The 133,001-nt window shown below is 61.6% G+C and overlaps 2 protein-coding genes and 1 long non-coding RNA gene across 18 annotated transcripts; 1 reads left to right on the top strand and 2 right to left on the bottom strand.

Annotated features, from left to right (window-relative positions):
• Nucleotides 1-11,548: 11,548 nt before the first annotated feature.
• CAMK2B (calcium/calmodulin dependent protein kinase II beta) lies at nucleotides 11,549-88,678 on the top strand. Of its 12 annotated transcripts, XM_051853040.2 has the most exons (23): nucleotides 11,549-11,771; nucleotides 44,418-44,512; nucleotides 53,530-53,589; nucleotides 60,070-60,124; nucleotides 63,780-63,845; nucleotides 67,418-67,490; nucleotides 70,919-71,021; nucleotides 71,102-71,185; nucleotides 71,516-71,610; nucleotides 71,735-71,857; nucleotides 72,193-72,276; nucleotides 72,973-73,015; nucleotides 73,892-73,966; nucleotides 77,662-77,699; nucleotides 77,796-77,867; nucleotides 79,018-79,062; nucleotides 80,198-80,246; nucleotides 81,518-81,646; nucleotides 82,503-82,631; nucleotides 85,778-85,853; nucleotides 85,929-86,023; nucleotides 86,499-86,732; nucleotides 86,831-88,678. In XM_051853040.2, exons 1-22 carry the CDS (start codon nucleotides 11,707-11,709, stop codon nucleotides 86,729-86,731), a joined length of 1,887 nt encoding a protein of 628 aa, XP_051709000.2. In that variant the 5' UTR covers nucleotides 11,549-11,706; the 3' UTR covers nucleotide 86,732; nucleotides 86,831-88,678. The 12 variants fall into 12 exon arrangements, with proteins under 12 accessions (XP_051709000.2, XP_051709005.2, XP_051709004.2 ...); XM_051853043.2 differs by lacking the exon at nucleotides 73,892-73,966 and having other exon boundaries at nucleotides 11,573-11,771; XM_051853042.2 differs by lacking the exon at nucleotides 73,892-73,966 and having other exon boundaries at nucleotides 11,573-11,771; nucleotides 77,659-77,699.
• On the bottom strand, nucleotides 21,602-23,137 carry LOC138845914 (uncharacterized). Its single transcript, XR_011383235.1, has 2 exons — nucleotides 22,994-23,137; nucleotides 21,602-22,877 (listed from the first exon to the last, which is right to left on the bottom strand). It is a non-coding gene; the product is annotated as an uncharacterized lncRNA (long non-coding RNA).
• Nucleotides 88,679-90,088: 1,410 nt separating the features above from the next.
• YKT6 (YKT6 v-SNARE homolog) lies at nucleotides 90,089-100,098 on the bottom strand. Of its 5 annotated transcripts, none has more exons than XM_008261819.4 (7): nucleotides 99,832-100,083; nucleotides 97,224-97,306; nucleotides 95,517-95,617; nucleotides 94,642-94,746; nucleotides 94,328-94,393; nucleotides 92,545-92,646; nucleotides 90,089-91,725 (listed from the first exon to the last, which is right to left on the bottom strand). In XM_008261819.4, exons 1-7 carry the CDS (start codon nucleotides 99,933-99,935, stop codon nucleotides 91,690-91,692), a joined length of 597 nt encoding a protein of 198 aa, XP_008260041.1. In that variant the 5' UTR covers nucleotides 99,936-100,083; the 3' UTR covers nucleotides 90,089-91,689. The 5 variants fall into 5 exon arrangements, with proteins under 5 accessions (XP_008260041.1, XP_069915984.1, XP_069915986.1 ...); XM_070059883.1 differs by lacking the exon at nucleotides 99,832-100,083 and adding an exon at nucleotides 97,851-98,211; XM_070059885.1 differs by lacking the exons at nucleotides 90,089-91,725; nucleotides 92,545-92,646 and adding an exon at nucleotides 93,709-94,231 and having other exon boundaries at nucleotides 94,278-94,393; nucleotides 99,832-100,098.
• Between the last annotated feature and the right edge of the window lie 32,903 nt (nucleotides 100,099-133,001).

The raw sequence follows: 133,001 nt of genomic DNA, 5'->3' as shown, positions 1-133,001 counted from the left end.
ACGCTGCATTTCACAGTGACTGCAAAGCAGGGAAACAGGAAAAAATAGATTCAGTAGGCTTTATTAAAGTTAATAGCTATAGTGCATCAAAAGACAGCAAGCAAGTAAAAATACAGCCCGCAGAGTGGAAGAAAATATTCTTAAATTACATGTTTCGCGAGGGTGTAGTATCCAGAATGTAGCAGAAACTCCTACAACTCAGCAACAAAAAGAAAATTCAATGGAACTCTGGGCGACATACTTGAATAGACGGCTCCAAAGCAGACATGTGCAACAGCACGGGGAAATACCCATGTCGTGCGTATCAATAGCGGAGTGCAAAAAACAGACACGCTTCACCCAAACTAGAGTGGCTATACCTCTTCAAAAAGCAAAATAGTGGGGCCAGCGCTGTGGCATAGCGGGTAAAGCCCTGGCCTGCAGTGCCAGCATCCCACATGGACTCCGGTTCGAGTCCCAGCTGCTCCACTTCCGATCCAGCTCTCTGCTGTGGCCTGGGAAAGCAGTAGAAGATGGCCCAAGTCCTTGGGCCCCTGCACCCATGTGGGAGACCCGGAAGAAGCTCCTGGCTCCTTTCTCTCTCTTTGTAACTCTTACTTTCAAAATAAATAAATAAATCCTTTTAAAAGAAAGAAAACATTGTGCTAACAGAAAGAAGCCAGACACAAGGGCAAAAAGTGCATGATCTCCCCAAAATCCAGCCCCTCCCCCTCCACCTTCTCCTCCTCCCCCTCCTCCCCCTCCTCCCCCTCCTGTCCGTTCCCACAGACGGAGAGCAGGCTTCAGGCACTGCTGGTGAGAGCTGTGTGGGGAAGTTAGGAGCTGGTGGTGGTTGGACGACGTCGTGGACGCGCTCAGTGCCACTGAATTGTGCACCTCAAGTGGCTGAAATGCAGATCTTATTAAATACGTAATTCTTAAACACCATCACCACGCTTGAAAATCAACATTTTTTCCCTAATGCACTTTGGCTCAGCGGATTAACAAATTCCCTGCAAGTGACCATCTGCCCCTAAGTCTGGGTTTCCACAGCGCCTGGCCTGGTCCGGTTGTGATGGTCAAAGGCAGAGCTCCCAGAGCCTCCTGCCACGAAGCGGAGCCGCCGCGGTGGTTTCGGGTATTCCTGGACAGTCGCCCCTCCCTGAGCCCCCGCTCCCAGCTGCCCACGCCCCCACGGGGATAAATGGACGACCCAGGGCCGGTCTGACATTGGGCAGCACCTGGGGAGCCACGCTGCCAGCGAGGAGAGACCAGGGACAGGCAACCTTTCGTCCTGCCCCCAGGGGCTTGAGTGGAGAAGAGAGGGACCCAAGCGCGGCTGTCCCCGGGAAGAGGGGAGGCGGACCCCGGGCTGTCAGAGATGTCGTGACGGGGAGAACAAGTCGGCCAGGTGCCGACGAGCTGCCTCTGAAGCTCTGGCCTGTGGTTCAGCACCCACGGCGCGGGGCGGGGCCCTGTTGTCGCCTGTGACACCCGGCGCCACCTCCCATCCAGCTCCCTGCTATGGCCTGGGAAGGCAGCGGACGATGGCCCAAGCCCTTAGGCCCCTGCACCCACGTGGGAGACCCAGCGGAGGCCCAGGCTCCTGGATTTGGCCTGGCCCAGCCCCCACACGGAGGATGCTCGGGCGCTCCCACGCAGCGGGGAGTCCAAGACCGCCTTGAGTCTCAGAGGAGCCAGTGGGGGCAGGAGGCAGGCACACAGGAGCAGCCCCCTGCACACAAATGAGCAGAGGCAGGGGACAAAGGGCGGGGGGATCACCAGCAGCCCAGGGTTCTACAGAATCCGGTAGTGGAAACAAATAGATGGTTCTTCAAAAGAAATATAAAATGAGGGTATTTCTAGGGAACCCTGCAAAACGAGTGCATTTCCAGCAGGTTTGCATCACGGTGACCGTGACAAGAATGGTTAAAGTATGTAAATCATGATGATATTGGGGCGGTATCGTGGCCACCACTTAGGACGCCTGTATCCCGTATTGAGTGCCTGCTCCCTGCTGCTGCACCCGGGAAGGCGGCGGAGGACGCCCCGAGTGCTGGGGCCCCTGCACCCACGTGGGGGCCCCAGGGGGGAGCTCCAGGCTCCTGGCTTCTGCCTGGCCTGTGCCGTAGCTGCAACCACTGGGGAGAGAACCAGCAGATGGAAGATCTCTCTCCTTCTCTCTCTCTCTCTACCTCCCTCCCTCCCTCTCTGTAACCTTGCCTTTCAAATACACCAATCTTTAGAAAATAACTAATATCCTACCTCCACATACCGTCGTACTCTGAGGTTTTAGGGGCCGGGTTGTGTGGGGGTCACAGTTCACAACGCTGGCGTGGCTGGGGTGGTACTGCCCCAGCCTCTGTCCTAGCAGGCAGGGACGCCAGGGCCTCGCAGGCTGTCTCCCAGAGGCCTCTGCAAACGGCTGAGTGCTTTCGTGGACCAACCAGGCCCGATCGTTAACGCCGCACTGTGCCCCGTGCAGGCCAGAGCCCAGAGGAAGCTCACGCAGCTAAACCCGCACGAGGTGCAGTGGCGGGAGACGGGCCGTGGGGAGCGGGTGAACCACAGGAGCAGGTAAGGGATATTCTGGCGTGAGCAGAACCGCACAGCCGCACGTTGTGTTGCGCGAAGACCGACAACGCTGAAGGGCCAGGGGCGCTGGGACACCGTGACCCACCTCTCAGGGTCAGCGGGAGAACGAGCGGGGCTCAGCGAAGTGGCCGGGGACCGTGGAGCGCTGTCCCCACACTCCACAAGGCTGGAATCACTCAGCTCACGTCCTCGGAATAGAAGGGAAAGTTCCTATTCTGTTAAAGCGGATCTATAAAAAGCTTCCGAATGACGGCACGTGGGACGCTTCCCCCCGAGGTTCGGGGCGAGGCGAGGATGTCCACAGCCGCCACCACTACCGTTCTGTGCCCCTCGCCCACGGAGGACGCGAGCCAAGAGCCCCAGTGGACTGCTGGGAGGGCGAGCGGCGCAGAACGCCCTGCCCTGTGCCCCTGCTACCCCTGTGCGCTCCCCCTGTGTCCCCGCCCCTGGGCCCCCTTTGCATCCGACCCTTGCACGCTGGGGACCCGCTCAGTAGAGCAGGGGTCACTTGAGCACCAGCTCCGAAGGCTGCATCCGGCTACAGGGTGACTGCTGGGGGGATACCCTGGGCAGCGGGCGGATTCGCACCCTGGACAGGGCAGAGTGAGGCTTCGCTTCTGCCATTCCGAACAGCAGGGAGGAGCTCACCCTGTGAGTCCCCCGCCTCCCCGCCTGGGGGCCGAGTCCCCCGCTGCCCGCCCTCTGCTGTCCGAAGACGGCAGCCCCCTGGATTTTGTACACATTCGTGGATGTTGGGGTGAGGACCCCAAAATGTGTAAAGTGGAGTCACGGAAAATTCCGGAAGGAGCAGGGGGTGCTTGCCTCCCCACCCTGACCCCCACGCCCTCCTGGGCCCGCCGTGCAGCAGCTGGCCTGCCTCTGCCTGGACGCTGTCCGCCATGCTCCACCCCTGCTCCACCTGCTCTCTTTGCCCCTCCCCCCACCCAGCCCCTCTGCCCTGGGCTGCACCTTCAGGGCCCCTGGGGGCCTTTCCCGCTTCCCGGTGAGTTCCGGGGCTGCAGGCTGGACCTGCCTCACTGACGGTGCCGCACAGGTCCCCCTGGTTCCTGCTCCATTCTGGCCTCCAGCCTGCGTCTTGCCTGGCCCCCCAGGCACGGGGCGTTGGCTGGGACTTAGCATATTTACCCCAAACCTGTCCACCCGTTTGGAGTCCCTCCAGTTGGACAGGCAGGGTGGTCCTTGCAGCTGCTGCTCACGTGTCGCCTGCAGCGGCCACCGTCCCGACTCCAAACTGCGCTTTCAAATGGACCCTCCGAGCCCTGAAGATAAGCTCTTGGTGGTGGACGTGCGCAGGCCAGTGTGGGCGGTAGCCATGGGGGGGATGCTGGTGTGTGGCATTTGCAGGGTGCACCGCAGGACAGTCTCCAGGCCTGGCTCCAGCGCTTTCTCCCGGGACCGGGGGGCGGTGGGGTGGATGGACCGGGGTTGCACAACGAGAAGGCAGCAGGGTCCAGGAGACCCCTGAGGACCTCCAGGCCCTGCAGAGGCTGCGCCCGGGCAGAAAGCCCCAGTGGCAGCCAATCAGGTCCAAACCTGATGGGGTCTGTGGGGGGCACCTGCCGTGGAGGCTGACCCCGCGGTCGGGGCTGAGACCCTGCCCCCAGCTGTGTGGCTGATGCTCTGGCCAGGCCAGAGACACCAGCAAGCTTGGCCACAGCCCAGCCTGGAGCTGCCCGTCAGATGGCCACGGCCCTCGCCTCCCTCAGGGGGCTCCTCCGCTGAGACTGTCCTGTGTCAGTGTCTCCGGAGCCCGGGGCCTCGCCCAGCCACGGCCGGCGGTGCAGCTGGAGCAGGGACTGGGCGTGCACAGGTGGAGGGAGGGACCGTCCATCGCGCCAAGCTTCTGAGAGGACCTGCAACGTGGAATACAGGCGGGAGCTGGCAGGGACCTGTGCCCTCAGGCAGGAGCCCCTCTTCCATCCGCTGGCCCGCCCAGGGTCGTGGGGCCAGAGGGCTGGAGCAGGAGACCCTGAAGGGAGGGCCTCTGTGGGACCGGGTGGCAGCGTGGCTTTGAACTGTTGCCTCCCCTCCTGGATGTGGTCGGGGGAGGCGGTAGAGCTCGGAGACCCAGGGTCGTGCGCGTGGCCGGAGCCGTCCCTGTGCGCTCAGGGCGGTGTTGCTTTGGCCAGGGGTTTCCTGTGTGTGCAGACCTGGCCAGCCCTGGGTGTGCCGCTTCACCTTGCGTGCAGGAGTCTGCATGTGCACAGGGCTGCGGGGGTGACGTGTGGCACACGGGAGGTGTCCAGGAGCTGTGGGCTCTGCCTGGCAGCCTCCCGCTGCTCTGCCCCCCTCTGGGTGACGTCCCGACCTCAGGCCCTGAGCACGAGCTGTCGTGTTTGGCTGCCCCGAGGGAGGCTCTGGGGTGTCCGTGTGGTCACACGGCCAGAGCTGTCAGGCCAGGCCAGGCCACTGCCGCGGGCGAGCTGGGTTCTCTCCAGGTTCCTGGGTCACGGTCAGCTCTGCGGTGCGCGTCTGTCACAGACTCTTTCTGCTGAAGCCCCAGGAACTGACCATGCCTGTCCCCAGCGCTCCTGGCTCTGCAGGGGGGACAGTGGGTGGCCTGGGCCGTGGCCCTTCTCGGCGCCCCTGAGCAAGAGCAGGAGCCAATGAATGCGTGGACGCTCGACACCGTCCCTGTCTGCAGGCACGAAGCAAAAGAGAGCGGAACAAGAGGGAGGCGGCGGCAGCCTTCTCTGACTTTCTGTCCGCAGTAGAAAGACGCCCTGGGCCGGTGCCGTGGCTCAGCCGTGAGGCCGCCGGCGTCCCACCTGGGCGCAATTCACGTCCCACCTGCTCTTCTTCCGATCCAGCTCCCTGCTAAGGCTCCTGGGAAAACAGCAGAAGATGGCCCAAGTCCTTGGGCCCCTGCACCAACGTGGGAGACCCAGAAAAAGCTCCTGGCTCCTGGCTTCGTCCTGGCCCAGCCCTGGTCATTGTTGCTCTTTGAGGAGTGGAACTGCAGATGGAAGATTCTCTCTCTCTCTCTCTCTCTCTCTCTGCCTCTGCCTTTCTCTAACTCTTTCAAATAAATGAATAAATCTTAAAACAAAAAAATTAAAGAAAAAGATGCCTTGTGCCCTGGGCTGGGGGTGGCCACGCCCTGGTGGCTGAGAGGCCCCGCCTCACCTCCTCATGAGAGCTTTTTTTTTTTTTAGGGTTTTCTTTTTTCTCTTCTTAAAAAATTTAATTTTCATTTTAATTGGAAAGCAGACATAGGGAGGGGGAGAAGGAGGGAAGGAGAATGGGGGTGGAGGGGGAGAGGTCTTCCGTCTGCTGGTTCGCTCCCCACATGCCCCCGACAGCTGGGTCAGGCCAAAGCCAGCAACCTGGAAACCAGCCTGGGTCTCCGGTGTGGTGTCAGGGACCCAGCCACCCGGGCCATCGCCTGCTGCCCTCACAGCACGCGCTGGGTTTTCTGTTGCACTGATTTCCGCTTGGCATCGTCAAGTTCGTCCTTCTCTCTGCCTCGGCTTGTTTCGCTCTCTCCCAGCTTCCCGAGCTGTAAACCCTGGTTCATTTTCCGTGTTGCTGTTTCCCGCTAGGCGCCAGCTGGCCTACGACTCCTCCTCGGAGCGTGGCTTTGGCCTCCCCATGACTGTAGTACACGCAGAGGGGCTTCGCTTGTGTCCCGGGGCACGTTTCATCTCTGGAGTTTCCACAGTTTGCCATTTCAGTCCTTGCTGGGTGGATTTATTTGGCTTTCCTTTGGTGATTTCTTTTTAATTTTATTGCACTCTCATCAGCAATAAAATCCCTGCTTTGTAAACCTTCTGTGATTCTCTTTGTCTTCTAATGCTTGTTCTGTTGCTAAGACTGTTCCGTGTGGCTGAAAACAAATGTGTTCCCCTGTGAGCTATGGATACGGGTATGCATTTTGTCAAGCTGAGATATGATTTGTGCATATAATTACACACAACTTATATGTAAATTACATTTGCATAAAATGTGCTAATTTTAAGTGTATAGTTTGCCAAGTTTTTGATAAACGTCTACACAACGTGACCACACACAAAAGGGAACATTTCTACCATTACGGAAGGTTCTGGAGCCTTCGGCACTGACCCCTGACCCTCCGCCGTGACAGCCGCTTGCCCGATTGGTTCTAGGATTCCGTAAAAATGGAGTCACATGGTGGGTAGTGGTTGTTTCAGCTTCCCGTCCGAGCTGCGCAGCCCTGTTGTGAGAGCGTGTGCAGCTCTGTGTGCGTGGTCGCTGCATTCCCAGTCACGTGAGCCCTCTGGCCCAGGTTCCCTCCTTTCTTTCCATGGTCTGAGGTCAGCACCTAGGAGAGGCATTGGGGAGGAATCAAAGGATTCTCCAAGGCAGGTGCCCGTCCCGCGTGCGTTCTCTCCCACGGGGTCTGGTGCCTGTCCATGGCAGTCAGCGAGGACAGCCGTCAGGGGTTAGCTCCTACCACCAGGCAGCACCTAGAACCGCGGCTGAGTGCTGCAGGTCCCTCGGCCTGGGGGGAGGCAGGGGGCGCCATCTCCCTGCATGAAGTCAGGGGAGCAGATGCCGGCCCCTGGGCTGTCCCTGGGGCCATGTGGGAGAAAGCTGTCCAGTGCCCAGAGTCCACCTCTCTTGCTTGGTCCTGCTGCTTGCATTCGGGGTGTGGCCAGATCTCCACGGCAGAGCAGCAGGAACAAGGCCAACCTTGGACGCTAGAACAGTCAGTCGAGGCAGCCCCGTCCCCCTCCCAGGCCCCCTGCCATGCACGCTGGCCCTGCTCTGCCCTGGGAATGCCAGCTGTGTCGCCAGCCTCCCGCGTGAGCTCACTCTTGTGCTGTGGGTGGAGGCTGCACTGGGCGACATAGGAGGGCGCAGGTGTCAGCTTCTGTGACCACAAGCCTGGCCCTTTCCACCCTCCTGGCTGTTGGGCCTGTTCCTACCGAACTGATGGCTTCTGCAGGCAAAGGTGCCTGGGTCGGGGGCCGGGGCTAGGGCTGGCCCAGGACGAGCCCGGAGGAGCCAGAGGCCCGGGGAGGGTGCAGGGGTTGGGGTCAAGCCCCAGTCTGGGAGTGGCTTCAGGAGGCTGCCCGTGCTGCTGGCCTCTGCCCAGGGCTGTGGCCCCTCCTGGGCACAGCGTGGTGCCCTCGGATGCCTGTGACGGAGCAGCTGGACTGGGAGTTCCCAACCCGTGTCCACAGCTGGGCCTCTGAGCCAGACCTGCAGGCACCGCGCACGGCCCAGGGCTTGATGGCTTTGCCTGTCTGTCCCCAAAGTGGCTCAGTGCCTTGGAGGACGCAGGTGCCCGTGGCCTCTGCCGAGGAACCCTTGACGAAGGGTCCCGGGCTCTGCGGGCTTTCCCTCTCCTCCTTCCATGCTCCGGCTCGAGGCGGCCACGGGGCCTCTGCCCAGCCCCCTGCTCTGCCAGTGCCCCTCCTCCCCGTGCTCTCTGGCCCTCAGACCTCTGAGTGTCCACCCTCGGAACGCCGCCCGTGGACAGCCACCCTGACGGTGCCATCTGTCACCCTCCAGCACGTCACTGATTGGAGATCCACCTGTGGCGCACGTGGCTCCCCCACAATTCCCCTTTGTTCCCTGTCGGTCCTGGGAGTCAGCCCTGCACGGGCAGCAGCCGTGTCCGTCTTCTTCGCCTGGGCAGAGCCGGGCTCACAGCAACAGCACCAGGGAGCAGAGCCACAGTTAGACACCAGCTATGGAGCCGGCGGTCTGCGTGCCAGCACCGCACCGGCGTGTGGCCTGCGAGAAGCCACTTAGAATCCTCTGTGCCTCGGTTCCTCGTCCGTGGAAGCAGGTAGCAAAAGCCCATCTCGACTCCCCGAATGCCCAGGCCGGTCAGAGGTGGGCCAGGTCAACCCAGCCTCCCACCTGAGCCATCACCTGCCGCCCCCAGCACACACATCAGCAGGAGGCAGAGCTGCGCTTCACCGCGGCGCCAGTGCCTGTCTCGAGGCGCACCTTCACGGTCCGGCGTGCGATAAGTGCATTCCAAATCCTATCTCTGGCCCCCGCCAGCGCCACCATGCTCACCGCCGCCACCATCACCACCGTCGCCATTTTCACACCGTCAGCGGCGACAGCGCTGTCACTATTGCTACCCAACTGCTTACCTCCAGGTCCTGTCCAGGCCACCATGTCCGGGCTGGGAGAGTGGGATCGATGGACCAGGGTCTTCCCGCTCGGGGGCCAGCGCCTGCTCTGCCCGGCAGATGCCAGGCCCGAGAGAAGTGGTGGCAGTGACGTCCCTGTGTGACAGCAGCCCCTGGAGGCCGTGGCTCTCCCAGGGAGAACGGGCCCCATGTGCAGCACTTTTGGCTCTGCAGATGTGATGCTGGTTGCCATGGCGACTGTCCTAACAATAACCTCCCATAACTGATATTCCCCACACCCGCCCCAGCTGCCACCTGGGAGGGAGAGCCCTCCTCGCTTACGTTCCTGCAAGCGAGCGAGCCAGGACAAGGGGGAGGCAGCGATGACGCGGGGGTGAGGGTGCAGGGGCCCTTCCTGGGAGTGGGGGAGGGGCACTCAGAGCCAAAGCCGGAGGAGAGGGCCCCTGGGGTCTGGCAGCGGAAAGTCATGGCTGGCAGCCTTCTCTCTCCTAGCCTTTCTGCTGCGCTAGGGAGAGTGGACGCCCTGTGGGCCTGGGTGCAAGGGGCTCTTCTGTGACGGGGTCAGGGTCAAGGCTGGCAGGGGCAAGCCCCTGGTGCCTCAACCCTTCCAGCCCCCAGCAGGGACTGCCGGAGCATCCCGGGGCCAGCAGGAGTGGAGTTTGCCGTGGTCCTCAGGTCACCCCTTGGGGGACCCCCATATCTTGTGTAACCATGGTCCCGCCTTTCACAAGGTGACCTCGCAAAAGACCTCCCAGGGAGCTGCTGTCCCCCGGCCTAGGGCTGCCTGTGGGAAACCGTGTCAGCGTGTGTGCCGTGTGTTTGTGAACGAGTGTGTGTGCTGTGTTTGCAGGTGTGTGGCCCAGCTGTGCCCACTGCCGTGTCTCGGGTGCCTGGTGAAGTGGGGACATGGATACAGGTGCCTGGGGGGCTGCTGGAGGACTGGGTAAGGGAACGCACGTGAGGCACGGAGCGCAGTCCACGGCGGCGCCGGCTGGGATGTGCATTTGTGCAGGAGCCTGAAGAGCCTGACTGGCTCTGTCTGATTGCTAATTGGACTCACGTGTGTCCGGCGTCCGTCCAGAGGTCAGCCGGGCGCCACGCAGCTGCAGCCAGCAGGTGCTGGGGACGCTCCTGTGGAGTGGAAAGAAAGCCCCGGAGCAAACCCGAGCCGGGTCTGTGGGGACCCCCGGCTTCCCGCCCCCTGGCCTGGCAGGATGCACACTGTCAGGCTGTCCTTCCCTGCTGAGGTCGAAGCCAGCCTCTTTCTGTCGCCCCAGCCGGGGACGTCCGTGTGGACCTGCGCTTGCCTGTCGCCTGCGTGTCCCTGTCCACTAAGCCTCGTGGCCAGGGCTCTGCGTCCTGGCTGGGAGGTCCCTGGCTGCCCCTTCCGCTGCTGTTGCATCGGGGTCGCAGGTGCCGGGGCTCTGGGACTGCTGGCTCTGGCCGCCAGCCGAGGGGGGGCACAGGCTCAGAATGTGGGTCTTGTCAGGCCAGCGGCTCGGCCCCACCCACGGGTGCTGGAAACGCTCCTCCGAGCCTCCCGGGATGGCCTGGCCCTGTGGCCTCAGGAGGGGGCGGGGTGCCCGACGTCCCAGTTCCACAGGGCAGCCTGGTGCCTGCCCTTTGGGCCCGCCCCTGTTCTGCTGCCCTGCACTGCCCACTCTGGGCCTTCCTCTTCCAGGCCACAGCAGGGACAAGCAAGGGAGCAGACCTGGGGAGGGCGAATGTGCCCGCTAGCTGGGCGGGGGGACTGGCCTCCCAGGACCCCAGCGTCACTAATAGAGCAGCCTCTGTCCCTCTGACCTGGACTCCAAACCTCCCAGAACCTCCAATCCAGGTGCCCTGGCCTCAGCCCCCGGTCCTGGAGGAGTGTGGGAGCGAGGGGCGGGCAGCACGGGGCAGGAGCACCCTCGGGCCATCCTGTCGTCCCTGGCTCTAGTGCCCCAGCGACGTGCCCGCCAGGCAGTCCCGGCAGAGGGGACGGGACGGCGTGCGTGTGGCCCCAGGGAGCCTGAGCAGGAGGCTCTGGCGGCACCCCCCCGCCAGGGGTGGAGCAGTGAGTCCTGTCAGGGCAGCACAGGAGCCAGGGCCCCCACACGGGCCTCAGTGTCCTCTGCTCAGAGCCTGGGGGCCTCCAGTGGTGAGAGGAGGCTGGGCTCCCACTGAGAGCCGTCCTGGAGCCAGCATGGGTGCAGGCACTGTGTGGGTGCAGCACAGAACACAGGCTGTGGGTGCAGCACAGGTGTGTGTGTGGGGGGCGCGATACAGACACAGGCTGTGGGTGCAGGGTGTAGGCCCTGTTCAGGTGTGGGTTCAGGATGTGCATGTGGGCAGCACACGGGTCCAGGTGTGCGTGCAGGTGCAGGGTGCGAGTGGGAGTGCAGAATGTGGCCGTGCGGATGCAGTGTGTGGGCATGATGTGGGTGCAGAGTGTGGGTGCAGGGCATAGGTGCGTGTCCAGGTTCATGGTGCGGCCGCATGTATTGCGACAGACACATGTGCGGGTGAAAGGCACCGCTGTAAGTGTGGGTGCATGTGCAGGGCCCCGAGTGGGGCACAGAAGCCGGTGCAATGTGGGTGCAGGAGCGGCGTGCGTGCTAGCGTGCTGTATCAGGGTACAGGCACCGCGCGGGTGCGGCGCGGTGCGGGTGCAGGACACCGGTTTGAATGCAGGGCGCGGGCCCGGTGCAGGTGCAGGGCGCGGGTGTGGCGCGGCGCGAGTGCAGGAGCGGCGTGTGCGGGGCGCGGATGCGGCGCGTGCTGGGGGCAGCAGGCGGGGCGGGCGCGGCGGCGGCGGCGGCGGTGACAGCGCTCCCGCGCCTCCCCGCGTAGGTGTGCGGCGCGCTCCTGGCGGGGACCGAGCGAGCAGATCTCGCGTGCGCCCGCCGCGCGCGCAGCCCAGCCCGGCCCCCGCCCGGCGCCGCGAGCCGAGGTGTCTCCGCGCCCGCGCCCGTGTCGCCGCCGTGCCCGCGAGCGGGAGCCGGAGTCGCCGCCGCCGAGCGCAGCCGAGCGCACGCCGTTCCCGTCCGCCGCCGCCATGGCCACCACGGTGACCTGCACTCGCTTCACCGACGAGTATCAGCTCTACGAGGATATTGGCAAGTAAGAGCCGAGGCGCGCGCGCTGGCCGGGCCCCCGAGGGCCGGGCCCCTGGGGCGCTGGAGCCTCGGCGCCGCCGGCCCCGGGCGCACTGCGGCCCGGCGCGCCCCCGGCTCCTCCGGGCCCCGGCCGGAGCGTGCGGCCCCGCGCTGCCCGACCCCGACCCCGGGCCCGGCGCCGCACAGCGCGGCGCCCGGGGGCCCGGGGCTCTGGACTCGCGCGGCGGGGGCGGCAGCAGGTGTCCCCCGAGCGCGGGGCAGACGTGACGCATTTGGCGGCGGGGAGGTCACCGAGGAGGGGCGCGCGGGGGCGGGCGCGGGGCCTGGTGCGCCGAGTCCGGCCGGCTGCGGCCCCGGGGGTCGCCCCCGCGCGGCGCGCTGTCCCCACCCCCACCGGGCGGCGGCGGCGGGGGCGGCGGGACCCGCTCCGCGCCTGCTCCTGCGCGGCCCCCTCCGTGCGGGTTGCCGGCGTGGGAGCAGCCTTGCGTGGGCCCCCGGCGATCCAGGGAGGATCTTTCCCTAGATTCTTCTGGAAACAGTTATTTGGAGGAGGGGGCGAGGTCAGGGAGTCCGGGTCAGGTCATGAAGGGTGGGGATGAAGGGGTGAGGCAGGGCTCCCGCGCGGGCGGCTCCTGGGGCTGGGTTTGGGAGCGTTGTTTTCGGGCTCCCGGAGGCAGCGAGGGGCCGTGATGGCCAGGCGCAGGTGGGGCCTCCTGGGAACAGGTGCCCCAGCCCCTGGACACACCGTGCGCTCCGCCAGGCGAGCCATGTCCTGCTTTGGGGTCTTCAGGTGCCGCTCTGCCCCTCAGGTCAAAGGCTAGGGAGCCCCACAGGTCCCCCTCGGCGCACCAAGGTGGCTGTGCCTGGCACCCCTTGGGCTGGCTTCAGAACTCCGGATCGCGCCGGGCCCATCCTTCCCCTCCCCCCCCCGCCCTCCCCCAGCTCTCCTGCGGGCGGGGGCGCTGGCGAGATTTCCTCTTACACTTGCAGCGGCAGATCCTTTTTTCCCCTTTACTAAAAAAGCGCCTGGTGGAAGCTTGTGGTGGGCGAGGGACGCTGATGGCTGATAATTGTGGAGCAGCCGCGGGAGGGGTGCGCTGCGCGCCTTCCTTCTTCTCTCTGCACGTGGGGACACCCCAGGTCAAGCAGGCCTGGGGGCGGCCTAGGGTGGAAGTGAGGGGATAGGGGCAGCTCAGGACCCCTTGGCGGAGGCCTGTTGGCTGTGGAGGGCCGCCCTGGAAGGAACAACCTTCCGGGGCAGGCTGGGCCGGAGGCAGAGAGGAAGAGGGTGCTGGGTGGGCTGGGGGTCCTCGTGGGAGCCCTGGGTCTGACCCAGTGGTGCTCAGACCCCCCCGCTGCCCTGTGTCCCCGGCGCTGTCTCTATGCTGTGGGTCAGGCAGGTGGCGGGCTGTCCCGGGAAGAGGGCAGTGGTCACTTCCAGGGACCTTCGTGGCCTCTCCTCCACTGTGTCCGGAATCACACAGGCCCTCACCCTGGGCATCTGCCAGGGCAGCCCCTGGCGAGTCGGGGGCCCCAGCCCAGGCTCATTCCATGTCTCCTGTCTTCCCTGTGGCATGGCCACCTTCCCTGGCCGCAGCTCGGGCTGGCTGGGTCCCCCCGCCCCCAGCCTCCCGTCCCAACAGCAACTGGTTATCGGCAGCTGCCGCCACCCTGAGAGTAGAGGTGTCTGGGGCTGACTCTCCTGGAGGGGCAGGTGAGGGCTGGAATCGCTCACTGCTTCCCAGGTGGGCAGGAGGAGCGGCTGGAAGGGAGTGGGTGCGATGTGAGGGGCCTGCAGCGACTTGGGACAAGAGGGGGCGTCGCAGCCAGCATCGGTCAGCTCAGCCCAGCTGAGCCTGTCTGGCCCCAGGGGAATGCCTGGGGTCAGGCAGCATGTGGGGAGGGGGCCGGGGCCGTGCAGGCGAGATCCGCAGCGGCCATGCTGGCTAGTTGTTGACAGGGCTGGCCGGGGCACAGTTGGTGCTGCCTCCCGGCCCAGGTGGACTGGTCCAAGTTTATTTAAAGCTGCAGCCCCTGGCACCCAGTCAGGCGCGCCGAGCTGCCCGCTGTCCCTGCTGGTGGATGGGCTGGGCCACGGGCCTGAGGCTGCTCGAAGGCTTCTCCTTCTCCTGCCCTGTCCTTTCTCCGCCTCTGCTCCTGGGTGTGCCCTGGGGGCCGTGCCACGGGTCCTGCCCACCTTGGGGCTATGGGTGTGCCCTTCAGTGTCCAGCCCTGTGGGGAGCCGAAGCTGTCTGGAGCCCAGGGACCCCAGGGGCAGGCGCACAGTGAAGCAGGGACGTCCTGGGCGGTGTGGACCCTGCAGTGCGGGTCTCGCTTGCTTTACATCTTGTAGATTTTTCAAAATTCAGAAAATACCAGAACTCGCAAAAGAAGTGCCGGTGGTTTGCCTGCTCAGGTTGCAAACTGTTCATCTTTTGCCACTTTCGCTGACTTCTCCCTTTCTCACAAGTTATAAGAAGTAAAGTATTACAGGCGAATACGTTAGGGAGCCCGTGGCCCCCGGCTGCGGTCGCACGTTTGTGTCTTGTGTGTTTCCTCGCGGCTCCTCAGGGCGCAGCTACACGCCGACGCGGGGACCACAGCCGATGCTTGCGTAGGGATTCTTGCATGTGTTTTCCGTGCAGCGTTGCTTTCCCTGGAAAAGCGGGTGTCGTGCGGTCCCTGGACGTGGCCCTCCCAGCCGCGGGTGCCCCGCGTGACATCCTGGAGCCAGCCTGGGCTCTCCGGCCCGCTCCAGGTGGGAATCTAGGTTGCCACTGCTTTTGGCGCTCTGCCGGCGCGGGACAGCAGCACACACGTGTTTGCTGGCACGGGCGTGAGGGCTGCTTTGGCGTGTCTCCCAGGAAGGGTCTGCAGGCTTCCCCTGGGGTGCTCCCAAGGCGTGTTGGGGTGCTACTCCCCTGTGCTGCAGGCCCTGGACTTGGATTGTAAACGCTGGGCAAGAAGTGGTGTGAATTTTTATGTCTTCGTTTTAGGGAGCCCTAGTGTCCTCAAAGTGTGGGTGCTCTGGAGGAAGCAGCTCCCTAGGGCGTCGGTTGCAGTTTTGGGGTCCATGAGCTCCTTTTGTCACCCATGTGAAGCAACACCCAGACAAGCGCCAAGAGGTCCGATTTGATTGGCGGCTCAGGAAGCCCTCTGCCCGCTCCCCGTTGAGACAAAGGGAGGCGGGCAGCTTGCCTGAGTTCAGATGGGCCCAGAACTGACCTTGCTGTGTCCTTGACACTGCTGGGTCTCCCCCAGCCCTAGGGAGCAGGCTGCCTGGCGGGCCATGGGCGGGCGGGGCGTCGCTGGCTGCCCCATCGCTGTCACCGTGCCCACCATGCGGAGAGCTATGCTCTGGGCTGGGGTGTGGCCTCTGGGTGGTTAATGGATAAACTGAGGACGTTCAGAGCAAATCGATTTTTGGGTTTGCCGAGCTCTGAGAGTGGTTGCTAAGGAAGAGGGGACGCGGGCGGGGAGGAAGTGCCGTATTTGCCTTTGGCCTCCCAGAGCGTGCCAGGCGCCACCCCTCGCTCCTGGGCCGCCCAACCAGCCTCCTGCGCTCCCTCGGGTGCCCGCACACCCTGCCCCCCCAGCTCCTGTCTTGTCCCCGGTGTCCCACACCATCTCTCATGCGGGGCCCCCTGCCCAGGTCAGCTGTGTCCCCAGGCCCTGGCCCCAGAGGTCTCCTCCCCGTGTGCGGAGCGGTGGGTGCGGCGGGCTCTGGCCCTGACTCGGTAATGAGGGTAGTTAGGAAGGAGGCGCCCGCGCGAGGCTGCCGGCCGTGGGGCTGGCTGAGTTACTATGTACTGGTATTTTTATACCATAACCTACTTTGGTGGAGAGCTAAGAATATACCTCGTGCTTGCTACCCGACTCCTTCCCTCCTGGTGACAGTCGCTAGCACCTCAATGGCGCTGATTCCGTCTGCGATTGGGTGTTGTGGTCATTGCCAGGGTTCAGGAGCGGGGACAGAGGCCTGGAGAGACCCTGAGCCAGCAGAGGTCGCACAGGGTCAGAGCGACTCTGAGAGCCACGTCTGGTGCCCTCAGGGGTCTGGACCCTCCTCCGCGCCGTGCTTCCCACGTGCTGCTGCTGCACTGTGGCCCCTGCTCCTAGGCTCTCGGATGTGCCTGCCCGCAGCCGGCGGCCGGCCGGGCTGTGTTTGTGTTTTCCAAGCCGGGGGCACTGCCCACGGCTCCCCTGTGTGAACCGTCACAGCCTTTTCGTTCTCTCTCTATGACAGCCGAATCTCTGGCCCCGCTTGAGGACATGCACGTTTTGATTTTATTGCACAGTTTACCAGGGGCAATGTAGTCTCTCTGTAAGACAACACCCAAGCAACACGGCGTATGTGGGCACGCTCAGGGACCCTCACTGCTCAGAGGTGCCTGCACTGTGTGTGAAGGTGGCGGTGGAAGGGGCACACGCAGACATGTACAACGCACGCGTGTGAGTTTAAAACACACGTGGAACCGCCGTGCGCGTGCTCCCTGCAGTGTCCGCTGGGCACGTCTTCATGCCTCTCCCCCTCCCCCCACACCAGTCTCTTCTGTTGCTCAACGTTGCAGGGTTTCTAAACAGATCTGTGAATTTTGAACCCCAAAATGTGGGACCCACCCTGTGATGCGTGTGACAGGATCATGGGCCCATGTGTGGGAAACCAGAGCCTGGAAGGTCAGGAGGTTGCGGCTCGAACCCTGTGCAGGAAGGGCTGTGTTCCTGGAGCGGCCAGGTGGGGGCTGTCGAGAGGAGGCGAAGGCAGGTGCAGGCGGATGCTGGCTCAGGTCCAGCCCCCCCCCCCCCAAGGAACCGAAGGGCGCGTGCTCCCAGGGACAGAGGGTGGCTTCTCGCAGAAGCATCCCAGCGGGTGGCCCTGTGTCTGTTCACAGCCTGCAAAGAGGCCCTGGGGTTCACAGGTGGTTTAATGGAAATGACCACGTGGGGACACCTGCATGGTGTGTGCCCTGGGAGAACCTGCAGATGCTCGGATCCGCGATGCCCCCTCAGGGGTCCAAGCAAGGGACGGGAGCTTTCTGGAGATTCCAAATATGTTCTCGAAAAACGTTAATGCCCGCTCTCTGCCCCACAAGGCTGGCATCTGATCTGATCTCTCGTGAAGCATTTTTTACAGCTGTGAGTTACTGTGTGCGTGGAGACAGAACGAAAAATGCATTATGTATCAATGCAGTTTTAAACAAAATTATCATGTTGGCATAGCACATAGAAATATGTCCTTTATTCATTTTTATAAGATCTGCATTTATTTGAAATGGAAGCATCCTTTGTTGGTGGGGGTGGCGTTGCTTAGCTGCCGGGTCACTGGGTGGCCCGGTCTCCTGGGCTGGTCACAGACTGAACCCCGGGCTCAGCTGTCAGCACGTGTGGGCCTTTACAAGCTGGAATAATGACCCCAAAATCATGAAAGTTTGGGGTTTCTGTTAGCCCAAGACAAGCGCTTGTTGAATTCTGAAACAGATTGGCAGTAGCTGGGCAAAGACTTGGGAACATGTCGCGTAGGAGGCAGAAGCCACACAGCCGGCTGCCTGGGCGTCCACGGTGCCTGATTCCTCAGCTTCTGCGCTGGGGGAGGGGCTGGGGGCTCTGCTGGGAGCCCACCTGAGGTCGGGCACCTGAGGCTGGACCCGTGCAGGCATGCGGCTGGTGTTCAGCAGAGGCTGCAGCACAGCCTGGGTCACTCAGGACTGCTTCCCGGAGCAGTGGCACACCCATCCTGAACGGGGCGTCCTTGGGGACCCCTGCCCCCGGGAGATGCAGGCCCAGCTGTCACAAAGCTGCACCCGGAGAGACTCTCTGTGCTCTGCTCAATTCGCCTCCCAGAATGTCATGTCTGTCCACGCGTGTCGGACTCCAGCCCCATCCGCAGAGCCCAGGGGTTCGACCCAGGCCATTGGTTGGGGGGGTTTCTGGGCCCCCTTAGGAGGCGGGTCAGCTCAAGATGGCACCCAGGCAGTGATTCTTGGCCTGCGCCGCATGTGGGAGGCCCCTGGGGAGGTGTCCAGGCCCCACCCCAGCCGGGGGTTTGGGGCAGCAGGGCTTCCGTGTGCTCCCCGTGGTGCCAGTGGTCCCTGCAGGTGCAGCACCCTGCCTCGCTCTCACCCTTGCCCTCGCCCACGCCCTCTCACACCCATTGGTTCTGCAGGAGCCCCGCTGTGAGTTTGCCTTCGTTCTCCATGCACCCAGTGCCATAGCCGCCCACAGCAGTGTTGTCCAGAGAAAATGAAATGTGGCCCCAAAGCGGAGCCACACGTGTGATCTAGAATTTTCTCCTCCTGTGAGCCTGAGTCCAGCAGTTACGATGTCTGCATTCCATGCTGGAGTGCCTGCCTTCGGCTCCTGACCCAGCCCCCTGCCCGTGTACTGCTAATGGTTCAAGTACTGGGGACCCCAACACTTGCCCGGGGACTCGGACTGTGGTCCTTGCTCCTGGCGTTGGTCCAGCCCAGTCCCAGCCGTCGCAGGCATCTGAGGAGTGAACCAGCAGATGGGAGCTCACTGTGTCTCCCTGTTTGTATTTCTCTCTGCCTCTCAAATAAATAAAATAAAATAAATGTTTCCTAGCACTTAAAAGGAGAGTAGAAGGAAACAGGAAGAGGGAACTTGACTAAGGTATTTATTTCACCTGTACCTAACGCATGATTTCGGCATGTAGTCCGTACAAGGGCGTCTGCGTGCCTGGGTCGGCGTTTTGTCGCTACCAATGAAATGCCCGGGGGAGAAGCCACTTGGGCAGGAAGGGGGTCCCTTGTCTGGTTTGGAAGTTCACAGGATCGGGCGGTGGCACGGGTCTGATACCTGACCAGTGTGGGGTGGCGCAGCTCATCCCGAGGGGCCACAGGCCAGGCAGGGAAGCAGAGAGGCGCGTGGGCCCCTCCCCCCGCCCCGCCCCAGCAGCTTGCTCCGACCTGATCGTGTCCCAGAGGCCTGAGCTCCACACCACGAGGCACTCAGTGTCCACGTTTACCGCGAACCATTGACCACTAATGTAGACGCCGGGGCCCAGGCTTTCACGGACGCACTTCAGGGGACGCACAAACAGTCGTCCAGGGGATTACAGTAGACCGTTCTACGTCCTCTGGACAAGCCTTCGAAACCGGCTGTGCGCGTGATGCTGCGTGTCTTGGTTTGGGCCAGACACGGTCCAGGTTCTGGTGGTTTTGGGACAACAGCGACGGCTGGATGGGGTCACCAGGCCAGAGTGTCAAGGTCACCCTTTGCTGTTGGCTCCTTTCCTTTTTTTTTTTTTTTTTGACAGGCAGAGTGGACAGAGAGAGAGAGAGACAGAGAGAAAGGTCTTCTTTCTGTTGGTTCATCCCCCAAATGGCTGCTATGGCCCGTGCGCTGTACCGATCTGAAGCCAGGAGCCAGGTACTTCCTCCTGGTCTCCCCCGCGGGTGCAGGGCCCAAGGACTTGGCTCCTTCCCATTTTAAAGGCTGCTTCTGAGGAGGGAAGTGACCGTCCGGACCATCTGAGGAGGAAATACTGGTCCGACCACCTGAAATGGAAGTGCCGTTCTGACCGTCTGAGGGTGGAAGTCAGTCCGACCGTCCGAGGAGGGAAGTGCCGGTCTGACCGTCGGAGGACGGAAGTGTCAGTCCGATGTCTGAGGATGGAAGCGCCGGCCCGACTGTCCGAGGAGGGAAGTGCTGGTCCGATGTCTGAGCTCCTGGTCGTCCCTGCTCATTCGCTCCTCCACAGCCTAGTGGAGCACCTGTGCCAGGCATTTCCTGGGTGCCCGGGCGGCACGGCCCTTGCGGTGGGGAGAGGGAGCCACGTGCTGGGTGGACGGCAGAGGACAGGGCTGGGAGCAGCCGAGAGACGTGGCAGTGCCAGTGTGGAGGAAGGGAATGCGAAGTGAGCGCCGTGAGGCCAGGAGCAAGACGAGATGCAAAGGGCTAAGGCCAGGAATGGAGGCGGGAGCGTCGCTGAGGTCTTCCAGAAACAAATTTCCACCTGCGGGCCGGCGCTGTGGTATGGCAGGTTAAGCCTCCGCCTTCGCTGCTGGCATCCCTCGTGGGTGCTGGATTGAGTCCTGGCTGCTCCACTTCTGATCCAGCTCCCTGCTAAGGCACCTGGGAAAGCAGTGGATGATGGCCCAGGTCCTTGGGCCCCTGCACCCACGTGGGAGACCCGGAAGAAGCTCCTGGCTCCTGGCTTCAGCCTGCCCCAGCCCTGGCACTTGTGGCCATTTGGAGAGTGAACCAGCGGATGGAAGACCTCTCTCTCTTTCCTTCTCTCTCTGTAGCTCTGTCTTTCAAATAAATTAAAAAAAATTATCTACAAAAACTGGACACTGGAGACACATGGGCGAGCCCTTCAGAAGGCGCAGGTGGCTGGAAGCGACTCTGGAGAACAGAAAATCCATCAGAACTTGACGGAGGCTGGAGGAGCGGTCCCGAAATCCACCCCCACCCCGAGAAGACACGGCGTCCAGGTAACCTCCGGTCAGTCCTGACGCACTAACACCATCCTCAAACCCTCCCCAAGGGCAGGAGTGGAGGGAATTCCTCCCGACCGATTTTATGAAGCGAGTACCACCCCGCTGCCAAAGCCAGACTCCAGACACTGCCAGAGGCTTGCTCGTGAGGCTCAGATGCAGCGCTGTGTGAGAAAGAAGCCGTTGTGAACAAGCAGGATCCATCCCGGGAACAGGGGGCTGGCATGGTGGGCACAGCGGGTAAAGTCGCCACCTGGGACGCAGGCATCCCATATGGGTGCCGATTCGTGTCTCGGCTGCTCCACTTCCTACCTCAGCTCCGTGCTGTCGGCCTGGGAAAAGCAGCGGAAGATGGTCCAAGTGCCTGGGCCCCTGACACCCATGTGGGAGATCTGGAAGAAGCTCCTGGCTCCTGGCTTCTGCCTGACCCAGTCCTGGCTCTACAGCCATCTGAGGAATGAACCAGCGGATGGAAGACATCTCCCCCCACCCCCTCGCTTTCTGTAACTCTGACTTTCAGATAAATAAATCTTTTTAAGAAATCAATCTATATAATATACCAGTTGGCCAAGTAAACAAAGAAACTATGGCCATCTCGACACATGCAGAAAAAGCATTTGAAAATATCTAACACTCTTTCATGATAAAAAAAAAAAAAAAAAAACCAATGAAATGAAAATGAAGAAACAAACAAAAACACTTAGCAGGCTAAGAAAAGAGAACTTCTCGACTTGGAAAAAAACATTTATGAAAAGACCTCAACTAACATCTCTACAGAAGACTAACTTTCGGCTGCGTTGTGTAGTGGACAAGCTGCCGCCGGCAATGCTGGGCCACCCCATATGGGCTCTGGTCTGAGTCCTGGCTGCTCCACTGCCGATCCAGCTCCCTGCTAATGCACCTGGGAAAGCAGTGGAGGACGGCCCAAGTGCCTGGGCCCCTGCACCCACGTGGGAGACCTGAAGGAAGCTCCTGGCTCCTGGCTTCAGCATGGCCAAGTTCTGGCCGTTGCAGCCATTTGGGGAGTGAACCAGTGGATGGAAGATCTCTCTCTCTCTCTCTCTCTCTCTCTCTCTACCCCCCCTTTCTCTCTGTAACTCTGCCTTTCAAATAAATTACATAAATCCTGAAAAAAAAAAAAAAGACTAACTTTCCCAACTCCCTAAGCTTAGACACAATCAAGGATGTCTGCTCTGTCCATTGCCGTCAACACGGATGAGAGGTTCGAGGAGGAGCACTAGGGAAGAGGAAGACATCACCAGGCTTGAAAGGAATAGGGGAATCGCTCCTGCTTGTCGATGACATGATTTTGCATGTAGAACGTCCTAAAGAACCCACTAAAAACCATTAGAACCAAAAAACGAATTAGGCAAAGTTGCAAGATCAATATTCTAAAGTTCATTGCGTTTAATTAAATGATAGCAATATTTATTCTTCAAATAATATTAGGAAAACATTTTTTATTTACAGAAGCATCTAAAGCAATAAGATTCCTTGTAATAGATTTAACAAAAGAACTACAAGATTTGTTTATTGAAGATTGTTGAGAGAAATTAGGAGACCTAAATAAATGGGAAGGGAGCCCGTCAATGGGAAGACCTGCTGTCATGAAGGTGACAGGGCGCTCCAGGGGGAGCCTGCAAAGACTCCAGCTGCGCTTTTGGCGGGAGTTGATGGGTGGGTCCTAGAATTCCCGGGAAAATACAAGCGGTACAGAGGACTCAACACAGTCTTAGAAAGGAAGAGCAAAGTGGAGAACTCACGCCTCCCTTGTTCAAAACGGACGGCACAGCTGCAGCATCTGAGCCCATGTGGCGTTGGCACGAGACGGACACACAGCTCCGCGCCGTGGGATCGTGTGGAGTTCATGTGCGCATCCAGAGTCGCTGGCTTTCACCAGGACGCCCGGACAATTCAGGGGTGACAGGATAATGGTCCATTCCACAGAGGGACGTCTGGGACCCACATGCTAGAGAGGGAAGCTGGAGCCCCACCTGACCCCATATACAGAAAAGCATCTCTAGATGTAGCAGACTTAAACACGGTGCTGAAGCCGTGCGACTCTTAGAAGCAGATGCAGGCGTACATCTCAGGGACCTCGGGCTGGCTAGTGGCTGTTTTAGCCGTGACACCAAAAACACAAGTAGCAGGAGAACAATAGATGCGTAGACAGCGAGTTCACCAAGGAGAACTTCCCTGTTTCACAGGGCACCAACGAGAAAGTGAAAAGGCGGCCTCTGCCTCTCGGGAGGGAGAGGCGATTTGCCAGCCATGGACCTCGTAAGGAATTTGTAGTCAGGGGATTTTGGAATTCCTACCACTTAACAGTAAGAAAAGAAACAACTCCATTTCAAAAAACGGGCAAAGGACCTGAATAGGCGTTTCTCCCAGAAGACTGCAAAGGGCGCTTCCTCGGAGATCCACCGCCGGGTGCGCACCCAGGGGCAGAAGCAGCCGTGGGCCTTGCCCGATGAGTGGCTGGAGAAAGCGTGGTGCAGCGGCACGTGGACCACCATCCAGGCCTGGACAGACGCGCCACACTGCCGGCAGGAGCAGCCGCAGAAGACTGGCGGGACACGGTCCCCGCAGATGGAGTTTGCTGGGGCAGGAAGGGAGCCGGGCGCGGCTGGCGAGCCAGAGGTTGCTCGTGGCTGGGAAGAAGGCATTGACACTTAGACTGGGTGACGTGCGTTCAAGGCCTCCGCGCCGCACGCCGAGGCGTCCGCCGTCCATCAAGACGTTAAAAACCAGAGTAAGTGAAACCTGCCTGGGGAACAGAAGCTCCCGTGTCTGGATCCCGGCGGAAGTGACTGCCAAGGCCCAGCCGGCGGCCCTGGCAGGGGTGGCCCTGGCAGAAGGGCGGTTCTGGCCGGGCCACCGCCCCCAGGGCAGCCTCGGCCACGGAGCCCCCCCTCGGAGGAAAGCCGGTGAGCGGCTGGCGCGTGGGGCGCGTGCCTGATGACTGTGTCGCTAAACTTAGCCGCTCCCTGGGCCTCTGCCTGACCCTAGCTCAGAGCCAGGCTCCGGCCAGACGCTGGGAGGGGCTGGGGGGGCAGGCTCCTGCTGGGGACCAGGGTGCAGGGCCCCTCCCGGGGGTCACCAGCCACCTGGAGAAGCGGCCCCACCCTGCCATTCCTGTTTCTTCCACAGCAGTGAGGGCTGGAGCCCGGCCACTGTGCCACTGCACTCTGGGGGCAGCCTTTCGGAGGGTCCTGCTGCTAAGACCGATGTCCTTCCAGATGTCACCCGAAGGCCGCCACGTCCTGTCCTGAGTGTCCCTTAGGACTGCCCCATCTGAGGCTGAGCCCCCACAGCGGTCCTGGTCTCTCCTGGAGATGGATGGCAGAGCCTGGGTCTCCTCCCGCCCGGCCCGAGCCCTCTGCCGCCCAGCCTCGTCTCACCCGCCGCTCTCGTGCCCTGTCACCTGGCCCCTCCTGGACAGAGCCCTGACCAAGCCACGTTTGTGGTGCTCCCCACAGTTCCCCGGTGGCCTCAGCCCCGCTGCATTTTGTCCTTGTGTCTGTGTGCCCTGAGCGACGTCGCTTCAGTGTGCTGGACAGCCTGGGAAGGGGTCTCGCTCTCGCTCTCTCCTCCTGGAGCTGGGGCTGAGTGGGGACGGCCTGTGCCTGCGTCCACACCAGGGTGGGAGACACACAGGCAGTTTCTGTTATAGACAGGGATTTCTTTTGAAAGGCAGAGTCTGGACGGGGGTGGGGAGCTCTTCCGTCCACTGGCTCACTTCCCAAATGACCACAATGTCCAGGGCTGGGCCAGGCTGAAGCCAGGAGCCAGGAGCTCCATCCGGGTCTCCCACGTGGGTGCAGGGGCCCGAGCACCTGGGCCATCTTCCACTGCTTTCCCAGGTGCGTTAGCTGGGAGCTGGATGGGAAGCAGAGCAGCGGGGTTTGAACTGGCGCCCCTGTGGGATGCCGGCGGCGGCTTTGCCTCCTGCATCATAGCGCCGGCCGTGGCCGTTGCTTCGAGCTCCTGGATTTCTGGCCGGATCAGCATTCATTGTTTCCCTTGGGATTTTTCTTGGCGGTTGGCAGAGGTTAAGGTTTGATTTGCCACGTGGCAGGGCCGTTTGCAGGGAGTGTTCTAAGGCTTCTCAGGGCTTCGGCGCTGCGGCTGCTTAGCTGCCCTCCTTTTCCGGGGTGGGATGCGTGGAGCAGCAGGGTCCCGCTGCAGCCATTGTCAAGTGCCCAGTTCCCGCGTTAAGCACCTTACATCAGTGTGTAGCCATTGCCACCATCCGTCTCTGGAACCTTCTCATCTGTCCTGTTCCCCTCCCCTGGCCCGGCACCGCTGGCCCGCGTTCTGGCCCGGTCAGTGGGAGGCCCCCAGGACGCGACCTGTCTCAGCACGACGCCCTCCGGGTGCCCCTGCACCGTGGCGTCTGCCCAGATCCCCTTCCTGGAGATGGCTCTGCGAGCTGCTCCATCGCGCGGGTCCGGCGGGGGACGCCGGGGCTACCGGCACCTCCTGGCCCTTGTGAGTGACCCGTGGAGACGCGCCGCGGGGTTCCTCCCCGGGGCAGAACTTGTCACCCGGTGCCCCACTGGCCTCCAGCGCCCTGGGAACCAGCAGGTGGGGTCCCTACCGGCCCCACGTGTGGCGCAGTGGAAACCCCGTGACAGCGCTCACCCGTGGGCGGACGCGGTGGACACTTCCCAAGTCGTCTTCCTCGAGAGCAGAACCTAAGAGGAGGGAGTCCGATCCACTTGAAATGTAAAAGCGAAACTGAACGCGGACGCTGACGCACACCTGCGGGAAGGGAACCGCGCAGGCACAGGCGCGGTGCCGCCCGCAGCCCCGCCTCGGGCTCCGTCCTCCGGCCTGGCTCTGCTCAGACCCTCGTGGCTTTGACTCAGGGCCTGTCCCTGGGCGTGGCTTGTCTGCAGTCTGTGGAGGGATGCGGGGAACTGGGCGGCCCCTCTGTTCTGGATGGCTCGGAGCTCAGGTTCTGGGGACATCCTGAGGGCACAGTGGCTGTGTCCCCTTTCCCTACAGGCGAGTAGCATGGCCTGCGCCCAGGGAGGCAGCTGTCCCAGACCCAGGCTCCCGCAGGGAGCCGGGAGTTGCTCCTGGCCCACCCTGCTGGGCAGGAGATGGAGGCAGGCTGGCTGGGCAGTGGTGAGGGGCTCCCAGGGGCTGTGCGTGCAAGGTGGCAGCTGGTGCCTCGTCTGTACCTTGCGCCGCCAGCCTTGTGGCCAGCAGTCACTGGCGTTCCCTGAAGAGGACCAGGCCTGGGTCCTGCATTCCTGTTCTTGCCTTTGTGACCGGGTCCCTGCAGACCCAGCCCTGGGAGGGTAGCTGGACAGGTCCCAGGGGAGACGCCCAAGGGAGAGGCAGGGGGTGGAGGGGAAGGCAGCAGGGCCTGTCCCAGTCCCTGTGTCCCCACAAACGGCTGTCTTCCTCCAGCCCACCTGGCCTTCCTGTCCAGTGTTCTGGACACCAAGCCCGTCCTGGGACAGGCTTGTCCTGGCACAGCTGCCTGCTGGACGCTGGGGGCTGAGAGAAGGGACGCTTGAGAGGGTGGAACAAGGGCGCACCCCCATCTCCGTGGGCTGTGTGGGGAGAAGCAGGTGTGCACACGTGTGCAGGTCGGCGAGGAGCACCCAGGGCTGCCCACTGAAGGAAGCAGGAGCCACAGAGTGTGGGCCGAGGACCACGGCTGAGGGCCGCAGCCGCTGTGTGGTCGCCAGCGGGCGGTTCCGTCCTGGAAGGGCCCCAGGGCTCCGGGTGTAGGCAGGAGAGGAGCCGCAAGGATGCAGCTGAGCTGGGCGACGCCACTGAGAGACGGGGACGGGGCGGGCGCTGTGCACGCCCCACTCCTCTGTGTGCCCCCCTCCTCTGTCCACGCCCCACTCCTCTGTCCACACCCTCCTCCTCCTCTTCCTGCTCCTCCTCCCCCTCTTCCCCCTCCCCCTCTTCCTCCCCCTTCTTCCTTCTCCTCCCTCTCCTGCTCCTCCTTCTCTTCCTCCCTCTCCTCCCCCTCCTTCTCCTCCTCTTCTTCCTCCTCCTCCCCCACCTCCTCCTCCCTCTCCTCTTCCTCCTCTTCCTCCCCCCTCCTCTTCCTCTTCTTCCTCCTCCCCCTCCCTCCTGCTTTCTCAGATCCCTGGGTCATTCTGCTGTCCCCCGCCTCCTCCGCCCCACAGGAAGGCGCCGTCTGTCCCTAGGAGACTGCATTGGCAGGGCGGGCAGGCCCTGAGGAATGCTGTCCAGAGGGGCCAGCCATTCTTTGGGGACACCTGTGCTCTGGAGAGGCCGGGGGCTGCCTCAGGGCGTCTCCTGGCATTGGCAGCCGCACCGGTGAGGCGCACCATGTCTTGGTGCTTCACTGGGCCCGTGGTTTCAATGCAGGGGTCCTTGGTTCATGTATTTTTAAAATATTTATTTATTTATTTGAAAAGCAGAGCAATGGGGAGAGAGATTTCACTCCTGAAATGGCCACGTCTGGGCCAGTCGAAAGTCAGGAGCCAGGAACCCGCCCGGGTCTCCCACGGCGGGGGCGGGGGCGGGGCGGGGGCGGGGCGGGGCCTGAGCCCTCCCGTGGGCCGTCCTCTGTTGCCTCCCCAGGTGCATCATCAGGGAGCTGGATCGCAAGCGGAGCAGCAGGGACTCCGACGTGCCATGCCCGCGCTGCGAGCAGTGGCTTGTAACCCTCTCCACCATAAAGCCCGCCCTCTCCTATAGGATTTTTTTCAGGAATTTTGTAGTTTTGCATTTTTACATTGAGGTATGTGATCTACTTTCGCTCCTTTTTGTCAGAAGTGTGAGATCTGTGTCTAGATCCGGGTTGTGTCCGAGTGTCCGGTTTTCCAGGCACCACCGTTGAAAGGAGTGCACTGCTCTGTGGTCTCTGCACACCCCGGACTTGGTTTGCATTCCCTTCCACATCGCGTTGGCTGTCCAGTGTCCTTTGCCTCGCATACAGACTTCAGAATGAGTTTGCTGACTTATACAGCACAGCTCCCCGGGATTTCTGCTGGGAGTGCATTGAGGTCCCTGTGTGGAGACGTGGGAAGACCGGGCCTGTGACAGCAGTGAGTCTTCCTGCCCAGGAGTGGGAATTTCTCTCCGTTTGTTTAGTTCTTTGCTGTCTTTCGTCAGAGGTCCAGCTTCCCTCACGTAGATCTTGAACCTGTCTTGTTTGGCTTGAGCCTGCGTGTTTCCGTCCTGGGGGTGCTGGTGTGAACGGTGTTGTGTTGTAAACCTCGAATCCCAGCTGTCCATTGCTGGTCTGGAAGAAGGCAGTGACCTCTGGTGCTAACCTGGTGTCCTGCTCCGTGCTCTGGTTGCTTCAGGGCCAGGAGGGTCTTAGCTGTTGTGGAGTTGTTGACCTGGACATGTCACGTGCCGGCAGAGATCGGTCTAGCTCAGCTGGTAACTGCCTCTTCCTGTCTTGGGCACTCACCAGGGCGTTGCATTGCAGCGGTGGAAGTGAACACTCGCTGTGTTCCCGATCTCAGCGGGAAGATGCCGAGTTGCCCACCGTGAATCTGGAGTCAAGCACAGGTCTTCTGTAGATCTTTCTAGATCAGGTTGAGGAACTCCCCCTCTAGTCGTAGTTCACCGAGAGTTTTTACCGTGAAAAGGGGTTGGCCTTGGTCCAGTGCTTTCTCTGCATCTAGTGATGGATTATATTGACTTTGAACAAATCACTATTTATTTGTAAGGCAGAGAGAGAAAGAAGGAGAGAAACTGGGGCTGCAGCTGGGCGGCAGGCAGGCAGTGCAGGTCTCCCTCGTGGGCTGCAGGAACCCATTTGAGGGTTTAACCAGCCTTGCATACCTGGGATAAAGCCCACTTGGTCATGGTACATGGTTCCTTTTATACCTTGTTGGACTGAATTAGGTAACGTTTGATGAAGATTTTGGCGACTGTGTTCATGAAGGATAGTGGTCTATAGATCTCTCGTGATGTCTTTATCTTTGCTTTGGGTATTGGAGTGATTCTGGCGTCGATGGATGAGTTAGGAGGTATTCCCTTTGCTCCTGTTTTCTGAAGGAAGTTTTATATAATTGGTATGATTTCCTCCTTAAATGTGCGGTGGAGGAGCCAGATCTGTGGTGTTGTAGGTTAAGCCTTAGCCTGCGGTGCTGGCATCCCACATGGGCGCCCGTTCAAGTCCCGGCTGCTCCACGTCTGACCCAGCTCTCTGTTGATGGCCTGGGAGAGCGGTGGAAGATGGCCCGAGTGCTTGTAGAAGAACGTGTGTTTGCTGTGGCTGTGAAGGCGTCGGTGATGCCCGCGAGTTCACTCCGCCCTTCCTGGCTTTGCCCGGCTCTGGCCCGGGGTGCCAAGTCCCAGGGTGACAGCAGGTCCGCCTGCGTCTCCTGCCAGCCCCATCAGTTTTTGCCTCATGAATTTGGTACACATTTGGGATTGTTACCCCTTCTTGGAAAACGGACTCCTTTATCATTTTGAACACTATATATTTTTTTAAAATTTAATTTCATTAGAAACGGGTGGGGAGAGATTGATTGATTCCATCTGCTGGTTCGCTCCCCAAATGCCAGGTCTGTGCCAACGAAACTAGGAGCCAGAAACGCCATCTGGGTCTTCCATGTGGGTGGGAGGTGGGAGGGATCCAAGAAGCACTTGAGCCGTCATCTGCTGGCTCCCAGGGTGTGCATGAGCCGGAAGCGGGATTGGAAGCGGAGCAGCCAGTACCGAGCCGGGCACTCCACTGCTGGAAGTGGGCATCCCAAGCAGGGACTTAAGCCAAACACTTGCCCCCATTCTGTGTCCTTATCCCTGACAACTTCCATTGTTCAGAAGTCTGTTTTGTCTGAAATTAATATAGCTACTGCAACTTTATTTTAGTTAGTGTTAGCATGGTATACATCTGTCCATCCATTTACTTTTTAAAATTGTGCTAAGATACACATAAGATAATATTTACCATTTTGGCTATTAAAAATAATCATAGATAACATTTTTTGAGTGTGTATATCAGACTGTGTTTTTTTTTTTTTTGGTTTATTTATTTCTTGAAAGGCAGAGTGAGAGAGGGAGACACACACACACAGAAAATTAACTCCTTTATTATTATGAACATTGTATCTCTTTTTAAAATATTTATTTTCATTTTATTTGAAAGGGAGGGAGGGAGGTGGAAAGGGAGGGAGGGAGGGAGGGAGAGAGAGAAGGAGGGAGGCAGAGAGGAAGAGAGAGAGAGAGATTCCGTCTGTTGCTTCATTCTTCAAATGCCTGCAACAGCTTGGGCTGGGCCCGGCTGAAGTCAGGAGCCCAGAACTCACGTGGATGGCAGGAACCCGAGTACCTGGGCATTGCCTGCTGCCTCCCAAGCGCATTAACAGGAAGCTGAATCAGAGTGGAATAGCTGGGACTTAGATAGCACTCTGACATGGATGCGGCGTTCCACAGGACCGCTAGCTTACCCGCACGTAGTGCCTGCGCCCGGCGTGTAGCTTCATCCCCGGCAGTTGCTCTTGATTTGCAGTCTGCTTTGTCTGGTTCTCATCTAGCTAGTCCAGCTTTATTTTTTTAAAGATTTATTTATGTATTTATTTGAAAGTCAGAGTTACACAGAGAGAGGAGAGGCAGAAAGAGAGAGAGAGAGAGAGAGAGAGGTCTTCCATCCGCTGGTTTACTCCCCAGTTGGCAGCAACAGCTGGAGCTGTGCCGATCTGAAGCCAGGAGCCAGGAGCCTCTTCCAGGTCTCCCACGTGGGTGCAGGGGCCCAAGGACTTGGGCCATCTTCTACTGCCGTCCCGGGCCACAGCAGAGAGCTGGATCAGAGTGGAGCAGCCGGGTCTCCAACCGATGTCCATTTGGAATACGGGCACTTCAGGCCAGGGCATTAACCCGCTGCGCCACAGTGCCAGCCCCTGGTCCTGCTTTATTCTCTTCAGTGTTAGTGTGGTATATCTTTCTCCATCCATGTATAATCTGTAAAATGTACACAACATGAAACCTACCTTTTTAACCATTACAAATAATTGCAGCTGCACAGTTATTGCGTGTGTACAGGACACCAGACTATGCGTTGTTTCTTGACTTTTACAAAGAGACTATTCTCATCCTCGTGGACAGATGACGATTTTTCTCAGCATCACACATGGCAGAGACCAGAAACAGTCAAAGAACTGTCTAGTCAAGCTCTCCTTCCCCCTAATTTGTACAAATATCTCACTAATTTAGATTCTGATTGGGCTCCTCTGCCTTATTCTATTTTTTTTTTAAGATTTTTTTTATTTATTAGAGAGGTAGAGTTACAGACAGTGAGAGAGGGAGAGACAGGGAGAAAGGTCTTCCCTCTGTTGGTTCACTCCTCAAATGGTGCTACAGCCAGTGCGCTGCGCCGATCCCAAGCCAGGAGCCAGTGCCTCCTCCTGGTCTCCCATGCGGGTGCAGGGCGTAAGCACTTGGGCCATCCTCCGCTGCACTCCAGGCCACAGAAGAGAGCTGGACTGGAAGAGGAACAGCCAGGACTAGAACTAGCGCCCATATGGGATGCTGGCGCTGCAGGCGGAGGATTAACCTACTGTGCCATGGTGCCGGCCCCTGCTTTATTCTTTATACTTATAATTTTCAGTTTTTTTAGGGCATGGCCTTCACACAGTAGAACTGTATCCTTTTGACCACTGTCCAGTGCACAGCTCAGTGGCGTGCAGGACTCATCACCAGCAGGTTCAGAATTCTTCTGGTCTCCCTTAAGTGAAACTCTGGCCCAGTCCACAGTAACTCCGGCCCTCCTGTCCCAGCCCCGGGTCGCTTTGCTGTGAGTGCTCCACCTTGTGTGAGCGGCACCGCGCAGTATGGCTGCTTCGTGGCTGGGTTCTTTCCCTTAGCCCAGTGCCTTCAGAGGTCACCCGTGCTGGGCACGTCTCAGAGCCTCCTGGTGTGTGCGCCACACCCCGTGCGTTCCTGTCGGTAGACACTTGAGTTGCTCCTGCCTTCTGGCTGCCCGCGGCTCCCACTGCTGGGAGCACCGGCACGAGCATCTCTGGTTGCCTGCTTCCAGTTGCTGGAAGTGGTGGCTCGTGCGGTAATTCTATGTTTAACTTCCGGAGGCGCTGCCAAGCTGTTTCTCACAGCGACTGCGCCACCTCCCATTCCCACTAGCGGCGCGAGGGTTCCGACGTCTCCACAACCTCACCAACACTTGTGATTTCCAGCCTCTCCGGCAGTTCTGCGCAGGAGCCGCCCTGATGGGTTTGAAGCGGGTCTCGACGTGGTTTCGACGTCAGCGTCTTTCTGCCTCCTGGCCGTTTGCAGTCCTTTGGATACATGGCGCCTCATCGCGTTCTTGCTCATTTTCGCACTGGCGTGTTTGCTTTTCGCTGCTGACTTTTAGGAGTTCGCCTATATTTATCCCTTATCGGATGTATGGAGTGCAGATGTCTCCTCCCATTCTCTGGGTTGTTTTGCATTTTCTTCGTAGGGTCTCTTGATGCACAAAAGTTTTACATTTTGGTGAAGTCCAGTTTATCTATTTTTTTAAATCTAAAGCTTTATTATTTGAAAGGCAGAGCACCAGAGAGACAGAGAGAGAGAGAGACAAAGACCTTCCGTCTGCTGGCTCCCTCCCCAAGTGGCTGCGATAGCTGCAGCGGGGCCGGGATGAAGTCAGGAGCCACGAGCTCCGTCCTTGTTTCCCACGTGGGTGCAGGGGCCCAAGCACTTGGGCCACTTTCCGCTGCCTTCCCAGGCACGTTAGCAGGGAGCAAGGCGGCTGGGACTCGAAGCAGCACTCCAGTCTGCGTCCTGCGTGCCAGCCTAAGCCACCGCGCCACAGCGCTGGCCCCAGCCGGCGTCTTCTTCTCTTGCCTGCACTTTGGTGTCAGATCCAAGGAATCACTGCCAAGGCGAATGCCGTGAGGATGTCCGCTGATTTCATTCTGTGGTCTCTGCTCGTAGGTTCAGCTCTGTGATCCGTTCTCAGTGTGTTAGATGAGGGTCCAGCCCCGTTCTTCCGCATGTTTGTCCAGTTTTCCTGTTCCGTCCCTGTGCGCCGGTCTTGGCTCTGCCGTTGAGAATCAGTGGGGCGCACCCAGGAGGGTTCCTCTCGGGGCTCTTGGAGTCCTTGGTCTGTCTGTCCCTCCTTACGCCGATGCCACACTGTTTTGATGACTGAAGTTCTGTGGCAGATTTTGAAATCAGAAAATGTGAGTCCTCCAAATCTTTTATTGTTTTTCAAGATTGTTTGGCTGTTTAGTGTCCCTTGATTCTTTGAGTTTTAGGATAAGTTGTTCTGTCTGCAGAAAATTAAAAAGAAAAAAGGCTGTTAGAACTTTTATACGAATTGTACTGAATCTGTAGATCACTTTGAGAGTAATGTTCATGCCTTTATTTTAATCTATTTATATCTTTATATTAAAAGTGGATTTCTTGTAGACAACATATAATTGGGTCTTTTTTTAACCCAGCGTAACTGCCTCTATCATTTAATTGGTGTGTTTAGACCCAGTAAGATTTAAACTGGAATTGACATATCTGCCACTTTGTTATTATATTTTGTTTATTCCCCTTTTTCTTTTTTTTCCTTTGTCTTACATCCTGTTTCTGTTTTCTGTGGTTTCAATAGGCATTTTTAAAAAAGATTTATTTTATTTACTGAAAGAGCGACAGAGAGAGATCGTCCATCTACTGGTTCATTCCCCAAATGGCCACGATGGCTGGGGGTCGTCCAGGCCAAATCCAGGAGCCTGGAGCTCCATCAGCGTTTCCCATGTGGTGACAAGAGCCCAGGCACTTGGGCCGCTTCCCCAGGTGCATTAGCAGGGAGCTGGATTGGAAGCGCAGCTGTAGGATGCTGGCTGCAGGGGGCTTGACCCACTGCACCACAGCGCCGACGCCTCACTGGACGTTTTGTGTGACTCCACGCTCTCTCTTCTCTTAGCGTATCAGTCCTCCTCCTCCTCCTCATCTTCCTCCTCCTCCTGTGTGGTTGGTGCTTGCCCTAGAGTTTGCAATATACATTACAGCTCATCCAAGTCCACTTTTTTTTTTTTTTTGACAGGCGGAGTGGACAGTGAGAGAGAGAGAGACAGAGAGAAAGGTTTTCCTTTGCCGTTGGTTCACCCCCCAATGGCCCCTGCGGCCGGCGCGCTGCCGGCACACCGCGCTGATCCGATGGCAGGAGCCAGGTGCTTCTCCTGGTCTCCCATGGGGTGCAGGGCCCAAGCACTTGGGCCATCCTCCACTGCACTCCCTGGCCACAGCAGAGAGCTGGCCTGGAAGAGGGGCAACCGGGACAGAATCCGGCGCCCTGACCGGGATTAGAACCCAGTGTGCTGGCGCCGCAAGGCGGAGGATTAGCCTACTGAGCCGCGGTGCCGGCTCCAAGTCCACTTTCAGGTAACGCCATCCCAGCTCACGAGTGGTGAAGCAGTGCCAGCACCGCACCCCAGCATCGATTCCTCCTTCCGCTCCTTCACATATTGTTTCTTTTCACTTCCCCATGAGCTGTAGTCACCGGATACATCATTGCTACTATTTTTTTTTTTTTTTTTGACAGGCAGAGTGGACAGTGAGAGAGAAAGACAGAGAGAAAGGTCTTCCTTTACCGTTGGTTCACCCCCCAATGGCTGCTGCGGCCGGCGCACCGTGCTGATCCGAAGGCAGGAGCCAGGTGCTTCTTCCCAGTCTCCCATGGGGTGCGGGGCCCAAGTACTTGGGCCATCCTCCACTGCCTTCCCGGGCCACAGCAGAGAGCTGGCCTGGAAGAGGGGCAACCGGGACAGAATCCGGCGCCCCGACCGGGACTAGAACCCGGTGTGCCGGCGCTGCAGCCTTCAGCAAACTTACCTGCAGGATGGATGAAGAACAAGAAAAAGCACTTTGCATTTTCTTCACTCACTCCTTCTCCAACTCTGTGTAGATCTAAGTTTCTTTTTGAAATTGTGTTTATTTATTTGAAAGAATTATGGAGAGACAGGCAGAGGCAGAGAGAATCTTCCATCTGCTGGTTCACTCCCCAGATGACCGCAATGGCCAGGGCTGCACCAGACGGAAGCCAGGAGCCAGGAGCCTCATTTAGGTCTCCCATGCGGGTGCAGGGAAGTAGAGCAGCCAGGACACAAACGGGCTCCCATATGGGATGCCAGCCCTGCAGGCAGAGGCTTGGCCCCTCATTTTCCTTCTTCCTAGATAGTTTCTCTTAGCATTTCTTGCGAGGCAGGTCTCCTGGGATCCCAGTCCCTCAGGTTTTGTGTGAGCGCACCTTCACCTCCCTTGCTGTCGAGGGTAACTGTTTCTGGATCAGCGCTTCTACATTTGTGGTTCTTTTCTTTCCACGCGTACCCATTGCCCTGTCTCATTCCCGTGCTCCCTGGAGAGAAGCCGCCGTCCTAGTCTTTGCCGCTCTGCAGGACGGGTGTTTTCACTTCTAGCCTCTCGAAGGGTTGGGTCTTTGATCTTCCGCGAGCTGCAGGTGTTTGGGCATTGGCTGGGCTTTCTGTGGTCTGGCGCCTCCCTCAGCGGTGGAAAACTGCCAGGCGCTCATTATTGCATCAACGTTTCTGGTGCTTTGTCTCCTGCACTTTCTTCTCCCGCGAGAATTCCTGGTACCTGTTGCATGCGTGTTACACCTCCGCAGCTTTCCTGTAGTTCTTGGGTATCTTGTTTTGTCTTTTTCTTTTGTCCAAGTTTCACTTCTGCTTTGGAAGCTGCTACGATGCTTCTCCAGGGTCACGGCTCCTTCCCCAGGGTCACGGCTCCTTCTCCAGGGTCACGGCTCCTTCCCCAGGGTCACGGCTCCTTCCCCAGGGTCACGGCTCCTTCCCCAGGGTCACGGCTCCTTCTCCAGGGTCACGGCTCCTTCCCCAGGGTCACGGCTCCTTCCCCAGGGTCACGGCTCCTTCCCCAGGGTCACGGCTCCTTCTCCAGGGTCACGGCTCCTTCTCCAGGGTCACGGCTCCTTCTCCAGGGTCACGGCTCCTTCTCCAGGGTCACGGCTCCTTCCCCAGGGTCACGGCTCCTTCTCCAGGGTCACGGCTCCTTCTCCAGGGTCACGGCTCCTTCTCCAGGGTCACGGCTCCTTCTCCAGGGTCACGGTTCCTTCTCCAGGGTCACGGCTCCTTCCCCAGGGTCACGGCTCCTTCTCCAGGGTCACGGCTCCTTCTCCAGGGTCACAGCTCCTTCTCCAGGGTCACGGCTCCTTCTCCAGGGTCACGGCTCCTTCTCCAGGGTCACGGCTCCTTCTCCAGGGTCACGGCTCCTTCCCCAGGGTCACGGCTCCTTCTCCAGGGTCACGGCTCCTTCTCCAGGGTCACGGCTCCTTCTCCAGGGTCACGGCTCCTTCTCCAGGGTCACGGTTCCTTCTCCAGGGTCACGGCTCCTTCCCCAGCTCCGCCCAGCTTGCTGGTGAGCTCCTCGAAGGCTCTCTCTGTTTCTGTTACTTTTGATTTCTAGTCTTTCTTATTGATTTATTCTTAAGTTCTCCATCTGTCTGTTTCGCCCGTCCGTCCTTGCAGAGTCTGCGTTCTCATTGGTGCCCTCAGCGGAGCCGTTCTGTGTCCCAGGTTGCTGGATCCGGTCACTGCCACTTCCGAGCCTGGCGTGGGCGTGGCCAGCTCGTGTCTTGGTTTGGTTGGTGGTTTTTGGTCAGGAGGAAGGTGATGAGTAGTGATGGGCGGTGGGGTGTGGGGAGCCCGGGAGGCCACAGTAGCCCGTGGCGAGGTCTCAGTGCCTTGCTGAGCTCGGCGCCCAGGCTGTGGCCTCCAGGGTGCTTCCTGGTCTCCTTCCCACCCCCTGCTGTGGGGCAGGGTGGCTGGAGGGGCTGGGGATGGCTGTGTCCCCACCTCCCCGGAGGCGTGGCTCCAGTGACGCCGCAGATCAGACTTCAGTAGAGGGTTCTCCTGAGGTCAGGAGAACTGGACGCCCAGGTGCACGACGCCGGCCTCTGCTCTCCCTCTGGTGGATGTCTGGGGCTTTTGCCTGCAGGCTTCCCTGTGAGACCCTGGCCGGGTTGCTGGATGGAAAAGCGGGAGTGTGGGAGCCCCCGCACAGGCGGGGCAGCCCCGGGCCCCTGAGCCTCGCCTGGTCCCCCACACTGAGCTCCCGGGGCTCGGCTTCCCTCCCCCAGCGCTGGTTCTGCGCGGCTTCTGCTCCCAGCAGTTTGTGGCCGCCTGTCTCCCCAGTTTGGGGGGCAGCAGTTTGCCCCGGGCCTCAGTTCTCCGGGGGAATATGGGAGGAGCTGTTGACTTTTAGGTTCGGGGTTCTGTCTCCGAGGATGGGAGCGACGTCGACTTCCAGACTTCTGGCACTGGCATGGAAAGTGTCGGGAGTGTTCCCTTGCACATTTAGGTCTTTAGAAAAGAAAGGAGGAGGCCGGCGTTGTGGCATAGCAGGCAAAGGCACCACCTGTGGCCCTGGCATCCCTCCGGGTGCCGCCTCGAGCCCTGGCTGTTCCACTCCTGATCCAGCTCCTTGCTAATGTTAGTGTGGGAAAGGCCATGAAAGATGGCCCAAGTGCTTGGGCCCCTGCCACCCACGTGGGACACCCGAAAGAGGCTCCCGGCTCTGGGCCTTGGCCTGCAGCCAGGTTGGGAATGAACCAGCGGATGGAAGAGCTCTTTCTGTCTGTCTCTCCCTCTCCTTCTGTAACTCTGACTTGCAGATAAATAAACCAGTCTGCCCAGAAGTGGTTTGAGGGATGCACCTGCTATCCCGACATATCACCTGTGTGACGTGGATTGTGGAACCCATTTTGCAGGTGGCCACTAGGTTGCAAGCCTGGAACTTGTCCCAGATCCTCCTGATGAAGTCCCCGGTCTTCTTCCTGTCTCCTAGGCTTCTCTGAGTCCAGAGTCATGGGACTGGCCAATGGCCCTTGACCTCCTGTCTTAGGGGGGTGCAGCGCCCGGGGGACACATGGTCTGAGCCTGCTGGGGCCCCCGGCTCTCAGCCCCATCTGCATTTGACCCGATGCTTCTGGGGTAGGCTGGTGCCGTGTCAGGAGGGGTGGGGACTGGCACTGAGTCCCAGGAGGGCAGCCCCCATGCACACTGACTTCCTGTGCACAGCTGAGTCTTGGTGCAGATGCTGAGGAGAAGGGGGGTGGGGGAGGCTGGCCTTGGTGCCCCCAGGGAATGGATCAGGCCGCAGAAATGGCCTGTGAACTGCGGGCAGGGGGCGCGTGCAGGCTTGGGGGTGCCGGGCCTGCTCCCTGGAGGGTTCATCGAGGGGGCATCCAGGCCGCCGGGGTTGTGACGGGAGAGAGAACAGAACCCAGGAGGAGGGATTTGCACAGGGGGGGTGGGGTGGGGGCCGCAAGGCCTCTGGCCTGGAGATTTTTCCAGATCAAGGGAAGGGACCTTGTGCGCTGTGGCCCCAGTGTCCTTCCAAGCGCTCAGGCCGGCGTTGCTAATCAGCGACTGAGCACATGTGCTGTGCCCCGGGCTCCATCTGCTCCGCAGCTGGGTGCTTCCTGTCCCTGCGCCGCGCTTGTCACTGGGACGGGGGCGGGAACTGGCGTTAGACAGTCTGCTTTGTGTGTCGCTCTTGGACTGACCAGCACGCCAGCGGCGGCCGGGACACAGGTGCCCTGCCCTGCCTGTCCCCTCTCTGAGTAGCAGTCAGGGGCCTCCTGGTGGCCCGCTGGGTGGTGACTTTGGCAGAGGCAGAGAGGACCCAGGAGGAGAGACTGAGGCCGGAGTCACACTCCTGGGGCTGGCCAGGCGTGTGGGGTGCAGGTGGGAGGAGCCAGAACACCTGTGCTGGGGGTGCGGCGCCTGTGAGACCCCGCCTGGCCCCAGGGCTGTGGAGGAGACTTGGTCTAGCTGGGAAAGGTGACAGCGGGGACACTGATGGATGTGAAGCCACAGACAGTGTTGTAGCAGCCTCGCTGGGTGCAGGAGGCTCCCCTCCCACGCCTCAGCTCTGCCCTCGGGGAGGAGAGCACGCGACAGGCGTGGAGGGCTGCTGGCTTTTGGGGCCCCCCACGGAGCTGAGAGCTCCTGCCATGTGCCTGGGGCGGGGCGCCAGCAGGAGGACCCAGGAGGCTAGGGTGGGGGTCCCACGGGGGTCTTTCTGGTCTGGGTGCGCCCACGAGACCCCAAGGGCAGCAGCTGCCATCACAGGTGCGGCCGTGGAGTCTGGCTGTGTCCTTGGTGGATGGGCAGCCATGTTTCTGTCCGGGCTGCCACGTGTGTCTGCTCCTGTGTCATCGGAGGAAACATGTGCCCTCTGGGGTCAAGGCTGAGTCCCAAGAGTGAGAAGCTGCTCCCCCAACCCTCCTGCCGGCCCCCAGGGCCTTCTGAGGTCAAGGCGTCCGTGGTGGGATGGGGGGAGGGAGAGCCGCAGTGCAGTGAAAGAGGAGGGTGGGAGAGCACCAAGCCCACGGGGCCCGAACGTGGTGCCCGCAGGACCCTTGCACCTGATGATGCCCCGGGAGCCGACACGGGGGCGGTTGCATCTGGACACCATTCCACAGGCAGCCTCGGGGCAGCCCGAGCTGGGGGTTGTTGGATTCAGTGTCCCCGCACGTCGGCCTGCGGCCCTGCTGGGAAGCCGGGCAGCAGCAGCTGTGAGCCGTCAGGAACGGGAGTCCTGCTGGGGACAGGCACCTCTGGACACAGACTCACGCAGAGGACCCAGGGGCTATGAAGGCAGCGGTCGGCGACGAGTCTACAAGCCGGGCATGGCTGGCGCCCCCAGAGATCCAGGGAGGCGGGGACAGGCTTTCCCTCCCGCCGGCCCACTGACCCCTGACCTCTCACTTCCCAGTCCAGACTGGGAGGGCGTGGGCTTCGCCGTGGGAGCCGCCCAGTCTCGGTGTTTTGTCAGGGCGGCAGGAGCTGAGGTGATGTCAGCTTCTCCCTGGGCTCGAAGGTCAGGGTCGGGGAGCTGGGTGGCCTGGAGCCCATGAGAGCTTCAAGGGCCCTTCCTGGGGCTCAGTGAGCCCCTCCCCCGATTCCCAGGAAGGACCGAGGCGGCCAGGGTTGGGGCTTTGCGCTGCTGGAGGTAAAATCACCCAGTGTTTGCACCTTCGGAAGTGCACTCTGGAAGTGGGCGGGCTGCTGTGGCCGTCCCCAGCGCTGTCCCCCGAGGGTGCGCCCAGCTGTCTACTGTGCCCCGCGGTTAAGGTGCCGATATGTGAGCGTGACAGTGAAGTGATGATGAAAACCAAAGGCAAAATACGGACTGGGAACCCAGAAGCTGCCACAGCGTGGGCTGAGGAGCCGCGGACAGAAGGTGACGCCCAGCACGGAGACCCTGAGCCCAGCTTCCTCGTGCCTTCCCTGTGGGACCTCGTTCAGCCGGGGCTGTGCAGCTCCGTCAGTCTCCTCGCCTGCTTCAGCCCAGGCCCGGGGAGGCTGCGGAGGGGTGAATCCTGCAGGGCATCCTGGGGCGGGCGTCCAGACCGTGTCGTGGGCTGTGGCCGTCACAGCGCGGTGGTCAAGGGTCATCAACTCCGTGGGGAAATACTGGGGGGAAAGCAGACGTCAGGGACAAGTGGTCCCCAATTGTGAGAGCAGACACCATGGGAGAACCGCACCCCGGAGGAAGGGCAGCGAGGTCCTCAAACTGCCTACTTCCTGTGCAAATGCGGTGCACCTGCCGTGAGCAGGGCCACGTTCCTGTCTGATAGCAGGACGAGGGGAGACCAGCCACGGTCTCAGCGCCCGCCTGTCCATGCAGAAGTGACCGCTTCTGCCCAGTTGCTCAGATCAAGGTCAAAGGTAGGAGAGGGTTTTTTTTTTTTTTTTTTCTTGAAACACAAATCAGTACCTGCTTGACTTAGGTTTTTAAAAACTGGGAAATTCGGTCGGGGTGCCGGATTCTGTCCCAGTTGCTCCTCTTCCAGTCCAGCTCTCTGCTGTGGCCTGGGAGGGCAGTGGAGGATGGCCCTGCACCCCATGGGAGACCAGGAGAAGCACCTGGCTCCTGGCTTCGGATCAGTGCGGTGCGCCGGCCGCAGCTGCCACTGCAGGGTGAACCAACGGACAAGGAAGACCTTTCTCTCTGTCTCTCTCTCTCACTGTCCCTGTCCACTCTGCCTGTCAAAAAATAAATGAATTAATAAAAAAAACCTGGGAAATTAAGCCAACATTGTGGTGCAGCGGCTTAACCAGCTGCCTGCAGCACTAGCATCCCATATGAGCACTGGTTTGAGTCCTGGCTGCTCCACTTCCAATCCAGCTCCCTGCTAACGCGCCTGGGAAAGCGTGGAACACGGCCCTAGTGCTTGGGCCCCTGCACCCACGTGGGAGACTGGATGGAATTCCTGACTCCTGGCATAGCCCTGGCTGTTGTGGTCATTTGGGGAGTGAGCCAGTGGCTGGAAGATTCTCTCTGTCTCTCTACTTCTCTCTCTCTAACTCTGCCTTTCAAGTAAGTATTTAAAGAGAATAGTTGGGACGAGCTTGGGTAGGCGGAACAGCCTTTCGCCAGTCCATAGCAGGAGCCACCTGTCCCAGAAAGGTCTGCGGAGGTGCCGGGGTGGGCTGCGCTTTGCAGTGAGGGCAGTGCCGGAGCCACGTGGGGCTCACCCGGCAGCCAGAGGTCGTCAGCTTACGAAGCCGGTCACGGGGTTAGCTCTTGGCTTTCATTCCACTCGCTCCGCCTCTGTCAGCTCCACAACGTGGTCTGTGGAGTGACGGGTCTGCACGTGGGCCGGGCGCTTCCTGCCCGTCTGGAGAGTGCGTGTGCATGTGTGTGTGCTGAGTGCATCGTGTGTGTGACGTGCATCATGTGAAGTGTAACATGTGTGACATCATCATGTGTGTGACGTGCATCATGTGAAGTGTAACATGTGTGACATCATCATGTGTGTGACGTGCATCATGTGAAGTGTAACATGTGTGACATCATCATGTGTGTGACGTGCATCATGTGAAGTGTGCCGTGTGTCGTATGTGTGTGACATGCAGCACTGTGAAGTGTGTCATGTGTCATGTGTGTGACATGCATCATGTGTGAAGTGCATCATGCGAGTCTGAGGTGCATCGTGTGTGTGTGCGCACGCTTGTGCTGTGTTGTTAGCAGACACGTGTGTTTGTGGTATGGGTGGAAGTGAAGTGGGGTTGGCAGGCTTGGTTACGCAGACAGCACCCTGGTAGGGAGCCAGCGGGGGCCAGACAGGCAGGACAACCCGGGGTCACAGGGTGGACACGGCCTGGGGGCAGAGAGGGGACAGGGGAGCGCCTGCCACTCCAGAACGCCCACAGGGAGCCAGAGTCTGTGTGTCGAGGGCGTGGCTGGCAGCGCCCTGAGACTCCACGTTCCCGAGCAAGCCCCCAGCTCCCTGTCCCCGGCGTCCACACACCCTGGCTGCGGGCCTGCCTCAGGCCTCCCCGTGGGTCCCTTTATTTCATATGAACGTGGTCTGGCAGGAGAGACAATCATTGTCCCACTCGCTGGGGACACGGCCAGCCCTGGGGCCCATGGGACAGGAGAGGTGGCCTGATGGCCGCATCGGGGGTCTTACCTGGTGCCGAGAGCCCTCCTGTGTCCCTGGGGCCCATTGTGATGAGGGGAGGAGGGAGAGGGGCCCTTGGTTTGTTCTGCAGCCCCTACTGCAGGCCCAGAGTGAGGCTCAGCCTTGTGCCTGCTCCAGCCAGCTCCAGCAGACTTCCCGCTGCTTGGCCCCGCCCAGGGGGAGGAGCCTGCGGGGCAGCCTGGGTATCGGGGGGGCTGCTGGTGGCCCCCCGGAGAGGGTGAGGTGGGCCGCAGCTCCTTGGGTTCTGGGGCGGGTGGGAGCCGTAGATGATGGTGGGACCCAGTGGGCACCTGGGCGCGGCTCAGAGCTGGGGCTTGTGGGACACTGTGGGCCAGGCCCTGCCTATGAGGGGACAGCAGTGAAGCCGGAGCCCCACGTGGGCCGGAACCGCCGTGCAGCCGGGCCCCTCTTGGCCGTTCTTCCCTGCGTCTCCTCCCAGGACGGTCCCCCCAGTGCTGTGGATCCACTGCAACCTGTCAGCGAGGCGGGGACTCAAAGGCAGCGTCTGGCTTTAATTAGCTTTATTTGATTTTAACACGCTTGGTGCCTGGGGCCCCGTGATCTGAGCCAGCGCTCGCGTCGCTTTCCACCGCCCTCAGCGGCAGGCGACGTGGATGCTGCAGGGGGCTCGAGGCTGCCTCCGCCAGCGGGGGGCGCCAGGGGTGGGAGCGTGGTCAGGGGTGCACCTGCCACCCTGACCAGGTCGTCCTCCGTGGAGCTGCGACCAGAGGCGGCCACTGCCTGCCGGGCCCAGATGTGCGTCTGGGTGGGAGGAGGGATTTCCTCTGCCTGGCCTGTGTCCTGCCCGGCCTCAGCACACACGATGCCCGTCCCCCGCAGGCTCCCCTCCCCCGTGCTGGGCCTCGCCGGGTGTCCCCCTGCTGGTTTGCTCTGGGGGTTCTCAGTTTTCCAGGCTGCTGTGTCCCACCCCAGCCCCTCCGTCTCCGAGGCTCTTCGGTGAGCACTCTGGTTCTGTGTGCCGGGCCAGACGGGTGCTGAGGCCCGGCCACCCCACTCTCGCAGCTGACCTGGGCTGCCTGGGTCCGTCCTGGCTCCGTGTTGCAGGCTGGGCATCGTCCTGATGACAGCGCCCAGAGTGGGCCGGACTCGGCCCTCCCCACAGACAGCCATGGAGGGAGGGGCAGAAAGAAGTTCCATGAAGCGGAGTGAGCGCCCCAGACACGAGACGCCTGCCGGGGCAGCGCTCAGAGGAGCCGGGCTTTGCGGGAGGCTCAGGAGCGGGAGGCTGCGGCCGGCTCGCTGGGTCCTCCCTCCGCCCGGGCCCTGACGTCCACCTCCCTCAGACCACGGGGCCGCCTGACCCCAGGCTGCGGCCCTGGGAGCCTCCGTCCTCACCAGCAGCTTCTCCCAGGCGCTAGAGTTACAGTGGCTGACTCTGTTTGTAACTGGTGTGCATGGTGATAAGATCGGATGGATGGGGCGGGCGCTATGGCGTAGGGGGTGGAGCCGCTGCCATGACACCTGCATTTACTGTCGGAGTCCGATCCAGCTCCCTGCTGTGGCCTGGGAAGGCAGTGGGGGACGGTCCGACTGCTTGGGCCCTGCCACCCACGTGGGGGGCCCAGGTGAAGCTCCTGGCTCCTGGCTTTGGCCTGGCCCAGTGCTGGCCGTTGCGGCCACCTGGGGAGTGAACCAGTGGATGGAGGACCTCTCTCTCTCTCTGTAACTCTGATTTCCTAAATAAATAAATATCCTACAAAACATCAGGTAGAACGAGAGACTGCAGAGTGAAAATGTGTACCTCCTGGGCCGCCCCCTGCCCGGGGGGTCGCCGCCCACCTCCCCTGTCTCTGTCAAGCTTCATGGTGAAGCCCGTGGCATGAAGACCCGAGGTATTCCTAAAGTGTTCAATTAGATTCCGTGTGGCCGTCAGTGTTTTCCCAAGGAATAAATAGTGCATTTTCACAGGGATTTGTCTCCCAGGATCACAGCCCCTGCCCCTAAGCCTGGGCGTGGTGCCTGAGGGCTGGGGGCAGCTGAGGGCGGGCCATGCTGGGGGCCAGGGCCGCCCAGGGCTGCAGTGTGCAGCCCGACTCTGGCCCCCTCCCAGCCCCGGCCCGCAGCCCAGCCCCTGCCCGGGGTTGGCCCCCTCCTGCTGCCCCTCCCTGGGCTCGCAGCAGGTGCCTCCCTGGGCTCCTGGTGGGCCGCCTGCCGGGTCCCGAGTCTGCCCTGTGTCCCTTGGCAGGGCCCTGTGAGGTGCGTGGGCGTGAGTGTCCCAGCGTCTGCTCTGACCCCAGGGCAGGGGATGCCCGGGGACCCTCTCCCCAAGCTGTGTCCTTTGCTGATGGGATGCCTCTCTGTTCTCCTTCCAGAACCTTCCGCGAGTCCTGTGAAGAGCCTGCTCAGCAAGCTCAGCGTTAGTTCCTACGCCAGGGTCCCGTAGCCTGGTGTAGACGCCCCGGGGTGTGTAGACGCTCCGGGGTGTATGGTGGGGGCCTCCCTGGTGGACCCTCGATCTGCCTGATTCATGAGGGCAGAAGGCCCCCGGGGTGCAGGAGAGCAGAGCGGGGATCCCCAGCCTCCCCCAGCCCGCGGCCGCTCCTGCTCCTCGCAGACGCTGTCCCAGGCCTGGCCCTGTCCTGCTGGTGCCAAGGAGGGTGGCCAGGAGCTTCGTGCACAGGGCACGGACCGCCTCTGAGCGCCGCCTGCCGCCGCCTGGCTGGGTGTTCTGTGGGACTAACCAGCGCTCTCTCTCTCTCTCTCTCTCTCTCCCCCTGCCCGTCCCTGTCTGTCTCTCGCTCCTGCGTGCTCCCAGGGGGGCTTTCTCTGTGGTCCGACGCTGCGTCAAGCTCTGCACTGGCCATGAGTACGCGGCCAAGATCATCAACACCAAGAAGCTGTCGGCCAGAGGTAGGCCTGGGAGCACCTGCGGTGGCCGGGCTGGGCCTCGGGCCCCTGGTGGGCTCAGCTGGCCCCTGCTGCGGCTCCACAGATGGAGTGGGGCTCAGGAGTTTTGGGGGGCAGGATTGTGCGTCTGGCTGAGTGGGAGCGGGGTGTGGGACCCTCCCGTGGACCCAGGCCTGTGCCCTGGCTCTCAGAGCCAGATGCCCATGAGCCTTCGCTTGGCCCCCCCGGACGTGTCTGGTGGGGTCTCTGCCCCAGAGGCTGGGGGTGGCCGGGCCCTGTGGCATCAGGGTAGTCATCTCCCCACGACCTGTGGCTGGTGAGAAGCCGGGGACCGAGGGCTGCGGTGTGCACCTGCGGGAGTCCACGGACTGAGTGGCATCTCCAGGGTGGAGTGGCCGTGGAGGTGAGCGTGGAGGGGGTGTGCTGCGTTGCTCGCTCTCCGTCTCCCTCTGCTCCTGGACACCGCCCTCCCCACTGGGCATCCTGACGCAGATCTGAGCTGGCTGCCAGCTGAGGAACCCTGGTGGTCAGGTGCCCTCGGCCTCCTAGGGCTGCCTGCCGACTGTGGGGTCTGCGGCCGGGGGCAGCAGTGGGGCCAGCCCGTGTGATTTGTCAGCTTTGTGTAGGAATTGTTTGAGCACCTGCTGTATGCCAGGCCAGTGGCTCCACTGGCTATCTCCTCTTCTTGGGAGCTGTCTCTGAACGCAGGCTGGAGTGGGAGTCGGGGTCTTCCAGCCCCGGCTGCCCCGGCCCAGCCCTCATCTGCTTCTTGTCTCTGAGACACGAGGGGCTGGAGGTGCCCAGGCCTGGTCAGACTTCACAGGCTGGACGCTGGCGGCCACTCAGCCGCCAGGGGGACATCCCATCAGCACTCACGCCCAGTGCCACTGGCCAGCCGTGGCTCTGGGGCTCCAGCTTCACCCCCGAGTTGGGGACTGCAAGCCTGGTGAGCCAGGAGCTGAGACCCAGCTTGGCCGCAGCCACACTGCACTGGTCATCGTCAAGCGAAGTCAGCACCACGCAGCGCTTGCTGTGCGCTCCGGAAGCGTCCATGTCCTCAGACGTCCAGTGGCCGGCGCTGCTGGAGACACACTTGAGCTGTGCTGGGCCGGGGTGGGTGGGAGGACTGAGGCAGACAGGACCCCGCCCCGCCCCGGCTCTCATGGTCATCCATCCCCACTACAGTCCTCTGTCATTGTCCTCGCTGCTTGTCACGCTCCAGCGTCCCCTGTGGGGCCCGTCCATGTGCTGTGCTGGGGGACAGAGGTGGCTACTGTGCCACCCCCAGGTGACGATGGGGGCAGGGTGTCCCCAGAGACCCAGCCATGCCCAGGAGACGTGCGAGTGAATGTTGACAGAAAGGTGGCCTGGACCTGCTCGACTGTTGTAGAAGTTTGTCCAAACCCGCCAGCCTGGCAGACCAGACCCCAGATGCCCGTCTCTTCCCTTGCGTTTCCCTCTGTCCCCCTCCTGGTCCTCACAGGAGTGTGGGGAGCCCTGTCCCCCTGGAAGCCCGGCCCTGACATGCATCCCTCCAGGACCCCCGCCCCGGGTGTGCGAGACCCCAGAGAGCCACCCCGGGCGCCTCTGCACGGGTGAGGCCCCAGCCCTGCCTCCTCCCTGGATGCCATCCCCAGACCGCAGCCCGTCTTCCCTGGGTTTGCCCCGAGTGTCAGGTCAGACGCAGGGCTCCCGGGCCCACAGCGCGTCCGTCTCACCCGTAGGCTTGTGCGAGGCCGAGGGAGGCTGAGCAGAGCCGCTGTCCTGGACAGCAGAGGACAGGGTGCTGACCGCAGGCCGGGGCCGGGGCCGGGGCCGGGGCCAGGGAGGTGCGGGGGCTGTGTGGGGTGTGTCTTGAAGCGTGAGAGGAGTTGGTTGGCGCCAGGCAGCGGAGCACCTGGGCAGTTTTCCCTCCTGCAAGTCGACCCCACACCCCCACATGCATCTGCAGAGTGCTGAGGTCAGGGGGCCTAGTGGTGGGGATGGGAGACTCCAGGAGACGACCCAGAGCCGGCCTTGCCTTGACTGCTGTGGGCTGTGCCTCCGTTTCCCCCTCTGCTGCCCCAGCCTGCCCCGCAGGGTTTGGGGTGACAGTGCTGCACCCCCAAGTGGCACCACAGGGGAGGGTGCTGGGAGCTTCCCTCCTGGTCTCTGCAGCTGGCAGAATCCTGCCTTCCTACTCACCTGCTCTGGGTCCCCGACCCCCACTGCCCAGCGGCCTCCCCAGGAGGAGAGCAGAGGCTCCGCCCATCTTCCCCAGACCCTTTGGGCTTCCCCAGTGAGGGGCCGAGGGGTGAGGGAGAGGGGCTCGGACATCACGTGAGGGGCCGAGGGGTGAGGGAGAGGGGCTCGGACATCACGGGGGCCTCCCCACTGTACACCTCGGTTTCCCCAGCTGTAACGTTCAGAAGCTTGGGAAGTGGAGGTGCCTGGAGGAGCCCCCTGCACAGGCTGCCTGAGTGTGAACCCCCCTCCTCTTTGCTGCTCCCCCGGGCCTGCCTGGTCACCCTGTCACTTTCAGGTGCCATCGGCTGGCCCTGCTGCAGGCCCAGGGCCCCCTCCTCCATCAGGGACCCTGGGCACCCTGGGCTCCGGACTCTGGGCAAGCTCAGCGGGTCTGCCTGGCGGCCTCTCCGGCCCCAGCCCAGAGCCAGGAACCTGGGGACAAACGCCCACACAGCGAGTGTGCTGGCTTCGGCTTCCTCCTGGCACGGATGGCTGGGGGCAGGGTGTCCCTGAAATGGCCTTGGCCCTGTTATTTTGGGAGGGGCCTGAGGCAAAGCTCTACTCACTGCCGGGGCCTGTGCTCCCACCCCTCGCCCCTCGGCCCCTCTGTGTCCAAGATGTCCAGGGCTCCCATGCGAGAGGCGGCAGGTGGCACATGTGCAGGAGGAGGGGCTGGCACAGGGATCCAGGCTCTCCCAGGCACCCCCAGCGCTCCACGTCGCACTGGGCCGTGCTAAAGGCAGCGGCGGTTGGGTTTTAAAGCTTACCCAGTGCAGCGGAGGACGGCGAGGCGTCAGACTGTGCGCATCCCGAGTGCTGAGAGATCTCCAGGCTTCTGCACCGCGAGCAGCTGGGGGGAGGCCACTGGTGGGGCCGAGAGCTCGTCAGGAGCAGGATGCCCCCCGCACGGAGCCCCGCCGGGCTCCCCCACACCAGCGCAGAGGAGGGGAGGCAGCTGCAGGCCAGCACCCGGGCCGGGTGCCTCCTGCGCCGCGGGCGCTGCCGTCGCTGGCGCGGTAATTGCCGGTTGCTGAGCTGCCTTCTTGTCACAGAGCAGAATGCCGCAGCGGGAGCCTCCGCACCTCGCCACCCCCGGCCTGCCTGGATGTGCTGGGGTCCCCGGTGCAGGAGGCTGAGCGGGAGGGGGCGTCTGCCTGTGCCCCCCAGCCTCCACCTGGCCATGCCTCAGGGCCGGCGGCTCTGCCCTAAACCCAGCCCCCGCCCCAGTGCCCGCTGGAGGCCAGAGGGCAGGCAGGCGGGGCCACGGGCACCTGCAGCGCTGCACCTCGGGCTTGGCTCCAAGGCCGCCTCAGAAGGGCTCCGAGAAGTCCCCCAGAAGGGAAAGGGGGTGACGTGGCTTCCCCAGGGTGCAGGGCGCAGGGCCCAGCCCCACCTCCACCTGGTGTCCCACACCGGTGCCCTCCCTGATGCAGGGGTCCCACGCACAGGCTCCGTGTCCACTCTCAGGGGCCTGGCTTTGAGCCCCTGCACCGGCTGAGCCTGAGACTTGGGGGCTGCTTTTCCTTCCTTGCTTACTGGCCTGGGTGGGGCCCAGAGCCACCCTGTACCGGGGTCTGCAGGTGCCAGGCAGACCGTGGTGAGTGGGCCGTGGGGTCAGGCCTGCTGTGAAGGTCCAGGATGTCGGGTTCTGACCTGGGGCCTCTGCAGAGGGCTGACCGCAGGGCTCACACACACGCCTGGGTCCATCAGGGTGGATGGGGCCGTGTGTGCGGGAATCAGACAGTGGGCAGGTGCACGTGCGGGTGTGGTGTGGACCTCCAGAGCCCTCCCAGACTCTGGGATGCCTCGACGCTGCTGGACGGTGCAGGTGGCTGAGACAGGTGAAGGAGAAGGGGCTCCCCGGGCAGGGCTGGTCACCTGGGGCCCGCAGGGCTTGCCGTGCACTGCAGGGGTGGAGCGTGGAGTCCCTGGTCCCCGAGTGTTGAACAGATGCGTGTCCAGCTGTGTGAGGAGGCTGGGGCATGAAGGGCACCGGCCTGGGGCAGCTCTGGAACAGCAAGACTGGATGCACACCTCCCCCACCCTCTCAGTGGGGAAACTGAGGCCCCCAGTGGGGTTTGGACACAGCTGCCACTCACCAGGCAGGGCCTGAGCCCTAAGATGTGGTCCCAGCCATGAGGGCGCCTCCAGCTGCCCCGCCCAGAGTGTCAGTGTCCACTGTCCCTGTGCCCACCCTGGCTGGTGTAAGATGGTTGACATCTCCCCCGCCTCGATGATTGGTTTGGGCTCAGATTTGCCTGCTTAGCCTGGGGAGCAGAGCCCCTGCAGCCTTAACCCGGCGCCCCCTGGCACATCAGCCCCCTGTGTCCAGGACAGGGCAATTGGGGCAGGGCTGTCCCCATTGGCAGGGTCCCTGTCCCCAGGCCCTCCCTCAGCCAGCTGCACATTGACATTCAGATGGGATCCCTGGGGTGGGGCCGGGCTGCCCAGCTGGGGTGGGGGCATCCCTGAGCACTTGTGACACTAGGCACACACGATTCCCGTGCAGTCCATGAGGCCCTATAGGGCCTGTCCTTGTTCTGTCGTCCAGAGTGGCCTGGGACAGTGTCACTCGTCCAGGCCGTGCAGCAGGTGGGACTCACAGCACCCGCGCAGTGTGGCTGCTCTGGTCCCGGGAGCGGAGCAGCTCCCACGCGGCCTGCTCGGGTGTCTCCCTGCGTAGGGAGGAGCGGGGCACAGCCCCCCGTTGTGGGTGGAGCTTGTGCCCCCGCTTCCTGCCCCTGTTCCGCCGCCCCAAGCCTCACGCCCCCCTAGGGACAGCCTGCAGCTGGGGGCGGGCACCATGGCACCCTCCCTGCCGTTTGTCACCCGCTGTCAGGAGCAGGTGGGGAGACCTCCCCAGCTCACTTCCCAGCTGCACGAGGGGGAATGAAGGGAAGAGACTTTCCTAACACACACGCTTGTCCTGGGTCTGTGGCTTCCGCCCTGGTAGGCCCTCCTTCCTCAGGGGAGCACTGGCCAGGGTCAGACCTGGGGGCCCTGGGGGTAGCTGCCTGCCTGTCCCCAGGCTCCCAGCCTGGGCCTTCAGACCTGGCCACCTTGAGCTGGTCCCTGTGCCTCAGTTTCTATATCTGATGGGGCTTCACACAGCAGGTGCCACGGGGTGGTTGAGAATCCTCACCTCCACTGCCCTCAGCAGAAGGTTCCTTACTCTTAGCTCACCGGCTCCCTCTCAGCAACGCTGTGCCCCCAGGCACAGCCCAGAGGAGCTACGGACCCCCAGAGCTGGGTACAAGGCCCCCAGGCACAGCCCAGAGGAGCTACGGAACCTCCCCCTCCCCCCAGAGCTGGGTACAAGGCCCCCAGGCACAGCCCAGAGGAGCTACGGACCCCCAGAGCTGGGTACAAGGCCCCCAGGCACAGCCCAGAGGAGCTACGGACCCCCAGAGCTGGGTACAAGGCCCCCAGGCACAGCCCAGAGGAGCTACGGAACCTCCCCCTCCCCCCCAGAGCTGGGTACAAGGCCCCCAGGCACAGCCCAGAGGAGCTACGGAACCTCCCCCTCCCCCCCAGAGCTGGGTACAAGGCCCCCAGGCACAGCCCAGAGGAGCTACGGACCCCCCCCCCCAGAGCTGGGTACAAGGCCCCCAGGCACAGCCCAGAGGAGCTACGGAACCTCCCCCCCCCAGAGCTGGGTACAAGGCCCCCAGGCACAGCCCAGAGGAGCTACGGAACCTCCCCCTCCCCCCCAGAGCTGGGTACAAGGCCCCCAGGCACAGCCCAGAGGAGCTACGGACCCCCCCCCCAGAGCTGGGTACAAGGCCCCCAGGCACAGCCCAGAGGAGCTACGGACCCCCCCCCAGAGCTGGGTACAAGGCCCCCAGGCACAGCCCAGAGGAGCTACGGAACCTCCCCCCCCCAGAGCTGGGTACAAGGCCCCCAGGCACAGCCCAGAGGAGCTACGGAACCTCCCCCTCCCCCCCAGAGCTGGGTACAAGGCCCCCAGGCACAGCCCAGAGGAGCTACGGACCCCCCCCCCCAGAGCTGGGTACAAGGCCCCCAGGCACAGCCCAGAGGAGCTACGGAACCTCCCCCCCCCCAGAGCTGGGTACAAGGCCCCCAGGCACAGCCCAGAGGAGCTACGGACCCCCCCCAGAGCTGGGTACAAGGCCCCCAGGCCTGTGTGTTAGTGCGGCTGTGCTGCAGGGCCGTGGTCCCTCTCTGGTGGGCTGTGCTGGCCAAGGGCAGAGCCCACAGGGTGTCCTTGCGTTAGTGCGGCTGTGCTGCAGGGCCGTGGTCCCTCTCTGGTGGGCTGTGCTGGCCAAGGGCAGAGCCCACAGGGTGTCCTTGCGTTAGTGCGGCTGTGCTGCAGGGCCGTGGTCCCTCTCTGATGGGCTGTGCTGGCCAGGGGGCAGAGCCCACAGGGTGTCCTTGCATTACTGTGGCTGTGCTGCAGGGCCGTGGTCCCTCTCTGATGGGCTGTGACGTCCAGGGGGCAGAGCCCACAGGGTGTCCTTGCGTTAGTGCAGCTGTGCTGCAGGCCGTGGTCCCTCTCTGATGGGCTGTGCTGGCCAGGGGGCAGAGCCCACAGGGTGTCCTTGCATTACTGTGGCTGTGCTGCAGGCCGTGGTCCCTCTCTGATGGGCTGTGCTGGCCAGGGGGCAGAGCCCACAGGGTGTCCTTGCATTACTGTGGCTGTGCTGCAGGCCGTGGTCCCTCTCTGATGGGCTGTGCTGGCCAGGGGGCAGAGCCCACAGGGTGTCCTTGCGGCAGGCGCACCTGCTTTGCTTGCTGCTGCAAGCAGGTGACCCACACCGGCTGGGACGCCCAGACCCTGGAGAAGGCTGAGGCATGGGAGGGGAGCCCAGGCACACACAGTGTCTCCTCCTCTCCCTGACGGGGCCCTTGCCACCCCCGGGGCAGTGTTTGCAGATCAGCGGGGCTGTGTTGTGAGCGTAGGCTGTTGTCCCCAGCAGACACACCCTCGGCCCGCACACCGAGAGCATCTGGGCATCATCACGAGAGGCTGTGGCCTTGAACCCCAGCCTTGATGGCCTCTGGGGTTGTGGGCAGCCCTGGCATGGCTTAGCCGAGCACTGGGCCCCACAGGTCCTGCTGCCCTCAGGGCACCCAGGGACAGGGCTGGCAGCACGCGCAGTGGCATCTCGCGGCAGAATCACCTGGCAGAGCCTTGGGGCCCGGCATCCCCGGGGCGGGGGACGCAGGCTGTTGTGCCGTCATCGGAATGCGGGCTCGTGGGTGGGTAATTGCAGGCTCCAGTGTAGGCTGATCCTGCAGTGAAATTGTTTGTTTTGTCTTGTGTTTCGTGTTTTTTTTGTGTGTGTGTGTTTTCTGATAAGCGCTTTCATGGGGGTATAAATGAGCAATGAGCGCTGTGTGATGTCTCTGGGCTGCGCCTCTGGCAGGGGAAACACTCAGCTAACTCCTCTCCCCCAGCGTCTGAGCAGGTGCACAGGAGGGGGCACACGTGCATGTGCGCAGACTTGCCCCCACACGGCCCAGCCCGTCACCTTAGGCTTGCATCAGTCCACACCCCTGCCTTCACTTGTGTGCAGATCCCCAAGCGCTTAGGAGATGAGCCGCCCCTCGCCCTGCCGCCCCTCCTGGGAGTCAGCGCCCCCGGCAGCAGGATGTGGGTGTGGGGTCGAGGGAGCCAGAGGCTGGGGCGGGGTCTCACGCTGTTGCCCTGGAGCCTCCCCTGGGGCCCTCCCTTCTGTGGGGTGCCAGGTGCCAGGCACCCGGCGAGAAGCAGATGGCAGCCAGGTGGGCAGGCGGGGGAGCTCCGGGGTAGTCCCGGGGCAGAGAGCCAGTTCTGCAGAGAGGCGCCTGTGTGCAAGGGAGGCTGTGCCACTCGTGTGGCCCGTGCCCCAGACCTCGCCGTGCCCACCTCAGAGGACGGGTCCCAGCGATGGCCCAGCCACAGACCGCCTAGCTGTCCCGCGTCCCAGTGGTCGTTTCTAATTGGCGCCTGCCGTCTTTCTCACCGTTGAAGGACGTGCCCCTGCCGCCTTGGTGGGCACAATTAGGTGCTTGGCATTTGGCAAGGGCGGGCGATCCAGGCGCCGGCACCCCCCTCCCAGGAGCCAGCACCATCTGCACTTGCTCCGCGGTCCTGTCCGTGGCCGTTCCTCTGGGATGCGCCAGCTTTGACCTTGATGCAGACAAGAGCGCAGTTGGGGCCCTGCTTCTCCCGCCAGCAGGCTGTTGGGATCTGGGGCGCCAGTGGGGACCGCTGCACTGTGCCGTGTGGCGGCAGCCGCGTGCCTGCCCTTCTCTGGGCCGTGGGAATGCGGGGGGTACTTTTTGCTGTCACCGTCTCCACTGGCCTTGAAATCTCCCTGGCCCCTCTGTTGGGAAGATAAGGTTTCTGGCTGACAAGTTGTTCTGTACTTTGGGGACCCTGTGGAGGAGCTGCCCAGGTGGCGGTGGCCTCTGAGGACTAGGGGTCCGGGTGCCCAGCGGCCGTCTGTCTGTCTGGGCCCTGAGCTTTGTAGGTGGGAGGAGGGGCAGCTAGCACCCCGAGGGAGGACGGGTTTGGATCAGCAGAAAGCTCCCGAGAGCGTGGGGTGAGGACAGACAAGTGAAGGGTGCAGGCTGTGCCGCCAGTGCCTGTCGCTTCTGTTCTTGTCCACCTGCCCCTGCCTCCCGCCCTGAGCGCCTGCTCCGGGTGTCTGCCCAGAGACCAGGCGGCGGGCAGGTGTGTGCCCTCCTCAGGGCCACCTGTGAGCCTCCTGCGGGGGCTCTCCTGCCGGGGCAGCGTGTGTCGCCGGCTGCTGGCCGGGAGCTGACATCCGCTCCTCTTCTGCCCCTAGATCACCAGAAGCTGGAGAGAGAGGCAAGGATCTGCCGCCTTTTGAAGCATTCCAACATCGGTGAGCCGCAGGGGCGGGGCCGGGCGGGGCCGGGCCGTCCCCTCCCCTCTCCCTCCTCTGCCTGTTCCTTCTCCCTGGAAGAGCCCAGCCCCGCCTCCTCCCAGGGTGGATGTGGTGGCGTCAAGGATGGGCCGCCACGGGAGCAGCTGTGTGCGTGTGTGCATCCGGCAGCCTGCCCCCGGGAACTCAGGCCTTGCCGTGTTGGGTGCTTGTGGGTGGATTCCTGGGCCGGTGCCAGGGTGGGCCCAGGACTCTGGGTTGAAACAGCCTGTGAGAAGCAGCCAGCTCTAGGGCCTGCAGCATCCACACCCCTCCCAGGCCAGGGCCAAGGTGCAGAGGGATACTGAGTGTCATCAGGACCACTGCGCCTCCCCAGAGTGAGTGGCGACAGAGAGAGGGGAGAGACAGAGACAGCAAGAGACAGACAGAAAGACAGAGACAGCGAGAGACAGAGACAGGGACAGCGAGAGACAGAGGGGAGTGACAGAGACAGAGACAGTGAGAGACAGAGGGGAGAGACAGAGACAGGGACAGGGGGAGACAGAGGGGAGAGACAGAGACAGGGACAGGGGGAGACAGAGACAGCAAGAGACAGACAGAGAGAGAGACAGGGAGACACGGACAGGGAGAGAGAGACAGAAACAGGGGAGACAGAGACAGAGGGTAGAGAAAGGGACAGGGAGAGACAGAGACAAGGAGAGAGAGAAACAGAGAAAGAGGGGAGAGAGACCAGGGAGAGACAGGGACAGGAAGAGAGGGAGAGACAGGGACAGGGAGAAAGAGACAGAGACAGAGGGGAGAGAGAGACAGGGAGAGGGAGTGAGAGAGAGGTAGAGAGAGACAGGGAGAGGCAGAGGGGAGAGACAGGGAGAGACAGAGTGGGGAGAGAGGCAGGGACAGGGAGAGGCAGAGGGGAGAGACAGAGACAGAGGGTAGAGAAAGGGACAGGGAGAGACAGACAAGGAGAGAGAGAAACAGAGAAAGAGGGAGAGAGAGACAGAGAAACAGGGACAAGGAGAGAGGGAGAGACAGGGACAGGGAGAGGCAGAGGGGAGACAGAAGACAGCTGAGACACAGAAAAGAAAACAAGGAACACAGTGTCTTTAGAAAATATTTATTTATTTGAAATGCTGAGTTAGAGGGAGTGGGGAGAGAGAGATCTTCTATCCACTGGTTCACTCCCCAAATGGCCACAATGACCAGGGAGGTGGAAGCCAGGACCCAGGAGTTCCATCGGGTCTCCCGTGTCGGTGGCAGGGGCCCAAGCACTTGGACTATCCTCTGCTTTCCCAGGCGCATTGGCAGGGAGCTGGGTCAGAAGTGAAGCAGCCGGGACTCAAACAGCGCCCACATGGGATGCCGATGCCACAGGCAGCAGCTCATGCTGCGCCCCAGCACCGGCCCCAGCACAGTCAAGATCATGGTGGGGGCCGGCACTATGGCGCAGTGGGTTAATCCTCTGCCTGCAGTGCCAGAATCCCATATGAGCACCAGTTCTAGTCCCGGCTGCTCCTCTTCCAATCCAGCTCTCTGCTGTGGCCTGGGAAAGCAATAGAAGATGGCCCAAGTGCTTGGGCCCCTGCACCCATGTGGGAGACCTGGAAGAAGCTCCTGGCTTCAGATCAGCTCAGCTCTGGCCGTTGTGGCCATCTGGGGAGTGAACCAGCGGATGGAAGACCTCTCTCTGTCTTTCCCTCTCACTGTCTGTAACTCTACCTCTCAAATAAATAAATAAATCTTTTAAAAAAAAAAGATGAAGGTAAAGCATGCATAACACAGCACCTATAATCTTACGTCTATGCTGGTGGGGTTCTGAGGCACTCCAGACACCCTCCCCGGCAAGTGCCCTGCACCGGTGACTACTCCCAAACCTGTCTCCCCAGAAACCGGTGCTTCTGAAACCCTGGCCCTCAGCCCCGGGCACCCCTTCCTCTCCCTGTCTCTGTGAGCTCGGCTGTGGTGGGGCATCCAGCGGCCTCCGCAGTGCTGTCGTGTCTGGGAGTCTGGCTTGTTTCACCCAGCAAGGTGTGACCGCGGGTGCCTGTGCCCCGCCCACTGCCTCCCCGGGGTAACCAAGAGTCCTCCTCCTTGCTTAGCCATCGGCACCCAGGGCCAGCTGTGTCTGAGTCCCGAGTGCAGGGACACTCCCAGTTCTTTGGGACCCTGGGATCGCTGGGTCTCGGAAACCCTGGGTTGGCCTCTGGTTGGCAGGTCCTGGTGGTCCCCACTGTGGCTGCTGTGTGAGCACCTAGGGCTGAGCCATCATGTTGTGTGTGGGGTTCCCAAGCCAGGACCGCAGCGGGGAGGGACCCACGGGCCTTTGCTGCTCCCAGGAAGCAGCCCAGCCCCGTCCAGGCTGCCAGCCAGGTCCTCACCTCTCGGGGTTCTGTGTCAGCAGTGTCTGCCGTGAGGGGCCCGGTGTTGGGGGTCATCTGGAAGAAGGGGTGGCGTGAGCATGGCTCCAGCTGCCCAGGGCCCTGGGACCGTCGGAAGCAGGGCCCCAGGTCAGAGCCCTGGGCCCACGTGGGCTGCAGGGGCTGCTGTCAGGACGAGCTTCTGGGCCGAGTGTGGGGCTGGCTCCCTGCTCGGGTGACGGTGACGGTGACGGCTGAGGCGTCTGTGGTCTGTCCCCACCTGGGCATGGGGCCGGGCTGCACCCGTGCTGCCCTCAGTGCCCCGCGATGCCTCAGGGAACTCCGTCCCTGGGGGAGATGCTGGGCTTTGCCCTTCAGCACTCAGGCTGCCCATGCCGGCGGGGCCCCCGGATCCATGGGGGCGGCGTCTGTCTCACCACCAGTGCCCTAGTGGGAGTGGGCGTCTCAGCTGCCCCCAGCCTCCCCTCCATGCGTCTGCACCTGCCCGGGCCTGGCACTGGCCTCGGGTTTGGGTCGGCCTCCCTTGCCAGTTGTTCCCTGACAGCTGGGCAGGGGGTTGTGGTGGGATGAAAGGCTCTGGGGTCTTTGTGCAGAGGTGAGGAGCTCGAGCAGGGGGCAGGGGTGACGGGCTGCTGGTCAGGCCCTGCAGGACCAGGGTCAGCCCTCCAAGGCCCGTGGGTGTTCCAGGTGTTGAGAGGAAGGTCCGCTGGCTGCCTGGGATGGGCAGACGGCCCTGGAGCCCTCGCCTTGGTCCCAGCAAGGCCCTTGAATGCCCCTGGCAGAGGGGCAGCCCCCAGGGGAGAGCCCCAGCCAGCGGAGCAAGAAGATGGCCAGGGTCTCTGTGCACCTCCCCTGGGCTTCGGCGGCCTCTGCCCCCTGCCAGTCTGTGTGCTCCCGGGGCTTTTTGTCTGGTGTCTTTATTTAAATAGAATTCGGGACAGATCAGTTTTTTTGTTTAACTCTGTGTTTTCACAGATCTGATGTGCTGGTTAGTTTTTCTTCTAGACCAGTAGGAAGTATGTAACTATTCCTCCAATGTTTTCAATTTTTTTAATTTTCTTTTTTTATTTATTTGAAAGGCAGAGACAGGGAGGTTTCCCATCTGCTGGTCCACTCCCCGATGCCCACTACAGCTGTGGCTCAGCCAGGCCAGAGCCGGGAGCCTGGATCTCCAACTGGGTCTCCCAGGCGGGTGGTGGGGCCCAAGCATTGAGCCCTCCCCTGCTGCCTCCCAGGAACCTGGAATTGGAAGTGGAGCCGGGCCCTGAGCTCAGGCACTCCCGCATGGCCGTGGGTGTCCCGAGGGGTGCCCTGCGGGTGCTCGGCCTTTCCCCGCTCCACCTACCGCCTGGGCAAACACCGTGAGGGTGCCAGTGGGCACAGGGCACGTGCCTTGTCACTGCCAGCAGCAGGCAGTCCTCACATGCGAGAGCGAGGCCCAGCATGAGTTGTTCCGGAACATTCTTGCTGCTCAGGCATAGGGCGCACGGGTGGCCCAGGGCAGGCAGGCCTGGGGCTGCCGCTTCATCGACTGCTTTGTGCTGAAGTCACCCTCAACCCCTGTCCCTCCGTTGTCACCAAGCACACCGACCCCACAGGCACGAGGCGGAATGTGCCAGGCCCAGCTGTTCTGCAGCTCCAAGTCAGGCTCTGAACCTTGCAGGGCCCGACGCTGTCAGTCTATGCACGCGTGTGCAGACCTGGACCGACGCCGTCAGTCTGTGTACACGCGTGGCACAGACCTGGACCGACGCCGTCAGTCCGTGTACACGCGTGGTGCAGACCTGGACTGACGCCGTCAGTCTGCGTGCACACATGGCACAGACCTGGACCGGCACTGTCAGTCTATGCACGCATGTGCAGACCTGGACCGACGCCGTCAGTCTGTGTACACGCATGGCACAGACCTGGACCGACGCCGTCAGTCCGTGTACACGCGTGGTGCAGACCTGGACTGACGCCGTCAGTCTGTGTACACACGTGGTGCAGACCTGGACCGGCACTGTCAGTCTATGCACGCGTGGCGCAGACCTGGACCGACGTCGTCAGTCTGTGTACATGCGTGGTACAGACCTGGACTGATGCCGTCAGTCTGTGTACACACGTGGCGCAGACCTGGACCAGCACTGTCAGTCTATGCACGCGTGTGCAGACCTGGACCGATGCCATCAGTCTGTGTACACGCATGGCACAGACCTGGACTGACGTCGTCAGTCTGTGTACACGTGTGGCGCAGACCTGGACCGACGTCGTCAGTCTGTGTACACACGTGGCACAGACCTGGACCGACACTGTCAGTCTGTGCACGCATGGCGCAGACCTGGACCGACGCCGTCAGTCTGTGTACACACGTGGCGCAGACCTGGACCGGCACTGTCAGTCTATGCATGCGTGGCGCAGACCTGGACCGACGTCGTCAGTCTGTGTACATGCGTGGCACAGACCTGGACTGACGCCGTCAGTCTGTGTACACACGTGGCGCAGACCTGGACTGGCACTGTCAGTCTATGCACGCGTGTGCAGACCTGGACCGACGCCGTCAGTCTGTGTACACGCGTGGCACAGACCTGGACCGATGCCGTCAGTCTGTGTACACGCGTGGTGCAGACCTGGACTGACGTCAGTCTGTGTACACGCGTGGCACAGACCTGGACCGACGCCATCAGTCTGTGTACACGCATGGTGCAGACCTGGACTGATGTCGTCAGTCTGTGTACACACGTGGCACAGACCTGGACCGGCACTGTCAGTCTATGCAAGCGTGGCGCAGACCTGGACCGACGCCGTCAGTCCGTGTACACACGTGGCACAGACCTGGACCGACACTGTCAGTCTGTGCACGCATGGCGCAGACCTGGACTGACGCCGTCAGTCTGTGTACACGCATGGTGCAGACCTGGACAGACGTCAGTCTGTGTACATGCGTGGTGCAGACCTGGACTGACGTCGTCAGTCCGTGTACACGTGTGGTGCAGACCTGGACCGACGCCGTCAGTCTGTGTACATGCATGACACAGACCTGGACCAACACTGTCAGTCTGTGCACGCGTGGCGCAGACCTGGACCAACGCTGTCAGTCTGTGTACACGCATGGTGCAGACCTGGACCGACGTCGTCAGTCTGTGTACATGCGTGGTACAGACCTGGACCGACGCCGTCAGTCTGTGTACACACGTGGCGCAGACCTGGACCGGCACTGTCAGTCTATGCACGCGTGGCGCAGACCTGGACCGACGCCATCAGTCTGTGTACACGCATGGCACAGACCTGGACCGACGCCGTCAGTCTGTGTACACGCGTGGTACAGACCTGGACCAACGTCGTCAGTCTGTGTACATGCGTGGCACAGACCTGGACCGACACTGTCAGTCTGTGCATGCGTGGCGCAGACCTGGACCGACGCGTCAGTCTGTGTACACGCGTGGCGCAGACCTGGACCAATGCCATCAGTCTGTGCACACGTGTGGCACAGACCTGGACCAACGCTGTCAGTCTGTGCACGTGTGTGGTGCAGACCTGGACCAATGCCGTCAGTCTGTGCACACGTGTGGCACAGACCTGGACCAACGCTGTCAGTCTGTGCACGTGTGTGGTGCAGACCTGGACCAATGCCGTCAGTCTGTGTACACGTGTGGTGCAGACCTGGACCGACTCCGTCTGTGTACACGCGTGGCACAGACCTGGACTGATGCTGTCAGTCTGTGTACACGCGTGGCACAGACCTGGACCGATGCCATCAGTCTGTGCACACGTGTGGCACAGACCTGGACCGACGCCGTCAGTCTGCTCACATGTGTGGCGCAGACCCGGAGGCTGAGGCTGCGGGAGGCCTGTGGCCATCGTGTCCTCTCCCAGGTCACGCTCCGTGGGCTCCTGTCTGGGGCTGTGCTGGGTGAGCCCCTCCTGCGGGGCACCCAGGCAGGCAGCTGAGGCTGCAGGAAGGGCAGGGGCGCTGCCAGAGGCCTGCGGACGCCGGCGTCAGGGCTCTGCCCTCGGCCACGCCCCTGGGCCCTCCTCATACTGCAGGCAGCCCCGGGGGCCCTGAGGTGGGCAGGGAGCAGTGCCCGGCTCCCAGCCGCCGCTCATGACTTCTCTGTGCCCGCAGTGCGTCTCCACGACAGCATCTCCGAGGAGGGCTTCCACTACCTGGTCTTCGATCTGTGAGTGTCCGAGTGGGGACCCTGCAGCACCCCCGGTGTTGGCCCCAGCAGGGTCCCACGCTCCCCTCTCCTTGGCTTTGCACTGGGTTTGCTGAGTCCCATGGGGCTGGGCCCCTGCACCACAGAGAGCAGCTGCAGGACACAGCGGGTGGGCGGAGGGGAGGGGAGCACCCCCAGGACAGTCGGGTTCATTCGCCACCTCTCCTGTTGCGCGTCTGTGCATGCCTGTGGCCAGCAAGTGTGTGCGTCCATCTGTGGGCTGGTGTGTGTGTGTGCACGTGTGTGTGTGCACAGGTGCCCGTGGGCTAGTGTGTGTGTGTGTGTGCACCTGCCCGCCTGTGGGCAGTCGCTGAGTGAGGAGGCGTCTGGGCCACTGCCACCTCTCACTTCCTGCTGGATTTAGAAGCGGTGATGTCATCTCCCTCCCGCTCACAGCTCCTGCTGAGCAGCTATATTTAGCTGTCCTGAGTCGGTGCCAAGGACCCTGGGCTGAGCAGGCCATAGCTGTGGGAAGCCCCTGTGGCCTCCAAGCAATAGCCAGGCTGGGGAAGCCCGCCTGGTGCGGTTGTCATGGTTACCCCATGCCCTGTCGGCAGAACTGGATCAGTGCAGCAGGAGAGGCCCCCTGGTCAGGAGAGGCTGGGCAGTCCCTGCAGGAACTTGGTCACCTCTCTGTCCCCTGTGTGAGTCCCATAGGACCACAGCTGGGTGACCAGGGCTGCTGGGGCAGAAGCTGTGCCCTGAAACGCGTGTCTCTCAGGCAGGGAGGTTGCTCGCCCCGCCCTGGGTGCCCTGAGCTGGGGCTGGCCCTGCCTGGGGCCCCTGGGGACCAGCGGATGACTGAATGTGTTTCTGGAGCTGCGAAGGGGAGGGGGTGGTGTGTGCTCATGTGTGTATGTGCCCACGTGGGAGGCTGCTGTGCCTCCTGGCTGGCCCGGCACACACTTGTGTTCTGGCAGGAGAGCCTTGGAGGGCTCTGAGTCTACAGGGGCTCTACCCCCCACCCAGACCCCTGGGCCCTGCACCAGGGAGGTGCTGCCCGGCCCGTCCTGGCTGAGCCGCTCTGCGGGCCCTGTTGTACACCTGTGTGCATGTGTGTGGTGCTGCCATGCCTGGGCACGGGGGCCTTGCCTACGTCTACACAGCCAGAGGAAGGAGGCTCCTCGTGTCCTGTGGCAAAAGGGAAGGGGACGGAGGTGGCCTTGGCAGGCTGTGCAGGCTCAGCTTTCTGAGCACACCTGGCCCAGCCCAGCTCAGGCGGTGTCCTTGGGCTGCAGCCCGGCTGCCTGGTGGCCTTTCTGCCACTGTCCAGTGCCTGGACTCCAGGTCCACAGAGCCTGCTCTGGGCCGCACACGCTGAGGCCTGGAGAGCTCACCCCCAGCACTGGGGAGGTCAGCTCTCATGTGGGCTGGGGCTGGGCACTCACCTGTGATGATGGTGATACACACATGTGCACACAGGCACACACAGACGCAGAGACACGTCCACATGCACATGTGTGCACACTGACACATGGATACAGAGACACACATCCACATGCACATGTGTGCACACAGACACAGAGACACGCGTCCACATGCACGTGTGTTCACACGGACACAGAGACACGCGTCCACATGCACTGTGTTCACACGGACACAGAGACACATCCACATGCACGTGTGTTCACACAGAGGCACACATCCACATGCATGTGTGTTCACATGGACACAGAGACACACGTCCACATGCACGTGTGTTCACACAGACACAGAGACACGCGTCCACATGCATATGTGTGCAGACCAGCACACATGCACACAGACATGCATCCACATGCACATGGAGACACACGTCCACATACACATGGGTGCACACGGACACAGAGACACGTCCACATGCACGTGTGTGCAGACCAGCACACATGCACACAGACATGCATCCACGTGCACACAGAGACACGTTCACACACACATGTGTGCACACGGACACAGAGACACACATCCACATGCACATGTATGCACACGGACACAGAGACACGTGTCCACATGCATGTGTGTGCAGACCAGCACACATGAAGTCAGACATGCATCCACGTGCACACGGAGACACACGCCCACATACACATGGGTGCACACGGACACATGGATACAGAGACATGTGTCCACATGCACATGTGTGCACACGGACTCAGAAACACACACACATCCACATGCATGTGTGTGCACACGGACACAGAGACACAGAGACACATCCACATACACATGTGTGCACACAGAAACAGAGACACGGTAGGGAGCTGCCCAGGACAGCGGCCTCTCCCGGCCCTGCCCTGCCTCGGTGGCACCGCCCTCAGCCTCACTCCTCCAGAGGCCGTGCGCATCCTCACCCTGAGGGCTGCTGGGACCTCCCTGGCGTGGCTTTTCACTCCTCAGGCCCGGGCCAGTCCTTGCTGCGGGCCAGCCCAGCCCTGGGTGCCAGGCACCAAAGTGAGGACGACCAGAGCCTCCCCCTGCAGAAGGGGTGAGGGCTGAAGTGCAGGTGGACTAGCCAGAAGGAGGGTGCCCTCAGGTGCCCGCATGCACAGGGCACCCCCAGCCCTCAGGGCCGGAGCCTCTGCGGGGGGTGGGGCACGGGTCCTGGGCAGATCCAGTGGCTGAGTAGGGGAGGGGTGGGCAAACCCAGGGGCTGCGCCTGTCCCCTCCCTTGCCTTCTGTGCCATGCCACATTGCCTGTCCTTGGGCCCCTGGCAGCCCAGACCCTTTGGGGTCCTCATGGCCTGCCCTGGGGTCTGCCCTGATCATGAGACCGTGCCCTGGGAGGGGCCAGGGCAGGAGGGGGGTGCACAGAGGCTCCCCTCGGTTCTCCTGTGAGCTCCACGAGACAGCCAGCCCCTCCCCCACGGTGCTGGCCCTGGGGATGGAGTTGGGGAGGGGAGTCCGAGCTCAGACTGGGAGTTAGCGTCACAGGCCCCGGGCACAGCGCTCCAGTCTCCTGCACTGCGGTCTCTGGGGAAGTCCTTGGCCCCTTGGGAGCAGTTCCCTTGTCTGCAAGTGGGGGATAACAGTGCCAGCGTCATGCGTGATTGTGAGCAGGTGAATGGTACGTGTCATCACTCAGTTCCAGGTGACATTGGTCATAGGGCAGAGGTAGGGATGGTGGTGATGAAGGTGATGAAGGTGATGGTGATGTGGTGGTGTAGATGAAGATGGTAATGGTGGCGGTGATTATGGTAATGTGATGTTAATGGTGGTGGTGGGGATGAAGGTGATGATGGTGATGTTAATGGTGGTATTGGTGGTGATGAAGGTGATGGTGATGTTAATGGTGGTGATGATGATGGTAATGTGATGTTAATGGTGGTGGTGGTGATGAAGGTGATGATGATGATGATGGTGATGGTGGTGATGTTAATGGTGGTGTTGGTGGTGGTGACGTTAATGGTGGTGATGATGATGGTAATGTGATGTTAACGGTGGTGGTGGTGATGAAGGTGATGATGATGGTGATGTGACATTAATGGTGGTGATGATGATGGTAATGTGATGTTAACGGTGGTGGTGGTGATGAAGGCGATGATGATGGTGATGGTGAAGTTAGTGGTGGTGTTGGTGGTGGTGGTGATGAAGGTGATGGAGGGGACAGGATCCATGATCCCGTATGTTTCTCACTCAGGGTCACTGGTGGGGAGCTCTTTGAAGACATTGTGGCGAGAGAGTACTACAGCGAGGCTGATGCCAGGTGGGTGCAGAGCCTGCCTTCCTTGCTGTCCCTCCCTCAGCCCTACTCCTGCCCCCCTTAATCCTTGGCCAGTCCTGAGCAGGCTCCTCCGTTCCTCCCACAGCCCTTGGAGGGAAGCCAAGTGGACGTGTTGAGCTGTCAGGGCAACCTGAGTGTCCCTGAGCAGAGTGGGGTGGCCTGGGGGCCCAGGGCCTGCTGTGTGTCCCTGGGTGGGCACTTAGAGGCCTTGGAGGGGCAGGCAGCAGCCGGAGGGCCGTCCTCCCACCCATCCCTTCCCTGGGCCATCTCATTCCCCAGCCACGACACGCACTGCTACCTCCCAACACTTTTCCCAGAAAGCTGGGCCAGGTGCCACCTTCCCCGGGCTCTCCCACAGTCCCCTCACTGTCCCCTCAGGCCCACCCAGCCCGGGCGTGCTGCCAAGGCTGGCTAGCAGCCAGCACTGCGCCAGGCAGGGTGGGGGACGCACAGGCCACCTGCATCCCTGCTCAGCACACCCAGGGCCCTGCTGTGGGAGGTGACTGAGGGGCGCTGATGCCATCCGGGCTGGGGCCTCCCGGGGCACCCGAGGGCAGCCCTTCCCTCCACCGGCCCTCGCTGGGATGGAAAGTGTGAGGGGCTCGGAGACAGCTGGGTGTGGTGTGGCTGCCAAGGCCAGGCGGAGGGGTGGCTGGTGTCAGCCGGGGAGGTGACCGCTACCTGTGCCTGCTGGGTGCACGCCTGACCGGCGACAGTGCATCCCAGGCTGCACAGCCCTGCCCCACGGGCTCTGCCTTTGAAGAAGACACGGGGATGGGGGTCTCCCCCAGGCGCTGTTCTGTGGAGTTTAGGTCTTTCATCTTCTCCAAACTCTTCAATGAGTGTGTACTAGCTTCTTAGTAGGGAAAACGAGGGTTCTTTAGGGGGAGCGGCTCTCTGTGACTTGCCCCTACCTGTCGCCACAGGAGGGTGCGAGGGTCCAGGCTGGCTGTGGTGGAGGAGGGGGCTCCCCTGGGCCCCAGCCCCCAAAGGGTACAGCCTCCGGCTTTTTCTAAGGCTCCTGGAGGAGGGGCCTGTTTTTCTTTTTTTAAAAAATTTATTTATTTGAAAGAGTTACAGAGAGAGAGGTAGAGGCAGAGAGAGAGGTCTTCCATCCACTGGTTCACTCCCCAAATGGTCGAAACGGTCAGACCTGCGCCAACCTGAAACCAGGAGCCAGGAGCTTCTTCCAGGTCTCCCACGCAGGTGCAGGGGCCCTAGGACTTGGGCCATCCTCTACTGCTTTCCCAGGCCACAGCAGAGAGCCGGATCAGAAGAGGAGCAGCCGGGTCTTAAACCGAAGCCTATATGGGATGCCGTTGCTGCAGGCCAGGGCATTAACCTGCTGTGGCACAGCGCCAGCCCAGGGCCTTGTATTTTACAAAACTGCCTGCACACATTCGGTCCCCACTGAGTGGAGGCTTTCTGTGTGGTCTCCTTGCAAGAAAAGAAGCCCCCACACCCCGCTCTGAAACACTGGTTGGAGCTACACAGAGCCGGTGCTGCCTGCCGCCTGGGCGTCCCAGACACCTGCAGAGACTGTGTGTGTGTGCGTGTGTGTGTGTGTGTGTGGCCTGGGCTGGGCCCAGTGCTCTCCGGGGCAGCCTGGCGCCTCCCCTCCTCACACGGGACTGCACCTGCCCAGGGCCTGCCACTCTCCCTCTTCTGCAGCACCTGCGCATGCCCCGCCTCCACCCCCCCGCCCCGTCCCCCACGCCCCTCCCCGTGTCTTTCAGCCCTGGGCCCATCTTGCCCTCTGAGTGGCCTGGGCTCCCCCTGTTTGGGGGTACAAAGGAGATGCCTGGCGTGTGCAGACTCCCCCAGTGCTGGGGCCCTCAGGCAGAGGCCAGAGGAAGGGGGACAGGTGGCCACCTTGGCCACTCGGTAGTGTCAGCCTCTGGCCTGTCGCGGGCGGCCTCGGCCTCCCTCCTTGTGCCCCCCCTTCTCACGCTGTGTCCGATGGGCTTGGCTTCCCCCGCAGGGAGCCCTGCATGCCCGGACCCCAGGGCCCCTACCTGGGACCCCAGTGGCCTCAGTGGGCTCAGTGGGGAGAGCTGGGGTTTTCCAAAGTCCTCAGGAGTTGCTTGGGCTTTTCGGGTCCCAGAACCTCCGGCAAACTGCAGAGTTAGGGAGCCCCTCCCTGCATCCCCCACCGGGGCTCTCAGGTAGAGGGCACCCTGGCTCTTTGGAGCTGGCCCAGGAGACCCGGGGCTCTGGGCTGGGTTCTCTCCATTTTCTCTCCCAGCCCTGCTGCCTGTCGGAGCTCCAGTACAGGGTGCTGGGGGCGGGGCAGTGTAAGGGGGGGGCAGCGGCTTGGGACCTGTTGGGGGGTGGGGCAGTGATTTTGGAGGTTGAGGCATGGAGAGGGAAAGGAAGCCTTGTGGACAGCCCTGCCCAGGGCCAGCCTCAGCCCCTGGGAGGGTCACGTGGAGCCCCCTGCTCACTGCCTTATGGAGAAGGGTGTCTCAGGCTCAGCCCCAGTAGCCCCGGCGCGTGTCCTGGAGGCCAAGGCATCTGGGGTGGCAAGGGACTGCCCTGCCAGCCCTTGGCCACACTGACACTCAGGCTCCGCGGGGGCCTCTCCCTTAGCCCAACCTCGGCTTCCTGCGCCCCACCAGCCTCAGGCACGGTCACCCCAGTAGGGTTGCACGGCTGCAACTCTGGGGGAAGAAAGTCAGGTTCGCAGCCGTTGACCAGCTGGCCAGAGAGGGTGGGCTGCTGGAGGGTCAGGGCAGGACATCAGCTCACCCTCCTGCCGCCGTTGGGACGGGTGGGTCCTGCAGGGATCTGCCTGCGCCTCCCACACCTGACCTAGAGGGACCACGAGGGGACCCCGGCAGGTGGGCTTCAGGCAGCCTGTAGCAGGTGCCCCCGGCCCAGCTGGGGGTCTCCATGGTTGTGGCTACTTCTCCCTGCGGCGTTGGGCTGTCCCTGGGTGGGCAGCCTGGCTCCAGGGGCAGCAGGAGGCGGGGGAGGCAGGCTGAGGCTGCAATGCACTCAGAGCTGGGAGGCCCTGGGCTGGCCGTGCACAGCAGTGGTGCCGGGGAGGTGCCCCAGGGCAGGCAGCTCAGAGACCCCGCCTCCAGCCCTGCTGCTGGGAGCTGCCGGGAGACCAGCGGGAGGGCGGAGAAGCAGGGCCCTGGGTTCCCGCTGCTCCTGCAGACCCCAGGAGCTGGGCGGGGCAGCCCGTGCAGCCAGGGAGACCTCAGTTTACCCAAATGAAGCGACAGGCACATGCCCGGTCCTGGGGGCGCCCCCTGCACCCCGGGCCCTGGCTCTGGCCGCTGCAGCTCTTCCCTGCCGTGGTTTCCCCTCCCTCTTGCCCACACGCCTTGCCATGCCTCCCTCCCAAGGGTCAGAAGTGGCTGTGTGGGTCGGGGAGGGGGCGCTGAGCATGGGGGTGTCCTGTGGGAGTCACAGCTGGCCTTGGGAGGGAGGGAGGAGCCCGCGGCCCCTCCTGCCGGCTTCCACACCCGCTCCCTGGAGCCCCAGCCCGGAGGCCACGCCCCAGCACCCCCCCCCCCCAGCACTAACCCTCCTGCTGTCTGCCACAGTCACTGCATTCAGCAGATCCTGGAGGCTGTGCTGCACTGTCACCAAATGGGGGTCGTCCACAGAGACCTCAAGGTGAGTGCCCGCCCCACACCTGGCCAGGTGTCTAAGCGGAGCTGCGAGGCCAGCCAGGGCCGAGTGGGGCTGCAGGACACAGGCACATGGGTGTGCACGCACGGAGGAGTGTGTGCCGTCTGTGACGTGTGTGTGTGCAGTGGGCATTGTGCACTGCATGGAGGGATGCGTGTGTGTGTGTGATGTGGGTGCACACGTGTGCATGGGCTGTCTGTGCACTGTGTGTCCGTGTGTGGGTACATGTGTGCCTTGGTGCATGTGCACCCGTGAGTCTGCGTGTGTGCATGTGGGCGGGGCGTCTGCTCACGTCCCTTCCGGCGCCTCCAGCCCAGGGCCGGGGAGGGCAGTCTTCAGAAATGGGCCTGTTGACCAGCGTGCACTCAGGTTCTCACCTCCTGGGCTCCTGTCCAGACTCAGCCCGACAGGGGCGTGTGGCAGGTGCCGGCAGCCGGCTCCCCCTGCCAACTCCTGCCAGCCTCTTCACAGCTCGGATGCTCTGTGCACAAGGTTTGTCACCCCAGGGCACAGGGCGGGCTGTCACCCTCCCCTCTCCTCCTGCCTCTCTCCCGCTTCCTTGCCTCCAGCCTCCTGCTCTGCCCCCTCAGCCCACCTTCTCTAGGGTCTGGCTCGGCCAGAGGCTGTGTGGACCCCAGGGCCCCGGCCCCAGCATGCCCAAGGCTAGCTTTCCACAGGGGTTGTACCGGGTGAGGTCAGACTTTCTGTCCGTCGTTGAAAAGATTATTTATTTTCATTTTATTTGAGAGACAGAGAGCTCTTCCATCTGCTGGTCCACTCTCCACCTGCCCACCACAGCCAAGGCTGGGCCAGGCCGAAGACGGGAGCCCAGAACTCCATCTGGGTCTCCCACGTGGGTGGCAGGGACCAAAGTACTTGAGCCATGACCCGTGGCTCCAAGGTGTAAATGAACAGGAAGCTGGGTTGGAAGTGGGGCTGGGCTCAAACCCAGGCCTCTGGATATGGGATGTGGGCTTGGCCACTGCACCGGCCACCGGGGGGCTTGATCTCAGCATGCTCTCAGTGGGGTGGGGGCCTCACACCGAGCAGGCCTGTGGCCCCCTCCTGACCCCTCCGGTCTGTGCGGCCGGGCAGGCCCTGCCGTCTTATCAGTCAGGGCCCCAGGAGGAGCGATTCTGGGTCCTCCTCCTACGTGGGGGCCATGTGTGGGTGACCTTGGCACTTTGTTAACTTTGCCGCCCCCCCCCATTCTGAGGACAAGAGAGTCCTTGCTGTGGCTTCTCACCTGCTGAGTGGCAGGCCGTGCCGCCTGTCCTGGAGAGAGAGCTTGCTGGGGCCGCCAAGCTGAGCCCTGAGCCGAGGCTGCAGCCCGCTGGGGCGGCAGAGGGCGCCATCTCCCAGCTGCGAGGGCGTTGGGGTGGAGCCTGTCCCCTAGGCCTCCTCGCCCAGTGCTTCCCAGAGGCTAGGTTCACCTGAGGCTCTGTCTTCCGCGTGGGAAGAAGCCCTGGTCCGTTTCCTAGGGGGCGGGGGCACGGCTGGAGCAGCCCCTGCCCTCCTCTTTTCAGATTCTCTGTGGAGTGTGCGGGAGCTTGGGGCCCTTGGCTCAATCACGTTTGCAAAATCAAGGTCTTCCGGGGTCTCTGGTTAGTGCTCAGTGGGCAGGGCCACAGGGAGCTGCCTGTCGGCAGGGGACAGGGAGTCGTAGGCAAGGCCACAGCGCGCCGGGGCTGCCGAGGGGCACCGGGCTTGTGTTTGGCTGCTCTGCCGGGAGCCTGGGAGCCCTCAGGTGAGCTCTGGGTCTGCGTGCGGGTGTGGGGTCCAAGCTCAGGGCAGCAAGGGTCCTCCTGCCTCAGGTCCAGGGGCCACACTCACGTGTTAGACTGAGTTCATAGCCAGAGTTCAAAGCAGATCACATGGCAGCATTTTGTCTTCCTTAGTGACTTTTTTTTTTTTTTTTGACAGGCAGAGTGGACAGAGAGAGAGACAGACAGAGAGAAGGGTCTACCTTTGCTGTTGGTTCACCCTCCAATGGCCGCCGCGGCCAATGCACTGCGGCTGGCGCACCGCGCTGATCCGATGGCAGGAGCCAGGTGCTTCTCCTGGTCTCCCATGGGGTGCAGGGCCCAAGCACTTGGGCCATCCTCCACTGCACTCCCGGGCCACAGCAGAGAGCTGGCCTGGAAGAGGGGCAACCAGGACAGAATCCGGCGCCCCAACCGGAACTAGAACCTGGTGTGCCGGCACCGCAAGGCGGAGGATTAGCCTAGTGAGCTGCGGCGCCGGCTGGCTTTTTTTTTTTCTTAAGATGTATTATATTTATTTGAAAGGCAGAGTTAGAGGGAGAGAGAGAGAGAGAGAGAGAGATCTTCCATCTGTTGGTTCACTCTCCAAATGGCTGCAACGGCCAGGGCTGGGTCAGGCAGGTCCCTGTGGCCCTGCCCACCGAGCACTGCCCCCAGCTCCATCCAGCTCCCCCCAGGTGCATCAGCGAGGCGCTGGATGGGAAGTGGAGCTGGAGCCCATATGGGATGCAGTGACTTAACCCGCTGCGCCAGCCCCTGGTGGCCACCGTAAGCAGCGGTGTCTGTAGGATGCAGGGCTGGTCTCGGGCAGCTGCTGCGGTGACCCAAGGGCCTGGGAGCCCCCTGGTGGTCAGAGGTCAGGCTGGCTGGCTGGTCTCCGGCTGCTGCTGCAGTGACCCGAGGGCCTGGGAGCCCCCTGGTGGTCAGAGGTCAGGCTGGCTGCGGTGCACCTGCTGGGCTCTGAGCACCTCCACCGGGAGGTGGTGCGGCCTTGAGGACGCACAGGAGCCATGCTGGTTTGGAAGCTGGACAGGACGGTCCCTTGGGCCCAGCAGCCCTAAGACCTCTCAGGCCCTCCGTGCCAGCTGTCCCCAGTCCCAGCTGCCTCTGCCTTGCACCTGGAGCAGGGTGGCACTCCCTGAGGTAGGGCCTGAGCAGCTTCTCCCCGCCCGTGGGCACCGTACGGGCAAGTGGTCAGGCAGCACTCTCAGCCCTGGGTGGTGGACTCCCTGGAGCCGGGGGGCGGGGGCAGAAGGGGGCTGTGACTGGCAGGTGGGTGTCCTGGGCTCTTCTGAGTGCCAAGGCTCTTCCTTGCCCTGTGTGGCAGGGGGCGTTGTTCCACAGGAAGTGCCTCGTCCTCGCCCCCCCATATCAGGAGTTGGGGGGAGGGGGCATCCCAGGGCTGTGGGAAGCTGCACAGTTGCATGTAAGGATAAGGTGGGGATTTTGGTCCAGGGGCCCCTAGGGTGGGATGCTGGAGTGTGGGGCTCCAAGACTCCAAGCTCTGGTGAAAGCCGACTTCCGCTGACAGCCTGGTTACTGTGTCCATCCCTGATGGGCCAGGCCCATGCACCCCTCTCCTGCCCACCCCACCCCCTGTGCTGCACCCCTACATGTGCACCTCACACCCTCGCGGTGACCTCCCTGCAGCCCGAGAACCTGCTCCTGGCCAGCAAGTGCAAAGGGGCCGCCGTGAAGCTGGCCGACTTCGGCCTGGCCATCGAAGTGCAGGGGGACCAGCAGGCGTGGTTTGGTGAGTGCTGGGTGGAGGTAGGCGGGCAAGCGAGGGTGCTGGGCCTTCGTGGCCCCTCACGGCCCCTTCCCCTCTGCTAGGGTTTGCGGGCACGCCTGGCTACCTGTCCCCTGAGGTCCTTCGCAAGGAGGCATACGGCAAGCCCGTGGACATCTGGGCATGTGGTGAGCCCCGTGGGGGACAGGAGGGCCCCGGCGGGGAGGGGTGACGTCCTCCCCAGGGCCAGGCTCCTGGGCTGGTGTCTCTGCAGCCTGGAGCGCCTTCCCTACATGGACTGGAATTGCTAACAGGATCCCCCGTCCTTTAGCCTGCACTCAGGAGAGGTCTGGGCCAGGAGCAGGGGTGCAAACCCGAATGCAGGGCTCGGGCAGTCAGACCCCCCCGCAGGTCTGCTCCCTGCTGGGGGTCTCCCCGCAAGGCAGGGGTGTCGCAGAGGGGGACCCAGTGCCCCCGGGACTGCCGTGGTGACGGTGCCGCGCTTGGCCCTGCCGCAGGTGTCATCTTGTACATCCTGCTCGTGGGCTACCCGCCCTTCTGGGACGAGGACCAGCACAAGCTGTACCAGCAGATCAAGGCCGGGGCCTACGACGTGAGTGCCGGGACCCCGCCTGCCATCCCGGGGGCGGTTGGTGGGGGCGGGGCTCCCTGTGGCTGTGCCCTGGGTCCCGGCGAGGGGCCTTCTGCCGCAGCCTGGGCTTCCGTTCCCCATGCAGTTCCCATCCCCCGAGTGGGACACCGTCACTCCCGAAGCCAAAAACCTCATCAACCAGATGCTGACCATCAACCCTGCCAAGCGCATCACGGCCCACGAGGCCCTGAAGCACCCGTGGGTCTGCGTAAGTCGTCCCTCTCACCCGCTGGGGGCTCCTGCTGGGGGCGGCACGGACCACTGCCCTGGGGAGGGTTCTTCACCTCCAACCGGGCCCCGGGCGCCCCCCTGAAACCCCAGGGGTGGGACTTCCTGCCTGGAGGGCAGGGGAAGGTAGAGAAAGACCCTTGGCTCCGGCTCCGGACCCACGTGCTATCTGCGAGGGGACAGGAGCGGGCAGAGCCCGGCAACAGCCAGTGCTACAAGTCACGGGGCACGGGGGCAGCAGGTGGGGACAGGCGTGCGGGACGTGAGGGCCCCACGCCCGGCCTCTGTCTGAGCTCCCTGGCCCTCTGCCCACAGCAACGCTCCACGGTGGCCTCCATGATGCACCGGCAGGAGACCGTGGAGTGCCTGAAGAAGTTCAACGCCCGCAGGAAGCTCAAGGTGAGGCGGCCGCCAGCGCCCCCAGGCTGCATGGGGCTGCAGGTGCGGGGAGGCCCAGGGGCAGCAGGAGCCTGCATCACAGCCGCCTCCGGCCTTCCCTGGAGCAGACAGAGGGGCACAGAGCCAGCAGGCCCAGCCCCCGTGGCCCAGGAGGGCCTCCAGAGGTCACCTACTGAGCCTCGCCACTCTCCGGGTACAAGCGAGTCCAGAATCTTCCAGCCCACAGTAGCTCTGATGCGGAGAGCAGAGCCCATGCTGGTCATGGTGGGCAGGGGCAGCCGGGCGCTAAGGGATGGCCTGGGCTGGTCTCGAAGTCGCTGTGTGGTCAAGCCGTCCATCAGCTCCCTGGACGGTGCCCGGGGTGACAGCAAGCCTGGGCCTGGGCCCCCATGATAGCTGCCCTTCTGGGTCTCTGAATGTCTCTCCTGGGGGCTCAGCTGGCATCTGGGGCTGTCAGGGCAGGAGGGGCTGAGGGGGGCCAGAGGGCAGTCTGGGGGCCCTGGAGACCCCTAGGTTTAGGTCCCTGGGAAGCGGGAGCTGTCTTGGATGTAGACGCTGGGTCCTGAACTCTCGCCTCACAGAAGGCCACGGTCAGGTCTTGCCTGGAGCCCGTGGCGGGGGCGGGGGTCTTGTCCTGGCAGGAAGTCTTCGGGGGAGACTGACAGGCTGGCCCTGGCTCTGTCTGTGTCCCCCCAGGGAGCCATCCTCACCACCATGCTGGCCACGCGGAATTTCTCAGGTGAGCCATCCTCCGGGCAGGACAGGTGCCGCCGGTGCTCTGCAAGCCGTGGCGTGGAGCCCCCTCCTCCCTCTCCAGCCCACGCCCTCCAATGCCTGCAGCTCCGAGACTGCCCGTGCCCACCTGAACCCTGCGTTCCCTCCTTGGGCAGCCCCCAGGGTCCATGTCCCTTCCCGAGACCCAGTGTCTGTGCCGCCCGCCGCCCGGCCGCAGTGCCGTGTGTGTCTGTCCAGGCGTCTCTCGGGCAGCTCCGTGGCGTCCTTGTTCTCAGTGCTCTGAGCCCCGTGTTGTGTGCAGGACGCAGGTACTGGGGTGGGCAGGGGGCTCTGGAACCACCCAGCTGGTGGCGGGTAGAGGGGAAGGGAGGTTTCCAGGGGGGTCTGTCAGAGACCCCCGGGGTCAGGGCACTGTGGGCCCACCCGGCAGGGGGCAGCACCGGCCCCAGAGGAGAACCGGGGGCCCCAGCGCCTGGACGAACTGTGCCTGCTTCTCCGTCGTCCGACACTGCGTGTGCGAGCGTGTGTGGTCGTCCGTCTCGTTGTCCGTTGCATCGGCACCCCGTCCTGTTCCTTTGCTGTGATACCGCACGGTCACACCGACACCAATGGGACTGTCCTGTCTGCTGTGTGCCCGCCACGCCCCCGGCGGCTGAGAAGCCCCCTTGGGGTTTTCTAAAGAGAAAGGAGGCGGAGGCTTGGCGCGGTCGCTCGGCCCATCTTGTTTGCTCCCTCCTGCAGGAGGGATGCTGGAGCCACCCACACCCAGACCTTAACTCTAACTTCTTCTGCTTCCTTTGTCTCTTCTCTTCCCCACCTCGCCCCCACCCCGTCTGTGTCCGCCCCTTCCCTCTCCTCGTCTCTAACCCGGTGCTCGCAGTGGGCAGACAGACCACCGCTCCGGCCACAATGTCCACCGCGGCCTCCGGCACCACCATGGGGCTGGTGGAACAAGGTAGATGTGTCTTGCCCAGCGTCCATCGCTCACCCTCCCGTCGGCATGCAGCCCCCCTGCTGCACGCAGCCCCTGCCAGGCCCCCCGGGAGCGCCAGCTCCCGCTGCGGCCAGTCCCAGCAGAGCCCGCGCAAGGGCAAGCAGGCAGCCCACCCCCTCTCCTCACCTGGAGGAGAAGGGACTGGGCTAGGTGGCCCCAGCTGCATTCGACGGAAACACTCCCCTGAGTTCTGGGGGTCTCCAGACCCCCGTTCACAGTGACCTTGACCCCATCAGGAGCTGGCTGAGTTCTGGAGGGGCCGGGGGAGCAGGGCCAGAGGGCAGGGGAGCTGCCTGTTGGAGCTGTGGTCCTGCCCTGTCTCGGAGCAGGAGCCCGCAGTCTGTGCTGCTGAGCCCAGTGGGCCCGGCCGGCCCGTGAGCCGCTCTGGGCAGGCTGGCCCAGAACCAGGGCCTCAGCTGCCCCCCGGGGAGTTTGAAGGGCTCCTGTCAGGTTCCCTCTACGAGGCCACCCTCGGCTGGCCTGGAGGGAGGAGGTGGCTCTGCCGACCTGCTCCTCTGTGGCACGTGGGCTGGGCCCTCCCGGCACTGACCCCATGAGCACCAGGTGACCCCAGGGCCGCCCTCGGGCTCCACAGCCACCACCAGAGCAGAGGGCCAGCAAAGGGTTAAGGGGCAGAGCCAGCCGTGGCTGTCACTGAGCCACCAGGGCCCGCCTGGGCCCCAGAGGGTTAGGGTTAGGGTTAGGGTTAGGGTTAGGGTTAGGGTTAGGGCAGAGCCGGGGCCAGGACAGAGGTCCTGGAGGTGGGGACCACCCTCCCCGGGCCCTTTCCTTCCTGCATGCCCACCCACTGTACCCCGCAAGCCCACGGAGTGACAGCCAGGCTTTCCCCATCAGACGACCCCCTCGGGGCTCAGCCATCTTCAGGGAGACCTCGTTCTCCCGACGTGGACCCTGTGGGTGTGCAGGCCCGGGCCCGCAGTCTGTGTGGAGCTGATAGCTGTAGGGAGGGGCTGGGGTGAGAGAGACAAGCTCGTGCCCCTGGGGAGGGACAGTGGCATGACCCTGACCGCACTCTGCCCAGGGCTCCTGCTGCAACGCCCGCCTGCCTGCAAGTGAGCGTGGGACCATGGTGCATGAGGCCGTGTGCATGCGCAGCTCGGCCCTGGACTCCGGGAGCCGCTCCCTCCCGCAGGGGCCAGTGCATGTGGACGGCGTCCGGCATGGCTGTCCAGGGCGGCCAGATGGGGGCCGGGCAGAGGCGAGGCCGAGGGAGCCGCCTGTCCTTTAGGTGGGCCCAGCCCCGTGCAGCCCACAGATGCCACGTGGGTGACGTGCTCTGGCGCCGGACGTCCCAGAGCCGTGAGGCACCTGTTGGCCAGCAGGAGGCGCTTGTCTGCCGAGCGTGCTGCAGGTGGGCCTTCGCAGTCTCCCTGCGCCGCCGAGCAGGTGCGAGGCAAAGGCACCCTAGCCGAGGGGCAGCTGAGGGCGGTGGCCCTTGCTCGGCCTGCCTGCGGGCCCTTGCAGCGGCCGTGCCTCCCAGCGCAGGGCGGAGGTGTTTGGGATCCAGGGCTGCCCCGTCTACCTGGGGTCCCCGCCGCGCCTGAGAAACGCTTCTCACGTGAGACGCCCCGGAGCAAGCGCCCGTGCCTTTGGACGCGACAGTAGATGGGGCCGACGGGGCGCGAACATGCAGTTGGCCCAGCACAGAGACATGGCTGTCGGGGAGAGACGAGGGGACACCTTGCACCCCACACTGCGCCAGGGTGTGTACAGGGGCTGGCTGAAAGGGGGCTCACGGAACGGCTTGGCCCAGCCTCGTGTGCACAGGGGCGCTCTGGCCTGCTACTCCCACTGGTAACTGCTGCTGCCCCAGCAGCTTCTCCGTGGAAATGCAGGGTTTGATGGACTCGGGTGGGCCCGACCCAGGTGCCTCCTTTCCTGGAAGAGTCGTCTCGGGACAGCCAAGGGGGAGACCCCCGCCCCCGGCGGGCTCTGGGCGCTATGCTGGTCCCATGGAGCAGCCTGTGCTGGTCCCACCCCAGAATCCAGCTGGGAGTGGGCTTGCTGGTGGGCTCTCCCTGTGGAGGAGGGGTCAGGCGTGCCTTTGGCAAACGGTCCGTGTGAATTGGCCACACTGCCGACTTGATTATCCCTGGGGACACCAGTGCCCCTTGCCTGCTCCGTTCCCCACCACCGGTGACCTAAGAGGAGGCCGGGTGTCTCCTTCCTCAGGGAGGAGGTGCTGTCTGCTGCCGGGCTGGGCAGATGCCCCGCTGGGCCTGAGCTCCGTGTGCGGGCGCCGAGCAGGGGCGGGTCCCGACTGGGGTGGGGCCTGCCCGGCCAGGACCACCTGGCCCAGTGCTGAGCTCCAGGGAGGTTTTGCCAGGCCGAGCTGTAGGGAGGTTGGTGTTTCTGGTCCCAGGGGTGTGTTGGGCTGGACCCTGGGTGGTCAGGGGTGGCCGGGGGTGGGGTGCAGAGAGCCCTGGGGGTGAGGGGCCTGGCCAGCCGGCTCCGTGGATCCTGCAGGGACTCCTGGGCTTGATAGCAGCCCAGTGTGTGTGAATTCTCCGCTGTTGGAGTCAGAGCCCCGGGGAGAGGCTGTGCCTGAAGCCGCTCTGTGTGCACAGGCCGAGCATGGGAGGGACCAGCCCTGGAGGGCGGCGGCAGCAGAGAGGGAGGCCTGGGCCTGGGCACTGCCCTGCAGCCTCTACCCCCACCCCCTCCCCCCTCCAGTGCCGCCTCGGGGGCTGGGTGGCCTGGAGACCTGCATCTCTGACCGCGCGGGGTGACCCTGCTCCTGGGCTCGGCCCCTGTCTGTCCCGTGTCCCCGCCCTCTGGTCATCCTGGAGCCCAGCTGCTGTGGCCTCTCCGTCCCCAGCGGGCCCGGGCCACGGCCCGACACCTCCTCCCATGGCCTCGCTGTGTCCGCTCGGCTGCTGCTCTAACCCCTGCCGCGCCGTGCCGCCCTGCGCCGCCCTGCGCCGGGCTCGTGAGTGCCAGCCTGTGTGAGTGCCAGGTGGTGCGGGCGCTCCTTGCCGGAGCCAACACAAACCTTGTCTTCTCTCTCTTCCTCTCTCTTCCTCACCCCCTCCCCTCGTCACCTCTCCTTTTCTGTAAGGTAAGTGGACTTTTTCTTTCCTTAAGTTCTACGATTGAGCTCTGGTTGTGGCAGAAGGTGCAGGTGCCGGGGTGCTGCAGTCAGTGGGGACCCGTGTGCGTGGGGCCTGGAGTTCCTTGGGGGCAGAGGGCAAAGACCCCAGCCCCGGCCACCAACAAGTGTCCTGGGCCCAGGGCTGAGGGGCGGCGCAGCAGGGGAGGCTGCCGGGAGGGCGGCAGAGCTGCGTCCCAGTGGAAGGAGAGGCCCGGCTACGCCCCAGCTTGTGCGCAGCCAGCTGGGGCCGGGGAGACGTGCGGGCCTGGCCTGTGCCACCAGGCGACTTCAGAGGGGTCAGTGGCCAGCCTTCCTTGGGGAAGAGCCAGTGTGCGGCCCTGTGTGGCCTGGACGCTGAGGGCCACAGGCCGGGAGGCCCTGGTGGCCAGGGTCGCGGAGGACATGGCGAGGGTCCCAGGGCAGCCTGGCCCAGCCCGTGCAGGAGCCTGCCTCCCCGAGGCCTGGCCGGCTCCGGGGAAGGGTGGGGGCTGCAGTGGGCTCCAGGCGCAGAACTCACGCTCCCTCTTCCCTTTCAATGCAGCAGCCAAGAGTCTACTCAACAAGAAGGCAGATGGGGTCAAGGTGAGAGCCGCCCCCACGCCCGCCCGCCCGCCCACCCGCAGGCCCAGGAGGGTGCGTGCGGCTTCTCGCTAACAGCTGCTCTTCCTCTGTCCGCAGCCCCAGACGAACAGCACCAAAAACAGCGCGGCCATCACCAGCCCCAAAGGGACACTCCCTCCCGCCGCCCTGGTACTGAGCTCCTGGCCCCGCCTGCCCCTCCCGTCTCTGACACCTGCCTGCCCCCCACCGTCCCACACTGCACTTGGGGTGGGGGGTTGGGAGAGTGACCCTCCAGATGGGAGGACACTGGTGCAGGGCCGGTCTGGGGAGCCCCTCACTGGGGCCCGGAGATACTGGGGTGCAGGGAAGGCACCCGGCCTCCCCCTGGGCCAACCGTGGGCGCCTGCAGCAAGAGGCCCTCAGGAGGTTGTCGAGCGGAGGGCCTGGAGCTGTACGCATCATCCCTCCAGGGACCTCCCAGGCACCTACCCAGGCTCCTCTTTGCCCCTAACAAGCCCACCCAGCTTGGAGGGGGCCCGGCTGGACTGTGCAGGGGCAGCAGCCTGGAGTGGCCCATCCTGTGTGCCCTGGGGAGATGGGACCATGGGGAGGGATCGGTAGCAGCCAGGGCCTTGCCCGTCCGCCCGGGTTTCCTCAGAGCCCCCTCTGCTCCACTGCTGGCCCTGGCCGCCTGCTGAGTGGGCCCGCCCACCTCGAGGGCACTGACCAGCTCTGGCCCCTTGCTCGGGGGGCTCCTGTCCAGACCAGCCCCTCAGCGACTGTTCCTGGGGATGGAGCCGGGGGCGCTGGCCTCCTTCTGGGGCGCTGCACTGTCCTGAGGGCCTTGGGGTTCATGAGAAGGCTGGGCTGGCAAGCGCCACCCTGAGCTCGTGCGGAGTCCCCAGGAGGGGGCCGTCCTGTGAGCAGGAGCCACCAGGGCAGCCAGGCCTCATGCCTCCCAGTGGACGCGCCGGCCTCACAGCCAGCCCCACCTCGGACCCCTCCATCCCATGTGCCACCCCATGACATCCTCAAGCCCCGGCCCCCCATGCTGGGCAGCCAGGGGAGGACCCCTGGGGCAGAGCCCCCCACTTCCAGAGCTTCCCTGGGCCCACGTGCCCGGCACCCTCCGATGGGCAGTTGGTTCATTCACATTGGTCCACCCAGGGCCATCTCGCGCTGACCACCTGCTGTCCGCCCGCCCTGCCTCGGCTCTGCTCCCTGCTCTCCCGGGCTCTGGCCACGCCCACTCCTCTGGCTCCCATGCTCCCCTTCTACCTGCTTCGTTCTGTCTCACTGCCCCTCTCTCTCCTTCCTCTCTGCTCTCCTCCCTCTGTAGGAGCCTCAAACCACCGTTATCCATAACCCAGTGGACGGGATTAAGGTACTTCGGCCGCTTGTCACCCTCTCCCCAGGCAGGAGGCCAGGGCCCGAGAGGAGGGTCTGGGGTGGTGTCAGAGGACAGAGGGCAGGTGGCCAGTGGACCGTCCCCTCCCCCGGCCGAGGCAGGGCAGAACCCACAGTGCCCCTGCCTGGGGGCCTCCGCCAGCCCGGTGCTGCCCTGGGAGAGGCCGGCTCGCAGGTGAGCCAGGGCCCCCAGTGCCGGGCTGGGTGCCCTCCAGCTGCCCTTCCCCCCAACTCTGGTGGCCCCAACGCTTGCTGCCACCCCTGCTGCTCTCCACCGTGCCATTGGCTCCATCACATTGGCATCATCACCACGGCTGGGGCCGGGGCTGGCTCTGGGGTGGTGGGAGGGACCGGGGCAGGGGCAATCGGGTCAGACTCCCGTCAAGCGGACCCCAAAGTGCCTCTGTGGGGCCCCCACCTCATCTGGCCAGTGCCCCATCCTGGCCATCTTCAGAAGTCCCCTTGCCTGGGGCAGGGGCTGGGGGCTGTGCACCGAGGGCTTGGCGTCCTGCTGCCTGGGGGTGGTCTCCGGCCCTGTGTCTGGGAGGGCTGCTTCCCCTGCAAGGGTCCTGGCAGGCTTCTGGGGGGCGGGGACCCAAGGCTCCATCCGCAGACCCAGGCTGGCAGTGTCCGTCAGCCTGCTGGCTGGCGTGGTCCCCTGGGCACCCGGGACGATGTCTGTCCTGAGGGCCAGGGCAGACATCTAGGGACCAGGCCACAGAGGGAGGGTTCTTCTTCAGCGGCCTTCAGGGTGGAGATACACCTAGGAGGCGGGGCTAGCCAAGTGGCCCCAGGGGTCTTGCCTTCCCTGGGGGTGGGGATGGAGGTGGCAGGTGCACCTCCACCTGCTGAGTGTGCGGCTTCTGGCACCTTCCTCTCATCAAGAGCCAGCCAGGGCCCACTGCGTCTACCTCTCTGGTTGGCTGAGTCCTGGTGGGAATGAGGAGTGGCCACAGCGTCCAGGTGGCTGGGCAGGCCCCACGTCCTCCTCTCGTTGCCACCTGGAGGGTTTCCTGGGGTGGGGCCCTGTGGTGGTGGGAGGGTGTGGCCCCGAGCTCCTGGCCTCCTGGTCCTGCCTGGCTGTGTCCTGACTGCCGCCTCCCATTTCCCAGGAGTCTTCCGACAGCACGAACACCACCATAGAGGATGAGGACGCCAAAGGTACCTGTCCCCCGGGGCTCCCAGGTCCCAGGCTGCAGCAGAGGCCACGCCCAGCGGGGAGGTCTTGGTGGTGCTGTGGGGCCAGTTCTCCGCTTGGGGGCAGACCTTGGTCCCCCTGTAGGCTGTGCTCAAAGAACTAGTGTAGGCTCAGGGGTGACCCCCAGGATGACCCCAGGGCGCTGGCACTGGCCCTGGGTGCGGCCCGCTCAGGCCTCAGGCCCTGTGCTGCCCTCAGGATAGCCCCAGGGGTCTGCCTCCCCCCAGCCGTGCTGCTGCCTCCAAGCAACCCCCACCCCGCTCCGACGGGGCTGAGCACAGAGCTGTGCTCCGGGGTCTGCGATTCCCTGCACACAGCCTGGAGGCCGCCCGCACATCCACGTCCAGGGTTCCACAGTGGCCGGGCTTCGGGGCTGCAGGGGAGGGAGAGGAAGGGCTGAGAGGCAGCAGACATGGCTCTGTGGCCTCAGAGGTCGAGGCAGCCCCCCCATCCTCCTGCCTCAGCGCTGCCACCCACCCAGTGCAGAGAAGCCCCCAGCAGGCCGGCCTGTGACCAGGACTGAGTCAGGGCAGCCTTGGCCGTCGTGCCCTGGGGCGGCCATCACCTCTCTCCCTGGCAAGCCCCCACCCCGGGGGGGCAGTACATGCAGCCCCCTTGAAGCGGCTCAGCCTCCTGTACCTGCTGGGGCTGCCCTGAGCCCTAGCATGCTGGGGGCGGGGTCAGAGCCTGGGGGGGGGGGTGTCTGTGGTCCTCCAGCCCCCTCAGCGGCCGTGTGTTCTGCCCCGGGCTCCAGGTCCCTGCTGTCTTGAGCTCTGTGGGGAGGCGCTCAGGAGCCCAGCAGGCGGAGGGCCCCGCCCTGCCTGGTGTTAGTTCCTGAAGCTCTGTGCTGGCCCCATGGAGGTCCCTCCAAGCCCCCTGCTGCTGCTGTTGGGGAGGTGGGGGGCTGGCGACCCCCTGTGAGGAGAGCCGAGAGCAGGTGCAGCCTGGACTCTCCAAGCTCCCCGCCGTGTGGCTCCTGGTGAGAGTGAGCCCCCCCGCCTGTGTGTGGCCCCCGCCTGAGGGAGGCCGCCCCGCCCACCTCTGTGCAGGGCAGGAGGCCCAGGAGCCTCGGCCTGGGCTCTGCAGCCGCCAGGGCTGGCCCTGCTCGGCGCCTTCTAGCTGCCGGCGGGGGCCCCCCCAGGCCTGTCAGGGAGCGAGCAGGGCCCCCCCTCTCGGTTCTGCCACCTCCTTGTCTGTCTGTGCCTTCTGGTCACATCTGTCTGTTCCGCCCCAGCCCCCAGGATCTCTGACATCCTGAACTCGGTGAGGAGGGGCTCGGGGACCCCCGAAGCCGAGGGCCCCCTGTCAGCGGGGCCCCCTCCCTGCCCGTCTCCGGTTCTCCTAGGCCCCCTGCCCGCCCCGTGTAAGTAGTGGCTGCAGGCCTGCTGCTCGCTGCGAATGGCCGGCGCCCACAGCTTCGCGCCCGCCCTGCACGGCCCAGCTGCCCCCGGGCCCGGCTGCCTCCCGAAGCACGGGCACTCACTGGGCAGCACAGCACCCGGCTTCTCCCTGCAGGGCCCAGCCCTCCCTGGCTCACCTCCCACCCCCACAGCCCGTGCACATCCCTGTCGGCCGGGGACGGCTCCCGAGGGGTCTGACCCATACCCAGGCAGCCCTCCGCTCCCCTCGGGCCGTCTCTGCTGTGACTTCCAGTGATCCACCTGGTCACTGCACGGGAGTGACCGTCTCCAGTCCCTGTCATACCCCAAGCCCAGAGCCCTTCCTCACGTGGGGGACTGGAGAGGGAACTGGAAGGGGAACCCCGGCCAGGGTCCCGGAGCTCAGGGACAAGGAGGTGAGGCGTGGCCGGGCCTGCTTCCTCCTGGGTCCTCTGGCCCTCCTGGAGCCCTCCCCAGGGACACTCACCTGCCCTCCGTGTCCCCTGGCTCCTTGAGGCCATGCTGCCTCTCCTGGGAGGGACCCACTGTCCAGGGAGCTTCCAGTCCAGCCTCTGGACCGCAGAACACCCGCTGCTCACTCTGGAACCTTCTCCCCATGTCCCTTGTGCCCCCTCACTCTCCTCTCAGCCCTGACACCCCCATCCCTCCGTCCCACACCCCTTGTCTAATCTGCTCCCTGTGTGCCTCCGTGCCCCTGCCCATCCTCCATGTCACCCCCTGTCCCCGTCGTCCCCGCCCGCTGTCTGGCTCGGCTGTCCGTCTGTCCGTCTCCCCTGCATGCCCCACCCCCTGTGTTCTCATCTGTCTGTTCCACCCCAGCCCCCAGGATCTCTGACATCCTGAACTCGGTGAGGAGGGGCTCGGGGACCCCCGAAGCTGAGGGCCCCCCACCTGTGGGGCCCTTGCCCTGCCCGTCTCCGACTCTCCCCGGCCCCCTGCCCGCCCCGTGTAAGTAGCACCTGAGAGGCCTGGGGCCAGCTTCGTCCAGCAAAGGGCCAGCTCACGGAGCGGGGCCCGGGGTCCCTCTGCGGCATCGTGGGGAAGTGACCGGGCGCACAAGCGGAGGTGTGTGGATGCCTGCGTGGGGGCCGGCGTCTGGAACAGCGCGTGGGGGCCGGCCTGGCCACTGGCTTCCCTGTGGTCCTCGGCTCTTTCCTGGTGGCCCAGGGGGTCATGCTGCGGCACAGGAAGCAGGAGCCCTCCCTCGTGGCAGCCTGCTTGCCCCAAGGCCCCCCGCTTGGGGGTGGGGAGGGCTCTGCCTGGGTCGAACTGTAGGCGAGGAGGGCAGTCCGGAAGGAGCAGGCAGGGGACTCCGGGGGTGCAGGCTGGGGGCAGTAGGGCAAGGCCCTGGTGACTGAGGGCAAAGGCGGGTGGAGAGGTGGCGCGGCTGCGCCGTACCCAGTGTGCGTGCGGCTGCCAGTATCGCTTACAGGGATGGATGACATCCCAGGGCTGCAGCCGGCGCCTCCCCCGCCTGCTGCCTGGAGACTCCGGCTGGGGGTGGCGCCGGGATGCTGTCAGAGAAGAGGCCGCTGGGCCAGGGGCTGGGCATGGCAGGCCAGTGGCTGGGTGAGTCCCTGTGTCGGGCGGGCCGAGGGGTGGGAGAGGGAAGGCGCGGAGTGGTGGCCAGGGTGAGGCAGCCCCTGGAGGGCACCCCTCAAGCGTCTGCGGTCGAGCAGGGGACCCCGGGGTGGCTGCGGGGCACTGTGCGGTGAGAGATGGGTTCTTGTGGTGTTGGGGCGTGGGGGTGCAGAGTCCACATAGGAGGCGTGGGGTGGGCGCACAGCCGAGCCTCTGGGAGTAGTCGGAGCCCCCAACCCCATCTCCAGGGGCCTTTGCTGCCCGTGTGGAGGAGGCTGGCCCCAAGTGAGACCCTGAGGCCGTGCAGCAGCAGGGTGGGTGCTGAGCGGACAGGTCACCTCCAGGGTCTGTCCTGGGCTCGGCGAGGGGAGGCTGAGTAAGAAAAAGGAGGCTGTGAGCAGGACTGGGGTGAGGGGCTTCTTTGCCACCCTGGGAGGGGCAGGCCAGAGCTGGGCGGGGGGGGGGGGGACTCCAGGGAGCCCTGGGGGGAGAGGGCACTGCAGCCGGCTCCTGGCTTCCCTACAGGTGGGTCGTGGGCCAGCCGTCTTAGTGAACGGATAGCACAGGGACCCACTAGTGACCCACCGCCCACCTCAGACCCAGCCCCCCCCAGCGCCCAGCACCCCAAGCTGCACCCCCTAATCGGGGATTATGCCCAATCCAGGCTGATCCAGGCTGATCCCCAGGCAGCTGCTGCTGGCTCTCAGGACCAGGACCTGGGGCCACCTGGGGTCATAGCTGGGTGCTCTGGGCCTCCCTTGGCCGGCCAGCCGCCCCCAAGAGAGCCACGGGCAGCGTGAGGCCTGGTTCACCTGGGCATGGGAGGCCGTCCTGGGCCGGACCGCACCCACCACCTCAGCCTCACCCCTGGGGTTCCCCTTCTGGGGGCCAGGTGTAGCCGGTCCAAGGTCGGGAGCCGCAGCTTCCTCTCTGCTCTCCCTCTAACCCGGTCTCCCCGACTCCAGTGCAGTCCCCACCTTTTATGGCTGCCTGCCCGTTTCTGCACACGGCCTGCCACTTTAATTACAACTTGTTTAAAAACGCGTGCTATGACTTCCTCCTGGGGAAGATGGATCGGTTTCGCGTACCGCAGGTATAAGGTGACTGCAGGATCAGAGTGTGCCACCCGTGCCTAGGGCCTCCTGCGCGGAGGATGAGCAAGTATCAGGGGGTGCCTGGGACCTGTGGACACCCCTTGACAGGGAGGGCAGGGCCGGGCAGCCGCCAGGGTTGGAGGGCCAGGTCTGCAGCTTGCAGCCATATCCAGAAAGGACAGGGACAAGTGGAAGGTGAGGTGCCAGGGGAGAGACGGATGCTTGGCCGAAGCAAGCAGGCCTGAGATGGGGCCTGGGGTCAGATGTGGCCCGGGGCCCAGACGGCAATGACCATTGCATGGGTTGGGACAGAGCCTCGGTGCCCTCCAGGAGCTGAGCAGGCAGATGTGGGAGTGGAGAGGGGCCTCCGGAGCCTGCAGCTCAGCCTCCTAGAGGTGGGCTTTCCGGGGCAGATGGCGTCCGTGGGAGGGACTGGGCGTCTACAGTGAGAGTGCGCGGAGCCCAGACCGTGACATGGTTTAGAGCAAAGTCAGGTAGGGGAAGTGCGGCCGGGTCAGGTGACAGGGCCAGCCTGACAGCACACGCATGCGCACGCGAACAGGTGCCTGCACCTCCACGTCCATGCACAGCACACAGATGGTGTGCACACGCACACACATGCACATGTATGCACACATGTGTGCGCACAAGTGTGCATCTGTTGATGCCCTTACACTCACATGCACAGCACACTTTGTGCTCACCACCTCGCCCAGGTGTTAACAGACAGAAATTAGTGTTAAAGCAGCAAAGTGGGCTTCCAGCAAGTGCCCTGGAGGCGGGGGGACAGCCTTGGCCGGTGCCCTGGACACATGTGGGGCTTGAGGACAGCAGAACCGAAGAGGGGCTGTGCAGGGCTGTAAGCAGGTGGAGCCAGCAGCTGCAGCGTCCAGTGAGACAAAGGGGGCAGGTTCTGCACTTCCAGTCCCGCTGGGACCCCCCCATCACCCCCAGCTGTACCGCTCCAGCCCCTCCCCCTTCCTGCCCAGGATTCCCCGTGGCCTCCAGAGGCAGCGGTCTCTGTCTCCTAGCCTGGTACATACCTCAGTATCCATTCCCAGAGTTTTAGGAGGAAGGAAGCCCTGTGGACACACAAGTGGAACGTGGAGCCGGAGGGGCAGGTCACAGGGTGGGGGCTGCCAGGAAGCCCCGGATGAGGCCTGGTGGACGCGGCCCCCATGGTGGCCGGAGGCCGACCCTAGGTGGACACAGCCCCCGTGGGGCGGGAAGGTGGCTGCTTTTCCTGCATTTTGCGATACAGATGGAGTGGCCTCTCCTGAGAAAAGTTAGGAGACCCTTGGTGAGGTGCTGGGAGCCTGTGGGCCGCGGTTGGACAGGTGCCGGGACGCGGAGGGGCCCCCGGGGCCGTGCAGGGCGGGTCAGCCCGGGCCCAGGCGTGACGGCGCCGTCTCCCCGCAGCCCGGAAGCAGGAGATCATCAAGACCACAGAGCAGCTCATCGAAGCCGTCAACAACGGGGACTTCGAGGCCTACGCGTGAGTCCCCGGGGGGCGGGGGGCGGGACGGGCGCAGAAGGAGCGCAGCCCTCCTCACTGGAGTTTGCCCCTCAGGAAGATCTGCGACCCAGGCTTGACCTCGTTCGAGCCCGAAGCGCTGGGCAACCTGGTGGAAGGGATGGACTTCCACAGGTTCTACTTCGAGAACCGTGAGTGAGGTGTCCCCCCGGGCCAGGGACCCCACCGTGGCCGCCCACGGCACCTGTTGCCCGCACCCCGACCCCCGGCCGGCCCAGAGTTGGCCAGGCCCTGCTGGCTGCTGCCCGTCCAGGGCCTGAGCACCCAGCCCTGGGAACTGAGCCCCCTTCACCTGGGGGGTGGGGTACCCAAGAGAGGTGCGCGTGGACGGGGGGGGGGGGGGTGCACGTTGGGGGCGGGTACGCAGGGGAGGTGCGTGTGGAGGGCGGGGGTGCACGTTGGGGGCGGGGCATGTTGGGGAGGTGCACCTTGGGGGCGGGGCACGCAGGAGAGGCGCGCGTGGAAGGGGAGGCACAAGTGGAGGGGGTAGGTGCACGTTTGGGGGCACGTTGGGGGCGGGGCACGCAGGGGGCGCACGTTGCGGGCGGGGCGGCGTGGGCACGTGGGCGGGGGTCCACCTGCGACCCCCACGCCGCGCGCCCGCAGTGCTGGCCAAGAACAGCAAGCCCATCCACACCACCATCCTGAACCCGCACGTGCACGTGATCGGCGAGGACGCGGCCTGCATCGCCTACATCCGCCTCACGCAGTACATCGACGGGCAGGGCCGGCCGCGCACCAGCCAGTCGGAGGAGACGCGCGTGTGGCACCGCCGCGACGGCAAGTGGCAGAACGTGCATTTCCACTGCTCGGGCGCGCCCGTGGCCCCGCTGCAGTGAGGTGAGCCCGGGCGCCGGGCGGGGCGGGCGGCCCGCGGACGGCCGCGCGGGGGTGCGGGCGGAGCCCCGTGACCCTGCGCGCACCCCGGCCCGTTGCAGAGCCACGCCTGGTGTCGCCGGACAGTTGGTGTGGGAGCCCGGCCGCCCTCGGCACGGCCTGCCTGTCGCATGTTTGTGTCTGCCTCGTCCCCTCCCCTGGTGCCTGTGTCTGCAGAAAAACAAGACCAGATGTGATTCGTTCTCAAAAGTGAGATGACGACCGTGACAACCACAAAAAAAAAAAAAAAATTAAAAAAAAAAAACGACATCGGATGAAAAATGGAAACAAAAACTCAAGAAAGGAAAACGCTGTAAAAACCACTGGTGTTTGCGGGCCACGCCTGCCCAGCTCCATGAGTGTCTGTGGCGCCCCCTTGGCCCTGGGGGTCCGCGGTCGGGATGTGGCCCGTGGGCCCCCGCGTGGACGGTGTGAGCTTGTGCGTGCGCTCCCGCGCTGCTCCCGGCAAGCATGGCCCCGTGGGCGGGCCTCGGAGGGCTGTGTCCGCGGGCTGCTGCCTTCCCGCTAGTGGTGCCTGAAGCCGCTGTCTGCTTTCTCTCTGCTCCCCCCATCCCGTGAAGGGCTGGGTGAAGGCTTGCTGGGCCCGGAGCCCCCTGTCCGTGGACGGCCCTCGCTTCTGGACCAGCCTCCAGGCCATCAGAGAGGCCTGGCCTGGGCTCCAGCCCGGGGTCTCCCGGGGAGGGAGGTGCAGGACTTCCCTCGGCTCCAGGCCTTGCTCTCGGCAGGCTGACCGAGGACCCGCTGGCTGCAGCTGGCCTCTGTCCCATGGGGTGCCTGTCCCTTTCCTGCCACCCCGCAGCCCTCCTCCGAGTGTCAGCAGATGGCAAAGGGCTGTGGGTCTCAAGTCCCCGACACATGCTGGGAGGTCTGGGCTGTCCCCCTGCAGAGGGTGGCTGGACGGCTCACAGCTTGGGTAGGTGACGCAGCGAGTGGCAGTGGTCAGAGCAGGGCTGGGGGCTCCCGGGCCGGGCCAGGCGAGGGTCTGGGCAGGTGTCTGCTGCAGTGGGGCACTCGCGTTGGGGCAGAGAACAGTGACGTCCACAGGGGGCGCCAGCAAGGGCGAGGACTGGCAGGTGCAGATGTGTGAGGGCCCTTCCAGGTGGCTGTGATGAGGCCACGGAGTGGGGACAGAGACCCTGGGTGCTAGCCCAGAACATCTACAGGTGAAGGGGAGGGTCTGCGGGGCCCATAGTGCTGCTTCGGGGGGCCGTCCTTGTACCTCCCGGCCCCTCCAGAGTGGGGCCAGAGAGGGCCCGAGGGGACGCAGGTGGTCAGGAGCCCTGACTGCGGAGGATCAGTGGCCTCTGTCCCAATGCCTGGCCACCTGAAACTTCTGTTTTCAACAAGTATTTTCTTTATCTTTCCCACAAGTCAAGCCAAGGGAGGGCCTCGGAGTGGGGAATGGGACACAGGACCCTCAGTTCCAAGGGGAGTGTCCACCCAGACACAGTGGACGGCACCTCCTGTCCACGCTGTGCCCGGACAGCCGCCCCATCCAAGGACACAGGGTAACATCTGCCAGGCTCACTCCAGTGGCTTCCTGGCCACGGACAGCGTGTGGCCCCGCGGCTGGCCACCCTGGCATCCTGGGGCCTCCTCCCCTCCTCTCCCACCCACCTGTTTCTCCACGGAGCTGCCTGTCTGGGATAATTTGGAGATTTTTTTCTGGGGGATAATTCTTTTGCATGACCCTTAAAGAGCAACCCACACGCACTCTGCTAGCGAGGTGTCCGCGGTGTGGTGGCGTCGGCCGCCCACAGTGCTGGCCGTCTCCCTCTTTTTGCTGGGTTTCATTGTCTTTTCTTTCTGAGCCTTGTAAGTGTACAAAGATTATTCTTATTTTGTTCTGTCTCGGGAAACTGCAAATAAAAGAAAAACAGGACAAGCTGCTTCCAGGGGGCTGTGTGCTTTGTAGGGGACCCTGTGGACATGGCCTATGACAGACCCAGGCCCATTCCCAGTGGCCTCCTGGTGGGAAGGACCCCTGATGCTGCGGAGCCTCTCCCTTTGCCCCCCTCCCCCTCTGACACGTGGGGGCTGCACTGGACGCTGACCGCGGTGCTCACGGCCACTGGTCCTCACTCCCGCAGGTTATGCTGAGATGGGACACGGCACGCAGCCACCTCTCAACGCCGGAGGTGGGCAGGGAGCATGGGGACGAGGAGCCACGAGCAGGCTGACAGCCTTGGTGCAAGGGGACAGGTGCCCCCAGGTCCCGCTGCTCCCCCAGCCGCTCTGCAGGAGAAACAGGCCCCTCGGCTGCCGCTGGGCCTCCACGGCACCCGCCCCTTGGGTCCAAGCTGCTTCTGATCAGATGGGTGTCTCCACCCTCGAGCTGGGGGCACCTGGAGTCCCCAGACGAGCCAGAGCCCCAGCCAGCTTCTCGAGTGTTGGCTCTGCAGCTGCACCCGGCAGCTGCCCTCAGGCGCGTGCTTGTGGGGGTGCTGGTCCCATAAACTGGAGCAGAGAATCTAGGCCAGTGCCCATGAGCAGGAGCGTGGTGGCATCCGTCCCCAGGCACCGTATCTCGGGCCTGCTGCCTATCAGCTGTAATCGGAGCTTTTCCAGGCCAGGCCTCCCCAGGAAGGCTGCACACCGCAGCCCCAGGTCCCAGCATGCCTTACTCCTGAGACAGCTCTGGAAGGTTTCGGGGTACAGTATACCAGGCTGAGGCATGTCGTGTGGGGCCAGGTGCTGTACCCAAGGACACCGTGAGGGGCTTTTTGAACAGCACCTACTTTGGGTCAAGCTCCCTGGGCCACCTGTCACCCCAAGGCAGCTCAGGCTGGTCCCCTAACAGGAAACGCTGGTGTTGCAGTCTGGGACTACCGCTGGCCAGGCGGAGGTCACTGGACACAAGGGTTAGAAGCTCAAAGCGAGGCCTGGGCCTCCTGCCTGGGACACATCAGAGGCTGCAGAGGCCTCCACCCTCCAGTGAGCAGCCATCCGGGCCACTCCCTACACTCCAGACCACACTCCAGACCCGGGTCTGACTGCCCTGGTTCACTTCCTGGCCTGCAGGGCCAGTTCTGCTTGGAGTCCCCACACACCCTATTAGTCTCCCCCTGTGGTGGGTGGTGGGGAGCCTGTGGTCTCTCACGCATCAGGCATGGCCTCCAGGAGGCAGTTCTCCCAGGGCCAGGCTTGATGACGGGGCGCTGATACAGGGCTCCCGGACCTGGGTAACAGCAGAGGTGGCTCCTGCTGCCAAGGCCTAGCCACCGCAGGAGCCCGATGCAGCCTCCGACTAGGGCAAAGGCAAAAAGGCTCCCCCGAGACAGACAAAGCACACAACCACCTTGGAATTTCAGAAGACAATTTTATCCCAACGGGAGTTTCTCAAACAGAACACAGAGAAGTGAGGCAGCAGTTATTAAAATACACTCTCACCAATGATTTGACTTCCGAATACAGCAGGGAGCAGGGAAGCATGGGGCGGGTGCCCATCAAAGACAGGGCCAGAGTCAGACCCACCTGCCCCCGCTGCCCTGCTGGGCCAGGGGCTGTGGACAAAGGTCTCCCTCTTCCTCCAAGTTCACACCTCCACCCCGTATCTCCCAGCATCCTCTGCAGACGTGCAGAGGTGATGCCCCAGCACTCCTCCTCCTGCAGGATCCGGGTCCCCCCCCTCCACCTGAGGCCCCAGTGTGTGGGCTGGGTCTGCACCTCCCAGAGGGCCCCGGCTGGGGGTTCTGCAGCAGTGGGAAGTGACCTGAGCAGGCCATGGCAGGTAAGCTGGAGCCCTTGGGCAAGCCCAGGGGCCGGAGACAAAAGGCAGCTGCAGGTAGAACAGCCAGGGAGCCCTCAGAACAAGAATAAGGCCCCCCCCGACTGTGCTCTCACCCCGTCAGGGAGTCAGGGCCACCAGGCCCTCCCGTGGGGACAGTGGGAGCTGCCAGAGCAATGTGGTAGGCTCAGGAGGATGTGGCCACACTGGCTCAAAACTCGCAGATGACACTGTCCAGCGACGAGGGGACTGAACCCCAGGGGTGCAGGCTGAGTGCAGTGGGGCGTGACGAGGCGGCTTGGAATGTGGCACTGGCACGAGGGCACCTGGTTTCCGCGGTCACAGTGGCCTCCTCGGGGGCAGGGGCCAGCTTGGACCAAGCCTGCCCCTGACCACAGGCGGGTGATGGGAGCACTCCAACTGCTGGGCCCACGGAAGGGCCCATGTGCTCAGGCACCCGCAGTCCTGCGTTCCGAGACGGCGGCACCTGCTGCTTCCAGCTGGATGTTCAAGTCAAACTCCGAGCCAAGGCAGCGCGCCCGCCTCAGGCCAGCGAATCACCTGTGCGGGTCTTCCACCGGAACACACCCCACGCGCCGGGACACGACTCACACCCCCAAGAGCGGATCTGCATCAAGTGTCAGCTGGGCGGCCCTGGCACAGGCAGGTGAACAGCGCAGGCGATGCCCCGCGTCCTTGGGCCCGAGTGCTGGCCCGCTGCCAGGCTCCAGGCCCGGCGCTGGGCCGCCCGCTCCTGCGGCAGCTTCCCCAGGTGCTGACTGCCCACCGGCCCTGTCACGGGAGGCTCCCACCCCCACCCCGCTTCCTGGAGAGTTAGTATCGTTAATGCACAAATAAAATCCAGACATACCAGGATCAAACAAGAGCTGGCTCTGAACTTCCGGGGTGGCCGGGATCAGCCCTTCAGTACCCACAGGAGCCACTCAGTTTATGGTTTCATTTGCCCAAAAATACACCGTCAGAGGCCTCAGAGTCTTTCGAAAAATCACCAGACATACGAATGCGAACGTCCCCACCCCTCCACCACCCCGTGGGTCCTTCCAGAAATTCCAGAATAAAAATGGCCAGGCTGCCCCACCTGGGGCCTCTCCCGTCCGGGCTGCGGTCCTGATGTGATGACGGTGACGGCCCAGCGCGGCCGCGCACGCTGCGTCACATGATTGCACAGCAGGAGTTCTGCTTCCGGGCCTTGAAAGGAAGAAAGGAAGGAGCTGAGGGGTGCAGGGCGGACGCGCCAGGAAGCGAAGCGGGAACAGACTTGGGGTGCCTTCAAGGCCTCTGGGCGGCTGCCAGCCACAGGCTCCCCCACCCCAGGCGCAGGGGGACCCACAGAATCCAGTGCAGCTCCAGGAACCTTGTCTTTTCTCCCCACACCCTATTAATGCTACCCAGAAGTGGAACTCCTGCTGGTAGGCCAGGTAGAAGCAAAGGGCCGGCTCAGCATCTCGGTACCCGCCCCCACTCCTCCCCCGGGCAGACGCGGCCCCATTCAGGTCTGCGGGGACAGCCGGTACCACCTCTCTTGCTTTCTGCTCCCACTGCCCGCTACACCCCACCCAGCCATTTCCCAAAGCACACGAAAGCTGATGTCAGGAAAGACCAGGTACACCAGTCCCAGCCAGCGGCCACCAACAGCAGTCGCGTGAACGCTGGCCCGAGACCAGGCGGTCAACAGCAACCGCCGCACCGATGACACGCTTCGTCAAAGGGAGGGCAACACAGGTCACCTGCTGGCGTCTTACACCAAACACTCGCAGGCAGAACAACAAGGGCGAACCGTGCCGAGTGGAGGTTAAACTAACCTCTGCCTTCCAGGGGTGGGGCGAGAAGGGGCGGGCTGAGCCAGGCGCAACAAGGCTGCTCACAGCTCAGGACGCGGCCTGTGTGAAGCAGGGGTCATGAGGGTCCCCGCTGGACACTGAGGGCAGCCCAAGTCCCCCTGGACGGGTGGCTGAGAGGACCCTTGCACAGAGTGGGGTGCCCTTCGGAAGCCAGCATGGTACTCACAGTCTTGTAGAAGGCCTTAGACTGTGTTCCCAGCACTTCCGACTTGGACACCAGGTCATCCAGCTTCTCCCCTCGCTCTAACAGAGACTCCATGGTGTTGTGCTGGACGGAAGACAGACAAGAACCTTTCCCTGTGCTCAGGGAGAGCCTCGCACGGCAGCTCAGTGTCGGGGAGGCACCCCGCTGGCTCCCCTCCAACACAGGTGGCACCTGAGATGGGACTCGGTCCCAGGACCGCAGCCGTCCCAGTGGGTGCAGCAGGACGTGGCTCTCCCGGGAGTCTAGTTCTCACTGTGACAGTGCACGCTGCCCCAGGACTGTCCCCACACGGGATCAGATGAGCCCCGTGCCCGCAGTTATATTAACCTGGGTGTGTTGCTACGTGCATCGTACAGGTTCTAGGGGAAGAAAGCTACAGGCACTCTATGGCTGCACTGGGCTGGAGACGGACTCCCCAGGATGCACGGCCGTCTAAAACCCCTGAACGTGACCTTACTTGGGAGTGAGGTCTTTGCAATGTCACAGTTAGGATGACACACGGATTAGTGTGAACCTGAAGCCCTGACCGGTGTCCTCCAAGAAGAGAGAAGGGCAGAGAAGCGAGGCACCACCTCATGAGGACGGCAGAGGCACGAGGGCCGCAGCTGCCATCCGGGGATGCAGAAACTGGGGGCAGGCCCTGAGCACGGGGAACCAGCCCTCCACACACCTGCATCCCAGACCTGGGGCCTGCAGACTGCAGGGGGTCCGCTGCTGTCTCACGTCATCCAGATTGGGGGTGCCTGTTTGCGGCCATAGCAAACTAACAGCGGTAAAGCTGTGCGTGTGCTCTGGCCGTGGCCCCGAGTCCAGAAACACATCCAGGGCAAACAGCCGGCTTCCAGACACTGAGACCCAGCGCGCAAAACCCAGGGCTGTTCACGCTGCTTACACACTGAGAAGATCACAGGTGCATGAAATGGGTCCAATAAATCTCAACTATTTTCCCTTTATCATTTTAAAGTATGGCTGCTACGGAATTCACAATCACACACACGCAAGTCAGACACTCAGTGCGTCACACTCGACCACTGCACCGTGACAGCACGTGCTGCTTCCCTAAGGGGCTGTAGCCCAGATGTTCCCAAGACAGTCTGGTTCTGGTGGGTTTGGGGTGGAGCCACGAGGAGGCAGTGGCCCCTTCTACCCCCGGCGGCCGTGCCAGAGCAGCGCCACCCGGGGTAAAGGCACAGGAGCAGTCAGCAGGACACAGTGCTTTATCCCAGACGGAGGTGAGCAGCTCGAACGTCTGCGCTAAGTGCGCAGGATGGAGACACGGACATCACAGCCCAGATTCTCCTCCAGCTGGAGCAGGAGACCAACAGCCTCGGCGGCTCTCCGTGCGGGGTGTGGGAGGGTAGCAGGATGCCGGGGCCCTGGGCGCTCACAGCCCCGCAGCCACCCGCAGAGGGAGGGCAAGGCTTGGGCGGGGAACATGGACAGACAGCAGCCGGCAGCTCCACAGCTCCGGAGGACACAGCGCCGTCTCAGCACCTCCACGGCCACCTTCCGCCCCAAAGCCACACCGCTCAGGGCGCGGCCCGCAGACCCGTGCGGGAAGCCACCCGGAAGCTTCCGACGGCATGCAGGTCCCCAGGCTCTGCTCCAGGGCGCCGCTCGGCCCCAGGGGCCACGCCGGCACGCACAGGCCGCCGGGCCCAGCCCGCACAGGCCGCCGGGCCCAGCCCGCACAGGCCGCCGGGCCCAGCCCGCAGCACTGCCCTCGCTCACCCCTCCTGCTTACCAGAATGATTTTGGTCTCGTCTAGTTCCGCTTGTACCTTAGTCATGGGGTCTGCTTCTCGAGGGTTCTAGGAAAGAGCCAGGAATAACAAAGTCGGGACTGCAGTGGCTACCTGGAAACAAAGTTCGAACCAAGGACGCTGGACAGAGCTGCACCAGTGAGACGTGACAGCCTGTTTAAACACACAGCAGACACACAGCCTGCGGAGGGCCCGGGCTCCCGGGTCTGAGGAGGCAGACACGAGGCCCGAGGGAGAACACTGGCCTCAGAGAGAAGCCCCCAGGTCAGGCCACCCAGGCCACGCGGTCTCCCTACCTGGTATCTGCTGAGGTGACCGTCCAGTGCCGTGTACTGTATTGTGGCAGGGGACCCCACTGGCCACTCTATCCTGTCGACCTGCTTGGAGAACTCGTCCAGTACCTGCGAGACACGCGAGCCACACGTCTCAGCCGTGCCCCTGGCTCCCTCAGCAAAGGCTTCAGGCACGCACCTCACCCTGAAGACGCTGCCAGGCCCCTGGAGCCCAGGCGGGAAGGGCGGGATCTCATCAGTTAAAAAGCCCCTATCATCAGGGAGCCAGGAATGATGTCTGCCCAGCCTGGGGGGGCCCTCACCCGGGGAATGAGAAAGGGGCTTGCGTTTTACACTAGCTTGCCAGGAGAGAGGGCGCTGGCTGTCTAATTTCCCAAAGTCATTCTTCGACACAGACGGAGTCCTCTGGTTTAAACGCCATCTGACCTCCGCGCCTGCAAACGCCTTGGTGCTTCAGGGGCAGGATGAGGCCTGGCTTCGAGCAGTTTCTAATCAGCACCCAGGCAGGAGTTACAGACGCTCAGACTCTGAGCCCACGGCGCCCGGGCTGGGCAGAGCTGCAGGACCGCGGGGGCCCAGGGAGAGGCAGCCCCTCGGGAGAAGCCCAGGCACAGCTGTGGGAACGGAACAGCAGCAGAAGCGGGAGGCACGGCCGTCTCTGAGGGCCGTGCTAGCAGGGATGCGGGATGCTGCAACTCCCAGCCTGGGCAGGCAGGAGGGCGGTGGGAGCCAGCACGGGGCAGGCACCCGGCAGGGATGCCACCGTGGTTTCCGGTTCAGGGGATGGGGGGCTGAGGCATGCAGACTCCGGACCGCTCTACCCAGGCCTCAGGCACTGTCCACTACGCTCCATGCTCGCCACGAAGCTGCACACTCACCTTCTCTAGCAGGGTGAAGGCGACCCGGGACGGGTACTCACTGTCAGCAATGACCACACCCGCGAGACTGTCATTCCGGACATAGACATGGCACAGGTACTCTGGAAAGACAACGGGCACACACAGGTCAAGGGGTCACAGAGCTGGCTCCTGCTTTTGGGACAAAGCCTGCAGCTCAACAGCTCTGAGTGAGGTCTGCGAGGGGGCCGCGGTCTGGCCCAATACCTGCTGAAGGACCAGGAAGTACCCGGAAGCCTCGTGAGCAACACCAGGGTTTGAAGCAGCCTCCAGAGCTACAGAAAGCACGGCCCAGACAGCACGGCCCAGGAGCGCTGCCAAGTCACACCCCTGAGCTCCAGGCGGGCCTGGTTCCCAGATCGAGGGCACCTTGGACAGGCCGGGCAGCCTCTCGGCCCAGTCTCCTGTGCTACAACCAGTGTGCGTGCCGGCGCCGCTCTGCAGCAGGTGCTGGGGAAAGCAGGGCCTGTGTCCAAACCTCGTGACACGGCCCAGGTCTCCAGCGTTACTGTGCTGCAGCCGTCGTGTGGTCAAGAGGGAGCCTGCGCCAAGTGTCACGGTCTCAGGGCCTCTGCTTTCACCACGGCTAACTCTGCCCCCAGACGAGAGAACAGGAGGGGTCACAGGCCCTGTCCTCACGAGTTGGACCCAGAGCAGCAGAAGGAAAGGAGGGAGTGACTCCTGAGAGTGAGCACAGCGGTGGGGGGCGAGGAGCAGGAGGAGGAGGCACGGGCACGTGGGTCCAAGTGCACAGACCCCTAAAACAGAGGCTGGTCAGCACCAGAGGAGCCGTCTCCAGGGAATCTAGCTGGTGGGCCGATGGCCGAGGGGAAGGCGGGGCTGCTGAGGTGTGTGCAGCTGAGCTTCCCTTCTGTGGGGTTCAGGGCACAGCGACCCACGGGGAGCACCCGCTGACCACCGCCTGCACCGGCCTGACGCTCCACCCCACGTGACTGAGGGCAGTGCGGGTGAGACGCTCTGCTTCCGCAGCTCCTGCCTGGCCTGTGTGTGTACGTCAGTGCTTAGGAAATCTCACACGAGGCACTGGCACTGTGGCGTGCAGGTGAGGCCACCTGAGATGCCGGCAACCCATATGGGCCCCGGTTCGTGTCCTGACTGATCCATTTCTGATCCAGCTGCCTGCTAATGCGCCTGGGAAAAATCAAGATGGCCCAGCTGTTTGGGCCCCTGCCACCCACGTGGGAGACCGGAAGAAGCTGCTGGCTTCGGTCTGGCCCAACCCTGGCTGTTGCAGCCGTCTGGGGAGTGAACCAGCGAATGCAAGTTCTCTCTCTCTGTAACTCTTTCAAATCAACCTTTAAAAAAAACTTACACAGAACCCGAATTATGAAAAATGAAAAACAGTCTTGAGATTCCTGGTCAAGCTCACCTCAACAGCGCCAGCGGGAAACCCCGCCCCGGGGGGTCTGCTGCTCTGGAGGGGCGGAGGGGCGGGGAGGACACGCAGGCCCACTGCTCCCAGGGAGGGGCCCGAATTTGAAGGGAATCCACACCCTAATCTTAAGTCAGTCCGAGCTTTAGGACAGCGTGAGGCACGGAACTCTGGGGCAGCAGCAAAGGAGGAGCGGGTGAGAGAAGAGCTGGCGGCGGAGCGGCCGGCAGCCTCCACGGAGCCGGGAGCTGGGGCCCGGGCGCCCGGCTGCACGGGCTCCCCCGCGGGGCACCTACCTTGCTCTTTGACGGAAGCTCTGCTGCCTTTGGCCGAGCGCTCCACAATCAGCTGACTTGTGAAGGTCATGAACTCCTGGACGCTGGGAAACACAGCACAGACTCACCATCTTCCCCGTCACCCTGTGCCCAACACGATGGGAAGTGACCGCTAACTGCGCTTCCTCCCCGCAACCCCAGCAACACACACAGACACACACCCTGAATGAACCCAGGTACAGGGACTGCCAATCACCAGCACCACTCACACCTGCTTGCGGCCCGGTGCGCGCCAGCCACGCCCAGACTTCTGGGGAGCGTTCCACAGGCCATGGGCAGGCATCATTTTGGTCAGGGCGTGACTGACATGGAGAAAGCAACCGTGGCTCCTGTTCTCAAGGCCCACTAACTTCACAAAACGGGATAAACATAAATCGCACCGGAAACACACAGTGGCAGAACACGGTTAGGAAGAGCACAACCAGTGGTGGCGGTGACCACACAACGGGCCCTACAGTGCCACACAGTGCGCTGACAGCCAGCGCAGGAGCGTGGGGCCCATCCCGGGACAGGAATGGAAGGAAATGGCTTAGCCAAGGCAAGGAAGTGGGAAGTGGTCAAACGAAGGCTGAGGAGGAGGAGGCTCACCACGTGCCCACAGAGAACTGGCCAGAAGGGAACGGTCCCAGGAGACGGCCCAGCCGGAGGGCCAGGCTAACAAGGAGCCTCCAACTGGGGATGTGTTCCAAATGCAGCCGGCGTCGCAGCGTCCCTAACGCTAAGTCCACGTATGCAGCCGGTGTTGCAGCGTCTCTAACGCTAAGTCCACAGCAAGGCTCCTGCAGAGCCACAGAGGACTGAGGCCCGACCGTGGACCCCAGCTCCACCACGTAGCAGGGGTGGGAGCCATCGGATGTCATTCACGGGCCACACCGATTACAACTCAAACCCAGCCTGCTATAGGTCTGCTGGACTTCCAGCCCTGCCTGTGGCTACCCTGGCAGGCCCCGACGTTCCCCACCCGACTCGGGAGGTCACGAGCGCTCCAGCACGGTACTGCTCTGTGCCTGCAGGCACGGCGGCTACACCAGCTCGCACACACGGCGGTACCTGCTAGTAAGAAATAATCCCTGTGGAAAACACAGTCCCCAGACGAGGAAGCCTTTCAGTACGACTAAAGACAGCACTCGTGGCAGGGCTGTCGTGAGACACAGAAGAGCTGCGGTAACTGTGGGGGCCGTAGGCACACGGGGCCACGCGGCTGGGAAACCTGGGGCAGGGGGCGAGGCAGTGAGCAGGGTGTGGGCAAAAATGCGCCCGGCTGACCCGCGCTAGGGGACGCCAGCGGAGACGCCCCCGGCAAGTCTGCGCTGACCCAGCGGCTGAGGGCGGAGAGAGGGGCTCCCGCACTACCGCGAAGGAGCGTGCCCGCGGGCGCTCCTGCCGAGTTCTACCGCCGAAGAGCAGCACAGAGACTGGAAGCCACACGGAGAAGGATGCCAAGGCCCAGAGCGGCCCTCAGGAGCCAGGAGATGACGCAACAGCTCACCCAGCAGCAAACGGCCCGCGGGGTGGCGAGGGGTGCGTGGCACCGCGCCGCAGCGCAGGGCTCCCGGAGCAGAGGATGGGACAAGCACAATGGTGCGTCCGCACGGCGGGACAGTGCGGGCGCCAACGGGCAGGCGACGCTGACACGCGCGCCAGCGTGGACCAGCCTTGGGGACAACAGGCACTGTCCCCAAAGGCAGGCACGTCGGGGGCTGACCCAGGTCCCTGGGTCCACCGCACCGGGCGGGCAGTGACTGCGGGCCGAGGATCGGGCAGCCCGTGTTAACGGCTGCGGGTTCCAGTTTCGAAGAGGAAGAGCCGGCCGCGCAGCGCCAGGGCCGGACGACGCTCTGAACGCAGCTCACGCCACTGAACGGCACGCGTCTCACGGTGAAAATGGTAACTTCTGCACGTGTGTGCTCGCTTTACCACAATACAAGAAAAATTAACAGGAAGGAGCAGAACGTTTCAACAAAACGACAGCCATCCTTCAGCCCCGGCCAGCACTGTCCGGAGAAACAGAGCGGGGCACACGGGGCCGGCGGCGGTGACCACGGACAGCGACCCTCCGGCACCTGCGGCTCCCCTGGTCCACACCTGCCCGACTTCACAGGCCCTGGAAGCCTGGCGGATCCCACCCCGCCCGCGCAGTCCTCGCTGGACAGCCCCGGCGCCCACCACCACCCGAGTCCTCCGTGGCGGCGGGGAGCCTGTGGGGGTCTCCGGGACGCCCCGCTGGCTCTCGCGACGGCACCACTGACCGGCTGGAAGGCGGCGGTTTTAACCCGGCTGCTGGCCCGCAGCAGACGAGGTCAGCCCTGGGCGTGACCCTTCGAGCCTGCACTGTCTCTATATGCCAAGAACCTGGAAACCACCGGGTCCGGCCGCCACCCCAGGACGCAGGGGACGGCGGCTGCTTCCGCAGGGGTGCAGTCCGCTGACCGGAGCGCAGGCCTGGGGGCAGCGGCCAAGGCCCCGCCCCCGCCGGACCCCGGGCCCCCGCGCCCCCATCCCGCGCTGACGCTGCCCCGGGCCTCCCGATGCCCGCTGCTCCACGTGGCCAGCAGCCGCGCCCGCCTACCTGGCCCTCTGGAAGAAGCTGAAGGAGGACACGTCGTACGCGGCTTTGAGCAGCACCACCTTGGCCTCGCCTTTGTAGAGGACGCTGAGGCTGTACAGCTTCATGGCGCCGCGCCCCGGTGCCCCCCGCCTGGCCGCGGGGCCGGCTCGCAGGGAGCAGCGCGGCCGCCTCCGGGGCTCCCCACCGCCGCCCGCCGGCCTCCCGGCCTCCCCGCGCCCAGCTGCTGACCAAGCCGCCGGAGCTTCCGCCTCCGGGCCCGCTTCCGGTTCCGGTCAGGGGCCTCGCCCGAGCCGTGACGGCGGCGAGGGGCGGGGGGCGGCGGGAGACTCGTGCCCCGGATGCAGAAAGGACCGGAAGTGCGACGTAGCGAGAGGCGGGGCGCCGCCCGGGGAGCCCGCCCCCGCCCGGGGAGCCCGCCCCCGCCCGCGGAGCCCGCCCCCGCCCGGGGAGCCCGCCCCCGCCCGGGGAGCCCGCGCTGGGCGGGCAGGGGAGGCGTGGGGCGCTGTCGCTGGGCGGGGCTGCCGCAGCCTCTCGTGGGCCGGGCCGGACCCTCCTGCCTGCTGCTCTGAAGTCCAGGGTCTTCCTGGGCGGCGCTAGGCAGTGTTGGGCCGTCCAGGGTCGTGGAGGACTGTCCAGGTTCCTCTCGAGCCGTGCGGGGCTGTACTGGTTACTCTGGGGCCATGCGGGACTGTCCTGGTTCCTCTAGGGCCGTGTAGGGCCATGCGGGACTGTCCTGGTTCCTCTAGGGCCGTGTAGGGCCATGCGGGACTGTCCTGGTTCCTCTAGGGCCGTGTAGGGCCATGCGGGACTGTCCTGGTTCCTCTAGGGCCGTGTAGGGCCATGCGGGACTGTCCTGGTTCCTCTAGGGCCGTGTAGGGCCATGCGGGACTGTCCAGGTTCCTCTAGGGCTGTGCGGGGTCGTGGGGGACTGTCCAGGTTCCTCTAGGGCCGTGCGGGGCTGTCCTGGTTCCTCTAGGGCCGTGTAGGGCCGTGCGGGACTGTCCAGGTTCCTCTAGGGCTGTGCGGGACTGTCTAGGTTCCTCTCGGCCGTGCGGGGCTGTACTGGTTCCTCTAGGGCCGTGCGGGGCTGTACTGGTTACTCTAGGGCCATGCGGGACTGTCCTGGTTCCTCTAGGGCCGTGCGGGGCTGTACTGGGCTGTCCTGGTTCCTCTAGGGCCGTGCGGGGCTGTACTGGTTACTCTGGGGCCATGTGGGACTGTCCAGGTTCCTCTAGGGCTGTGAGGGGCTGTACTGGGCTGTCCTGGTTCCTCTAGGGCTGTGTGGGGTCGAGGGGGACTGTTCTGGTTCCTCTCGGCCGTGCGGGGCTGTACTGGGCTGTCCTGGTTCCTCTAGGGCTGTGCAGAGTCGTGGGGGGCTGTCTTGGTTCCTCTAGGGCTGTGCGGGGCTGTACTGGGCTGTCCTGGTTCCTCTAGGGCCGTGCGGGGCTGTCCTGGTTCCTCTAGGGCCATGCGGGGCTGTCCTGGTTCCTCTAGGGCCATGCGGGGCTGTACTGGTTACTCTGGGGCCATGTGGGACTGTCCAGGTTCCTCTAGGGCTGTGCGGGGCTGTACTGGGCTGTCCTGGTTCCTCTCAGCCGTGCGGGGCCGTGCAGGGCTCTCCTGCTGCTGTCTCCAGGTGGTGAGAGCAGCCCGCCCTGAGCACCCAGGTGCGGTGGTCGGTGGTCGGTGGTCGGTGGTCGGTGAACCTTCCCCAGGGGCGACGGCCCTCCTGGGAGAAGTTTTGTGCACCGGGTCTGAGTGGAGGGAGGCAGGGAAGCCTGACTTTCCGGTTCCTTCTGCCGCGTGGGAGCTACTCCCCGCCACACGGTCTCCCAGGACAGGGCTGCGTGGGTGCTGAGGTAGGACCTGGCAGGGTAGCAGAGCCCCTCCGCCCCAAGGGGGCTCAGCTGCAGGCTGCGAGGAGTGGCGTCGTGCCCCAGGTGTTGAGCGAATGCAGGCCTGGGTGGGGAGGGATGAGGCCCAGTCCCCTACGGCCGCGCGTCTTGCCCATCTCCTGGCTGTCAGTGGCGTCGTGTCGTCAGGCCTGTGTCCCACATTGAGAGCTGGGTTGGAGTCCTGGCCCTGCCGTGAGCCAGCTTCTTGCTAGTGCACACCCTCACACCCTCGGAGGTGGCAGACGTGGCTCAGGTGTTCACGACCCTGCCACCCACCTGGGAGGCCGGGGATGAGTTCCAGGCTCCTGGCCCAGTCCTAACTGTGGGCCTTGGACGGACGATGTGTCTGACCCCCTGCCTTCCCAGAACTATGGTACTTGCAGGTTGTCAGTGTGGTCACACAGTCATCATGCTGGAAGCAGCCAGGTCTGAGATGATGGGAAAAACCAACCATGTCACTCTAGATCAAGCTTTCTCAACCTTGACACTGTTGCCATTTTAGGTTGGATCATCTTGATGGGAGCTGGAGAGGGGGTGTTTTCCCATGCGGTATTGGCAGCACCCCTGCCCACGTGCCCACTACCTAATAGCAGCAACCCACCACCCATTTTGGCCACCAAAAGTGTCCCAGGGGCTGTGGTTAAGAGAACCACGGCTCTGGCCAGCGCTGTGGCTCACTAGGCTAATCCTCTGCCTGCGGAGACGGCACCCCAGGGTTCTAGTCCCTGTTGGGGCACCGGTTCTGTCCCGGTTGCTCCTCTTCCAATCCAGCTCTCTGCTGTGGCCCGGGAAGGCAGTGGAGGATGGCCCAAGTGCTTGGGCCCTGCACCCGCATGGGAAACCAGGAGGAAGCACCTGGCTCCTGGCTTTGGATTGGTGCAGTGCCGGCCATAGCAGCCATTTGGGAGGTGAACCAATGGAAGGAAGACCTTTCTCTCTGTCTCTCTCACTAACTCTGCCTGTCAAAAACAAACAAACAAACAAACAAAACCCCACAGCTCTAAGCACTTGTGCAGCTGAAAGGGGGTGGCCACCGCCTGCCAATACAGCGCCTCCCGCACCAGCCCTCTTCTCTGGGTATTTCCAAGTGCAGAGGGTGGAACGGGTCTTTCCACACCCCTGAAACAACCATCGGCCACGGCAACCCAGCCAGCAGGGCATGGGCACACTCCCCTGGCAAGCTGCAGGCCAGCTCGCCTGCACTGACACAGTTGCCCTGGGGGAGGGGGCCAGGTGAGAGCCATTTCTGAGAAAACCCCCGGTGCCCTTGTCCCCGAGGCCGCTGCTGGCACAGAGCAGTGGAAGCGTTCCAAGGCACTTGCCGGCAGACGGCAGTAGCCACGCTGAGGTTCCCCTCACACCCAGCGCGGTCCCTGTGCTACCTCATGTAATCCTCACGAAACCAGACACAGAAGCTGGGGCGCTGGCCAGGGAGGGCTGGAAGAGGTAGTCGGGGCCCGGACGTCAGCGTTGAAACGCCTACCGAGGTCTCTTGCAGCTCCGCTGCGGTCCTGGCGACTCCCCCCAGCCTCCCTGGCCTCGCTGGATTATGTGGTCACAAACTTCCCACAGTCGTCCATGTCTTCAAAGCAAGATCTGCCCATCCCTGCGTTACCCTAGCTGTCACCGAACTTGGATTCAGCCCCAGCACTGCACCCCAAAACCACAAAAGGCGTAAAGCCATTACCCTCTCTGAGCATCCGCCTATCTGTAGAACTGGCCAAGTAGCTTTCCCAGAGGCACAGTTTCTTAGAATGGTAACACGTGACATTGCAAGCTGCAGGCATTGTGGGTGTTTAACTAGCTGCAGCACCAAGGGTTATCTGTCTTGTCGCTGATGTTGAGAAAAAAGAGATCTTGGATCATCGAAGGCTGGGAGGCAGGCTGAGATCTGAGCAAGGTCTGTAGGTTAGGTGGCTGGGTTATATCTGTTTTAATCTGATTCAGATGTGCTGTGGCCATGTGAGAGAATGCTTTGTTTCTAGGAAATACGAGTATTTAGGGGGTAAAGAGTCCTGGTGTCTGCAAGTTACTCTAAAAGTGTTCTCATATGTGTGGTATAAATAAATGTGTATATGTGTGTGTGCAAATTTAAGTAATCAGCATGAAAGGTATCTGGAACTCCTTGTACGTTACCACAACTGTCCTCCAAGTCCAAGATGAAAGGCGTAGAAAAGATGGCAGTGGTCAGGGTGCTGAGGTGACGACGCGGCCTGCACAGGAGTGGAGGTGGCGCGGGTCACGAGTCCAGAACTGGGGTGCTGGTCCTACAAGAAGATCCCGTGTGCAGACAGGACTGGGGTAGTCCTGGTCATGGCCAGGGGCCAAGCACTGTGCCTCTGCACCGCTGGACAGGGCAGTACCCACGGCCTTTGTAGCCTTGCCCAGCAGAAACCCAGGGATCAGTGGCAGAATCCCAGGTGGCCCGGTCCAGCTGGGAGCTCAGCCCAGCTGTTTCACCCTAAATCCATGTGCCTCCACAGCTCCCATGGGAAAGAGGAGTTGAAAGTGGTCACCGACGTGGCCGGGCCTCCAGGACTGAGTCGTCACCACTGGGCCATCAGCAGACCCTCTCCCAGGAACGCAGGTGCTGCTTGCCTCCACACCCCTTCTCTGCAGTGCCCTGGTTCCCGCTGGAGTCTCCAAGCTACCCACGATCTGAGCTCTGTCACCCTGAGTGATGGGGGATGTAAAAGCCAAGGATTGGCGGGGACACGAGGGATTGCAGCCCTGGAAGAAGGGAGGGAGGGGGCTGTGGGGAGCAACTGGGAGCAACTCGGACTAGACTAAGTTACTGGAATTAAGACTTATTCTATGCATCTGCTCTCCCACAATATGGCGCTGGGAGAGGAGGAAACAGCTTCTACACAGCTGCCTCCAGTTCAACCAATAAACAGCAGGACCTGCTCCTGATTGGAGGAGAGCAGCGTACTCGGCGTGTGGGTAGCAGAGTTGGGATTGGCGGAAGAGGACTATAAAGGAGGAGAGAGACAACATGCACCAGGAACATCTAAAGGGAACATCTATCTGAAGGAACATCTGAGCAGCCCCCGAGAGAGCCGGCCGGCGGTGTGCCGCTCCCCCGCGGAAGTGGGGAAGGTGGCAGGGGGAACCGCCCTTCCACGGAGGTGGAAGGGTCGGTAGCCAACCCGGGAAGAACCAGCAGCAAACCCGGGAAGGGCCGAGCAGACAAAAGAACAGCGCAGGGTCCTGTGTCGTTCCTCCACGAAGAGGGGGAGCGACAGGGGGCCTGGTGGAGCTCTCGGAAGTAGTGAGTCAGGTGCCCCTGCATTGAGGCTGCCTCCCCTGCAGAGTGTCCCAGAGCTGTGCTGCCCTCAGGACACCCGTCCCCGGCCGGGAGCCTGGAATGGATGTGTACCATGCTGGACAAAGGCCTGGAATTCGGCACTGGGACAGATGGTCCTTCAGGCTGGTGGTTTGTCCTATTAATGACTGCCCTGCACAGGAAGTGGGAAGTCTACGGAACAGGCAGAGAGGGACAGAGGAGGACTGGGGGTGTCCCTGCTCCGTCACCCGCTGTGCACCTCTCATGGCCTAGGGTCCAGGCCCACGTGAGAGCAGGAGGGAGAAAGGGGAGGACACAAGTGCCCTCAGAAGGGCTGGGCCCCGAACAGCACCTGACAAACCGCGGTGGCACCCAGGAAAGTCCTGACAAGGGCTCCACAGCTGGCAGCGGCGCTAGCCTGTATCCGGGTGCTCCCAGGCCAGAACCACTCCACCAGCATCCCTGCTGCTGCAGCGATGGGTTCAGGATGGCGGCGGACCCAAGCTCAGCCAGTCGATGCTGCCCATTCAGCAAGCCATCCAATCAGAGCAGAACCCAGGACTCTGAGGAGAGAGCAGCAATCTGATTGGCAGAGAATTAAGAGAGTCAGCAAACTCGACAGGATCAGACAGAATTGTGGCTCAGCGTGGAGGAGCTTGGAAGCAGTGTGTCAGAACTCCCAGTGTCTATTTTGGTGGAGGGACTGAAGCAGGAGACGACCTGCCCCCCACATTTTTCAGCTAGGAATGTGTAACTCAAAATCCGAAACATTTTCCTCAAGCGTGGTCTCGATGCCTGCTGTCCCTTCTTTAGGAGTGAAGCCAGTAAGAAAAATCCATGTTCTACATGAGGAAGAATAACAATGGAATACTATGTTTCTAGAGGAGAAAAGTCGATATGACGAAGAGCTCAGTTCTCTGAAGCCAGTCCCTAAATCTGCAAATTCAGTCCATTTCCAAGGAAATGATCAACAGCATTATTTTGTGAAACAGCATGAGTAGATTCTAACATTGATATGAAAGATGAACCCATTTGGTAAAGAAAATTCTACAAGAAAAAAGAGAGGTTGCTTGCCCAACCAAATATTTTCTTTCTTTCTTTCTTTCTTTTTCTTTTTCTTTTTCTTTTTCTTTTTCTTTTTTTTTTACAGGCAGAGTGGACAGTGAGAGAGACAGACAGAAAGGTCTTCCTTTGCCGTTGGTTCACCCTCCAATGGCCACCGCGGCCGGTGCATTGCAGCCAGCACACTGTGCTGATCCAAAGGCAGGAGCCAGGTGCTTCTCCTGGTCTCTCATGGGGTGCAGGGTCCAAGCACTTGGGCCATCCTCCACTGCACTCCCGGGCCACAGCAGAGGGCTGGCCTGGAAGAGGGGCAACTGGGACAGAATCCGGCGCCCCAACTGGGACTAGAACCCGGTGTGCCGGCGCCTCAGGTGGAAGATTAGCCTATTGTGCCGTGGCGCTGGCCCAAAATTTTTTTTTCTTTTTTTTTAATTTTTGACAGGCAGAGTGGACAGTGAGAGAGAGAGAGAGACAGAGAGAAAGGTCTTCCTTTTGCCATTGGTTCACCCTCCAATGGCCGCCGTGGCTGGCGCATCGCGCTGATCTGAAGCCAGGAGCCAGGTGCTTTTCCTGGTCTCCCATGCGGGTACAGGGCCCAAGGACTTGGACCATCCTCCACTGCCCTCCTGGGCCACGGCAGAGAGCTGGCCTCGAAGAGGGGTAACCGGGACAGAATCCGATGCCCCGACCGGGACTAGAACCCGGTGTGCCGGCGTCGCAAGGCGGAGGATTAGCCTAGTGAGCCACGGCGCCGGACCCCCAAATATTTTCTTAAAGATTTATTTTTTATTTGAAAGACAAAGTTACAGAGAGGCAGAGGCAGGGGGGTAGGGGGAGGGAGAAGGAGGGAGGTCTTCCATCGCTGGTTTACTCTCTAGATGGCCACAATGGCCAGAGCTGCACCAGTCTGAAGCCAGGAGCCAGAAGCTTCTTCCAGGCCTCCCATGCAGGTGCAGGGGCCCAGAGACTTGAGCCATCGTCTGCTTTCCCAGGGCACAGGAGAGAGCTGGGTTAGAAGTGGAGCAGCCAGGACTTGAACCGGCGCCCGCGTGGGATGCCGGCACAGCGGGCGAGGCTTTACCTCTACGTCACGGTGCTGCCCCACCAGATATTTTTAAAAATACAGAAGTTATCTGATCTGAAAGAGAATGATGCTGGCAGAGGAGTGAGAGGGATGCAGCACCCAAGGCAGAGGCAAGGCCAGGGCAGCCTGACTCTGCAGGTCAAGTGGGACAAATCACTCTGGCATTCAGACTCATTGTTCCTGACACAGATGGCAAAAGAGGGAGGATCCCGACGTGCAGTCCTGGGTGCTCGCCCCACACCCACGAAAGGACCACCCTAACGGCAGAAGGAACCAGATGTCTGCAATGCCTGCCTTGGCTTGGAGCCAACCCAGGCTGCAGCTAACCCTCCAGAGGGGAGGGACAGAACACCTCCTGTCCACCCCAGCAGATCTGGGGCCAACAAGGAATCCTCCCGAGGCTCCCGGGCAGATGAGCAAGAGTGGCAGACAGCGCGTAGCAGCCCCCTCACGCCTCTGTCCATCCTGTGGCTGCAGCGTCACAGTGTTCTCAGCTGGGCTTCCAGACCCTGTCTGCGAGGTGGTCAGAGCAGAGCTGCTCCCCCCCCATAGAGAAATCCAACAAAGGAGAACAAATCGTGGGTGCAGTCAGCTTTGCAAATCAGTGGGAAAGAGTGGTGTCCCCCAGAAATAACTCAGTGAGACGTCTGCCCCACTACACCAGGAACCGGCTGCAGGACCCGTGAGAGCAGAAAGGGCGTGGAGGAAGATAAGAACGGGAGGTGTGCCCTGGGGATGCCTGAGTGCTCCGACAATTCCAGAAAGGCTAGAGTGGGGAGCGGATAAAGTTTGTTTGTTTGTTTGTTTGTTTGTTTTTTTGAAAAAGAAGGAAATCTGGGAGAACACTTTTACGATCTTGGAGTGGAAAATAATTTATTTTTTCTCTATTTTTAAAGATTGATTTATTTATTTGAAAGAGTTAGGAGGAGAGGGAGAGAGGGAGGGTGCCCCAGTGCCATCCCCAGAAATAGTTTTAAGAGGCCCCAAATCAAGAAAAAAAAATTGAAATTCATAAAAGTACAATTTCTGCATGAGGAAGGAAGCTATTGCTCAAGTTTTACATTTCCCAGTAGACCTGGGAGACACCATAGTGTATTTAGCAAACAAAAGATTGCTAGCTACTGTCAATGCATTCTAAAAGTGACCAATAAGTAGGAAACAGCACAATAACATAGTTAACTGATGTGAATGTGTCATCTTTAGAATAAGCAATACAGTAACCAATAAGCACGAGAAAACTTGTCCAACACGTTGCAAACCAAACAGCGACCAGAAGGCAGATCTGCAAAAAATCTCAAGGATTCTCATCTCCAGGATTGGCCAGTAGGTGGCCCAATGGACCAGCATAGTGTTGCAGCCAACTAAGCCCTGCCTGTGACGCGGAGAGGTTCCAGGCTGCCAGGCTTCAGCCTGGCCCAGTCCCAGCTGTTGTGGCCATTTGGTGAGTGAACCAGCAGACGGAAGACCTCTTTCTGTCTTACTGAATCTTTCCTTCTCCCTCTGTCAGTCTGCTTCTCAAATAAATAAAAGGTAAATCTTTAAAAAAGCATGAGGTGTTAACACATGGGTGAAGCCATCCGAGAAGGCGACGCAGTCCTGTGTGAGATGTGTCCAACACGGGCACGCCGCCTGTAGGCACCACCCAGAAGCACATTTGCACATGCTCACTCGGGTGAGTGCGACGACTTCCACCGCAGCCAGGCTGGGGATGGTGAAAATCGGAAATTGCCTTGGTGAGGATGCCAGGCCGTGTGCGGTGCGTCTGTCTAGGGGCTCACAGCCTCTCCTTGCTCCCTGTGCTGGACCCTGGAAGCCAGTGGCCCAGGGTTGGGTCCGGAGGCCTCTTTGCTATGTACTAACCCCAGCCAGTGTGATGCCCGCCAGTCACCTTGAAGAGTGGCTGGTCCTGACTGAGAAGTGCTGTGAGAGTGAGGCACACCCCCGCTGGCTCCTCCCCCGGCTTCCTGCTCTGCCTGGGGTCTTCCCCTGCAGGGGCCACCCTCCCCGGGGGCCGTGTGGGCTGCCTTCCCAGTCAAGGGCCAAGTTTCCTAGCAGGGCGCGGGCTCCGTGCCCCGTAGGCCCCTTCTCTGCAGCGTCAGCCTCAGCGGGGCTCCCGTGGGCCAGGGCCACTGTCCCCAGCAGGTCACAAGTGCTCTGGTAGTCCCGGCACCTGTGGCAACGCTGGTGGCCAGGCTGCCTGCTCCTCTGCTCCGGTAGCCTCTGCTCCCCTGGATGTGTGACAGTGCCCGAGCCGCCAGCCTGGGCGCTGAGCAGGTGGCAAAGTCTAATAGGCTGGCTGGAGGGAGGTGAGGGGCGGTCGCCTTGGTGATGGAGATGGAGGCCTTGACATCAGTCCGGGTTTTCCGCATGGCAGCTCTAATGACAGGATGGTCGCCATGGCAGCCGCAGGCCCTCTTAGGAGCACAGAGGCCCTGGTAGGAGCGTCCCCCCGCACATCTGGCCGGAGCAGGAAGCGTGGAGCGTGACGGTGCCCAGGAAGCAGGCTGGGCGTGAGGAACACAGTCGCCTGCGGCCTCATTACTCAGAGGCCGTTGTGAGCCCCAGGAGGGGAGAGGACCCAGGTTGCTGAGTGTGTCCAGAGGACGGCAGCCCTCACGGCTCCGCACAGAGGAGAGAAGGCGGCCAGTGCTGTGGACGCTGCCCCAGGGCTGCCATGGCGCTGCCTACGAGACACCCGGCCTGACGGGCCTCGTGGGGCAGGGTCCGGAGGAGAACGATGAAAAGGAGGAAACTGTGACTGGACCCCAGACCCCAGCACAGCCTGAGCTGGACCGTACTCCCTGAGGGCCGGGGCTGGCTGTGACCGTGGTGGGGAGAGCCTGGGACATTTCTGCTGGGGCCACCTGCGGGAACGGAGGGGTCCCAGCTCCGCGGGGCCAGCTGCTGCGCAGATGCTGGACAACAGAGCCAGGATGGAGACCGCCAAGAAGGAGAAGGTAGCTGCGCCCCAGGGCCCTGGGGCGCCCCTCTGCATCCCCAGGGTTTGCAGCTCAGGGCCGGAATCTCTGTACAGGCTCACTGGGGAAGGTGCGGCCGGGGTGCCTGAGGGGCAGGGCGGGCCTGCGACCTGGCTGCGGGAGGTGGCCTCAGGTGGGAAGGCTCTGGGAGCTGGTGGTGTTCAGAGGCTGATTTTGGGATAGTCTCCAACCCACATCGGACATGTCACAGGTGCAGGGGCTGCTTCATGGGGTGCCTGGGGCAGCTACTCTGTGGGGAAGGGAGGGCTGTGACTTCTGCCCCAAACAGCACCATCCAAATGTCCTCTGAGCCAGCCCTGGCCAGCAGCGAGCAAGGAGAGAGTTGGGGCCAGGGGCCAGGGGCCAGGGCACGCCCACACCTCTCTCGTGGCGCACCCTGAGCAGTGGGGCAGCCGGGGCTCCGGGGCACCAGGAGATGTTTTCCTCTTCTCGGTGTGAAACGCGAGGTCAGCTTGTCTGCGTCAGGCACAGCTAATGGAGTTAGCCTAGGTCAGAGGGTGCATGGCGCAGGCTGCTGCCCAGGCCCAGCCAACCCACACCCACCTGCCTCTGGTGCTGCGGGTGAGGGGCCTTGCCCTGGGGGCCACGTCAGGCCTCTGAGAGGCATAAGCAGACAGATGGCTGGAGACTTGAGAGGGGTCGTGTGGCTGCAGAGATCCAGCGCTTTGTGTGTGTGTGCACGCGCGTGTGTACATATCCGCAGGACCACTTCAGTGCAGGCTGAGCTGGGCTCCCTGAGTCTCTGTGGTCATGGCAGCATGTGGGGTCAGCTGCCTCTCAGGCTCAGACTCTGGGCTCCCCATGTCTGTCCAGGGTCTGCTACTTGGATGAGGAAGAGGAGCCTGGCTTGGTTTTTGGGCCTCTGGTGTTTAGGAGCTGGCCGCCAAAGGCGCACCCAAGGTGGCCTGTGTCCCCTGGAAGGCTGCCGCCCTCAAGCCAAAGCCTGACTCTGGAGCAGTGAGCAGTGCCCTCCTTGCACTCTGACCTTGGCTGTGGCCGTGCCTGTGCAGACTCCCAGGAGAGCTGTCTCCTTTCCCGCTCTGGTTGTTCTGAACAGAAGTGATGCTGGCTTTGCTGTTTCGGCGCCTCTCCGCGTCTCCGCACAGCCTCGTGCCCGGACCAGCCTTCCAGAGCTCACCTGTGGCCCTGGCTTCAGGGTCCACAGCGGCTCGTGCCCCGGCTTCCTCCACCTGTGTACCTCAGCTGCCTAGGAGCAGGCCAGGTCCCAGGGACAACCTCCGTCCTTTCCTGCTTCTTACTGAGTGTGGCTGCCAGGCACCCCCGAGGCTGACCTGTCCCTTCGGCATCAAGCTCTGCCCCCTGGTGAGCCCCACCTCTGGGTGGGCCCTGGGCACCCTCCTTGGAGCTTCCTGATCTGTTCTCTCTCCCTCCTTCTCACTTGGACCTTTCTGCTGGCCCAGAAAGTGATCCAGGGAGCGCACCTTCCACGGAGCACCTGCTGGGCAGGGGGTGAGGGTCCAAGCAGGTGCCGTGAGCTTTGCACTTGGGTCTGGTGAACGCTGTTCAGGACTGAGGCTGGGAGGGTGAGTGCAGGTGTGGTCTGGGTGCCGCAGTCACAGGGTGAGCTTGCAGGTGTGGTCTGGGTGCCGCAGACACAGAGGCACAAGTCGAGACCCAGGTGCCAGCAGGGCTTCAGCTGGGCGCCTTCCCACTGTGTCCTCCTGCGGTGGAGAGCGGGCAGCAGGAGCTCTCTCTGCTGTCGTTTCTCTTAAGGGAACCCGTCTCATCCTGGGGCTCCGCCCTCCTGACCTAAGTAACTAACTGACCTAAAGCCGGTCACCTCCCGAACACCAGCACAGAGCAGGGTTAGAGCTTCTGCGTACAGACCTGGGGGTTACAATTCCATGCAGAACACTGGAGAGGGCAGCCAGGGACGCTGACCACCCAGCGTCTCCAGCTGCCCTGTGTGTCTTTGCCCTGTTGAAGAAACGGGTGAGCTCGTAGCAGTCAGTATTTTGCGTTTGTCTGAGACCCATCAGGACAGATGAGCAGTGCCTGAGGAAGCCCCCGCAGGTGGGCCAGGGACCAAGCTGGGTAGGGAGCGGTGACGGCCCTGAGCCTGGGGATGGGGCTCCCTGTGGGCAGGTGGCCAGGGTGGGGGGCTGGGCTGCATCTGTGGGACCAGGACCACGGCCACTCCCACCAGAAGCGGTGTCTGCAGGAGCCCAGGGCACGAGCCCAGGCCAGGCGGGGAGGCAAGGAGAGGAACCACCCCTCAGTAGGAGTTCTCAGTTGCCCTCGGCCAGCCTCTGGGGCCTGGGGGAGTGGACCCTTGGAAAAAGCGTTTCACTGTGGAACACGGCCCCCGGGGGGGCCGCTGTGCTGGGGAGGCTCCAGAGCAGAGGCAGGAGTGGTGTGGGGGACACAGGTTGTGATATCCAGGGATCGAGGGCCGCAGAAGCTCCTCTGACCTCATGGCCAGGCCTGCCCCTGCCCCTGCCCTTGTGAGATGAGAAGAACACAGAGGGGCGTGTGTGCAGAGGGCCTCAAGTGCTCTGGGCCTCTGCCCCAAGGCCGGCGCAGAACGAGAGGTTCCAGATGGCAGACAGGCCCACCAGGAGCACTCTGGCCGGTGGGATGTGGGACAGCCACAGCATGCAGGCTTCATGCCAGAGCGGAGCTGCAGCCTGGGAGGCAGCCCCGGTGTTTCCACGGCTCCAGCTCTGCACTCCCTGCCCCTGCCCTGCTTTCCGCCTTTCTCTTCCCCTCCATCCCAGGGACGGACCCCTTCCTGCAGCCCCGGCAGGACAGAATTCTGTGTGTCTGTCTCTCTGAGGCTCTGTCGCTCGTCTGTCTTTCTCAGTCCCTGTCTCCCCATCTGTGTCTCTGTCTCCCCATCTGTCTCTGTCTCCCCATCTGTGTCTGTCTCTCCATCAGTCTCTGTCTCCCCATCTGTCTCTGTCTCCCCATCTGTGTCTGTCTCTCCATCTGTCTCTGTCTCCCCATCTGTGTCTGTCTCCCCATCTGTCTCTGTCTCCCCATCTGTGTCTCTGTCTCCCCATCTGTGTCTCTGTCTCCCCATCAGTCTCTGTCTCCCCATCAGTCTCTGTCTCTCCATCTGTGTCTCTGTCTCCCCATCTGTGTCTGTCTCCCCATCAGTGTCTCTGTCTCCCCATCTGTGTCTCTGTCTCTCCATCTGTCCCTCTGTCTCTCTCAGACTCTTTCTCCATCTGCCTCTCTCAACCCCATCTCTCAATCTATCTCTGTCTCTCATGTGTCTCTCTATCTGCATCTCTCTGTCGCTCCATCTGTCTCTCAGTCTCTCTCCATCTGTGTCTCTGTCTCTATCTCTGTCTCTCCATCTGTCTGTCTGTCTCTCAGACTTTCTCCATCTGTCTCTCTCAACCCCATCTCTCTATCTCTCTCTGTCTCTCCATCTGTGTCTCTGCCTCTCCATCTGTCTGTCTCTGTCACTCTCTGTCTCTCTCAGTCTCTCCATTTCTTTCTCTCTCTGTCCTGCTCTCTCTGGGTTGGGAGCACACTGAGGAGAGTTCTCTTCATCACCCTCCCACCCTGTCACGCATGTTAGCACACACCCCTGTAGGTCTGCCCACGCTGGAGACTCCCTCGTGTCCTCTTCCGCTGTCCTCAGCCCTGCTGTCTGCAGCATCAGGCCCCTGGTGGGCCCCTCCGCACCCATCCACAGGCTCAGTTTCCCCCTGGGGGACTTGCCTGGGCCTCAGGATGGGCTTTGTGTCCAGCAAGGCCCCTGGCAGTCTGACCCCTCCCGCCTCCCCGCGGGCTCCATGCGGTCTGTATTCTTTCTTGTCAGCGGGTGGCCTGTGACCAGGGCAGGCCCGGGCCACCTTTGTCATGAGGACTAAGTTCCAGTAAGTACTTGTCCTGAGCTGGCTGTGTTCCTGAGCATTTCTGCTCCGAAAACATCCCTGAGAGTCACTGCTTTGTCATCACGCGTCCTGCCTGCTGGGGAGAGTTTAACCCTGTCCTTGGTTTCCCCAGAGAGGTGGAGACCCAGCGGTCCGCTTTCCTAGCAAGTGCGGCTGGGGCTCTGGGTTGGGGAAGGGACCGAACTTCTTTCCTGAGAGGCTCTGGTCTTCCTGCTGTCTTCAGTGACGTGGCCCCTTCCATGTCTCAGGCATGGGCTCTCTCTTTCCTGAGAGAGCTGAGCTGCAGCCCAGGTTTCTTCTGAGCCTTGTGGATGCCCGAGGAAAAGACGGATAGACTCAGAACAAGCAGACACCTCCCGGGCAGCCCCCATGTGCCAGCCTACTCTGGGCACCAAGGGGTGCAGCCAGCAGCTTGGCCCTGGGAGCCTGTGGTGCTGGCCGCTGTTCCCTAAAGCCCAAGGGGAAGGGGGCCCCTCCCAGTGCCTCCCTCTCCTAGCAGAGCTGATGCTAGGAGAAGCAGAGGGGCGGGGGAGGCCTCAGAAAGGGGCCCCCAGGTAGGGAGGCCAAGACAGGGGCGTGTCCCTGCAGAAAGGTACAGCCAGGTACAGATGATGTCAGCCCTGCGGGAGGGAGTGGAGGCAGGTGGGAGGGCCTGTGGGTGGGGTCCCCCCAGATTTTTCACCTCCCCCCACCTCACCCCCTCAGTTGTCCTGGACCTTCCTGGTAGCACCAGCCCCTTCCGCGTGTGCACACCGGGTGCAGTCCGGCTCCTCCACACCGCCCCCCATGCCAGGGCAACCGGTACCTGGAGGGGTCCTGCAGTGGCCCCGCAGCAGGGAAGGGGAGGGGGCCTTTGACTGCTGTAAAATCTCAGCCCTCAGCCTCCTCTTCGGTAGAGGTCCCTCCAGGCCTGCTGTGTGCGGTGTGAGCTCAAGCAAGCGGGCGCCAGGCGCCTGTGGGGGGATGACTGGCCTGAGCCGAAAGTGGGGGTGCCCGGGCTGCAGCCTCACTGGGCGGCACGGAGCCGCGGGAAGGCTGCATGGGAAGGGCACACAGGAGGGCGGCGTGGCCCCACTGCCCGAGCCCCCTCTGCGCTGTCTGCAGGCTTGGAGGCCCTGCTCTCTCCTCGGTCAGCTGTCTTTCATGCTTCCTGCCGGCCCCTCCGCCGCAGGACTGGACAGCAGCTCTGGGCCGGCTGTGCGCCGGTTTCCTTGGCTCCCCGGGGGCACCAGGCTGTCCCTGAGGCTCGTGCTTACGTGCAAGCGCTGTGGCACTCCTGTGTCCCCAAGACTTGGTGTGAAGTCAGGTGTGAGGGACAGCCACGCACAGCCAGTGCAGCGGGAGCTGCCGGGCGGGGCTGAGTGACCGGACCTGTTGACTTTCCAGTTCCTGTTCCATTACACAGGCAGCAGGGGGTCTAAACCCCTAGTTCCCTGTGGCCCACCCAGAGCCTCACTGCATCCCCAGGTGAGGGTGAGCACTGGGCTCTGTGGGCAGGCAGGCCCCCGAGTGACAGGCTTGTCTCCCCCAGCCCTTGGAGGGGTGCTGTCCCAGTGCCCGTGTGTCCCCCTGAGGGCTCGGGGCAGGAGCAGGCAGGAAGGAAAGAGCTCCCTTTGAGAGGGACAGAGAGCCGTCCTCCTGGTCTGTGCGGGTGCCCTGGGCCCCGTGCCCTGTCTTAGCTGCTTGCGGTCGCATCTGTGTGCTGGGCTTGTGTGGTGGAAGGAGCAGCGACCAGTGTCGGCCTGAGGGAAAGACCATAGGAACCACACACAGCATTTTAAGGTTTTCAGTAGACACATGAACAAGGTAGAAGGAAAGCATTGGAATTAACTGTGAGCTCTGTCTATCCCTATATCCAGAATATTATAATTTCTTTTCTTTTTTTAAAGATTTATTTATTTGGAAGGCAGAGTTACAGAGAGGCAGAGGCAGACAGCGAGGTCTTCCATCTGCTGGTTCACTCTCTAGATGGCCATGATGGCCAGAACTGTGCCGATCTGAAGCCAGGAGCCAGGAGCTTCTCCCGGGTCTCCCATATGGGTGCAGGGGCCCAAGGACCTGGGCCATCTTCCACTGTTTTCCCAGCCCATAGCAGAGAGTTAGATTGGAAGTGGAGCAGCCGGGACTCGAACAGGCACCCATATGGGATGCTGGTACCCCAGGTGACGGCTTTACCCACTGTACCACAGGGCTAACCCTGCAGAGAATTATCATTTCTACCTGTAATCCAAACAAGGCCATTTCACAATGTTCGTGGATGATACACATTATGAAAAAAAAAAAACCTATGCCTGGATTTCAGAGATTGCTGGCTCCAGTATAAACTCACCAATGGCCATGGAAGGCAGAGTTAGAGCAGGGGTGGGCTCAGAGTGGGAGCAGTCACTGTGCAGGGCTGTGGAGGGTGGAGTTGGAGCAGGGGTGGGCTCAGAGTGGGAGCAGTCACTGTGCAGGGCCGTGGAGGGTGGAGTCGGGGCAGGGTTGGGCTCAGAGTGGGAGCAGTCACTGTGCAGGGCCGTGGAGGGTGGAGTCGGGGCAGGGGTGGGCTCAGAGTGGGAGGAGTCACTGTGCAGGGCCGTGGAAGGTGGAGTCAGAGCAGGGGTGGGCTCAGAGTGGGAGCAGTCACTGTGCAGGGCCGTGGGGGGTGGAGTCGGGGCAGGGGTGGGCTCAGAGTGGGAGCAGTCACTGTGCAGGGCCGTGGAGGGTGGAGTCGGAGCAGGGGTGGGCTCAGAGTGGGAGGAGTCACTGTGCAGGGCCGTGGAGGGTGGAGTCGGGGCAGGGGTGGGGCTGTGGAGGACAGCGTGACCGCTGTGCCTGGATGTGCCTCGGTGTGGCGGTGTGCGAGGTCGTGGGGCTCCATGGAGGTGGGGCCTGAAGGCGGTGATTAGGTCGTGGGTGCTCCCTCAGCGGGATGAAGGGACTAAGTAGGTCTTGGGGGGCCCAGCTAGCTCCTGCAAGAGTGAGCTCCTAGAGAAGAGGGAGCCTGACCCCAGCCCCTCTCGGGCTTCTGTCTCGCCCGCTGGTCCCCCCGCCCCATCACGCCCACCACGTGCTGCCCCCACAGTGCTCTCCGCTGGGCGAGCAGAGGCCAGCCCATGCTCCCAGCCGTCCAGAGCTGCGAGCTAACCAGCCCCTCTGGCAAGGACCCGCCTCAGCCGTTCCTTGCAGCCTCAGAACACGGCGGAGAAGCGGGAAGTGGATCTCTCCCAGGCTGGAGAGCCAGCAGAGGCAGGCAGCTGCTGCCCTCATTTTAGGACTTCAGAGGTCACACGGGCGGCTGACGGGGAAGAGGCCACAGGGTCAAGGGCAGCAGCAGTGCGACCTCTGAGGGCGGGCCGTTGCCAGGATCCTCCTGAGACGCTGTGGTCAGGGAGGGGGAAGAAGGGAAGAGAGAGGGTCCAGGAGGGAACTCGGGCCAGCAGGACCTGTCCACCATGCGTCGCGGATAGTTTCATTCTGTCTGACCGGCAGAACCACCCCGGGGACAGGACTGCCATGGCCTGGGCAGCATCATGTTCCTGACGCTGGGCCGCGGTCCCGGCACCCCCGACACTCACGCTGACCGCAGCTTGCTGCTCGGCTGCATGGACCTCCCAACCGCACAGGCGCCTGAGCTATGGTTGACTTGAAGGCAGGACCAGGAGTCTTTCTGCAAGGGAGGCTGGGAGGCGCAGCCTGCAGCCTCCGGCCCCTGGGACGCGGGAGACGCCAGGGGCAGGTGTGGGTGTGAGTGCCAAGAGACAATCCCCCGCACAGAGAAGACCAGGAAAATGGCTGTAGGGCCTCCAGAAGGGCTTGTCAGGGTGGTAGGTGATGCTGTGGTTGGGGCTTAGAGGAGCCGTCAGGGCTGGGGTCACCAACCTAGTGGACAGCCACTCAGTGAGGACGTGTCAGGAAGCGACTGCGGATGCGGGGGGGTCAGGCGCCAGGGCCTCCCTGAGTGGACCTGGCAGCCTCCTCCTCTGGACCTCGAGAGCCGTTGCTGTGTCTTGAAGGTCGGTTTGTATTTTCTGTCCCCAGAGTTATGACTGGCTGCAGAGGTTTCAGTCACCACGGGTACACAGTAGGTGCTCAGTTAGTGTCTCTGCACGCATGAGTGAATGCCAGGCTGGGATCTCTACAGCAAGCGGCAAAACCACATTCCATGTCCTGTGATGTGTTCAAGCCTGGCGAAGACACAACAGAGGAGCAGTTGTAGAATCCACCCTTACACACACACCCCTTGGACCACGAGAACCATTGCAGGTTGTAACTAAATACCAGGCTTGGTTGGACCCAAATGACTCCTGACCCGATCTCAGCTCCGGGAGTGCCCGGCACACGCACCTGGAGCCGGGAGTGAGGTTCCCAGCATTTCTCCCCTGGCGAGACTGGAGACCTGGCTGCCTGCTGGGATCCCACTGCCGGGATCTTTGCTGGGGTTGACAGTGCAGATCAGAAAGGGGGTGGTGCGAGGCCAAGCAGCTTCTCTGCCCCCCAGGGCGTGACCAGAGGGCACTTGGAAGTAGGTCCCCTGTGCTGCCACTCCAAGTGCATACCTGCGATGCTCCGTGATGACGTATGTAATGTAACGATGTAAAGTAAAGATGTAGTGATGCGAGAGGTGCAGGCGGCTGCTCCTGCCTCTCTTCCAGGACCATGTAGGGCTCACTTCTGCAAGGCAGGAAGGGGAGGTCTGATCTGGGTCTGCCTCCTCAAGTTCCCAAGGGCAGCTAGCGTTTGGGATTCTGGGAAAGTGGCATTTACGGGAGAAACTGGACGTGGCGGGAACAGAAAAGGAGAGGGAAGTCGCTCGGCCTCAAGGCGGGTCCACTGCAGGCCTCATCAGCGGTGGCTGCGTTGCACAGTCTCAGGGCTAATGTCTGCCCCCCAAGCCCCTCGGTACCAGAGATGCGGGTGAGCCAGTGCCTCCCTGTCTGCCGCTACCGTGTGCTGGGGTGGCCGTGCTGTCCGCTGGGAAGAGTCCCACCTGCAGAGACCGGTTCCAGGCCCGCCCTGTTCTCAGTGGTGTCTGGTCCCACAGACAGCCCGAGACACAGATTGGGCACGTGCTCCTTCTGACGGGGGCTCCCAGGAAGGAGAAGAGCCCAGCCAGGGAACAGGTTCCAGGGATGCCACGCTGTGGCATGAATGGCATGCAAGGCTGTCCCCCTGAGCTGGGCCGGCCTGCGTGCTCCTACGTCATGGGGCACTGCGGTCCTGGGGTGAGGCTAGGCTGCCACATTTGGCAAATACAAACTCAGCATGCCCAGTTAGATCTGCGTTTCTGACAAACCATGTGTGATATTTTAGTCTTTGTCCCAGCTTAACTTCCTAGATCCAGGAGGGTCCCAGGAGAGGGGTCCAGCTGCCAGCTCTTGGGGCACGGAGGAATGGTGTGGGTGCCTGCCACACTGGACATGAACCATCCTTCCAGGTCCTCCATCCCCGCAAGGAGAGATGTGGATGCCACCCCCAGGTAGCTGCCTGGTAGCCGTTCCCGCCTCATCCTCTGCTGGCCCCCTCCATACGACAAAACCCACCACACTGTATGGGAACAGTGTGGTGACGTCGGCCTCCGTAGTGGTGGGCGGTTCCAGCGTTCACGTGGAGGGGCAGAGCGCTGTGCGTGCCGTGGTGAAGGGTGAGCATGTTGGAGGGAGCTGGGGCAGGGAGGCTCTGAAGGCAAAGGTGAGGAGGCCTGCGTGTGGGCGTCTGAGCCAGTCTTGCCTGCCCACGAGGATTCATGACCAGGCAGTGCCAGAGGGAGGCAGGACAGACAGTGGCCGGGCAGGTGTCCTGGCAGACGTATCTTTGTGTAGGGTTGTGGGGCCTTTGTGTGTGCTTGTGGTTCCGGCAGCCGCCATCAGGCACTCGTGCGTGAAAATCCTTCCTTCCTGACCTCCCAGCCTCGCCTTTCGTCAGCGTTGACATAAACCACTTCCTACAGCGCCCACAGTGAGTTCTGTCAAGTGGGAGCCCGTGACCTCGCCACTGAGGCGGGATCTTTCTCCACCCCAAGCCCAGGCCCTGCTTTCTCCCCCTTGTCTTGCCTTTGCTGCAGTGTCCTGTACGTGGAACCGCTAAGAACATGGCTTCCGTGCCCGCCTTCTTCCTGTTGGGGCAGTGCTGGGCGCAGGTCACAAGCCTGCCTGTCTGTGCCCCTCCCGCAGAGCTGAGCGCATCCTGAGTGCATGCGCTGTGTCGGCTTATCTGTCTAGTCACGCACCAGCTGGTGGGCATTGTGAAGCTGATCTTCCCTCTGCTGGTTCACTTCTCAAATGGCTGTAGCAGCCTGGTCTGACCCAGGCCAGAGCCAGGAGCCAGGAACTCATCCAGGTCTCCCATGTGGGTGGCAGGTGTTCCGGTACTTGTATGGTTATCCACTGGTTCCCCAGGTGTTTGAGCAGGGAGCTAGGTCGGAAGTGGAGCAGCCAGGACTAAGGCTGATGCTGATGTGGGATGCCAGTGTCAGGCAGAGTTTAGCCTGCTGTGCCACACCGCTGACCCCTCAAGCACAGGTCTTTGTGTGGAGAGGGGGTCTCCTCTGGGAGACAGGTACCTAGTGGAATCATCACGTGATAAGAATTTGCCCTCAGAAGATGGTCAAGCCATCCTCCAAAGGCTTGGAGCTGGACCATTTGGCTCCTGCTCTGGTCATGCCTAAGGATTCCCGTTGTTCCACCTCCTGCCCCTGCCACTTGAGGCCATTCCAGTGGGTGTGCGGTGGGCACCATATGGGTTTCGGTCTGCATTTCTCTGATGAATGGTGCTGCATGCATTTTTGCAAACTTACTAGGCCTTCTTTGGTAAGTTTTTGGCAAAGTTTTTTTTTAAAGATTTATTTATTTATTTGAAAGTCAGAGTTACACGGAGAGAGAAGGAGAGGCACAGAGAGAGAGAGAGAGAGAGAGAGAGAGAGGTCTTCCATCTACTGGTTCACTCCCCAATTGGCCGAAATGGTCAGAGTTGCGCCGATCCAAAGGCAGGAGCCAGGAGCTTCCTCTGGGTCTCCCATGCAGGTGCAGGTGCCCAAGGACTTGGGCCATCCTCCACTGCTTTCCCAGGCCACAGCAGAGAGCTGGATCAGAAGTGGAGCAGCCGGGACTCGAACCGGCACCCATATGAGATGCTGGCACTGCAGGTGGCAGCTTCACCCGCTGTGCCACAGCGCCGGCCCCTGAAAACATCTTTTTTTTTTTTTTCGGTGTCATCCTCACATTGAGGTAGAAGTGCGCTTTACGTGCTCTGGACACAGGGACTTACCAGGGGGATTTTCGCTAGGAGGGGAGGGTGGCTCTCCGAGAGCAGGCCCTGCTGAGCAGCCTGTGTCCACGGGTACTTCTGTTTCTATGAACTGGGGCATCCGCTACCCCCACCGCCCAGCCCAGCGCTGCTGCCTCCTGCGGGGAAGTCTCAGCTTGCGTGGCCTGCATGCCCCTGGAGGCAGGGCATCCAGTGACCGGGAGGGCCCTGGAACCGCAGGGGCTGAGCCGTGTGCTGGCGAGGATCACGAGACTCTAAGTTGCTTTGTCTGCAACAGAAAGGACTGCTAGAGGATGAAACCCAGTAATCCACACAAGGAGCTGGAGACGGTGGCTGGCGTAGACACAGATGCTCCCGGACTGACAAGGGGCAGTCATAGCTGAGAAATGCGTCTGCCGCACTCCCCCACGGAGCACCCCGCGGCAGCATGGCACACTGCAGAGGGCCGGCATCCCCCTGCGGTCGCGGAGATGCTGCCACACAGCACACTGCCAGCAGGAAGAGAGCAAAATGCAAAAGTCACTTTAGTTTCCTCTGAGCACACGTGGCTTTCCCTCCACGATGAAGTCCTAAAGCCACAGCAGGAGCCACTAGCATCGTTCTCCAAGCCCCATCCGTGCCTGGTTGTCATGCGTGGGATGGCCGTGACGCAGCTCAGGGCTCAGGGTCCCTGGCATGCATTGCAACAGCCAGCAGGGCCGGTCTCTCTTCACCTCATTCGATAAGCTGAGAGTAACCCTCGTCATTGGCCAGGCCTTGCACGAGGCATAGCCACACCCATGCTTTATTGTTCTTTAATGTTTTTTATTTATTTTCATCTGCTTGAAAGGCAGAGAGAGAGAGAGAGAGCGAGCGAGCTTCCATCCACTAATTCATTCCCCAAATGCCTACAACAGCCAGGGCTGGGCCAGGCTGCAGCCAGGGTCCTGGAGCTCAGTTTGGGTCTCTCGTGTGGGTGGAAGGAACCCAAGCACTGAGTCATCGTCTGCCGCCTCCCCAGGTGCATCAGCAGGAAGGCGCCCTGGAAGCAGAGCCGCTGGGCGGGCCTGGCGCCTGGTTAGGGAGAGGAATCTGCACGCCGACGAGCGTTTCCTCTGCTGTTACCCGTCTGTTCAGGCCTCCTGTCCTCCTGAGTCAATGCTGGTGATCACCTGTCTACTACTCCAGATTTTTTTTTATTCGACAGGTAGAGTTATAGAGAGAGAGAGAGAGAGAGAGAGAGAGAAAGGTCTTCCTTCTGTTGGTTCACCCTCCAAATGGCCGCTACGGCCAGCGCACTGAGCTGATCCGAAGCCAGGAGCCAGGTGCTTCTCCTGGTCTCCCATGCAGGTGCAGGGCCCAAGCACTTGGGCCATCCTCCACTGCACTCCCGGGCCACAGCAGAGAGCTGGCCTGGAAGAGGGGCAACCGGGACTAGAACCGGTGCCCATATGGGGTGCCGCTGCCGCAGTTGGAGGATTAACCAAGTGAGCCACGGCGCCGGCCCCGTGTCTGCTCCAGATTTTTAAGATGGATTGAAGGAAGCCTGTGTATAACTCCCGTGAGACCTCCTGTGCTGCCCCCTGTCTGCGCCAGGTCCTTTCTCATTTCTGAGGTTGTTCGTTAGCATCCTCCCTGCTGGTTGTGAACCAATCACTAAGTGTTTGTCTATTTCCTCGGTCTTTCCAAAGAGCGGGGTTTGGGACTTGTTAACCACATTTGCTGTCGTGTGGATTTGTGTGCTTTCTGTATGATGAGTTTCTGTTTCTGTCTTCACTGATTCCTTGATTCTGATTTTACTTCGTCTCCAGGGCAGGGCTGTCTTTGGCATCTTGAGAGCCACGCGCTGCTCCCTGGTTTCCCACTCACTGCTGAGAAGTGCAGGTGCGGTGAAGCCTGCCTTGGAGGACTGCTTCGCTGCCAGCCACGCTGTCCCGACACTGCACACTCAGTCGTCTGCCCACAAAGCCTCCGTGGTCCAGGCAGACGTCCCCTCGGGCCCAGGTGCCATCCATAGCAGTGATCGTTCCCTTCTCGGGTGGACGGAGTTTTCGCTTGCTCTCTGCTGCTCATTTCTAGCCCGCCGCACCGTCATGGGCAGGGGATGCTCTGTGCGCTGGATCTGAGCCACTCAAATATTTGTTCTCTGAACCCCTCTGTCCTGAGCCAGCTCTTCTGGGAAACGGGGAGGGTGGGGTTGGGGCAGCTCTGTCCATGGGCTCAGCCAAGGCTGCCTGTGACTGAAGAAGAGCCACTGTCCCTCGAGGAGGAGGGGACAAGGGCAGCTGTCCTTCCTGAACTTCCTGTTTGGGAAGGGGAAGATGGAAACCCAGGTGCTAGTCTGCAGCACCGCAGGATCTTGCCCAGCTGGAAACAGTGCTCGCCTTGCTGTCCTGTGAGCACACCTGTCCACGCCTCCTGTGCCTCTGCCTGCGGGAGGCTCTTTTTGGCCACGCTCTGCTTCCGCAGCCCACCTCCCACCACCGAGTCAGGGGCCCTGCTTCTGCGGGCGTTGCTGGTGGGCTCTGCCCTCAGAAACTCAAGGGCCGCTCATGGATTCGCTCAGAAGCAGCAGAACCCCAACCAAAGTTCACTCCTGGACGCGGTTTTTATCTCTACCTTTGGTTGATTTGTTGGTTTGAGAGACGGCAAGACACAGAGACAGCTCCCGTCTACCCGTTCCTCCCAGTTGCCCACTATGGCCTGGGTTGGGGCAGAGATGAGTCAATCCAGGTCCCCACGTGGTGGTGGCAGACAGTCCATTCCTTGGGCCGTCACCACTGCCTCCTAGAGTGTGCATTAGCAGGAAGCTGGAGGCAGAGCCAGAGTGGGGACTGAACCCGGCACTCTGATGGGGTCCACAGACACCTTAATCTGCTGGGCTAAATGTTTGCCCTTTTAAGATTTTATTTTATTTTACTTTTTAAGATTTTATTTATTTGAGAGGTAGAGTTACAGACAGTGAGAGGGAGAGGCAGACAGAGAGGTCTTCCCTCGGTTCACTCCCCAAATGGCCACAACAGCTGGAGCTGGGCCGATCCAAAGCCAGAAGCCAGGAGCCTCCTCTGGGCTTCCCACATGGGTGCAGAGGCCTAAGCACTTGGACCGTCTTCCACTGCTATCCCTGGTCATTAGCAGAGAGCTGGATTGGAAGAGGAGCAGCTGGGACTCGAACCGGTGCCCATATGGGATGCCAGTGCCACAGGCGGAGGATTAACCTACCGCGCCACAGCATGGGCCCCATGCCCTTTTATATCTTCTTTCTCTCTCTCTCTCTCTCTCTCTCTCTCTCTCCTTCCCTCTCCTCCCTCCCTCCTGTGCTCTTTCTTTCTTCCTTTTTCTTTCTTTCCTTCCTTTCTTCTTAGGCCCTGTCCCCCTGTTAATAGTGGGGACCTTGAGGCCCTGACACAGCAGGCCCCACCAGTGACTGTGCCATAGGCTGAATGCCTTTGTCCACTGAAATGTCTTGATGGCTGTCGGGAGACCCTCCTCGGCGTGTCTCCCATTCTGGAAGAGTCCTGAGCTGTGGTTAACTTCTCCGGCCCTGTTTGTAGGCCACTGGACGCCCATGCAGGGTCCACCACTGGGCAAGGCACTGCTGGTACACTGTTGTGTGAATCACCTTTCAGGTGTGACTGAGGAGTGATTCCCTTTAGGGAAAGAAAACTGGATTTTTTTTTAACCATGAGAATAGGTGAGTCGTTCTCCTATTCATTGTGGTAAATTATATATGACATAAAATTGGCCATTTTAACTGCTTGTAAAGATACGATTCAGTGGCTTTAATTACATTCACAATACCAGGCAGTCATCATACTGCTTTCAGAACCATTTCACTGCCCTGTTTAGAAACTCACAGTGCACAGTCCCTCCATGCTCCCTGGAAGCACAATTCTACTTCCTGTCTGTGAATTTGCCTGTTCTTATCTTTAATATAAATGTAATCATACAATGTCTGTCCTTGTATGTAAGGCTTGTCTCACTATGTTTTCAAGGTTTGTCCGACTTGTAACCTGTGATATTACGGGCACACGAGATCTGTTTGAGTCCCTGTTTTCAGTACTTTAAGGGTGTATGCTTGTAATCAGAGTGCAATGCTGGGTTACAGGGCAGTTTTATAGCCAGCATTCTGATGAACCGCCAAACTTCCCCACCAGCCATGCGTGAGGGTTCCATTTTCTCTGCATCTTTGTCAACACTTTGTTTCTTTTTTTTTTAAGATTTATTTTTGTTTATTAAAAGACAGAGTTATAGACAGAGCAGGAGAGACAAGGAGAGAGAGCTCTTGCATCTGCTGGTTCATTCCCCGAATGGCTGCAATGGCCCAGGCTGAGCCAGGCCGAAGCCAGGAGCCTGGAACCCCATATAGGTCTCCCACATGGGTGGCAGGGGCCCAGCTACCTGGGCCATCTTCCTCTGCTTTCCTAGACACGTTAGCAGGGAGCTGGTTTGGAAATGGAGCAGCCAAGACTTGAGCCAGCACTTGCATGGGATGCCAGTGGCACAGGTGGTGGCTCCACCCCAATGCCAACCTCTTCTATTCTTTTTAATTAATATAGCAATGCTAGTGGGTATGAAGTGGATCTCACTGTGGTTTTTATTTTCATTTCCGCAATAACTAATGATGTGGATTTTTGAGCATGGAATTTCGTGTCATCTGAACTAAAGAGAGCTTCTCCTCTCGCCCTCCGCCTTAGTCCATTCTGACTGCTAAAACAAAAGGCCGTACATGGGGTCATTTGTAGACAGCAGACATCCATTTCTGGTTCGGGGGGCAGGAAGTCCGAGATGCAGGCACTGGCCGAGTGGGGGTGGTGAGCGCTACTCTCTGCTTTCCCGTGGCACCGTCTCGATGCGACCTCGCAAGGCAGAGGGGCGAAGCAGCTCTCTGGAGCCCCCGCATCACCTCCCGAAGGGCCCCCCTCCTACCACCGCCCCTGTGGGGATGAGGATGCAGCATATGAGTTATGAGGGGACTCAGACCTCAGGCCACAGCACTCTGCAGCTCACACACCTCGCGTTTCTTTTCTCCACTGATCCCAGTGCTCTGTTGACTAGAAATAGCAAACGTGGGTGTCCTTGTCTTGTTCCTGCTCTTGGAGGAACATGTGTGTGTCTTTTACCATTGAGTGTGATGTTAGCTGTGGGGGCTTCATGAACGACGTGTATCGAGTTGATGAAATTCCCTTCCAGTGTGCTTTGGTCCTGACAGCTGTTGGATGTTGTCAGACGCTTTTTCTGCATCGATTGATGTGGCCTGTATTTCTCTCCTTTGTTTGAGTAATGTTATATAGCATATTGATTCTTCTTTTAAGATTTATTTATTTGAAAGACAAAGTTACAGAGGGAGAGGGAGAGACAGTGGGAGAGAGAGAGAGAGAGAGAGAGAGAGAGAGAACACAAGAGAGAGAGAGAGCAAGAGAGATCTCCCAGGGATTTTTCCATTTCATCCAAGTTGGCCAATTTGTTGACTTACAGTTGTTGATAGTATTCTCTTTAACGCTCTGTATTTCTGTGAGGTTGGCAACAACGTCCAGGCTTTCTGATTTTAATAATTGGGGTGCTCCACGTCTAGTGAGCCAGTTAAAGTTTCGTTAATTTTGTTCGTCTTTTCAAAGGCCAGCTTCTGTTTCCACTCACTTTCCACTATTGTTTTTCCATTTTGTTTATCTTCACTCTAATCTTTATTTATATTTTATTTATATATATTTTATTTATATCCAATCTAATCTTAATTTTTCTTTCTCCTGGCTTTGGGCTTCATTTTCTCTTCCTTTTCTAGTTCCTTAGGATGTGAACACAGGTGACTGGTTTGAGACGTTTCTTCTCAAACGTGAACATTTTCAGTTATGTTTCCTTGTGTGCACTGTCGTCACAGCGCCCCACACAGTGCGGTGTCTTGTGCTTTCATTTGCACTCATATTTTCTAATTTCCCTTTTGATTTCTTATTTGACCCGCTGGTTGTTTAAGAGTGTCTTGTTGCCTGGCGCCGCGGCTCACTAGGCTAATTCTCCACCTGCGGCGCCGGCACACCGGGTTCTAGTCCCGGTCGGGGTGCCGGATTCTGTCCCGGTTGCCCCTCTTCCAGGCCAGCTCTCTGCTGTGGCCCGGGAGTGCAGTGGAGGATGGCCCAGGTGCTTGGGCCCTGCACCCCATGGGAGACCAGGAGAAGCACCTGGCTCCTGCCATCGGATCGGCGCGGTGCGCCGGCCGCAGCAGCCATTGGAGGGTGAACCAATGGAAAAAAGGAAGACCTTTCTCTCTGTCTCTTTCTCACTGTCTACTCTGCCTGACAAAAAAAAAAAAAAGTGTCTTGTTTCACTTCCATACATCTGTGAGTTTTCTGCTACTTATTTCTAGTTTCATTTCATTTGATCCAAAAAGCTGCTTTGTCAGTTTATTAGGGTGACTGTATGACCTCTCCTTCAGAATTCCCATGCATACTTGAGAGGAATGCCGGTCTTCTGTCGGTGGGTAGCGTGTGCTGGTTAGGACTGAGTGGTCTACGTTTGTCAAGTCCCCTCCTTGTTGATATTCTGTTTGGTTGTTCAATCGTCATTGAAAGTGGTATATTGAAGTCCCCAACTATTGTTGAAAAACTGTCTGTTTTCCCTTTAATTGTCTAACATTTTGTTTCATGTATTTTGGGGCTCTTTTATCAGTATACACTATGTCCTTTTTTATCTTCTGAGACTTTTTTTTATCTAAAATCTATTTTGCATTATAATAATATAGTGCTCTCTCTCTCTGTCTCTGTCTCTGTCTCTGTTACCATCTTAGTGGAGTATCTTCTCCCAGCCCTTCACCTGTAAGCTCTGTGTGTCTTTATATATAAAGTGCTCTGCAGACGGCATGCAAAGGGGTCATGTGCTGGTTCAAGTCTGGGTACTCTGCTTTTTTTTTTTTTTTTTTTTTTTTTTTGACAGGCAGAGTGGACAGTGAGAGAGAGAGACAGAGAGAAAGGTCTTCCTTTTTGCCGTTGGTTCACCCTCCAATGGCCGCCGCGGCCGGCGCGCTGCGGCCGGCGCACCGCGCTGATCCGATGGCAGGAGCCAGGAGCCAGGTGCTTCTCCTGGTCTCCCATGGGGTGCAGGGCCCAAGCACTTGGGCCATCCTCCACTGCACTCCCGGGCCACAGCAGAGAGCTGGCCTGGAAGAGGGGCAACCGGGACTAGAACCCAGTGTGCCGGCGCCGCTAGGTGGAGGATTAGCCTAGTGAGCCACGGCGCTGGCCGGTATTCTGCTTTTTTAAAAGATTTATTTATATTTAGAGTAATTACAAAAAGGAAAAAACTTCTGCCACTTACATTGTTTTAAAAATATATCTATTTATTTATTTGAAAGGCAGAGAGAGAGAGAGAGAGAGAGAGAGCGAGCTCTTCCATGTACTGATTCACTCCCCAAATGGCTGCATCAGCCAGAGCTGGGCTTTTCCAAAACCAGGGGCCAGGAGGTTCTTCCAGGTCTCCCACAAGGGTGCAGGGCCCAAGGATCTCCCAGGCACATCAGCAGGGAACTGGATCAGAGGTGGAGCAGCTGGGACTTGAACCGGCACCCATCTGGGATGCTGGTGCTGCAGGCGGCAGCTTTAACTGCTATGCCCCGAAGAACCAGTCCTTACGCTGCTTTTGATCCAGCTTCCTGCCAATGTGCCTGGGAAGGCAGCAGAAGGCAGCCCAAAAAAATACTTGGACCCCTGCCACCCGTGTGGGAGACTGGGATGGAGTTTCTGACTGGCCTGGCTGAGACCTGGCTTTTGTGGCCATCTGTGGATGGAAGATGGAACATCCTCTCTCTCTCCACCTTTCAAATAAATAAATCTTTTTTCAAAACTATTTTTATCTTTTGGTGTTGTTTCATCTTGTTTCACTTCTTTTCTGTATATTTTTATTTATTTTCTTAATGGCTGCCTTAGGGGTGACACTTAACATCTTAACCTTGTAAGAATCCAGTTTGAGAAATGCTGTCAGTTCCAACAGTATACAAACACTCTCATACATCTCTGACCCTCTTTCTTTGTATTGCTATTTTCACACATTCTGTTTTTTATATGGTATAATCACTAACACAGATGTATAATGATTTTTTTCACATTTACTTTTTTATAGATTTATTTATTTATTTGAGAGGCAGAGTGACAGAGAGAGGAAGAGACAGAGAGAAGACCTCTGTCCATCTGCTGGTTCACTCCCCAAATGGCCACAACAGCGGAGCTGGGCCAATCTGAAGCCAGGAGCTTCTTCCAGATCTCCCACATGGGTGCCAGGGCCCAGGCATTGGGCCATCTTCCACTTGGATTTGCTTTTTAAGTCATATGGAGGAACAAGAGGAATTATGAATCAAAAGTACATTAATACTGACTGTTACAGTTACCTATTAGTAGTGACCTTTGCCTATGTCTTATTTCTGCATATGGCTCTAAGTTATTATCTAGTGTCTTCATCTTAGCTGTGAGGTTTCCCTTTAGCATTTCTTCCAAGGCAGGCCTCGGTCATGAATTCTTTTTGTTTGGTTTTGTTGACCTGAAATATGTCTTAATGTTACCTTTATTTTTGAAGAGTATTTTGTTGACTATAGAAATCTTGGTTGATAGATTTTCTTTTCTTTCAGCACTTTGTTAATTGAACATTCTTTTTTTTAAGAACTTATTTATTTGAGAGGCATAGATAGAGAATGTATGTGTGTGCATATGTGAAAGAGAAAGAGGGAAGAGAGCTAGTGTGTGTGTGTGTGTGTGTGTGTGTGTGTGTGTGTGTTCCTATGCACTGGCCCACTCCCCAAATGTCTGCAATAGCCAGGGCTAGGCCAGGCCACAGCCAGGATCTGAGAACCCAATCCAAGGCCCCCATGTGGGTGTCGCTGGGTGGCAGGAACCCAACCACCCGAGGCAGCCACCCTGCCTCCCAGGGCCCACGCCACCAGGAAGTGGTAATCAGGAACTGAGCCCAAGCACTCTGATGTGAGATATTGGGATTGACCGCTGGGTCACACTCCCACCGCACTTTCCGCCCTGGACGTGTGCCATTCCACTTCCTTGTGGATTCCGTGGCTTCTGACGAGGGATCCGCTGTTGGCCTCGTGCAGTACCTTTGATGCCTGCGCTTTTCTCCTGCTTTTTAAGATTTCCCTTGTCTCTGTGTTTTGACATTTGGACTAGTACGTGCCTCCATGTGGATCTCCTATCCTGCTTGGGGTTCACTGATCTCCTTAGGCATGTATACTCATGTTTTTCATCAAGTTTGGGAAACTGTTTCACCATTATTTCTTTAAATATATTTTAAGATGTATTTTATGTACTTGAAAGGCAGAGCTACAGAGAAGGACAAGATCTTCCATTTGCTGGCTCATTCCCCAAATGGCCACAATGACTGGGCTGTCAGAACGAAGCCAGGAGCCCTCCCGTGTGGGCTGCTGGTGTCACAGGCAGCAGTTAACTTGCCGCACCGTGATGCTGGCCGCTTTTCTTCAGATATTTTGCTGCCTCTTTCCATCTCTCGTCTCCTTTTGAATTCCTGTTGATGTGGTTAATGGTGTCCCAAGGTCCTGCAGCTTCATGTCTTCTCTCTCTCTCTCACTCTCTCTCGCTCTCGCTCTCTCGCTTACTCTCTCTTTCGCTCTTGCTCTCTCTCTCCTGCTCTGCAGACAGAATAATTCAAATGACTCTGTCTTCAAGTTCTTTCTTCTGCCTGCTCAGATTTGCCATTGAAGCTTCCAGCGCCATTTTCATTCCAGTTACTGTACCTTCAACTCCAGAATTCTGATTTAGTTCCTTTAAAATTCCTCCCGTCTCTTCACTGCGACTCCCTGTCTGTTCATACACTACAGATTTGCTCTCATTCTTTGCCCATGGTTTCCTTTAACTTATTCAACATATTGAAGACAGCCAATGTAACGACTTGGACTAATAGTCCCAATGGTGGGCTTCCTTGGGGATCGTTCCTTCCAAATTCTTTCTTCTCTGTGGGGTGGGAGGAGCTATGCCTTGCGTGTTTTACGGAGACTGGACATTTTGCGTAGACGATGCGGTAACTCTGCAAGTCAGCTTCGCCCCTGCTCTGTTGCTTGCCGCCAGCTGCGGTTGTTCAGCGACTTCTCTGAACTAGTTCTGCTGTCTGCAGCCTGAACTTCGTGTGATCACAAGAGTCTGTTCTTTTGTCTCTGCAACCAGCCTGTGGCTCTTAAGAAAATTCCTTAAATGTGTGAATCAAAAAGTGACCCCCAAACCCCCAAACCCAGCATGCGCGTTGCTTTAGATCTTCAGACAGATGCTACCAAGGAGGCTGCTGCAGCCAGAGGGGAAAAACAGCAGCAAGCGCCACCCGGCCCCCAGGGAACAGCTAGACCAACCAAGCACACAGGCCCGGACTTCAAGACAACAGGGTCCTGTCTTCCTGCTCCGAGCGGCTCCTCTGGGAACGCAGGTGCCGGCCCCACGGCCACAAGAGGGCAGAGGAATGGCGGCAGCTGGTTCTCCCCCACCACACGTCCCTTCAGGCTTGCCTGTGTTTGCTGTAGGTGTCCCGGCAGGTTCTAGAGTCCTTATTCATTTATTTATTTATTTTGACAGGCAGAGTGGACAGTGAGAGAGAGAGACAGAGAGAAAGGTCTTCCTTTGCCGTTGGTTCACCCACCAATGGCCGCTGCGGCTGGCGCACCACGTCAATTTGAAGCCAGGAGCCAGGTGCTTCCTCCTGGTCTCCCATGCGGGTGCAGGGCCCAAGCACTTGGGCCATCCTCCACTGCCTTCCCGGGCCACAGCAGAGAGCTGGCCTGGAAGAGGGGCAACTGGGACAGAATCCGACGCCCCAACCGGGACTAGAACCCGGGGTGCCAGCGCAGCAGGTGGAGGATTAGCCTAGTGAGCCGCGGCGCCGGTCCTAGAGTTCTTATTTTAACAACAACAAAAAGATTTATTTGAAAGGCAGAGTTATGGAGAGAGGCAGAGAGAGAGGGAGGGAGAGAGATCTTCCATCAGCTGGTTTACTCCCCAAATGGCCACGGTGACCAAGCCAAAGCCAGGAGCCAGGAGCTTCATCTGGGTCTCCCACGTGGGTACAAGGGCCCAAGTGTTTGGGCCACCTTCCTCTGCTTTCCTAGGTGTATTAGCAGGGAGCTGGATTGAAAGTAGAGCAACCGGGACATGAATGGCTACCCATATGGGATGTCGGCGTTGCAGGCAGTGGCTTTACCCACTATGCCACAACACCGGCCCCAGGCTCCAGAGTTCTGAAGCAGTTGATCCTTACGGTTTTTCCCCCTAACTTAATGGTTAGTTAGATGCAGAGGGACTAGCCCTGGGAGCTTTCTCCTCAACCATTTTCCATGACGTCGTTCCCTAGTCACTGCAGACAAAAAGCTCCATTGATTTAGTGTGGGACTGGCATCACGAAGCTGCACCCCTGGTCTTCCTCCTTAGAACACTGAACTAATCAGTAGGCTCTGGAGAAGCGTGGGGCAGCTGGGTCCTACCTCTGGCCCAGGCAGTGGAGCTTCCTTTGGCCGCACAGCCACGAGCACCCGAATGCACCAGGAGCCTTCTCTGCCCTCAGTCACCCTCTGAGGCAGACAGATCGTTGTCCCCTTTCGCTGATGAATAAACCGAGGAACGTTAAAGCGTTGTCCAAGGCCCTGGTCCTAGAGCCGGTGGGAGGCAGGCAGGATCAGCCTTTGGATGCAGACTGGGACCGCACGCTCCTGCGTTGCCTGGGAGTGAGCCAGGGTCCTGGTGCACAGCCAGTGCTGTGGTCCGG

Source organism: Oryctolagus cuniculus, chromosome 16, assembly GCF_964237555.1.
Source record: "Oryctolagus cuniculus chromosome 16, mOryCun1.1, whole genome shotgun sequence".
In the NCBI taxonomy this organism is placed as follows: Eukaryota; Metazoa; Chordata; class Mammalia; order Lagomorpha; family Leporidae; genus Oryctolagus; species Oryctolagus cuniculus.
This window is presented reverse-complemented; position numbering and strand designations above follow the sequence as displayed.

What these genes read in the sequence shown, in the direction of transcription:
- YKT6 (XM_070059882.1), bottom strand. Translation starts at nt 98,122, where the DNA reads ATGACATCCGATGGCTCCCACCCCTGCTACGTGGTGGAGCTGGGGTCC. An exon ending in CAGTTCTCTGTGGGCACGTG is followed by an intron (nt 97,307 to 97,850) that starts GTGAGCCTCCTC and finishes TGTGTTTCCCAG; the next exon opens with CGTCCAGGAGTTCATGACCT. An exon ending in AGCTTCCGTCAAAGAGCAAG is followed by an intron (nt 95,618 to 97,223) that starts GTAGGTGCCCCG and finishes TTGTCTTTCCAG; the next exon opens with AGTACCTGTGCCATGTCTAT.
- CAMK2B (XM_051853040.2), top strand. Translation starts at nt 11,707, where the DNA reads ATGGCCACCACGGTGACCTGCACTCGCTTCACCGACGAGTATCAGCTC. An exon ending in CACTACCTGGTCTTCGATCT is followed by an intron (nt 60,125 to 63,779) that starts GTGAGTGTCCGA and finishes TTTCTCACTCAG; the next exon opens with GGTCACTGGTGGGGAGCTCT. An exon ending in ACGCCCGCAGGAAGCTCAAG is followed by an intron (nt 72,277 to 72,972) that starts GTGAGGCGGCCG and finishes GTGTCCCCCCAG; the next exon opens with GGAGCCATCCTCACCACCAT.